The 144,179-nt window shown below is 45.5% G+C and overlaps 1 protein-coding gene and 1 long non-coding RNA gene across 2 annotated transcripts; one reads left to right on the top strand and one right to left on the bottom strand.

Annotated features, from left to right (window-relative positions):
- The first annotated feature begins 7,796 nt into the window (after window positions 1-7,796).
- WLS (Wnt ligand secretion mediator) lies at window positions 7,797-120,729 on the top strand. Its single transcript, XM_051999455.1, has 12 exons — window positions 7,797-8,208; window positions 62,210-62,482; window positions 86,323-86,447; window positions 93,617-93,778; window positions 94,578-94,714; window positions 96,164-96,332; window positions 97,673-97,770; window positions 98,736-98,799; window positions 100,240-100,383; window positions 102,321-102,404; window positions 115,912-116,065; window positions 119,910-120,729. The coding sequence occupies exons 1-12, from the start codon at window positions 8,103-8,105 to the stop codon at window positions 120,017-120,019; spliced, it is 1,626 nt and encodes a 541-aa protein (XP_051855415.1). The 5' UTR covers window positions 7,797-8,102; the 3' UTR covers window positions 120,020-120,729.
- Window positions 51,712-52,595, bottom strand: LOC127563178 (uncharacterized). Its single transcript, XR_007953911.1, has 2 exons — window positions 52,325-52,595; window positions 51,712-52,058 (listed from the first exon to the last, which is right to left on the bottom strand). It is a non-coding gene; the product is annotated as an uncharacterized LOC127563178 (long non-coding RNA).
- Window positions 120,730-144,179: the final 23,450 nt, after the last annotated feature.

The raw sequence follows: 144,179 nt of genomic DNA on the forward strand, positions 1-144,179 counted from the left end.
TACGTTAACTACAAAAGAAATAATTTTGTCTACCTGGGCTCTAGTCCAATTATAAATGAATAACACAAGCATTGAAACCTCTTCCTAGGGCTAACTCTTATCATTGAATAAGATTAACAGAAAGCTATTTCATTAATAACAATCTAACCACATTTTAGTTGATGTCAACTTAGCAAATATTCAGAATCACTAAATTATGTAAAATGAAAAGCCTTTAAAATATAGAGACTTAGCAGAAAAGTTCCAATCATGTATAAACAGAATGAGAGAGACTTCATCCCTGTTCTTCTCCAGGCTATTGCAATTGTCTCAAAGTTATCTTCAATGAAACAACAGAACAACTTACACCCCGATATTTTTATTCAATTACAAAAAACAGCCATTTGTGTTTTTCTGTGTAATAGTTCACAAACTATGAAACATAAACATAAAAGAAAAATATCAGGATAGGGACTTGTTGATAGAATGAAAACTCATAGTGAATGGAATTCATTTCATTTCTTTTTTTGTCTTTGTATTCCCAGAGCTTTGCACAGTATCTGGTAGGTAATAAGGGCTTGTTGATTGATTGTTTCAGGACCATTTCTTTCTGAATTTCATTAAAAAGATGAGAAGAATGAAATTGCCCGCAATAAAAATACAACTAAAATAATGGTAATAACAAACTTATATGATGCAATTCAAAGACTTCAAAGTGGCCAAGTATGATAGAACATTTCTCAAGTGCTTCAGAAAGGCTGAAGATGTGGGATAATCCAGCTCAGGAGATCTGAACAGATGCAGGGTTAAAACTACTTGAGTATCAGCACTAATTGGGCATCAAAAATGGTGAGCCTTGGAAATGAGGGCTACCATGATACAGGATTGTTCTAGCCCAAACTGGGAAAAAATGGAACTGGTTACTATCAGAAATAGGGTCTGATCGTAAGCAGCTCCTGCACTTCAGGTCTGAAATAGAAAAACTCAATTTCAAAAAACTTTTATGAAGTGTTTTACATACAGTATCTTATCTGATCCTCATAATAACCCTGTAGAATAGCTACTATTATTTCCATTTTACATATAGGAAAACTGAGGTTTAAAAAGATGAAGTGACCTACTCTAGTCACGTATCACTTTCAGAAGTGGGGTGTAAAGCCAGATCTGTCTGGACACCAAGGCTAAAGCACTCTACTATATGCATATTAACAATCATTTATAAAGTCTATGAGAACTGTGGTTACTTTTGTGCAGTCATCCTGTGATCATACATTTTGTGTTTGTCATAGGCCGAGTTTTAAGCAGCAGGCATTTTAGATAGAGCATTGGAATCGCAACCAGGACATCTTGGCTTTGATTCCTTGAATTTATACTGCCTTATGACCCTGGGTATGTTATTTCACTTTTCTAAGACTATTTTCCCACCTATATGAAGACAATAATAATGATGATGATAAACCCTCAAAGAGTGATTGGGAGGAACCATTTGGACAATCTGCACAAAGGCTTTGCCGGGTTTAAAGGAATGTGTATATATGCATTATTTTTGCCTTCTTATAGTAATGTGAGAAGAGTGGGATATTTGAAGTCAAGTCTGAGATCTGCCATTTACTACTCATCCAACTGTGGGAAAGTTAGTTAACCCCTCATCCTTTGTTTGTTCATTTGCAAAATAGGTGGGGGACCTTCCACCAGATGGCCTCTTGTATGCTGTGCACAAGCATGAATGCAGACATATACACAGAAGAAGGTGGATTCACATCCCATTCATTATGGGGATGATAATGGATATGAAGTTCTTCCTCTCTCTGCTGAAGAGGTTGGAACTACCTCATTCACAGGTTTGGTTTGGTTTTGTTTCGAAACCTTAGAAATTTCTAGAAATCTTAATATGCGACAGAACAATGAGTTGTTTTTCTTGTTGTTGATGTCTGCCCATCCAAGAACATGTCAGGACAATATAGATTTTTCCCCCTCCACTTTGTGTTGCTGTTATTGTTACATAGAGGATTGGGCCAATCTCATTTGTAGGACTATTGGTTTCATTTTGGTGAATATGTAAAGTTCTTGGGCTCAGTGCAATTAGCATAAGGAAGAGCAGTACACTAGAACTCTGAATCCAATGTCCCAGGACTTGGGTTCCAATTAAGACCTGCTATTTATAGCCAGGGCAAGGCATTTCAATTCCCTTCACCATTCCTCTGTAAAATGCTAGCTCTTGGGCTCCATGATCTCAGAGGTGTGGTCTGTTCCACTAAGATCCAGGATCTTACACTTCTGAAAAGGTCTAGAACAACAAACAAACAAATAAATAAACAAACAAATAGAACTTTGAACCGCAACAAGAACTGACAATAAGAATCCTTCTGTTTGTACTCAAGATGATTACCATAATACTGAAGATCTCTCAGGTAGTTCAGGGATAGAGAAGAAAACTGGCTCTGATTCTATCTGGGACTGGCAACTGAATCCACTCACCCTGTTCCACAGTAGGTCATCACATGCAGACAATGAGCATTTATTCAGCATCTCCTAAGCATCAGTCATTTGTAGTAAGCACTCAGGATACAAATAAAGGACGAGAAATAGCCTCTGCCCTTAAGCAGCTTACAATTTAATAGGAAAAATGACATGATTCTATATTGTTCCATTTGGGGTTTTCTTGGCAAAAATACTGGCCATTTCCTTTTTTAGCTCATTTTCTACTTGAGGAAACTGAAGCAAACAGGTTTAAGTGACCTTCCCAGGGTCATGTAGCTAAAAGAAAGAGTCGTCCTGACTCCTTGCCTAGCACTCTGTGCTCTCTGGGCCCCCACCCCAGCTGCTTAGAAAGAATGACATATAAAACAAGCTATAGACAGGATACAATGGAGATGTGGAGCATTAATGTACTAGCAGAGGCTTGAAGTGGCTGTAAGTCCTTCCTACAAGTGACCTGACTGCCAAGACAGGAAAATCAATAGCAAATCTGAGTCCCAGTTTGTATTAGATCCTGTCGGCTAATGTTCTGGAGTTCTAGTGTCCCAATTACAGCTAGTATGTCTATTGTCCTTTAGAGTTTGTCTTGGATTTATGATCTTCTTCAATCCTCACAACAACCTGGGGGAGGGAGGAAGGTTTACAGATGGGGCTATTGGGGAATTAAAACTCAGGATTCTCAACTCCAAATCTAACAGTCCATTTATTGAAATCTTTAGTGAACTTCATTCCTAGAAGCAGGAGTTGAGCTTAAGGTAGTAGTACTCTGCCCCTTGCTTCAAGAGTCAGATTAAGGCTGACAGCTAACAAATACAAGAATTCTGAGCTTGAAGTCAGGAAGAACCAGGTTCAAATTCTGCTGCTGACACTTCAATCAATCAACCCAAAGTATTTATTAAGTACTTGCTGTGTACCTGGGGCATACTACTACTACTACTACTACTACTACTACTACTGTTACTACCATCACTGCTCTTACCATCACCACTATTACTATCACTACCAACACCACACTTCTATCAGGATGATTATCACCATCACCAGTATCATTACACAGCTAGTAGATAAGGGTATTTTTATAGCAAGTCTCAGACAATTGTTAGCTGTGTGATCCTGGTCAAGTCATTCAATCTCTCTTTGTCTCAAATTCCTTATCTGGAAAATTGGGATAATAATAGCACCTGCCTCTCTGGGCTGTCCTGAGGATCAATTGAGGTAGAGATAAAACTTGGAAAGCACTTAGCACAGTACCTGGTATGTATTAGGTACAATATAAATGCTATTATTATAATTAATCACAAAGTTTTACCTGTTTCATAATCCAAATACAAAAATAAAAGCTTCCTCAAGAGTCTACATTCTAAAGGAAGAGACAGCAGTCCAAAATATATATACACAAGATACATATAAAGTATATATATATACATGAATATGTATGCACATATCTATATACAGATAAATAGAAATAAACATATGCATATAATATATGCATATTTGTAAATGTATTTGAATACATTTAATGACATATTTTTCAAATATTTAAATTCAATAATTAATGATTAAAATTTTAAACACCAAATCAAATACAAATATTTAAAATTAAAAATTAAGGTGTAAAATAGTAAAATATTTAAAATAAATATAAGAGCTACATGTCTATATAAGGTAACAATGGCAAAGGCCTCTGGCAGAAGACGTCACTTGATCTGACTCTTGAAGGAAGGGGGAAAGGGATTCCAAGGCACCAGAGCATTCTAGATGTGAGGGACAGCCAGAAGGAAGGAATACAGACAGAATAACTGAACCCTAAATTATACAGAAGGCTGCAAAGGTAGGAAGGGCTAAAGGGGGAAAGAACACTAAATGCCCAAAGTATTTGGTTTTAGAGGAAATGTGTGATCATGAGCATTTGCTAATCTATTGAGTAAGAGGGCTTGACTAGTCATCCAGACAATGTGAGCTATGAGGACTCAGAGAAAGGAAAGGATGCCACCAACCCAGTAGTAGTTGGTGTTTGAATCATTTTTCTACAGCCTAGCAGAAATAGTGACTGGGGCATACTACTACTACTACTACTACTACTACTACTACTACCACCACCACCACCACTCCCATTACTGCTCCTACTAGCACCACTATTACTATCACTACTCGAATTCAAATCCTGCCTTAGCTACTTAGCACCTTCCCTCAGGGCAAGTGAAGTTACTGTCACTCTCTGATCCTCTGGCATTTCCTCTATAAAATTAAGAGCTGACCTAAATGATCTCTAAGGCCCATTAGACACAACTGTGTTATCTCAGGGAACATTTTGCAAGGAGTGGTCCCTCCACCCCTCCCCCACTTCTCTATCATGAAGAATACCCCTCTTATTTTACAGATGGGAAAACTGAGGTCCAGCTAATCCAAAGTCATGTTTGAGGGCACTCATCCACGTCTGGCAGCGAAGACACGTTGTGGAATGGGACAGGTGAAATGGGGAGGAGGCTGGGAAAAAGAGGAATAAAAGATTTATGAAGAAACGAATACAACCAGCTAAGGATCCCAGGTTATTTCTCTTCATATGAAAAGTTCATGAGGATCCCTTTCCTTCTCTCGGAGTTAAAGCAAAGGGTCAAAAGGAGGGCACTTTTTACAACTCAAACCTGTCTGCCTGGATTTGCAAAATCGCTCGGTCTTAAAACCAAACTCTAACTCAAAGGCATCATTATTATTCAAAATTCCTTGAATGCCAACAGCTTGCTGGGCTGCTCTAAGAAACGGAGAATTGGGAGTCAGACAGCTGCAGAGCACAGAAAGAGTGAGCGGCTCCTCTTTGTGTCTATGAATGCCAGGAAAGTGGAAGGGAGGCACCCTGGTACTGAGAAAAGATGGAACCAGGTTCAAATCTCAACTTTCTGACGTGGCCTTGGACAACTCGGACAACTTCCCTGGGCCTCAGTTTCCCTCTCTGTAAAATGGGGGAAGGGCCTTTGAAATTGCTCCCAGCTCTAGATCTATCACTATGATCTCCACTAGAATTGCATTAAATAGGCCTCTGGAGTCCTCAGTACTGAGAAGTTGAAACTAACAATGAGTAATAAGTAGTAATAAATATAATTCCAATATTATTTCCGGATGAGATCCGAGAGGCTGCCTGCTGTGGTAGATAGAGTCCTGATCGGTATTCAAGTCCTCCTTTGGACTTGTTGGGGTAAGTAAAACCTTCTATAGCTGGAGAGAAATCACCTAGTCCCGCTCCTTTCTTTTCTAGATGAGAAAACTGAGAAAGAAAACTCCAGAATGGATTCTCATAAGATAAGGAGGGAGCTAAACAGTGTATGAAGCCAGGCAAGAAGAGGGTGAGCGCTTCATCCACCGGCCAGTAAAGCTTTTAGGAAGTATCTACAGGCCTGGGTGAGATTCAGGACACAAACCACAAATGAGACAGTCTTTGTCCCCCAGGGATTCACATGTGCCCGGGTTTCTCTTACGGCAGGTTTTGCTGCAACCATTATGCTGACAGTCCCAGAATGTTGTTTAATTCTGGCTTGTAAATAATTTCCTGGCATCCCTTCTAAGACTTCTGCTGGGCTAGAATCCCTTCTGAGACTTCTGCTGGGCTAGAATCCCTTCTGAGACTTCTGCTGGGCTAGAATCCCTTCTGAGACTTCTGGGCTAGAATCTCTTCTAAGACTTCTGCTGGGCTAGAATCCCTTCTGAGACTTTTGCTGGGCTAGAATCCCTTCTGAGACTTCTGCTGGGCTAGAATCCCTTCTGAGACTTCTGCTGGACTAGAATCCCTTCTGAGACTTCTGCTGGGCTAGAATCCCTTCTGAGACTTCTGCTGGGCTAGAATCCCTTCTAAGACTTTTGCTGGGCTAGAATCCCTTCTAAGACTTCTGGGCTAGAATCTCTTCTAAGACTTCTGCTGGGCTAGAATCCCTTCTCTGAGACTTCTGCTGGGCTAGAGGTAGAAAGGGAGTGCGGGCCAGAGAATTCCCCTGTCAACCAGAGACTGTTTCAGGGGCCAGATGGGTGACCAGCTCCATGCAGCACTTCTAAGTGCAGTGGAAGGAGCACAGCAGATCTGAAGGCAATCTCAGCTTCACCACTCACCACTAGTGTGATTGGGACAATCTACTTCCCCACTCCAGACCTCATTTGTACAACAAGAGCAGAGAACTAAAAGACATTTAAGGTTATAGCTGCTCAAAGTCTCCGATTCATCAACAAGTATTTATGAATCGATTACTGGGTGCCTAGCGCAGTGCCAGGCAATATCATTCAGCTACAGAGAAAAAGAAAAGGCAGGCAGTGCCCTAAAGGTGTTGCATTTTCTTAGGGTAGACAGCAGGCACATATTTAAGTATATACAAAGTGATTTGGCCTGTATTAAGGCCATCGTGGTGGGAGAATCCAGAGGCTTTCTCAGCGGGGAAGGTTGAGCTTGAGCTGAGTCTGAAAGGGAGGTGAGGAGGGAATATGTCCTTCGAGGTGGGGATTTCTGCTTCTGCTTTGAGGAATATGGACGAGTAGGGAGAGTGAAAGAAAAGAGGGGGAAAGAATGTCCCTGACATAAGGCTGCTGAAGTGGATTGCAGTGCCCTGAGTGCCCCCTAAGCGGAAGACAGGATTAGCAGAAGGAACACTATCATACGAGGGTGATGCTGGATGGCTGAATGAATCTCGAACAGGGAGAAGACAAGAGAGGAAGAGGGAGGGAGACAGAGAGGATGGAAGGAGAGGGTAGCTGAGAGGAGAGGAAGGCAATGAAGAGAGGGAGAAAGAGGAAAAACTGGAGGAGGAAAGAATTGAAGAGGGAGACAGAGAAGAGAGTTGAGGAAAAAGGAAGAAAAGAAGAGGTAGGGAGAATATAGAGGGAATGGAGAGGAGGGAGGGGGGGGGAAGGAAAGGAGATGGAAGAGGAAAGAGGTGGAAGGAGAGGCATTGAGAAAGGAGAGAGGTTGTAAAGAAGGAGGGAGAGAAAAGAGGGGGAGTGGAAAGGAGATGGAGAAAGGAAGGAAAAGAAGCAGAAATAGGAGAGAAGGTACTCTGGAAGAGGGAGAAGAAAAGGCACAGTGCGAGAGAGGTAAAGAGAGAGGGGGAGAGAGCAGGAGAAAAGAGGGAGAGGGAAGAGAAAGTGAAGGCAGGAGAGAAAGGACAGAGGAGAAAGGAAAATAGAATTGAGGGAAGACAGGTATGGAGGAGGGGGAAGAAAAGAGATGGAAGAGAGAGAGAGAGAGAGAGAGAGAGAGAGAGAGAGAGAGAGAGAGAGAGAGAGAGAGAGAGAGAGAGAGAGAGAGAGAGAGAGAGAGAGAGAGAGAGAGAGAGAGAGAGAGGAGTCATGTGATCCACTTGCCTGCTCCTTTAAAGCGTCCACAGCCCGTGGCAGAGCGAGCTAGCGAGCACAATCACGGCTCTCGGCACAGGGGGAGCCCGACCTCGAGCCGGCTCGTGTGCTTAATCAGTGCAGCCTTCCCCCAGCCCATGCCAGCATTAGTCCCCTGAAGTTTGGCGGCCGCCGAGGAGCCCGGAGGTGCCCGGAGCGTCAAAAGAAGAGGGGCCCGAGGGGAGGGGGCCGCGGAGAAGCCCACCCCTCCCGCACGCGCGGAGCAATAAAGCCCGGGGAGAGAAAGGAGCCGGGGAGGGGGGAAAGGCGGAAATATGGCTGGGGCAATTATAGAGAACATGAGCACCAAGAAGCTCTGCATTGTCGGTGGGATTCTGCTCATTTTCCAAGTCATCGCTTTCCTGGTGGGAGGCTTGATCGGTGAGTACGAGGGGCAAACTTTCCCGGCCCCGCCGCGCTCCGGGGGCGCCCCCGCGCCGGCTCCCCGGGGGCCCGGTCTCCCCGCGTCGCTCCGTCAGTGGCGGGGCTCGCCTCCTCCTCGCTCTCTCCTCCGCTCTTGTTTGGCTGCTAGTTACAGTATCACTGGCTCGCTTCTATGATCTAATTAGTCTGCCCATTGTCGCTAAGAAAGCCCGGCTCCATGGGGCTCCGTGGGGCACATTTCAGTCTAGTGCCTAAGAGAAAGGCAGGGGAAGAAAAGTTTTGGCCTAGTTTCAGTATCTACTTGAAAGAAAGAAGAGGGAAGGGGGGGCGCCCGGAATCCTAAGCATGGCGACGGGGATCGGCCGGGGAAGCGCTCGCCTCCAAACTTGATTTCTTTTTCTTTCTGCTCTCCCTCCTTCGCCCTCCGCTCCCCCCCGCCCCCACCGCCCCCCTCCTCCCCTCCGGCTCTCGGAGGGCGACGTAATCCACTTTGGGGAGCACCCCCGAGTCTGGGAGCTCGGTGGCAGGCGAGAGTCTCCCAGATCGAAGAGGGAGGGAGGGACTGATTGCAGGCAGGGGTGCAGCCCGAGTGTCAGGGTGTGCTGCGGGGACTGGGGGGCTGCGGGTCGGCGCCGGCTGCGCCCCCTCCCCCTAGGCCTGGGACGGGCCCCTGACAGACAACTCGGAGAGGTCACAGCTGGGGGCGGGGGGGGGGAGCGGAGGGGGGAATGTGTCCGAGAGGGGGTCCACTCGCTCCCCTTGACTTCCCGGCAAGTCTTCCCCAGTCCGCGATCCCCCAAAGTCAGCTCGGCCCCCCTTCCCGAGCGGGGATCGGGGCTCTGCCCCAGCCGGGGGCCCTGACAGCGCCCCCCGCGGCATTCGCCTCCGGCCCGGCCGGGGGCCGGCGGGCAGATCCGCGCCGTGAGATCCTCTCCTCCCTCCGGCCCCAGCGCAGGGACTCCTGGAAGCGAAACCAGGCTAGCTGTCCCGGCTTCCTTCCGGGTGCGGGCTGGGCCGGGCCCGGCCGCCCCCTCCCGGCCGGGGTGGGCGTCCCGCCTCGCACGCCCCCCGCGGCCGCCGGGCATCCCCGGGACCGAATCCTCCCCGAAGTTCGCAGCGGGCGGGGGCCGGGCGGGGCGCTGCTTCCCGCTCGTTTGCCGAAAGTTTGGCCAGCTGCGGGGCTCCCGGCGCCTCCTCGGACGGGAAGCGCTGGGGGAGGGGAGGGGAGCGCGATCGGAAACTCTCGGTCCCTGGGCCGCAGCCCCGGGGCTCCCCGGAGCCTAGCTCCGAAGCTGTCAGGCGCTCCGGAGGTGCCATCGCCTCCTACTCCGTTCGTTTTACAGGCGTAGAAACTGAGGCATAGGCCGAGGATCTCCTTGCCCGAGGGGCACACGCAGCTACTAAAGGGGCCGGCTGGGATTCGAACTCAGGGCCCCCCGACTCCGGAGCGGCGATTCTGCCCGACATCCCGCGGCTCCCCGGACTCGGGAGGTCTTCGAGTGTCTCGGTACGCGGTGGAGCCGGGTTTGGCGCAGGCTAATTAGGAGTCTGTCTGGTCCTGCAAACCGCCGCTACATCCGAGCAAATTGTTGGAACAAAGGAGGGGAGGAGGGGGTGGGGGGCGGACGCGCCTCGGCCCAGACGAGGCTCCGGAGCCCTGGGGCCGCGCTGTCCGAAGCTCTGCTCCGGGCCCGGCCCCACGCCCCGGCTTTCGGCCCCGCGACTCGCCGCAGCCCAGCTTTCCAGCGGGCGAGGCTCCCCGCCTTCCCAGCCGCGCCTGGGTTCGGCTTCTCCCAGGCGGGACCCGGGCCGCCGCCGCCGGCGGCTCCCCTCTCTCCCTCCCTGCCTCGCTCCCGGAGGCCACTAGCCGGGCTTCTGCGCCGGTTACAATTACAAGCCTCTTGTCTCCCTTGATGAGCAGTTGCACCGAGATGCCATCCGATCTTTGTGTGATTTCAGTGGCAGACCGTAATTAAAATTGCTTACACCTTGTGAGCTCGGAATTAAATTGGCCTATTATCCCCGTCTGACCTTCATCCTCTTTGAGGTTTCTGCACCAGCGGAGGCACGGATTATACATACGGAGTTTCTCGGTTTCTGTCTCTCTTTTTGTCTCTGTTTCTGTATCTCTCTGTCTGTCTCTGTCACTGTCTCTGTCTCTCCCTCTCCTTCTGTCTCTCCCTCTCTTTCTGTCTCTCCCTCTCTTTCCCTCCCCCCTCTCTCTTCCTCCCTCCCTTTTTCCCTCCCCCTTTCTCTCCCTCCCCCTCTTTCTCTCCCTCCCCCTCTTTCTCTCCCTCCCCCCTTCTTCCCTCCCCCTCTTTTTCCCTCTCCCTATCTCCCTCTCCCCCTCCCCCCTCTCTCTGTATGCGTGTGTGTTGAAAACTGATCTCCTCGCCTCTAGGAGTCCATTATCAACTGTTGCAGGTTTGCCTCGGGGGGGTGGAGCAGGGTGAGTACTGCCCCCCTTGCCACATACCAGGATGAAGGTCAGAGCGAGAGCCGGGGCCCGGAGAGCGGGCCGTTCGCTGGAAAAGGCATTTGGGAGCGAGAATGGCGTGCTTGGCAACACGAGGGGCCCGGCTCCCGTGGGCCTCCGACTCCCGTGGGCCTCCGGCTCCCGTGGGCCTTCCTCTCCCGGAGCGAGCTGCTTCCCCTTCCCCAGACTGGTTTTTCATCTGCAGCGATTCCCAGAGAGTCTGTACTGTGTGCGAAGGAAGATCAGGCATGGCAAACACTTTTTAAACCTGTCAACTCTTTTTTTTTTTTAATAGCTAATATATAGTGTGTGTTTATAGGTTTTTTAAAGGTTTGCAAAGCACTTTAAATACCATCTCATTTGATCCTCATGACATCCTCTAGTTCTTACCCCCATTTTACAGAAGAAGGAAACTGAGGCAGAGATGTTAAGTGACTTGCTTAGAGTCACACAGCTACTAACTGTCTAAGGCTTTGAATTCAGGTCAAAAGCCTGATTCCAAGTCCAGTGAAATAGCCTTCCTGGTCAGCACTTAGCATTAACGGAGGGGAGAACGTCTTTTCTTAGTGGCTTTCCTCATCAGGCACTGGAGTTCAGTTAGCCCATTTCTGAGCTAGAAAGGGGCTTCGGAGGTTGGGTAGCCCTTTCATTTTCTAGAAAAGGAAACTTTGGCCCGTACCTTGGGCTTCCTCCTCCTAGAGGACTTTCCCATTTTGTTTCCTCCTCCTCTTTACCTCTTTCTCCCTCTCCAATGGCTCTCTTGGAATAGAGGCAGAATAATGTGCAGAGAGCTGGTGCAGCATGACTTCTGAAAGTCTGGCTGCGAGACCCTGGGTAAGTCCCTTAACCTCACTTTGCCCTTAGGCAACCCTGAAGAATAAAAATTGCAAAGGAAGTGCTGCCCTGCCTTAGGAAATGGGGAGATCTCTGAGGAAATGAAATCCCAAGTCCAGCCTTGTCTCTAACCATTTTAAAGAGAGAGTAAATGTGGTAAAAGTTCAGGAGATGACTTGGACTCGGGAAGACCTTGGGTCGGGTCCTCCATGGCCCATCCTGGGAGTCTCCGCCTAGACCAGAGCTCTGGGCAACTGTCCTCACTCTGCTGCTTCGGAGAAGCCGCCCACCTGCACCGGGGGAGGGCCTTTCCATCGTGCTCATGAAGCCCTGAGACCCGGCCCTCTCCTTCGGGAAATGCTTGCGTTTCTTTTGTATTTCTTTCTTGTACATCTGCTACTCCCCCTCTTCCCTTAGACTGTCAACCTGCTGAGGGCAGGGATGGCCCCGTTCTTCCGTTTTTCCCATTCCCCGGCCCCTAAGAGGTGGAAGGAGTGGCCAGTTTGTAGACAAAGGAGCTGGGGTGGAGTTTGAGCCTGCTCTTTGTCCCACGTGTAAACCTGGGAGGTCCCTTCGTGCCTCTGGGGCTCAGTTTCCTCTAGGGTGAGGTTGGGGGCTGGGCTACATGGCTGCTCTGACCTCTGCCTCTGGAATGGCCCAAATCCCCTCTGGGAAGAAACGGCAGATTCACACCCAGATCTTCCTCCACAGTCGAGATTGTTTCCTGCAGGACTCTGCTGCGCCACCGGTTGGTTCCCTCCCAAGTGGTTCCTGCCCATTGGGCTGAACCAAAGCCCAGAGTGGCGGACCCTAGTGGTCTGTCCTTTTGCGGTGAGCGTGTTGGTGCCTGCAGATGCCCCCTGGGGGTGGCTGCTATGCCCTAAGTGCTTTCCAGCTCCCCGGGAGCCTAAGGAGGTGGGTGAGGGGCGCTTCTACCTTGGGAACCAAAGACATCATTATTAACTTGCCTAAAGCCCGGCTTAGCCTGTGCTTGCAGACATTTTCAGGAAAGAAACAAAGTCAAGTCAGCAGCCTCCCCTCCCCCACGACGATCTAGAATTCCCTTTGAAGTCAGCGGGACTCCTGTATGTGAGAAGGAAGAGACACGCACTCCCGACAGGAGTTTGTAATTAGACAGGGCTGGGGGGCGGGGATTATAATTGCACCCCCATACAGAGGGGCTGCAGGTGCCACGGGGCCCAGGCAGGCTCTGCAAGTAGCAGGAACGTTTTAATCCTCACCTGCCTTACGATCCGGCCACTCGGCCTCTGCCCTCGGAAGGCAGGACCCAGGGCTGGACTTGGGGAGCAGGAGGCCCTTTGTCAGCCGGGGTCCGGCCTCTGACTGCAGCTGTGGCACCCTGGTCGGATCTTTTTACGTCTCTGAAACCCAGTAAGCGAGCCGCGAGATGGACCTGGTAATAATAATAGCTGTGGTGTCCGCCTGTTTCATTTTCTAATAATAATGTCACTTAAAATACTTTACAATCTATCAGTGTCAATTACGAAATGAAGGGGAAACGGAAAGACAAAGCAGGAAAGATTAGATGATAAAGACGAGGAAAATGCGCCGGCCTGGAAATGAGGAGACCTAGTTGCGAGTTAGACAAGTTATTTCTCTGAACCTCAGGTTCTACATATAGAGAGGGATGAGACCAGAACAGATTTCTGAGATCCTGACTTGGCTCCTGAATCCATATTCTACCTTCAGGACCTTTCTAGCACCTTGGGAGTAAGTGGTCTCTCTCTCTCTCTCTCCTAGTTCTAATGTGAGTTTGTTTCCCTTATCCATATCCATCTTTTTTGGAAAATAATTTAGTAATATCCTTTTATCTTTGCCCATTGGAATCTTTTTTCCCCCTTCTGCAGTTGTAACTGATAGTGATATATGAATTTTTTGGCTCATGGGTTCCTCACAGGTGAGCTTTCAATTCAATTTAATCAACATTATTTAAGTGCCTATTGTGTGGAGGTCACTGTGCAAAAGGAACTAAAAGACAGTCCCTCCCTCAAGGAGATTGCAATGTGAAGGGGTTGGGGGGGGAGGGAAATTACATGCCAACAAAATGAACTGTGGACAGGAGAAATAGGAAATAATTTAAAAAGCCAGAAGTATCAGGGCTCTAGGATACTTCCAGTTCATCTCCATACCATGTCATTAGAATAGGATTTCTCTTGCCTTTCCAGCTCTGTTTACTTTGTTGTCTTCCCCATTAGAATGTAAGGTTCTTGAGGGCAAGGTCCATTTCCTTTGTCCTCATATTCTCAGGACCTACCATAAGAAACTTTTTTTGCTGAGGCAATTAGAGTTAAGTGGCTTGCCCATGGTCACACAGCTAGGAAGTATTAAGTGTCTGAGGTCAGATTTGAATTCAGGTTCTCCTGACTTCAGGGCTGGCGCCACCTAGTTGTCCCAGAAACTTTTTAAAATAATATTTTATTCCCCCCTCCTCTCCCACCAATTACATGTCCAGACATTTTTAGCATTCATTTTTACAAGATTGAGTCCAGATTTTTATAATAGACATGTAATGATTGCTTGTTAGTTTGTCCCTAGAAACTACTACAAAAAAAAAAAAAAAAAAACCTACCTTTGCTTCCAGGAGCCAATGAGGGGATTGACTTCCGAAGAACTCTTCTTACTCAAATCCTTTGTTTTACATGGAATTCTGTGTTCTACAAAGGGTTTTCACCTTAGTCCATCCAATCCTAAAAGCAGTTGAGTGATATAGGCTGATTCCCAATCATTGTGGAGCTTTATTTTAATTGGTGAGATTTGGACAAATGAAGGTCACTAAGCTCTAAGAGATGGAAAGTTAGGATTGGAAATTTTGACTTCTCTTCATTGTAGTCTAGCATCCATAGTGCCCCACATCCATGAAGATGACTCAGAGAAATCGTATCAAATACAGAAAAAAAAAAATTTGTGGAAAAATGATTTTTGAGCCTGTTTCCTCTGCTCCAACAAACCAAAGCCTAAAAAAAAAACTACAAGATGCCAGCCAGATGGAACGACACCCAACTTTAGCTATTAAAGGGAGCCCTGACAAATGGAAAAGTTCCATTAATAATGGTCAGACCCATACAGCATTTCTTAGGTACCTGCTCAATTTGCATTTAATTGAGTTTAAAACTGCACTAAGATTTTTGAGACCTTCTGTGTGAGATTGTTTGAGGAGGGAGAAATTATGACTAACTAGGGAAATCAGGACTTCCTATAGGAGGTGGCATTTAAGCTGCATGGTAAAGACTGCCAGGGGATTCCTTGGTCTGTTACCATATTAAAGGGAAAGCCAAGCAGTTGGGATGGAGTTAGGAAACTACCTTTAATCCCTCCACAAATGAAAGCAAAATCCACCTTGATGTTTTTCTTTTATTCATTCTGTATACGTTTTACAAAGCCGTGCTCTCCCAGATTTATCATTTATCATATTTATATATATATATATATGAATTTTTATCATATCAAATATGATTTTATAATATCAAATTTATCATATCCAAGTGGGAAAGTTGAATTTTTCTTTTTAATCAAATTGCAAAATGGCAATTAGTTTATTCTTGCCAGTGGTGGGATGAAAGGGGCAGGCATTATAAATCAGAAGATCTGCGTTCAAATCATAGCTCTCCATGATTGCCTGTGTGATGATATTTATCTGGGCCTCGGTTTCCCCTTCTGTAAAATAAGAGAGTTCGACTAGACTAGGGTTAATTGATCTAGGATCCATGAATCCTCAAAGACTTTTGGATAGATTTCAGGGGATCTGTGAAATTGATTGGGGATTTAAAAAAAATCCCCCCTTCCTTTCATTAACCCTAACTAAATTTGGCACCTTCTTCATTTATGAGTGTAGGCATGGACCTTTATATTCTAAGTAAGTGACCCTAGGCTTCACCAGGCTGGCAAAGGGGTCCATGACCCACAAGGAGGTTAAGGACTATTGCATCAAAAGACCATGAATGTCTCTTACTGGTATTTAAATACTATGAGCCCTTCTCTGGGTCACTCACTAGCTTTGCTATCTTAATCAAGGTCACCTAAGCTCTCACAGCCTGACTTTGCTCAGCTATTAAATGGGACTAATATTTTTCCTACTTCCCCTCAGGGGGATAGTGGTGAAGATCAAATGAGAGCCTGTATGTGAAAATGCTTTGTAAAGCCCAATTAAAAGTCAACTATTTAATTAATGATGTTTGCAGCTGGGTCAGAGGAAGAGTTAAAATAGGAAGAATCTGGGGCTGTCACTGACAAGAGTAACCTTCTCCCAAAGACATACAGCCAAAGTGCTCGTATTAACAAATTTCTGGGCTTCAGTAGGAACAAATGGGACCACTGGTTTCCAGAACTCAGAGAATTATTGATTTTCAAGCTTAAAGAGAAGTTAGGGTCTATCTAGCCTAAAAACTCAAATTTTTATAAAGTATTGATGACTCTTGTATTTATATTACCTTTGATTTCTAACTATATTCCATCTTCCTCTCTTCTTCATTCCATGGTACCCTAGAAATAGAGGGAAAGGAAGGAAAGAAACAAACATTTATTACGTGCCAGCTATGTCCCAAACACCATCACCATACCCCTGGGAGACGGCTGCTATTGTGATCCTTATTTAACAATGGAGGAAACTGAGACAGACAGTGCTCAAGATCACACAACTAGTAAGTGTCTGAGGCTGGATTTGAGATCAGGTGTTTCTGACTCCAAGCTTGGGCATTCTATCCACCCAGCCATGGGAAAGGAGCTTCATAAGATCATAGATCTAGAGCTAATAGGAGCCCCAAGGTAACTAATCCAGTGCCTTCATTTAAAACTTCCTAGGGAAGTTAAGTGACATAACTTGGGGAGGATCTCTGACATAGTGAGGACCAGGATTTGAGTCTGGGTCTTTGGGTAGGTTGGGAATAATGCTTTTTCCTGTCTCCCACAGTGCCCCATCTGAATTTTGCCTGGGCCAAGATTGGTTGTTATCACTACATTTAATAGATGGGACCATAATGCTTTCCGAAATTCAGAGAAGTTTGACTAACAGACAAACATTTGTTAAGTTCCTACTGTGTGCAGAGGGAAGGAGAAGGGAATAAGCATTTATTAAGTGTCTGCTGTATGTCAGGCATTGTGTTAAGTGTTCTGCAGATATTATTTTGTTTAATTGTATAGAGTGCCTAATGTATTCCCAAGGGCCCTTAGACTACCCCAAGCCCATTGGATAGAGCTCAGGTTGTTCAGTGGGGCCAACCTGAGTTTAAACCCTGCCTCAGACACTTACTGGTAAACTGGTCACTCATCTCTCAGAGCCTCCATTTTCTCATCTGTAAAATCAGGATTACAAGATGATCGTGAACATCCAAAAAGATAAACATTGAGTGTGTGTATTTTGCATATGTGTAAATATATACATGTGTGTGCATATATATGCCTGAAAGTTTTGATGAAATTAATTCCTTCTAAAGAGTAGTCGGGATTTGAACTTGGGTCTCCAAACTGCTAGTCTGTCTAGAATTCTCAGTCTTTTGGAATAAGCTCTGGCCCTCCAAAACAGTCAGAAAGCAGAATCCTATATGGCTGAATGGCTCTTTATGGGTCCTAGACAAGGCATCCCTGTCCTGTCCCAACCAGAATGTTTTAGGGGAGAAGGGGAGGAAGGTAGAACAGATTTATTTTTCAGTTTAGTACACTAGGCTCTTCAGAGTGGTTCTGAATTAAAATTTTACCAATGTTAGGACTCTTTTACATGAAGTTTTCCCAGTTAAATTTTGATAAAAGCATCCAGGGAAAGTAGCCACCAGTCACTGTGTTTTAAAGGCCATTGTAACCCTGCTTTAGGGAACTGAGGGACAAAGTAGATAGTCCACTGGGCCTGGAGTCGGTAGACTCATCTTTCTGAGTTCAAATCTAACCTGAGACACTTCCTAGCCGTATGAGTTTGACAACTCATTTCACCCTGTTTGCCTCAGACTCAACTGACCTTTGGAGGCCCTTCTGATTCTCATTCTGTATTCCTATGGCCTCCCTGAGGTTCTGTTCTTTATTTGTAAATAAAGGGGCTGGGCTGGATGGCCTGAAGTCCCTTACAATCCTGGGACTTAAATAGAGGGATCAGATGTGATACTGTCTGGGAAAGGATCCCTTCTTCCCTGGTCATGCTCACTGAGGAAGGTTACGTTGTAAAACAGCTTTTAAATAGCTGTCCTATATTTGGCATCTATTCACATGCCCAGGGCCTTTCCCTTATTTAAGGGGAAGCCCCAGATGTGACCGGCTCCAACCTTTGTTGTCCAGGTTTTCATTGGGCCTCTGGGATGGAGTCTGTAAGGAAGTAAAAAGTGCTGGAACACCTCTCTTTGGAATCGGGCTTTGCCAAGACTGAACCTGGTCTATATCAGCTCAAAGCAGAAGCATCCTGTGTCCTTCCCCCCCTTAGTAACATCTTGGGTATCATCTTCATTTTACAGATAAGGAAACTGAGACCCAGAAAGATAACTCAGTTGACCCAGATTGCATAAAGAAAAGTAGTTGAGCTGGACTAAGAACCCCTGACTCCAAATTCAGTTTGTTCTCCATTGCACATATCTATCTGTTAAACTGAGAACAAAGGAGCTATCGATTCTCCTCTGCACCTGATTGGTACCTACCTGTCAGTACAATCAGTTCTGACTTAATATCAGATAGCTACCCTTAACTGACTCCCCTAAGTCTCTGTTATACTTTGGGGGGGGTGAACTTCAAGGAATTTTAAGAGGGAAAAAGAACATAGCAGATCTCTCTGTGTGTACGCACACGTGTGTGTATGTATGTGTGTGTAGGTGCGAAGGCTCCCCAGCAGCCTGTTATTCATACCTTATCCTGTGTGCTTTTTAGTCAGACAAGTTTTCCTCTGTTAACTCTACCCAGTTTGGAATCCAGGGGGATTCCCAAATACCATCCATTAATTTGTTTTCTTTTGACACTGGGCTGGGGAGAGCTCCCCATCCCTCTGCATTGGGGAACTCACTCGACCAATAAAGGAAGGAGCATACCTTGGCTACCTTAAATCTTGTTATTTTTTCTTATGTAGTATTTTTTTTTAAAATGGATAGGGCCTGTGATTTCATTTGTTGAAGAAGTTCAGGAGAAGGTCTTGCTCTGTAATCTGTTAGTCTTAGAAAGTTTCCTGACGTGGCAGAGAGGAAACAGTTGTCCAGGGTCATCCAGCCAGCCTGTCAGGTAGGGTTTGAATCCAAGCCTATTCTTTACCCACAATTCTAGACTGTTTCACTTGTCTCCTCTCTGAGAAATCCCTATGGTGGTTTTCAGAAAACTCCCTCAGTTCTTCTCACACATCTATGAGGAAGAAAAATGAACTTTTAAAAACTGTTTGGATTTTCTTAGTAAAAAAAAAATATTAGGAATGATAACACTGAAATTTGGGCAGGGCAGGAAATCTATCTTGCACTCAGCTATGCTGATTTACATGCTGGGCTTCAGGGAAGACTGGCCATCCTTACATTTGGGGGTTAGATTTCCATTTTTTAAAGGGAGCTCTCTTTATATTTCTTTTGTTCCTATTAGAGGCAAAGCCAGTTTCCCAGAAATGAATGGAGGGTACATTTAACTTTGAAGTTTTCAAAAGTCTGCCTGAAATGGAGTTCTGGAGCCAAGCTAACCCTCCCCTTTTCCTGCTCCACAGATATCAGGCCCAAGCCCAGGGTTTCCATTAACTGTTTCTAGAGATCTTCTGGGTGGAGAAAATCACAATTGGAATGATAATCAGCATCCTAATAGTTGACCTTTTCTGTTACCTTTTAATGTTTGCAAAGCATTTTACACAAGTCGTCTTGGATCCTCAGGAACAAGCTGTGAATTAGATGTCCCCTTTTCCCCCATTTTACAGATGAAGAAACTTTGGGAGGTTCACAGAGCCAGGGAGCAGCTGAGGAATGGCTGGCAGTCCCCTCCAGGGGCAGGGTCTCTGGCCATTATGCCAGGTTGCCTCTCCTAGCTACATAGAGCCCAGCTGTGATTTCCTCAGATCCTAGTATTTGAAACCAGAAAAGGACTTTGGGGATCATTTTGTCCAACCCTTCTTTTTACCTGGGAAGAAATGGCGGGAGGCCCAGGTGCCTGAGGATTATAGGAAGGATCTCCGGTCCCACTTCCTTACTTGACAGATGAGGAAAATAGGGCTCCTCAAAAATTATCAATCTATCAATATTTATTAAGTCACTACTACATGACAGGTACTATGCTGAGCTTTGGGGATTAAAAACAACAACAACAGAATCAAGCCCTTCTCTCAAGAACACTCATGGCAACATGCCAACAAATAAAAACAAAATGAGTTCTAGCCAAGGTAAATCAAAAATAAAGAGGGAAGGCACTGGAATTAAAAGGAAGCCTTCCCATTTTTCTATGTAGGATTTTAATCGGAAAGCAACAAGTGTGGTAGGAAACATATAGGAGTTTGTATGTATATATGTCTGGAGATCTGTGTCCACATAGATATACTCCCATATGTAAACATACATAAAATTATATAGAATTACATTTCAAGGACAACTAGCAGGTGTGTGATTAGATGGGGCTCCATGTTGGAGGTGATGTGATGCTTAAAATGAGCCTGGAGGGAAACTGGGGATTTCAGAGGCAGAAGTGAGGAGGACAGGTGGGCCTTTTGCAGACATGGGTGACAGCCAGGACAGGTGAGACTGGAGCCAGGTAATGAAGTGTAGCGGGGAGGGAAGGGGAACTGTGGGACTGAACTTTGTAAGGAGGGAAATGATGTGTAAAAAGACTGGACAGATAGGAAAGGGCCTGGATGTGCAAGAGATTTACGGATAGACTTTTTCATTTGGCCCAAAAGGCAGGAGCAGGAGCCCCTGAGAGAAGGGGCCAAAAAAGCCAAGTTAAGTTTTATGTCTGGAAATGCTTCCTTGTTAGACATGCCCCAAAGTGGAATGGGCAGTTCCCCCTCCCAGGAGATTTTTCCAGCAGTGGTTCATTATAATGGGGGCTCTTTTATGGCCAACAATGGCTCTTCTAACCCGAAAACTCCGTGATTCCAGAAAAGGGAAGCTAAATATCTTAAAATTAAATTTTATACACCTTCCCTCTGAGACGACTTCCTGTGGGTGTTTGTACTCTGCAGTTCGCAGGTTGTGTCCGCCATTGTAACGTGAGCTCCTTGGGGGCAGGGGCCATGACTACCTTTGTTTGTATCTGACCTTAGCGCAGTCCTGATATGGAATGAAGGTCCAATAAATGCTTGGCGACTGATTAACTTTATCAGCACAAACGCAAATCCCGTCTCCCTCCCCCAATTATCTCAGGGGACATCCCAGTCATTCCAACCCAATCATCTTCCTAGATAGAAAACGTCCAAGTGCTCTGTGTCTGCGGAGAGTAAGGGCCCAGTCTGGGGATTTCAAAGGAGGGGGCGGCAGCCAGCCGGAGGTCCGGAGTAAACACAAGTGACACTGAATTATTGGGCATTTAGGAAGAGCAGGTGGCAGGGGCACAGATGGGCACCCTGCCTACTCCCCTCCTTGGCTCTTAGGGCCAGCTGGAGACACTGAATGTACCAAGAGAGAATGGGGAGGACTGCAAACTCAGTTTTTTCTCCCTTAACAGCTTAAGGGAAAAAAGGAAACAAAACACATGTGGAGTTTCTGATACGTGACAATGACTATGGCAGGTGCCGGGGATGCATTGACATAATTCCACAGTCCCTGCCTTCAAAGAGCTTCCTTCCTTTAAAAAGAAACCGAAATTTGGTTGATGTCTTTTATTTTCACAGCAGCAGAGAGGCGGGAATAGCACAGGGAACAACACGAGATTTGAAGCCGGGCAACCTGAGTGCGAATTCTAAAACCAAGGAAACTGAACTTGAGATCTTTTCCAGGATCTAGAGACTCCCCCATCCAGAATTTTTCCAGTTCCATTAAAAGTAACATTATAGCAGTCACAGAAGGGACTGAGTTCAGTGGAAGTAAAGGTTGTAGTCATTTCACTCTCTTAGTCTTGATTAACTCTAAATGTAGCGAGCATGTATCTATGTACTCTGACACAAGCCTTTTCACAGATCAGGAAGCTGCTTTACATCCCCATCCTCGGGTCTGGGTAAGGGATCAGTAAATGTTTGATTGGTAAACTGAGGCAGACGGAGGCGAAGTGGCTCGTTCAGGATCACACAGCTAGTAAGGCAGGATGGGGGCTTCTGCGGGACTCTATCTGCCTTCGCAGTTCTTCCATCTTTTCCTGACTTCCTCTTTCATCATTTCTTACTGAATCTGATGGTGCCCTCGTGACCCTACACCCCAGTTTGTTTGGCTCTCCCCCAGTTGGGGGCACCCACTTTGTTTCCATCCTTCTGTACTTCAAAGGAAGGCCTTCATGTCTTTCAGCGACAGCTGACATCGAGGTGGGAGGATGGAATACGCTTCTCTAAAATGAATGTGACTGAGCTCTTGGGCTACCTTGTCCCCGCGTCCCAGTGGATTCTGCTTTAGCAGCATTTCCATGCGCTGGGCAGCCGTTCCCCCAAGTCTCCAGCCAGCGTGGTTAACAGCAGCTTTTCAGCGAGCGCGCAGTTGGTAGCAATCTGACTATTCGGCCAGCAGCGTGGGTTCACCCCGCCCAGGGTTTACAGTTTGGGAATCTTGTCTCTGAAGGGCAGCCCCCCATCCTCTGTGGGTTAGGGACAAAGAGAGGAGAGTTGGGGTTCTGTGGGTGAGAGGCAAAGAGAGGCAAATTGGGGTTCTGTGGGTGGCCAGGACCTAGCGTGGGGAGATGCTTTGTCGGGGGTTTCTGATCCTTTCAGAGCTGGCAGTCACCTGAAAGGGCGGCTTGTTCAAAGGGGACCGAGCCAGAGAGAAGGAATGGCTTGTCCAGAGCATCCCAGGTGGCCGAGGAGGGCGGAAGGTCGATTTCTGGGGGCTTTGGCTCCAGAAGTGACATCCCCCTCAGACTTAAGAGAGATGACAATGAGCAAGAGAGATGGAAAACTAGTAGAGTGGGCATCGTTGGGCAGTGCAGAGACATGGCATGGCGCCAGACTTGGGGGCAGATCCCATCTCGAGGGCATACAGTGATCCCCCCGTCCCAGCAAGTCACTTCAGCCCTTTGCACCTCAGTTTCCTCATTTGTAAAATGGGGCAGGTTGATGGCAAAGATTCCTTCCCAGCTTTCAGCGCAGGAATTGAGAGGCAAGGGGAGAGAAGAGAAGGCTGAAGCACTTATTAAGTGCCTAGTATTGCTAGGCCAAGCCCTTTATAAATATCTCATTTGATCCTGCGAGGGCTCTGAAGCATATGGGGCAGAGAACAGGACAGCCGAAGCCGAAAGAGCCTGTGCGTTCCACTTTTGCACCCACGGACGCACACCCAGGCACACCCACGCGGAGCTGTTCGTGTTCCCAACCTGGCAGCCCTCACGCTCACATTTCTGTCATCTTGAAAAGTTCATTCTGGTGCAGAAGGCCAGTAGGCCTCCCCTCTCTGGTGGGAAGGATTCCTGCAGCCCTCAGTCTTGGCAGAGGCCCTGGGAGCTGGTGGAAAAAACCCAAGACATGAAAAGGTTGTGTCGGTTTAGCTCAAGGCCCCCTCATTTCTTCTCCGAATGGTGGCCAACCGGGGGACAGTGCCAGAAATCTGAAGTTCCCAGACAGACTTTCCCACTAGGGTGGCGAGGGGGGAGAAAAGGAATTGCAGCCTCAGAGTGGCCAAAGGCAATCATTTTTCTAACTTCCCTTTGATGGGAGGGTTAATGTGAAAGGACCACTATCTAGGTCATGGCAGAGGGGAGCCTGGTGTATTGTTCAACTGGAAATCACATAAACCTTTCTTCTATTCCCTCCCCTTTCCAGTAAACCTTCCAGGGAACTTGGAGGAGACTGAGGTGATTAGATACCCCCCCTCCATGTTTTACCTGTTTGTGCCCAAATTTAAGGGCACAATATACTGGGCCTGTGATTTTTCAGTATAAACATCTGTTGGCGAGGCGCTCTCCCAATGCCAGCCAAGTTACAATGTGCAGAATTGAGGACTTTGAGATCTTAAAAACCAGAATGTGGCAGGGAAGAGACTTGAACCCAGGACCTTCCAGCGCCACAGTGCTACACACTTCTGCTCACTCTGGGAAAAGCCAAAGTACTTTTAAGAGAGGCTTCCAAATCTCCATAGTTCTTGTAAAATTCGTGGGAATTAAACAAACTCAAATCTGTTTTTGTTTACTGGGGTGAGGCGATTTAATACGGCTAGTTCCTGAAAAGAGCAAATGATAAACGAATCCCATGATTGATCTCGTGGATTTGAATCTTGCTCTGCGAGGTAATGATCACGGAAAATGCAGTAATTGTTCTAGGCCCATGGAAATAGGCCAGAGGATTCATTATTGGCCCGCCAGGATCTACCAAACTGCTCTTTTCTGCAAAGAAGGGTCTGCTTCATGAGGGCAATACTGACAAGAGGCCACAAGTTATCTGTGAGACTTCAATTCCCTGGGTCTCAGTTTCCTGATCTGTAAAATAAGCTAGCGTGGCAGAAATGTTAGCTAAGGCAAAACTCCAATATTCTGTGAATTGTATACTCTCTCTCTTGAATTTCAGAAAAAAATATTGTAAGGGGACAATAACCAAAGATGCAGATACTTGTTCAGCTGAAAGATATTTCTCTCCAAAGCCAAGAGGCAGCTGGGAGAGAGGAACCATCTTTGCTTTACTGATGAGGAAAGATCTTCAGAGGGGTCGGGGACCCTGCTAAGATGTTCTGCAGCTGGAAGGTGGAAGGGTTGGGATCAAACCCATGGCTTGTGATTCCTAGTCCCAGGGGCTTGCCCGCAGCCTCAGTTGCCTTTCAAATGCTGTTCCACTTTACACATGGAGAGAAGCGGTGACCGTGTTGGCCAGCAAAGCTCACTGCCCGCTGCTAATTCTTGTTAATCTAAGGCTCTCACCAGAAGGCAGAGTTAGAGTATTTTTTTATGTTTAGGGCAGTGCAGGGATTTCTTTGGTGTGGGTACCTCCTCTGGTGGGACAGTTGGGTACCTGCTTTGTGGTAAAGAGTTGCCCAAGAGGTGTCAGGACAGAGTAGTGATAATAATAGTTGATAATTGTTGATTATAATACTTTAAGGAGCAGACCCCAGAGAGAGGTTTTATATTAAAAAAACTTGAAAATATAGCTATGGCAAGTCGCTTTGACTTCCCTCTGCCTCAGTTTCCTTATTTGTGAAATGAGGAAACTGAGGCACAGGGGAATAAATGACCTGTGATCCTTTCCTAGTCTGTATCTTTTGATCCTAAGATACATATTTATCCACAGGATGCTCTGCATGGCCTCCATTGTGGGGACAGACCTAGGCCTTCCTTTATCTTCCTCCTGATAGTCAGGATCTTGCCCCTGCTCCTCAGCTGCTATCTCACCTTGGAACTTCCCTCAACTTTGAGGTTATTTTCATCCTGGAATGTCCCCTCCAGCTCCCAATTCTCCCCTCCCCCATCTGGAGGGAACTTCCTGGACTTCTATTGGAGGAAGGATCCAGGCTCCCATTTAGCATCCCCTTAACAGCTCTATATCTGCATTTTCAGACCTTGACGCCAATTCTTGTCTCCCCACCCCTGCTTCTCCACTTGCCCCTCTCCCCCTTTTCAGCTTCTTTTTGTAGGCTATCATCCCCTTTGACGACAAGGTCTCTTTCTTCCTGCTCATATTTCTAGTCTTAGGGCTTAGCATAGGAAATATGTGGCTCATGGTAAGTGTTTAATAAAGGTTTATTGACTTGCCCTATTCAACAAATGGGGAAACTGAGGCTCAGCTTTCAAATCATTTGGTGGGGGTTATGAAAGCAAAGCTAGACTTACTTTGGGTTCTCCAAGGAAATTCCCTTCTTTCAAAGGCTAAATTAGAGGCCTGGTCCATTCCAAAAAAAGAAAACGCAGCCATCCCCCCGGCCTCTGAGCTGAGACTAGAGAAAGGACCCCAACTCCAGAGGCAAAGGAAAGCCGCTTATGGAGGATCAGCAAATGCAGACCTTAAGGAAGTCAGCTCCTTGTGCCTCAGTTTCCTTTTCTGTAAAATAGGAGTCACTGTTGTCATTGGTAACAACAATCCTATGAGGAAATAGGAGTATTAGAGTATCCCTTTATAAACAAAGAGACTGAGGTTCTGAGAAGTTGTGACTTGCCTGGGACTTGTCTTCGGGTGACAGACTTAGAAAGTGCTCAAAGGCCCGATCACATGGGCTTGGCGGGAGACACAGTCTGGACAGCTCAGCTCAGGAGAGCGCGGCCTTTGCAGGGGGAAAGGGAAGCCGGGGGTCACCTGGGGGGAAACGCAGCTCGGGGTCATGGGAACGGGACACGCCTCGTCAAGCAGCCGCCATCTTACCCCATGACGAGAAGGCCCCGGGAAGAAAGTCATTGTATTCATTATGACATTCTTGAAGTTCTTACAGCTCTATTAACTTTTCTCTATCTTTTTTTAAGCTAATAATAACTCGATCCCGCCCCCCTTCTTTTGTGGGCCTAATTCCTCCGTGAATTCTGTAAAGGGATACACCTAGCTAATCTCTGGTGGGGTGACATAATTATACACATTCAGGCTATTCGGGTGTAGCTTTCAAAATACACCATGGAATAAGAAACAGGATTCCTTCCTGGCTCTCAGGGTGTGGTGCCTTCCCTTCCTCAGGCTTCAGGGAATATTATAATTTCAAATGGATTTCTTTCTTTTTTTCTTTCTCTCTTTCTCTCTCTTCCTTCCTTCCTTCCTTTCTTGTTTCCTCCCTTCCTCCCTTCTTTCCTTCTTTCTCTCTCTCTCTTTTCCCCTTTCTCCCTTTCTCTCTTTTTCTCTTTTCTTCTATCCTTTTTTATCTTTCCTTCATTTTTTCTTTCTTTTCTTCCTTCTTTCCTTCTCTTTCACTGTCTCTGACTCTCTTTGTCTCCTCTTTCCTTTCTTTCTTTTCTTCCTTTCCTTCTTTTTTTCCTTCTCCCCCCCTCTCTTCCTCTTTTCCTTTTTTTTCTCTACTTCTCTCTTTTTCTCTCCCCACCCCTCCCAAATGCCTCGTCTGTCTGGTATTTTTCCAAGGAATAAGAAGCAGGAGCAGTTGAGTAAGGAAGCTTGGGGGGTGGGGGGTGGGCGATGTTCATTCTCAGTTTGGGTGCCATCGTTGCTGTTGGAGGACTCCTGCCTTCTGAGCCCTTCCCAGCCTTCTCTGGGCTGGCCGGCCCCAGCGAGTCCAGGAATGCCTCAGGAGAGGCAGGTTCACGTCCTCACATTCCAGCCTCGCCAGACTCCGCTCAGCTAGTTGCGGCATGTGGGAAATGGGTCCTGGTTTGCATGCCTGGGCGGAGGAAGGGGCGTGGGGGCCCTCCGATGGGCGATGTCTGGCTTTCCTGTGCAGAAACTTGGAAATACCTTCTCGTCACATTTCAAACCACCAGAGAAGGGCTCCGTGGACGGGGAGCCAGGAATCCAGCCGTGTTGCGGTTGAGTTGAGAACGTTGGAAGTTCCGAGCCCTGAACAAATCGTGTGGCTTCTCTGGATCTCCATGTTCTGTCTGTTGAAGGCAAGAGCTGGACTCATGGATCGCCAAGGGGCCTGGCTGCTATAAATCTCTGTAGTTAATGTGGCTTGCGGAACGCCATCCTACGAAAGAGATCCCACTCCATTAGTTACCTGGTTAGTGTTTAATGCCATCCCTGGAAAGCCGGCCCAAGAAAGGGTATGACTGGTAGCCCCACAAACCCAGACTACAGGAGGGCTGAGGAGGGCATCCTCCCCGGTGGATATCCTGGCCAAAGCTCTGGTTACTCTGCCCTTGTTGTAGCTCTGCAAGTTGTTCATGCCCAACTCCTTGTGCATTTACAGGTTCCACACCAGGAACACAGTTTTTGACACAAAGGGGCAGCGTGTTGTAGGGGAAAGAAACTTGACTGTGCTGTGTGATCTTGGGCAAAGTGCTTGTCCTTTCTGGGTTCACAGAGACTCAAACAGGAGTGAAACAACTGGCCAAGACCATAGTTTATCTGTGCCGTTATTTGCACTAGATTTTGAGCTTCTGCACAGAATGTTTTTGCCCAGCCCTGGGCCTGGTGCAGGGGATTTGCTTAATCCATATCTACTGATCATCTTCCACTGACTACATGCTGCTCCCTCCATTTTTATGTCATTAATCAGGTAGAATATAAGTTTTCTGAGGACAAAGGCTGATTGTTTTTGTCTTAGAATCCCAGATAAAGAAACTGAGAATAGCCCATCCTCTTCCCCTTCCCCTTCACTCTGCCACCTTCTCTGTACCATCCTATCTCCATCCTTGGTTCACCCTTTGCCTTCTCCTCATCTGTACTCACTTCAGCTTTCATTTTGGGGGCTTCCTCCCATAGGTCAGCTCTTTTTTTACAGCAGTTCAACTGAAGAAAATGGGAAGTAGAAATATATGATGTATTTTAATGTGCCCTCCTCCCAGATCAGTTTCTGTAGGTCATGTCACATCCATAGGATTTGTTAGAATAGATGTTCTCTCAGGGCAACAGCAAAGACCCATCATTAGAAGGATCTCAGAGTCCAATTCTCAGATTTTATAAATGAGTAAACCATGGCCAAGGAAATTTAGGCTCACATAGGATTTAAGTCATTTTAGGTGGGATTTGAACTCAGCTCTCCATACTCCAGAGAAGGGTCTTTCTCCTAAACCACACTGTCTCCTACAAAGACTATTTTTTCTTGTATCTAGAACAGAGTAGTCCTTAGAAGTATTTGTTGATTAGAATGAACACTGAAAGCACTAAAATTTAAGAACATCATCCCCTCTCTCCCAAGAGACCAAGTTTATATGGTAACATATTTGTACATACTAGAGAAAATAAATAAAAAATGTTTATTCCAAACTAAAATGTTACTATCTGCCTATACTTAGTTGTATTTTTTGCAAAGGAAAAATTATAGTAAAATTATTTTTAAAAATCTCAAAATGTTTGTCTCAGTTGCCGCAAGTGACCCTCTTAGCTGTGAGACTGGGTGACTTCAGATAAGTTATTGACTCTCAGAGAGACACAAGAGCTTTTCTTCCTCTCCCCGTTGCCCTTTTTCTGGCAGGAGGAGGACTTTTGCTTTTGCTCACCTCCCAGGATTATTGCATCAGTTAATCCAATCCTTCTGAGGGTGTGCTTGGAGCTTTTAGAAAACTGGCACTTTGTAAATCAATGTGGTGGGATTTCAGGGCTGCAGATAAAATTCCTGGCCTGCAACAAATTTACTGACTCGGAGAGATTGGATTTTTAACCAATGGCTTGGGGTGATTTTTTTTTTTTTTTCTTCCTTAACAAAATCAAGATGGATATGATTCAGTTCTTTAGCTGGCCTGGCTAATCAAAATGCTCTGTTCCACTTGGATGTTGCCTTCATTTTTTTTAGAGGTTAGTTGGAGGTTGAAGGACACGAGAAGTGTGTGGGCAGCACCCCTGCCTTTTGTATATCCCTTCACTAGTAAATTTCTCTAAGGAGATCCTTCTTATACTGACTAGTGGGAGTCAGAATGGAGCCTGGCTTTCTCATGCAATGAGGTACTCTCTGGTTTGCAGCAACCCATCAGCCCTTCATTGAGCATCTACCTGAGCATGCACTGGACGTAATGTCCAGTGTTCAACCTTCTAACATTGCACGGGCAGCTACTATCATACTGCTGGGCTAGCCCCCATGCTGTCTGGCCATCGTCGGTCCATGAGGCTTTGGCTTTTGCTGTTTCGTGTTTATAGAGCTTCAGTAGTATTGTACCTTAGACCCATCATCTTTAGGTCATTCTTAGCATTGTAGATCTAGAATTAGAAACAGGTGTGGGCTGGAGCCAGCTGATTCTTAAATTTTCAGTATAAATATTTACACATTAGTAATCCACAAAGGCTGCAGATCAGGACTTCATATATTGTTTGCTTGGCTGTCTAGGCTTAAGAATATGATAGAGAAAATGGTGCCCATTAAACTTAACTATGGCCTGCTTAGAATTTTTCTTCAGAGAGCTGATTGTTAAATATTTACCAGTATGCCACTAGCTGGAAGGGACTTTTGAGGACTCTTTCTTTGTAGACATGAAGGAACGAAGGCCCTGAAAAATCTGGTAAATTGTCAGAGTTTTATTCGGATATGAAATAGTTCAGCTGAATCAAGCACTTTCTACTATATAATGTTGCCTTGACAAAGTATTTCTAAAGATCCTTAGTGTCATCTCCACCTTGGGATGCCATACAGTGTCATTAGAAGAATATTAGTCCCCACTAAGTTCTGACAGTGTTAACAGAATGGAAGCTGGCTGGGTCTATAACTCAGAGATCAATGGATCAAACGCGCCCTCTCCTAGAAGAAGGCAGTGTTTTATGCTATAAGGAATAGCGTCTGTGGTCACAGAGGACCTCTGACACAAACCTACGGCCTTGAGAAAATCTTTTGGTGCCCCTTCAGTTTCTACATCTGGACTAAATGGTCTGTCAGCTATCAGTCATGTGGTTCCTTAACACCTTATTACCTCTGTGGTCTTGGACAAGTGATTTTAATTGGCCCCCTGAGCCCTTGGTTTCCTCCCCTGCAGAATGATGGGGTTAAAGAGGTTCTGGAGAAGATGAGGTTCTGAGATGTCTTCTAGCTCCCAGAATCTGCTCTGATGAACCAGACTAGAGATGGCCAAGCCGCCATGTCTTAACCAATGGTCTTTATGAGTTACTATATCCCACTCTGGGCCAGCCTTCCCTTATCAGTTGCAAGACAAATCTACCCATATCACTCCCCCATCCCCACCCCACCTGCCATTCTCCAGTGACTTCTTATCGGCTCCAGGATGAAAAAGAAAATCCAGTTTGGTCTTGAGAGCTTTTGGAAGACCTGCCTCCCTTTGCCAAACCTCCTCCCCACCCCCACTGACCACCTGGCTGTTTCTCAGCTGCACTACCCCCAACTCTGGACATTTTCCCTCATGCCTGGAGCTCTCTCCATCCTCATTTTGGCCTCCTGGCTTAACTCTGTTTTTTTTTTTTTTTTTCCAAGTTGCAGCTAAAACCCCACCTTTTCAAAGAAGGCTTTCCCAATTCCTGCCAACACTAGCTAGCCCCTTTCCTCTGCTGCTAATCTCCCATTTATTTCAAGATAGCTTGTTGGACAGAGTTGTTTACATGGGGTTTTTCCCTTAAGACTGGGAGTTCCTTGAGGTCAGAGACTGTCTTGTGTCATTTTTTTTTTTTTTTTTTTTTGGTGCACATAGCCCTCAACACAGTGCCTGGCACTTAATGTTTATTAACTGACAAAAGACCTAGGACTTTTTTTTTCTCTTTCTCTTCCTCCTCTTCTTCTTCTTCTTCTTTTTTTCTATTTTAAATTTTTATTTAATAATTACTTTATATTGACAGAATCCATGCCAGGGTAATTTTTTTTTTTACAACATTATCCCTTGCACTCATTTCTGTTCCGATTTTTCCCCTCCCTCCCTCTACCCCCTCCCCTAGATGGCAAGCAGTCCTATATATGTTGGATAGGTTGCAGTATATCCTAGATACAATATATGTTTGCAGAACCGAACAGTTCTCTTGTTGCATAGGGAGAATTGGATTCAGAAGGTATAAATAACCCGGAAGAAAAACAAAAATGTAGATAGTTCACATTCGTTTCCCAGTGTTCTTTCTTTGGGTGTAGCTGCTTTTGTCCGTCATTTATCAATTGAAACTCAAGACCTAGGACTTTTGGACCAGTCTTCCCGAGGCTGCCATTCTCCAACTTCAGTTCTCAGCCTGGAATTTGGGGATTTATAATTTTTAAAAAATTTGATAATTATATCCCCGAATAGTTGGTTTCTTTGATAATCCTATTTTCTTTTATACATTTAAAAACTGTATTGTGAAGAGGGAATGATGAGCCAAAGGAGGTCATGATCCCCCAAAAGTCAAGGGCCATGGTGCTGGCCAGTGAGGAACATCCATCCAAACCGAGGAGAGATTTTCTCTCCTCTTGAAGCTTTCCTTCCAGTGGGATGGGGCCTGTCAGAGCCTGAGGTTTGCTTGACTGCTAGGAGAACCCTAGGGCCATTTTTATCCTCTGATAATGAATGAAGAGGTATTTTAATTTGTATCCAAGGTATTTTTTAAAAAATCTTTTTTGAATATTTCTGATCATGTTTAATTTGACAGAGTGCTTTCCATTTGTGATAAAAAAGACCTGAGTCTGAATTCTGCCTGAGTCATTTATTAGCTGTGTGATACTGGATAAGTCACCTAGGCTTTCTGGAGCTGGTTTCCTTGTCTGTAAAGGAATAGCCTTAAAGATCTGGGAGGTTTTTTCTCCTCTTCCATGTGGCTCTCTGTTGGTTTCCACTTGGGTTCCAGACAAGCAACCTCCCTCCTCAGTAAACTCCAATGGCTCCCTATTGCCTTCGAAATCGGAAAAGGGATTTCCCCAAAGTAGGATTCTGATCTTGGTCTTCTCTCCTCATAAACCGTAGTGACTCACTATCTCCTTCAAGATCAGATAGAGAAGGCTCTGTCTGGCATTCCAAGCATCTTCTCAGTCCTTACTCCCCACCACATACTCTGATCCAGGGACAAACAGCCCTCCTTCTCTCAGCGTGGGGATTTTCTCTGGTCATCTCCTGCCTGAAATGTCCTTCCTCCTCTGCTCCAACTCCCCCCTCCCTGGCTTCCTTTCCATTCCAAATAAAAATTCCACCGAAGATCCCACAGGAAGTCTTCTGGAAATTCCAGCACCTTCCCCCTGTTAATGACTTCCTATTTATTCTTGTGCCTTGTATATATTTGTTCGATTCTGGGCCCCCCATTAGCTTGAAGACCTGCCTTTTGCATCTTCTTGCACTCCAGAGTTTAGCATGATGCTTGGCGCAAAGTCGACAATGACTAAATGTTTATTTTCTACAAACCTTAAAGTAAGATTTCTTTATCTGGTATCTAGGAACTTTTGAAATGATCTATAAATGGCTGGGTAGATAGATACAGATAATTATATTTCCACAGAAATGGTACCTTTGTAATCTTGTGGATTTTGATTTCATGCATTTAAAAACATTATTCTGAGAAAGGGCGCAGAGACATCCCCAGATCACTAACAGGGTGCATGGCACGGGAGAGTTTAAGACCCACTGCTTCAGAACTTACGCTGTCCCTGTACCAAGACTCTTCTCCCTGGCCTTTCCTTCCCCTGGTTCTTTCCCCTTGGCACCTCCTTTTATCCTCACCCTCTGAACGTTCCCTTTTCCACTCACTCCCCAACGCCTCCAGATTTGTTGTTATTATTGTTGTTGTGCCCGTAGTCATTTTCAGGTCTTTTAAACTCTTGGAAACCTCAGTTTCCTTATCAGTTAAATGGGGATCACAATGCCTGTAGCATCAACTTCTCAGCATGGGGATCAAAAGAGCGAGTGCCTGCCAAACTCTCTGGAAACTTGGACCTGCTCTAGAAATGTCAGCTGCAGTTAGGATTATGATGACTTGTGAGATGCTGTCGCCAAAAATTAATACCTGCAGCCCAAACCTCTGTTGGCAGCCTCCCAACCTGTAGCTCCCAAGCCTACAGGACGAGCACTCTTGGCACCTCAAACTCAACACTTTGAGGGACCCCGAGGCTTCCTTATTCTGATTTCTTACTCTTACTCTCCTCCACAGACTCTTCTCTTGCTTTGATCTCTGAGGCTCCCAAGTCTCTTCAAAAGTTCTCTTCTCTGTTTTAGAATGGAAGTAGCCTGCGGGCCCAGCCTCCTTGTAATCCGGCTCAGCCAGGTCTGCCTGCTTCCTAACTGATGATTGATGAAATGCACCACACCTCCTGGCTGTGGGTGGACCTCTTTCTTGGAACACTGGCTCTTTTCATCTCCAGCTCTCTGGGAAGCCTTCCCTTGGCCCCTCCAGTGGGTGATGCTCTCTCTGGTCATCCCAGCCCAGGAGGTGGGCATTTAGATGCGAATGGGGCGCTTGGGCTTTTCCTTTTGTTTGCTGGATTTTAGCATAGAATGCATTCGATTCACTTCTCCTGAAATCCCTCAAGGAAGGTTCTTCCCTAAATCAGCGAATTAAAGTCACTTTCTCTTTTTCCCCTTAGTTTTCTCTGCTTGTAAAATGACCATCTAACGGTTTCTGACAGAACTATGGCCTGTGAGATGAGTCTGGATAGCATTTGGATAGGGTCAGAGATTCAGAGTTAGAAGGAGGTTAAAGGAGAGGGCATAGCTAATCCCCTACAAAAGGGGAAACTGAGGCACAGTGAAGGAATTGCACTAGACCAAGGCTATGCAGGTTATAGACCCATAGATTTGGAACTGGATGGGCCTTAGCCATCCAGCAGACTCCTTCCCCATTTTTTTTTTTTTAAAGAGTGAGGGACCCATAGAAATAAAGACAAGATTCTTCAGACATTAGTCTGGAGGTCTTTCTTCTCTCAGAAGGGAGCTATGTTGGGAGTGAATGGGAAAGCTTTGCCAACTCTCACTTTATACCAAGTGGGGTGGAAGGATGGGAGTGAAGCCACACAAAGCCACACATGATGGGTCTGCCCAGTTTGGCCAGTCCAGATTGCCCCCTGCTGACTGAGCCAGATGGAGACCTGGGACACTGGCCCATAGAATGGAGAAGATAGAGGCCCAAAGGGAGGCAGAATAGGAAGAAGCAGCAGGGACTTCTGGCCTCCTCTGTGATGTTTCACCCATCAGGAGTTCTGTCTCCCAACCCCAGTAAATAATGGCAGGTGGTCTCATTTCCAAGAGCACCTAAAACATGGAGACAGTTAGTTGGGAGGCGTCTTTGAGTCTTCCGCACCTAGGACAACACCTGACAGATAGTAGGTGCTTCATAAATGCATGTTAGACGTGTTAGTTGATTGATTCCAAAGCTGGGTCTCTACCTACTAGTCCCAATTGTCCTTTATCCTCAACACCTACCCTATTGCCAGCATTTAAAAAAAATTATAAGAAAGGAATGGAACCCTTATTAAGCACCCACTGTGTGCCGGGCATTGTGCCGAGTGCCTGACAGGTATTCCATTTGATCTTCAAACAGCCCTGGGAGATAGGTGCTATTTCCTAGAAACTGCAGCTTCCCGGAGCTACTGATGGTCTGAGGCAGGATTTGAATTCCATTCTTTCTGACCCCAAGCCCAAGGTTCTATCTTGTGTCACTTCATTGTCCCTTACAAGAAAAGACAGTAGGATATAGAGATGAGCTTGGTGGGGGTAGGTCTAGTTAAAATTGTTTTTTGATCATTGCATCCATAGTGGCTGACACATGTCAGGCACAGAATTCAGAGACTGGGATTTCAGTGATTATCCAAGGAATCCCATTATCCCTAATATTAGCGCCAGGCCAGACAAAGGCGGTGTAGAGAGGGGCTGTCACCGCCCAGTTCCGGAGAGCCAAGATCACATTGACATTTGGGGGCTGCCACCCCACACTGCTGACTTCTTGTGATCCCTGAAGACCCCTGGATATTTTTCATAATATCAATAAGCATTTAATTAATGATCACTGAACTCGAGTTGGTAGTGACCTTGGTCATTCTGTTCCAAGAAAGGACTAGAGACAACTCAGAATAGAGCTAATGGTTAACTTTTCAGTGGGACCTTTTATATCTTGGAAATGGGCAAATGCCAAAAAGATCAGGGCTTGATTTGTTGTTTTGTCTAAACTTCAGAAAATGATGAAAATATTAATGATTTAGACTGATCTTTAAAATGTGTCAGCACTTTTTTTTTTTTAAGAGAGCTGGTTATTACATTTTGACCACCTCACCCATGGCTGGAAGACCTACTAAATGTACCACAAAGATCACTGAATTTAAAGGCAATAGGTGTGGATTCTAGTCCCAGTCTCACTTGGTGACCTCATCCTCTCAATACCTCAGGTTTTTTCATCTCTAAAAGGGGAGACTCCGGCCAAAATGGCAGCCTCTTGCTTCCTTACATGGTAATGCTCCCTCTCTGTCTCAGTGCCTTTGAGCTGGCTGCCTTTTGGGTGTAAAATGCAATCCTGTCTTATCACCCTCTCTTCACTGGGAAGCTCAAATCATCTTGTATTACACTGTTGAATACATCGGTATTGGATCACACTCTAGATGCTGTGAGTTTACCCGGGTGTGTTTTGTGCGTCCCCTGTAAGGAAGAAGCTGTTTGGGAGTAGGGGTTGACTTCATTCTCAGGCCTTGTATCCCTAAGATTTTAACCAACGCTTGTGGATTGGCCGACTGAAGACAGATACTTAATGTTTATCCCGGTTCCCCTCCCATCCTAGATCATTCCTGAAATTCACCCAACTTTTGTTCTCCTTTCCCTCCCTTCTTTCTTCCCAAGATTTCTCTGCCATGACTCGTTTAAACACCAGACTATTCGTTTTAGAAATCTCCTTAATTGCTATGAGACTTAATTTGTTCAGGATAATGGTGCGAATGTCTGAGAGCTGGGAATTAAGCCCTCCAAGGTTGTTAATTTAATCATCGGGCCAAGGTATCCCTGTCCCGACTAATGAAGGAAAGGCAGCCAAATCCTTTGCACAAAGGGCTGGCAGGGTCATTACTGACCACCTAGTCGGAGATGAGTGACCCGGCCCTGCTTTATAATGAGTTAATAAAATGTCAGAGCTGGAAGGGGCCTTGGGGATCATCTTAGAAGACCCATTTAATTGTGTAGCTTGAAGCACGCTACCAAATGCATCCCAAAGGCTGTCCAGAGTAAATAAGACAGATCCAGAAATACTTTATGGGATGGGATGGGGCCCTACTGTGTGCCAGCAGAATCTCGAGAGCCCCTCCGGGGTGTTGTGAACCAGCGTGTGGAACGGACCAGTAAGCTCATAAACGTAGCGGGAGAGCTAAGACTACTTCATTTAAGCAAGCACTCCAGCTTTCCTGGGCAAGCCCTTTGAAAGAAAGAAGGACCTCTGTCCCCATGATAAATTAGCTTGTTTATTCCTCTCCTGCTTATTTCTATCCTGCTGTTGGTTAGTGTAATGAAGTAGAAATCCATTGTGCGTGCTCGTTGGGTGGTGATGGCCTGGCACCAAAGGGGGTAATTGAATAGAAAGGCGGAATGCTGTTGGTGCATGGGAGAAGTTAACACCACATGAGGTCACTGGGCTTCAAGCTTCAATCAATGTGGGCACAATGCGGCCCACTCCTTCAAAAGGGTTTGTTTATGGTGCAAGAGGAAGGGTCAGTAGTTAATTTGAAATGCTCTAGGTATGTTTTCCTTCCCTTGAGAAGGTACTGAGGCTGTGTCATGGATGATTGTAAATATCCTCCAGGGAGGGACGGACGGAATGGGGAGAGTGTGCGAGCTCAAAGAGACGGGGGGTGTTCTGTCGGGGCTCCCCAAGGCTTCTTTTTCAAAAGTCACATTTGGTACTGAAGACATTTTTAAAAAAAAATCTTCCTTTCTATTAACTCTCAGGCTCCTGAGTATTTATTTTGGATGTTGCATGCCAGATACAGGAATATTTTCTTTATCTATATTTATATTTTATTTGTATTTACTGATGTGTATACACAGACATACAGATGTAGATTGATGTAGATATGTATATACACTAGGATATACTTTAACATATTTAACATGTATAGGACTGCTTGCCATCTGGGGGAGGGGGTGGAAGGAGGGAAGGGAAAAGTCGGAACAGAATTGAATGCAAGGGACGTTGTTGTAAAAAATTACCCAGGCCTATTTCTGTCCATAAAAAAAGCTATAATAAAAAAAGATATGTATACACAGATTGATATCGATCTAGCAATCAATTGGTTCTTAATTTTGAATCCATGAAACTTGGTTTTTAAAAAATCATCCGATCGCTGCTTCCCAACATAATTGGTTTCCTGTGTAATTCCTTGTATTGCATACAATTCGGGTCAGGCCAACGAGCATGAATGTTCCTGGCGTTGTGTCTGGTGCTGGAATATGTTGAATGACAGGACACTGAGAGGGGTCTGTAGCTTTCCCGGGATGCCCCACGTAGCAAAAGCACCGATAACTCTCCGTCTCTCCGTCCCCGGAGGTCAGGGGCTGCCTTTGCTGCTCCTTTCTGTCCCCAGCATTTAAGCCCAGAGCCTGGCCGGAGAGTGTGCTCAGAATAAGGGTTTGTTCACAGGAGCCCAGATTTCTGGCTGGAGGGGCATCTCGTTCAGCCCGAGAAGGTTAAGGGGCTTGCCTGGGATCACGCAGAGGTGGGATTCAAGCTGGAGCCCTTGGATTCGAGGTCTTGCTCTCTCTGCTGCTGTGTGGCTCTCCCCAACCATGTTGATCTAGTTGCTGACTGCCAGAGGGCCTCCATTCCACCCTGCTCAAGGGGCCAGCCCTTAGACCAAGGAGTAATGCAAAAGAAAAAGAACAGGCTCGTTCAGCAGAGATAACTGGCCTCTTCCTGGTATATTCAGTGTCCACGCTCCTGGTTCCTTATTTGGGCCTAACAAGGCAGGGAGGTGCACTTCTGTGGGACAAGGCAACTGCCAACTTCTGCCACAAAAGAGAATAAAGGAAGGAGCCCAAAAGGATAGAGTCTGGAATGCAAATGAACAAATGCTGGATATAGCCCAGAAACTTGGAATAGCTGTTCCTGGAAGGCATCCTGGTAAATGTTTAACCACCAGCTCCCGGAGCTAGGGAGGGTGCACATTGCATACACTTAAGCTTTATCTGTATTATTAACATTTTCTCTGTCACTTTCTTGAGTCTATAACAAGAAATCTAGCCCTGATTTTGTAGTATTTTGGAGGTGTAAATTCTCACACTAAAATTTTAACATCACCCTAAAAATTTAACAATCAGCTGAATTGATAAATGGGCTGGTTTTTTTCTATATATTCTGGGGATACTGTGATTACCTTGAAGTCACCCCTCGAGTCAGCCTCGTTTATACAGATGCCTTTCCCCTCCCAAGTCTCCTAATCCTGTAGAGGGCCTGCCTGTTCCCTCTAGGAGATGCTGGTTGCTGTGTTTCCTATCCCTGACTCACTTGCTGCTTTTTGACTGCCAAGAACACCGCCCTTTTATAATTACTACTGAGGACCTTTAAAGGCAGAGGAGGCCGGCCCCTCTGGCTCAGGGCAGCAAATATCTGGCTTTTAGCATCTGCTTCTGGAAGAAAGGACACAAAGCTTACAGATGGACGGGCAAAATTCCACTGAACAAAACATCAGGACCTAATCCCTGGGGAGAGGTGCCCCTTAAATAATAGTAGGGGATCCTGGCTATTCTGCCCCTGAGTCTTACCTTTTTCAGAACACTTCATCCCCAAAATATCTCTGTGGGATAGGAAAGGCAAGACAAGTGTTTTATTCCCATTTGATAGATGAGAAAACTGAGTCATATGGATGGTAACATGTATACAGTCAATTCTCTTGCCTCTCGTGCCTGCCATGCCCTCCATTTTTTCCCTTTCTTCTCTTGACACCCCCAGATCTCTTTAAGAATCAGATCAAGTAGCACCTCTTCCCTGAGGCCTTCCCTGATCTGCTCTTCCCCACCTTTAGCATGTTTGGCCCTCCAATATTATTTCAAACATACATATCTGTAACCGTGTTTTCAGCCCAATAGGGTATTAGATCCTTGAAGCTGAGGACTGTTTTTCCTTTATTCTTTGTGTATCCCCAGTGTTTTGGCACACAGTAGGTGCTTGCTTTTTTGTCCCCCAGGGCTTAACACATAGTTGGTGCTTCGTAAGTGTTGATTGATTCCACAGAATGGCTGTCTTGGGTGGAGGTCTTTGTTCATCTGGTGGAATAGAGTAAGTCACCCAAAGCAGGGAATGTGTCACTTTTGGCTTTGACTGCTACAATAGAGAAATATTTTATTAAGCGCCTCCTATGTACCAGGTACTATGTTAAGTGTTACAAAGATCAGCAGAAAGAAAAGGCCTGATCCCGAGGAATATTAAGTAGGTGCTTAATAAATACTCACCAATCAATTGGAAGTGTTTTCCATATGAGTTGAAAGACTTCTTGTGAGCCATGTGCAGATAGATCAAGCCTTTTAAGCGTTGACTATTTGATGGGTACCAGACTAAGCCCTGGAAACATAGTAAAAAAAAAAATTTATATATATATATATATATATATATATATATATATATATATATATATAATAATAATAACTAGCATTTACATAGGACTTTATAAATATTATTGTATGCAGTCATTCACAACAGCCCTAGTAGATAGGTGTTATTATTTTTCCCATTTTGCAAATGAGGAAATTGAGGCAGACATCAAGTAAGTGACTTGCCTGGAGTCACACAGCTAATAAGTGTTTGAAGCTGAATTTGAGCTCAGGACTGAAAGCTTAGTACTCTAATGTTCCCACCTCAGTTTCCTCATCTGTCAAAAGGGGTTAATAATAGCACCTACCTTTCAGAGTTGAAATGAGGGTGAGATAAGACATTGTAAAACACTCTGCAGACATTATCTAAATTCGATTCTATTCTTATTATTCTTAATTAGGTGGTCTCTGAGGTCCCTTCCCAGATTCCATGATTCCTGTTTTCCTGGTGCTACTAATGAAGGTCTCCAACTCCCCCATCTCTTTTTATTACTATAGCTTATTAAGCACCTTCCTAATTAATTCAGAAAGCGTCAGAGCTGGGAAGAGACTGGCTTACGACAGTGCCCCAGAGACATGACAACAGCAGCAATGATAACTAACATTTATAGAACACTTGCTATGTGCCAGACGTTGCGCTCAGCACTTTACAGTTTCCTCATTTGATCCTTACAACAATCTTGGGAGGTAAATTTAGTTGTTATTAAATTCCCTTTTTACAAATGAGAAAACTGAGGCAAGTAGAGCTTAAGTAACTTGTTGGGTGTCTACAGCTGGTACACATCTGAGGCATCAGATTTGAACTCGGATCTTCTGCCTCCACACCGAGTGCTCTGTGCACTTTCATGTCCCCTCATTGTCTCTAGACATAAGGTGTAAGTTCCTTCAGGACAAGGAGTGTTTCTTTTTTGTCCTTGTATCGCCAATGTGTCTGGTATATAGTAAGTGTTTAAAATATACTTGTTGATTGACTAAAGAAACTAAGTGACGTGTCCTCCCTATTTTGTGGATGAGGATACTTTGTCTCAAAAAAGCCAAGACATTTCCAGCGAGATCCGGGCTTCGTACCAACATTTCTCCTTGTGCCTGAGTTCAACTCTCACTTTTTTATATGTCTACCTGAGTTTTCAGGGAAGTCTTGGCCAGATCACGTTCTGGATATGTCCTGAATAGATACCAGAGATTTCTTTTTACGTGAGAAATGTGGACCACATACAACATTGCTTTCTCAAATATAATCCATCTTGTACAGATAACTAACATCATGGCTGCTGGTAGAAATAAATCATTTCCTGTTAACAAAATTAAAAAAAGAAGAAGAAGCTGTCATGATAAAAGCTCAATTTCCTTCTCAGGAACTTAAAAGAGTTATGTGACCCTAGGCAGGTCATTTAACTTCTCAGCCTGAGTTTTCTTATTTGCAAAAGAGGAGAGTAATAATAGCACTTATTATATCAGGTTGTTATGAGGATCAAATGAGGTAATATTTATATAGTGCTTTGATAACCCCAAAGCACCTATAAATGTTGTTATTCCTAATTCCTAAATCATAACTATTACTAATGATGATGGATATAAGGCTTTTAGATTTACAAAGCTCTTTACAAATATTATCGCATCAGATCTTCACGGCAATCCTTTGAGGCTTTTAAGAATTATAGAGATTATTGTACCCATTTTACAGATGAGTAAACTGAGGCTTAGAAAGTTGGAGTGACTGACTTGCCCATTTATAACATACTTAGTCAATAGTATAAGGGATATGAATATAGCTCTTTCTGATCCTGGATCTATCATTCCACCTATCATATAACACCACCTATAAAATAAGGATTGAGCCAATTTCTTTTTTTGCTTCTTTTTTGCTTTATATGAGTATTTATTTGGACTATACTCATTGTAAATAATGCTAATTTATTGTTTTGAATATAGACTTTATATCACACATGAAAATATGCCTTCTATGTCTATGCTTTTTTTTTTAAAAAAAGCTTATTCAAAGATAATTTATTAGCAAGAAAATTAATAACCTTAAAACTCATTACTAGGTATAATTACACTAGAAAAATAGAGATAGAAGGATAAGGTTATGCAATCTTTTCTAACTGTAATATAAAATCAAATTAGAGTTTAACCCAACCCATGTACCCTGAGAAGCCCAGATGGAGCCAAACAATTTCTAACTTTCATCTGCATTGAAGCGTCTATGAACAATTGAGCAAATACTGACCAGATTGCCCCTGCTTTGCTCAGCCCTGCGATGGCAGGAAATTTACGGTAAATGGGCTTGGCTTGGAGTAGTTTACTATCCAGCTGAAGGAGAAGGCTTAGGATTCGGGTGTGAATACGCAGAATGGGATAAGGGATGATAAAGGGACAGAAAACAGTGAGATCAGAGATCAGAGGAATTGACATGACCCATTTCTCGTTGGAGGTGGATGAGGGCAGTCATTATGAGTAGGACTGAAAGGATGAAAGGATCTCCAATGTAGGCACCAACCTATATGGAAGCATGGAGGCAGGGTCACCCCGAGCTCTGCCTTTACATGACTACTTCCTAATGGGTCTGTATGCAAACTGTGAAAACTAGTTTGGTGCTCTAATCCAGAGGCCACTAGTATTCTCTGTATTGGGCATATCCCCTGGACTTTGCAGTCACAGCCATGTATTCCTCTGTTCTGGGCCCAGGGATCAGGGATCTTTTTTAAAATGCAGAGCTGTGCATTCAGTTGTATACAAGGCTTTGTTCCTAATCTCCTTTTTGTCTATCCTAGTTTCAAACAGACTTTTACACAGTGGACAAATTCATCTTCTTTAAAAGACAAAACCAACTCAGAGCAGTACACAATAAAACCCCTGTGAGCTGGAGGGAACCCAACACATCCCTCACCTCCTCTAGAGTCTAGAACGCTCCCACGATTTCCTGGGAAAGGGCAATCCATTCCCCTTTGGGCTTGACTGGCCAGGTTAAAATGTGGGATGGGATAGAAGTGATGTTAAGGGGGCAGACATCAGGAGAATTAGATTTTCTACCTACTTTCCAACCCTAGGCAAGCTTTCTAGAATTCTTAGGCACTTTCCTCCTTTCTACACACTCAGCAATGCAGCCATATTGCCTACATGCTGGTCTTTGCTCATGACTGCAAGCTGCCCCTATTCCTGAAAGGCTGAGTTCTCCTCGCTCCCACCTCTGGGCTCATGATCCATATTCCCCAGAGGTCTTTCCTGGTCTCTCCAGCTGCTGATGCTTTCTCTGGGAATGTTTCCATCTTCTTGACATGGATCTTGCTTATATAATGTTATTACTTGCGTGTTATTTCTCTCATTAGATTGTGAGCTTTTTGAGGGCAGGGAGCACGAGTTTGATTTTCTTTCCCTTTCCATTGCTTAGCTTGTATTTAAAAATGGTTATGGCCTGACTTCCTGGTGCCCCGACTGAGTACAGTTCTCCAGATGTTATCTAACTAGAGTAGAACACCGTGGGGCCGTTGCCTGCCTCCCTACTCGTGATACTATTCCTCTCTTAATACAGTCCAAGATTACATTACTTTTCCTGCTCTTATAACATGCTGTTGGTTCATATTAAGCTTGTAATACAATAAAACCACAGGGTGTATTTTCAGACTAAAAGCTGTCTAGACATGTCTCCCCCAACTTGGGTTTTGCCAAACAGGCTTTTTGAACTCAGCTGTGGGACTTTACATCGATCTGGTTGTTGTAAGGAAAGCATTTTGTAAACTTTATACAAATGTGAAATGTTAGGTTGTTAACATGTTAAGTTGGGATTTTCCATCGTTTAAATTGAGATGGGATGTGGTCATGCATTTTGGGTTCCTTTACAACATTTCCCCTCCAAAAGTCGATGTGGACCTTGTGTCTGTTATGGAGGATGCTCCTCACCTCTCAGCCCACCACCACCTCTAACTCCAGCTGCTGGCTCCTTTCCTCATTAGTCATCCCTCCGGGTCAAAGGCAAGCTAGTTAGTATGCAGAGGCATTTTTTCCTAATTGGCTCAGCCACAGCTTCGGCACAATCTGTTATGGACTCTAGGTTCCCTTCTTTCAGTCTCTAACCGAGAATTTATGGGTCTGGACAAAATCATCGTTAATGACCATGTAATTTCTTAGCAGCATCAAATAACGCGAAATACCTCCAGACACTGAAACAAAGTGTGTAGGCAGATGCCATGGAACATGTTGCCAGGGGCCCCTTCTCCTTTCCAAGCTGGGCAGGGGAGGGAGCATGGGAATTGCTGAAGAAAAGGACTGAGATCTAATTTCTCATTGGAAATTTCCCCATCGTGGTCCTATAGCAAAGCGCTGGAGAAGAAAAGCATTTCTCTCGGGACATGGCCCCCATTGCTACAGTGGGCTTCAGCCGTGGCTCCATTCAGATTTCCTCCTGACATCCATCTTGTCTTCTCTTGCTCCTCTGCTAAAATCTTGCCCCAAGTTCTCGGCCTCCCAAGTGATGACCTAAAGCTTAGGCTCGGGTTTCAAAACCACTGCAATTTCAAAACAAATGGAGCTCTTCTAAATGTGTCTGTTTTCAAGGCTTGCCCGCCATCTTAGGAGCGCCAAACCCTCTGCCTTTCCAGAGAAGTCTTCCTCAGTCTTCCCAGATCTCGGCAACCCAATTTACCGAGTCAGAGTAACAGGTATCTCTGCAGGACTTCACAAGGCACATTTGTTATTATGCCTGGAACCTTTGGTGTTCACTTGGAGGCAATGGTGGGTACTGCTGAGGCTGAAGTCAGCAAAATCTGAGTTCAAATCCTGCCCAAAATTCCTACCAGCACTATGACCTTGATAGGTTACTTAATCTCTGTGTGCTTCAGCTGATTCCCTGGGGTTAATGGCCAGAGTTCTTATGGGAGCAGAGATCTGAGACTAAAAAGGATTCTAGAAGCTACTAAGTCTAATCTCTTCATTTAAAAAAAATAACTTTATATTGACAGAACCCATGCCAGGGTAATTTTTTACAACATTATTCCTTGCATTCACTTCTGTTCCGATTTTCCCCCTCCCTCCCTCCACCCCCTCCCCCAGATGGCAAGCAGTCCTTTACATGTTAATAGGTTACAGTGTATCCTAGATACAATATATGTGTGTAGAACCCAACAGTTCTCTTGTTGCACAGGAAGAGTTGGATTCAGAAGTAGAAATAACCCAGGAAGAAAAACCAAAATGCAAGTAGTCCACATTCACTTCCCAGTGTTCCTTCTCTGTAACCCCTTCATTTTACCAATTAGGAAACAGGTCCGACCAGGTAAATCACTTGATATCAAGAGTGAGATTTGAACTCGGGTCCTCTGCCTCCAGCATCCAATGCCAAGTGCCATGATATCCATAGAGAAGTTGAGGTCTGTGATAGGGCAGGCAATTTTCTGAATTCTACTCTAGTGTTATGTGAGAAGGAGAGAGATGAAGATTCTTATAATGTAGAAATGAGGAATTGTACTTGTCTTCTGTCTTGTGGATTATGTAAGAAGCCTTCCTGTAAGGATATAGATAGGACCCAGTGACCTCTGACCTCGAGGGGGTCCCTGCCAATTCTGAGATTCTGTGTCTTCCTTCTGTGGGCAGATTTATTGAAGGCCAGTGACTCACTCCCCTCTCTTCCTTTTTGAACTTACTTCCTGTTCCATTATCCTTTGTTGGAATGGAGTCCCACTCTCCCTTTCTGTTTTCATGGTCTAAATGGTCTAAAACCCTCTTTGCCTTCTTTCAATAGGTCCCAGTGATCCCCAATAGTGTATGTGGAGGATTAGGTCAGCATTATCCCCAGAAACTTCTTCCCCAAAGAGAAAACCCCACCCTAAAACAGAATCAAGAAACCCCTGCCAGGATGGATTTCTGACTCACAAAGAACCGTGACAGCTCTTATGCAATAGGAATGTTGGAAGCATCTCACACCAGGCTATCTTTCCCTCTGACTGTCAAGTCTGGGGGAGCCTGCTTGGCCAATAGCTCTCAGGGCTTACTTAGAGTTTTCCCAGATGGAGGCAGGCAACAATAGGCAACTTTAGCCTGAAGCTGGAGTCATTTGATCCTGATTCTCTAACCCAAGGACTGATGGGATTGGTCAGAAGTTTTCTTTTTTCTTTTCCCCATAAACTTTGCATGGTCTGAAATCGGATGCCTGGTTCCAGGATGGAGCGGCTTTGGCCACTGGAGAATTCCACTTTGAAGCAGAGGATCTGAACCTCAAGTCCATAAATTTCAGGAGGGGGTGGAACTGGATGGGAAAAAAATTTTTTTTTCTACTAACCTGAGATTAAACATTTAACAAATTTTCTTTTTTGAAAGCCATGACTCTGAGAAGGGATTCATAGGTCTCACCAGACTAAGAAAATGGGATTCTGAGCTCTCCTAGGGACCCTCTCATTCCTTCTGCACCCCTGCTCTGTTGCTTGCCATGGAACTCCTTTCTTTTCCTTTAGAAATCTTCTCCAGGTGAGGGTTTTTCTCCTTTCTTTTTCCATTGACCCAATCATTGTGCCGGGAAGTTGTTTGTTGTTGGATGAATGAAAAGCACTTTCTCTGTATCCAGCACTGGCTGAATCCAGGAATACAAAGACAAATGGGCCTGGCATTTACTGCCTTCAAGAAGCTTGATTTCTAGGAGGGGGAGACAGCCCAAGTCTGGGAGTGATGGCCAGGAAAGGATAGAAGTCTTGGTGTGAGAAGTAATAGAGATGGTGAGTAGAACCTTAAAAGGACCTAGACAGGATGCACTCCTCTGCTTTAGAAGCAGTGGTAATCTTGGTTTCATGTCATGGCTAGCCTTCTGAAGTTCAGTTTCACAAGCATTAATTATGTGCCAGCTGTATGCCAGACTCTGTTGGGTGACAGAACCTAGGCAAAGAAAGAAGCCTTATCTTGAGCTGCAGCTTGGGGAAGTCCATGGATCCCTTCTTACAACTATGTTTTTAAATGCGCAAAATAAATTCATTGATTTTATGAAGGAAGCAGTGTATTAAAATTTTTTTTAATGTTCATGAACTCCTGGACTACATGGAATAATATGAGAGGAAGGCAGCCTGGATGTTAAAAGAGCTCCAGTTTAGGTCATGGGAAAATCAACTAAGGGAACTACAAAGTTTAGTCTTGGGTCCTAGTTGTGACATCAGACCAGATGACCTCAGAGGCCTCGTCGACTCTAAATGCAAGAACTAGACAGATGGATAGGTTATAAAAGGCTTTACACATTAAATTAAAATAATTGAACACACTGTGTAAATGTTAGCTAATGTTAATGTTATGGGGTCTTATAGTTTAAATAGGGAACCAATCCTTTTCCTCCATGTAGAAAAATGGAAAGACAATAATGTCATACATTTCAGGGTTGAGTGATAAATCTGTTAGATTCTTTCCCATTCATTGGGACTGATTTTGAGAACATCTTTCCCTTTTCATCTTTAAAACAAGAGGACTTGAACAGATAGTTTTGGCAGTCAGTTATCCAGCCCTTATTAAACGCCGTGTACAGCGCAGCTAGGTTGCGTCATAGTGTATAAAGTGGAGTCAGGAAGACTCATCCTCCTGAGTTCAAATATGGCTTCCAACATTGGCTAGCCATGTGACCTTGGTGAGTCTCTTAGCCCTGTTTGCCTCAGTTTTCTCGTCTGTAAAATGAGGTGGAAAAAAATGTCAAACCACTTCAATGTCTTTGCCAAGAGAACCCCAGAGAGTGTCTTGGAAAAGTCTGATACGATCGAACAACAATAATCATTGCATACAGGCAATGTATTTAATAAATGCCTACTCTGTATTGGGCAACAAACATCTATGAAGTTTGTTGTTTACCTGCCAGTCATTGTGCCGAGACCTGGGGATAAAAAAGAAAGACACAAATGGTCCCTGCCTTCTAGGAGCTCACCCACCATCCAATGGGAAGGGGATGGGGGGGAACAAGGAACCACGTTCCCATAACACATAGAAAGTGTAAGTGGAGAGGTAACTTAGAGCTGAAGTTCTAGCAGCTTGGCAGAGCCAGAGAAGCCCAGAAGGGCTGCCCGTAGAGGGGGTGTTTTGGCTGGGACTTGGAGGAAGCCGTTGGGCAGAGATGGGGAAGGAGAGCCTTCCAGGCGTGGGAGCCAGCTAGCCAGTGCCCAGGCACAGAGAGGGGAGCAGCTGTAATGTCTTCCCTTCCCCTACTGTTTAGGGACTCATCGATGAAAGCTCCACAAACAGTAGGAGCCCAGCAGCTTAAATTGAAAGCCAGAGAATGCTGGGAGCGGGTTTCTGGTTTTCAGAGTTTGGCAATTATCTCTTGGCAAGAGGGAATTGCTGTCGAGACTTTGACTTAGCCAAGATTCATTTATTCTGAGTCTGTCCTTGTGGAGGGTATTTTTTCTTGTTCTGGTCTTATCCTATTATAAGAAATGTGGAAGAGGTAGCAGGTGGCTTTCTCTTTTCCCTGAAATGAAATCTCTTTGTCGTAGAGAACTCCAAGGGGGTCTTTTGCCAAGATTTGGGATTATTTTCATCATTCAACAAATGTTTATTTAAGTTTTTATTATGTGCAAAGTTCTGGGCTAGGTGGTGTGAGGATAGTCAGATGAATTTAGAGCCAGTCTGCTTACTTTTACATAAGATGACTTAAAATAAAATGGACACACTGTGGGCATTTTCCTGGTACCCAGCTCTCCCTGCACCTACAGCTTCTGTTCCCCCTCTGTCTCCCTCACTGGGTCTGTGCCTCAGTTCTGCTTTCCACCTCTAGCTCTAAGAATAGCAAACAAATCAGCACAGCCCTTCCAGGAAAAAGACTCAAGAATCAGTTGCTCAATATTTTCTGCTTCCCTGATCAAAACACTTTCCCCTGCCAACTTTCTACTGTGTATTGACTTCTTCTATTTGAATATAAGTTGCTCGAGGGCAGGAAGGTCTTCTCTCTTGGTATTTAAATCCCCAGCTCACAGAACAATGCTTGGCACTTTGTAAGTATTTAGTAATTTTTTTTTTTTACACTTATTTAAACATCTCTAGATCTGGAAATCTTTCCAGGTTGCATACATAGTTAGAAACCAAGAAACCTCATGGAAGAGCATGGGGTCATTTATTCTTGATGAATGAGTGTGTGAATAAAGCATTAATTTAGTGCATACTATATACCAAGCAGTGTGCTAAGTGCTGAGAATGCAAACAGAAATAAAGACAAAATACATGGAGGAGACAGTCTCCAGGTGGAAGAGTCTTGAGGTCCTACCGGATACGCAAGCAGAGGGGATGCTAAACCTTCTTCTTTAATGTGGTCTTTAATGAATGAAAATAGCTGGCTTGGGACCATGATGGAACGATGCATGATGGGTGCAAGGAGGCCATGAATGTTCCCATTAGTGATCAGGAGTTAGATTTCAAGATATAGAACGTGTGGAGCGGGAGAAGAGGTGGGCTGCTGTTGAGTATTGAGAGTTGGGATGAGGAAGGTTTATCCTGAGAAATGGAGTAGTAGTGTCTGTAAATGTTGGAAGACCTGGAGGGAGGTGGGGAGTGACTTCTTTATGGAGACTTTGTACAATGGCAAGGTTGAAGATCACATGGGAGAAAGAGCTGGCCAGAGTATGGACTGGCCATGCTCCATATCAGGGGAAGGAACATCCGGGACAATGAGCTTACAAATGGATTGATAAGTATCCAAGGAACACAGTTGGTCTTTAACCCCGTGCCCAGCCTGGCACTGTGCACACAGCTCAGGGATGGCCAGGAGCCACCTTGTCACTTTTCTACCTATCTCAGACCTAGGGAAATAATCTACTGATGAGCTTTTATAAGACAAAAAAAATGCATTCCCCTTTTATCAGGAGAGATTTATGTATAAATACAAATTAATTCTTTGTGGGGAGGGATTTACTAGGACCTAGCGGGGTGCGGTTAGGAAAGATCCCATGTAGGAGATGGTGTTTGAACTGTGGGAGGAGGGAGAGGGATTGAAGGAGAGGAGAGATTGAAAGAGCTGGAGGGAAGGGGAGACTGAATCCCAGACATGGGGGAAGTGTGTGAAAAGATCCCTGCTTGAGAAGGCTTAGAATTGGGGTCATGAGGAAAAGGAGGGAGGGAGGGAGGGAGGGAGGGAGGGAGGGAGGGAGGGAGGGAGGGAGGAGGGAGGGAGGGAGGGAGGGAGGGAGGGAGAGGGAGGGAGAGAGAGAGAGAGAGAGAGAGAGAGAGAGAGAGAGAGAGAGAGAGAGACAGAGACACGGAGAGACAGAGACACTGACAGACATAGTAGCTGTCTCCTAGTATTGAGAGAATTGTCTTTTGTGGGAGGGAGCAGATGGAGCTTTCTCTACCCATCCCAAGAAGGCAAGAATAGAACATGTTTGGTTCATGTAAGAAAAGAAAATCCTAATGAAGACTATAGACCTGTAAAAAGAGCTCCAGGGGTCCTCCAGTCTGTCTCATTTTACAGGGGAAGAAACTGAGGCACAGACAAGTTCAGTGATTTGCCCATGATCATACAGGTTGTGAAGTCAAAGGTGTGATTTGGACTCAAAGCTTCCAAATGCAAAGCCCGTGCTCTTTGTCCTCAGGGAGTTGTTCTGGCTTGGGAGGGAGCCAGCACTCCCCTCCTTCCCCCCCCCTCCCCGCTCCCATCACTATTCAGACAGCACACCAGCTGGCCAGTGAGAGCCTTTGCCACAGGTGCTCTGTCTGCTATCTTGCTGTTGTGGATCCCCCACTTTTACAGGGAGTCGAACGTTTATAGCAGTAGATAAATGGAGTGTATGTGGGCACTTCCAGAGTCAGTTCCCCTGAAGAAGGATGGGGGCAGGGGGAGATGTTGGAAGGGGACCAGCCCTGAAGCGCCACTGACAGAAGTCATTGAGTTCATTCAGGTAGAGGGCAGAGGCAGCTCCTGGCATCCCAACCAATCCTGCTTTGAGGGTCCTCAGGACAGGAGCTGGGACTCCAGGGAGCTCCCCATCCACTCGCTGGTGAGTGGCTCCCGCCTTGCTCAGCTTCTGAGATCCAGCCCAAGGTAATAAATTCTAAGATGCCGTAATTCACTTTCCATAGGTGGTCTTGGCAGCATCCCCAGCCCTTTGGCTCCGAGCGCTCCTGATCTGACTCTCCGACATGAAGTCAGAATTTCAGGGCCGTAGCACCAAGCCAGAGCTTGCCTTTGCCAGGCTCCTGGGGGGATTGGGCTGTGCTTTGTTTCATGGATTCGGGTCCCTTACTACTTTTTTTTTTTTTTTTTAAGAGCATAGGGGAGCCTAGGCTTACTTGTGGTCACATTTTTAGTGATAAAGATCAGAATAAATGATTGGGTACTTAGGATTTAAATGAGGAATGATTTTTTTTTCTGAAACAATTGGGGTTAAGTGACTTGCCCAGGGTCACACAGCTAGGAAATGTTAAGTGTCTGAGGCCACATTTGAGGTCAGATCCTTTTGACTTTAAAGCTTGTGCTCTATTCACCGCCCCATCTAGCTGTCCCAGGGAAAAAAATCTTAACGATCATCAAATCTGAGCCCATTTTTGTAGTTAGGAAAACTGAGGTCCAAGAATAAGTGACTTAGGAGTGCTGGATTTATATTTAGAAGGTCAGAGATCTATGTTCAAATCCCACCCTAATAGTAGCTGTTTATTTTGGGCAAGTCACAATCTCATGGGCTTCAAATATAAAAGGAAGGCTCTTGGATCCTCTCAGCCAATGACTTTTCTGAGATAACTGAGAGCAAGCAGAGTGGGAAGGTGGAAAGAACACCAGCTGTGCAGGTAAGGAGACTGGGTTCCGGTACTGCTCCCCACAGTGGCCTGTGTGACCCCTGTCCTGTTACCTCCTTGGTAAAGAAAGGGTCAGGCCCCTCCCTTCCCCCTTCTCTCCAGCTCTAGGATCTATCCCCTAGATGGGAGTAGGATTGGAACCCGCTTATCCCACTCCATATCAAGAGTCCTCTCCCCTTCATGGCCTCAGCATTCCTCCTGCTTCCGCTCTTCCTCCTTCTTGTCACCGAGTCACTGTTGAATGTGTTAGTATTGGACTCCAAGCCAGCGCTTGGGCTCCAGGTTTGCCTTTATCCTTGTTAGGAGTGTGACATTGGGGAATCATTTAGTCTAAGACTCAGTTTCCTCATTTGTAAAGTGGGGACACTGACTGCTGTGGCACCCCTCTGGATTCATGCTGGGGGTGGTGAGGCTCAAACGAGAAGATGTCTGCAGAGTTTAATGGTCCCCAGACCAACGCCATCAGAGGTTCAGTTAGTATCCCTGGCCATTCCTAATGGTGATGTCATGATAACGGGAAGCACTTGGCAGAGGGAGTAGAGAACTTGCTTCCCAGTCAGGAAGTCCTGCCTCTGGTCCATCCTCCCTGGGTGGTTCTGGGCACGTGACTTCATCCTTCATGCCCCAGGTGACCCTCAGACTGTAAGGGGAGGGCGAGCAGTTACTCAGCAGTGGTAAAAGGCATGGCCTCTGTGGGGAGTTCCTGCGACCACTGATATCCCGGTTCTGGTCGCTGAAGCAGCCCGGGGGGAGATCCCCATCAGGGCGCAGGCTGGGGAGAAAAGAAGAGTCGGTCTTGTGGCCAGGGGAAAGGGCCAGTCACAGAGATCCCGGAGAGCTCTTCATTCTGGAGACGTGGAGGAACGCCTCTCCTCCGCAGTGAATTAGGAGCGTCCCCCTCTCCAGCCGAATGTCGGAGAGCTGATGGCCGACAGCTTGAGCAGCCAAACACGTGCTCTCTCATTCAGGGGAGATCATGAGTGACCACGTCCATCCAAGAGGCCTGATGGGCCCCCACCAAGCATTCGACAGACTTACCTTTTATTCTACTTTTACCAAAACACGATGGGGGAAATCGGTCACAGCCTTAAACTGTCCTTCGTTTAACAGCTTTGCACAATAGTCTGCGAGACTTTGACTCTGGCTTCTCAGAGCAATTGGGTTCCAGCCCCTCTCTGTGCCCTGGGACCATAAGCCAAGGGGAGAAGATGCTCCCTGCATGGACCGTGGGTAAATGGCTCCTGCCGCATGTTGGGCGATGCTTCTGTTCTCTGGAGCTGTTCCATCATTGGCTAGAGGGCCGATGACATCACAGCCGAGCCTTCGACATCACAGAACTTGGTTTAAGGCCAGTGGCCCTCTGTTCCATTGTTTACTTCCATTCTTAAGACTTCTGCCGATGCAATTTCACTGACTTTTCTTCCTGTGGACTCTATTAGCCACAGAAAAAGGTTCAGCAAGGGCCCTTCTGGTTTTTTTCCTCTCTTTTTAGTTTCTGATGGAAGTTTAGAGTTTAGACCCTGATTTAAAAAGAGACACTTAACTTTCCTGGAGCAAGTAAATCAAAAAGTAAGAATTCCTGGCAAGAAGAAGTTATGTTTTGTTCTTGGAATCTGATATTATTCAGTATAGCAGGGAGTACAAATGATTATTCTCCAAATTACATGTTTCTATATCTTGCTAATAACAATAATTACCATTTCGTTAGCTCTTTTTAAGTACTTCATGTGGGTTTTCTCGATGGATTTTCACAACCATCTTGGGAGGTAGATGCCATTATTATCTCTATTTTACAGTTGGGGAAACTGAGGCAGCCAGTATCTAAGGCAAGATTTTCATCAGTCAAATAAGATGCAGTTCTTAAGCACCTACTATGTGCCAGGGCATAGTGCTCAGCAGTGGAGATACAAAAGATTGTCCTTGCTCTTAAGGGAGATCACAGTTCAATGAGGGGGCCATATGCGAACAATTAAATACAAACATAATCAACAGAGGAAGGCACTGAAGCTCTGAGATTAAGGGATTTTGGAAAAGGCTTCCAGAAGAAGGTGGGATTTCATCTAGGGGGACATAGCCAGGGGAGTTTCTGGGAGGGAGAGAGGAGGAGGGAGGCATGGGACACTGTCAATGAAGGTGTATGGAGTTGGGAAATGAATTTTAACTCACATCTTCTTGGTTACAAATCCCTTAAATGGGAGCAAAGCAGACTTAGAGGACAGAACATTACATTTGGGGTTAGAGGACCTGAGTTCCATTCCCACTTTTCTATTTGTAACTTGTAGGATCCTCCTGATAACTCTTAAATTAATGAATGAAAAAACCACACTTATTAGGTGTCAGGGACCGTACTTAGTACCTTAGGGCCTGTGTTATAAATACAAAAATGAGACAGATCTTACTTTCAGGGAAGAGGTGTTTGGCGGATTCTCTCCAGAAGCATGGACAGTACTGATCTGATTATTATGAATGAGAGAATGAATGAAAATAACTTATTAAGTGTACTGTCTGTGTACTGGAGATGGATAAGGAAAATAATTTTCACTTGGATCATTAGCCTTTCAGTTCTCTCCCTATTTTCTCTGCATTAGCTCATAGGACCAGAGTTTTTGGGCTTGAATAAAATGACTAGGAAATTTGATTCAGTGTTTATTGTGTCCCAAACACTGAGGATGTAAATATAAAAGCAAAAAAGGGGACCTCTGTCCCCAAGGAGAGGACATTCTAATGGGGGACAATATACATGGAGATGTGGTGATCAGTGAAAAAAAAAAAAAAAGCCAGTCCTTGCTCTCACAGAAGGTACATGTGAAGGTATAGTGTGCAATGTCAGAAATATATGAGTTCTCACTTCCTAGCTGTGAGATCCTGGGCAAGTCATTTAACCCCAAATGCCTCAGGAGAGAGAGAGAGAGAGAGAGAGAGAGGGGGGGGGGAAGAGGAAGAAGAAGGAGGAGGAGGAAGAAGAGGAGGAGGAGGAGAAGGAAAAGGAGAAGGAGGAAGGAAAGAGGGAGAGAGGGAGGGTTCTGATTTTGGTACTAGACACAGAACACAGGTGCTCAGACCTGCCAGTGAGTCTACCCCGAAGCAGACTTCCCTCAGCAGAATGGCTGGATGAGAGCAATTTGTCCTAAGAACCAAGAAGGCCACTCAAGCAGGTGCTATGGAGTGCTTGGTCAGAATTCGGAGGGCCGACGTCATCCAGTGCATCCTGGGACATTGCAAGTGGTCCTGACTCTGTCCCGCCCTGAACATCGATGATTGGAAGAGAGATTGAGGCTGACAGCCACACACAGCTCTGTCTCACTTCAATCCAATTCATGCACAAGTCAGGACATCCCCCTGTGCTATTATTGGTCCTCTTCAAAACTGAAGGCTGCCCAGCAAGCATAAATTACCTTTTAACTAGTCCACATTCCTTTCCCCTGTAGCCATCAGCAAATAATTCTTGAAAGCTCGCCCCACAACAGACGTCTTCCATTAATTTTGGGAAAGCGAGTGTTTGATGATTCAGAGTTCAAACAAGAGAAGGGCAGGTGGCTTGGCTCCCTGGGGTGCTCCATCCTGAGACTGGGGCTGTTTATCACACACCTGGGAGAAGCCGGGGGGGGGGGGCTTCTCAGCCTCACCCGTGAGCAGCAAGCCACCCAGAAGAAGATGTCGGGACCCACAAAGTGCAGGGATGTTTCTCAAGGTCACGCTCCCAGGGAGTGACCCAGCTAAGATTCAGCCTCCAATCCTCCGACCATATCTCTCAATTCTTTCTATTCTACAACATTCTTCCCGTGAGGATTCTTGGGATGGGAGGCATTTTCTCCAAATACAAAACCTCCGTGGCACTTGTGGACCTTAGACACGGCAGCTGCTTCTAGAACTGGGTCTTATCCCGAGTTCCTCGTTTTTCTTGAGTTTGGTTGCACCATTTCAGGCTCCTTGGATGGCTTTGTCCTTCTCCATATTCTCTCTTGTGGGTGGCTCTGAGAAGGGATCCAGGGCAGTGGTGTCTAAATAGAACCTGGTCCCTGCTGCCACATACTGCCTTCGAAAATCACAAATTACCCTTAGCTAGGTCGTCTTGTGTTCTGCTAAGTGTTTCCCAATGACATTTTCTTTTGCTTCTGGCTTTACGCCAGTGATGGCACTTGTGGTCAGAGAGTCTACCGTGACCCCTCAAAATCCTTAATTTCTACTTTAGTCTTGAGGGGATTCATAATCTCATCAATAAGTGATTCAGCAAGAATATATTAAGCTTCTGCTATGTGCACAAAACTGTTTTAGCCTTGAATGATGCTGTGAAGAGATTCAGAAATTCAAAGAGGAAAGGGGGGCAGGGAAATAGATATGTTATTATCCTCCATTTTACAGTGAAGGAAACTGAGGCAGACAAATGGTAAATGATCTGCCAAGGGCTTCTTGAGGTGGGAGTACACCAGCACGCTTGCCTTGTGATCAGGGGAAAGAACACGACTGTTGGAGCTTGGGTCAGGAGGAGTGTTTGGGATGATCGTTTTCTGTGTGATCTTGAGGAAACTGAGATTGGAGAAGTTGGATGATCTTCCGGTTACTAAAGTGAACGAGTGGGAGCAGCTGCTCTCCGAGGCGCTCTCCACTTCTGGGTCCTATGGGAAGAAAAAGCCGATGAGGAAAGCACTCAGTCAGCCTTTACGTTCTCTCTCAAAGCAGGCTGTTATGGCATCAGTGCCAGTGTGTGTTCTGGGAGGTCCGAGCTGGCAAAGTGGGTGAGCTCTTTGCAGTGACCTCCTGGCAGGATGCGCCCGGGACTGGCAGGCAGGCATAGGTGGCTTGGGAGCCACCGTGCCTGTATTGATGAAATGGCAGCTCCACTGAGCTGGGGGCACTGGGGACGCTGCCCGGCTATTCCTAGAAATGCTTCCCTGTCAAAGGCAAGCTGTTTCTGTTCATCACCTGGGCAAACACGTCTAATATTGTTGACCCAATGCCATCCAGCTAGGTCTTAAATACACAAAAGCACGACTCGCTAGCGAAAACAAACAGAGTGAATGTTTGGCCTAGGACACCCAGATCCTGGCACTTGCCTTACAGTCTGCCCCCAGAAGCTGAGGAAGCCCTCCCCTCGATGGGTGGCAGCACCCCAAGTTCAGCCCTGAGCTTGCATCCTCACCAACTTCCTTCCCTCCTTTTCCATCCTTCCTTTTAAAACTCAGTTCTTTGAGTTCCAAGAGATGATACCCTCTCCCCCCACCCCGTGACACTTCTCCCCCCCTCGTCTGACAGCCATTAGCATGGGCTTGGATGGATCCTCCAGGGTCTTGAGCCACATTTGTTCTGGGTTTTCCCCGTAGGGAAGCTGTGGAAGTTCACTTGCAGTCAGAGGAAGAAGTGGGCTTCCTGGTGGGTTGGGATTTTGGAGAGTTCTGTATATGTCACTCCTCTCTATGGGAGATCCTCTCTGCTTCCCAAGAAAAGCCAGGAATTCTGTCAAAAGGTCCTAGTGCTGGAGAGAAGAGCTGGGATCCTCAGGGTCCCCTGACTTACCCTTCAGTGAAGTCCCAAGTCATTTGGTGAAATGACAGGATAGAAGGCACAGGTGAGAGAGACAAAGAGAGAGAGAGAGAGAGAGAGAGAGAGAGAGAGAGAGAGAGAGAGAGAGAAGGAGACAGAGAGATGAAGACAGATACAGAGACACAGAGAGAGAGAGAGAAACAGAGAACAGAGAAATAGAGACAGAAGATACAGAGAGAGGCAGGGAAGGATGTGAAGGCTTTGTCCCTTTGGCATTTTGAATAGTCTCATTTGTCCTCACAGTGGACGCAGGTAGTGTGGCCCAATACAAAGAGCAGTGGTTCTAAGGTCAGAGGACCTGGATTCAATGTCACCTCCAACACTCTTAGAGTGATCTTGGGGCAGTCCCTTCATTCCCTTGTTTCTCTGTTTAAAAATAAAAGGACTTGACTAAGTGGCCCCTCAGGTTGCTCCCCGCTTCTAATCAATGACTATGAATATGGACGTCCTGGGAGACAAACAATGCTATGATAACTACTGAATCAAAAGCAGATAAGGAACATCATAGTGCCCAGATCACTGGACTGAAGTCAGAAAAACTCATGTACCTGAGTTCAAATCCAGCCTCAGACAATACTGGCTGTGTGATCCTGAGCAAGTTTGTCTCAGTTTCCTCATCTGCCAAATGGACTGTAGAAGGAAACAATAAACCACTCCAATTTAGAAAACCCCAAATTGAGCCACGAAGATTCAGTCATAAATGAAACAGCTGAACAATACCAGCAAAATATAGGAATTCTCCGTGCTCGACTTTACATCTGCAGTGTCAAACTCAAATAGAAACGGGGGCCACCAAACAGGATCCCACGGCGAGAGGTGTCTGAGGCAGGATTTGGACTCTAGTCTTTCCGACTTCAGACCTAACATACCATCCATGATGGCGCCACCTGGATATCCCTGAATTCCTACATTGGCCATGTTCAAGCAATATTTCTCAGACCATTCTGAGTCTATAGGCTCTCTGTCGAGGGGAGCATCATGTTTCATCATGAATCCTTATATTAATCACAGTTTCTAAATCTTTCAGAATTGTTCATCTCTACAAAACTATTGTCATTGTATAACTTGTTTCCTGGTTCTGTTTCCTTCCCTCTGAATCGGTTCATAACCATCCCCTTCGCTGTCCCTACAGCCCTCAGATACCGTGATGTATTCAGTCCTTCCCCAGTTGACGGACATCCTCTCAGCTTTCAGTTCTTCGCCATCACCAAAAGATGCTGCTATCAGTATTTGACCAAAGGGGTCCCTGTTTTCTTTCTTTGCTCCCCGGGGCTTAGACCTCGTGGTGTTATCATTGGGTCAGCACTCTTTACTCTCAAGTCAATTTGTGATTTAAAGACCTTCAGCACTTCATCCCTGGACTATCGGATTAGCCTTGTGATTGGCCTTCCTGCCCCAAGTCTGCCCCCTCCAGTCTGTCCTCCTGCTGCCAAATTGATCTTCCTAAAATGCAAAAATCCCATTATGGAACAACCGCTCCCTCTCACTTCCAAAAGTTGTTCAAACCCCTTTGCAGCTTGCCCCTCCTACATGTTGCATATCTCCTTCTACTTCCCTCCCCCTCCATATTCTGTGATCGGGTAACGTCAGCCTTCTTGCTCTTCCCTGCACGAGACCCTCCCTCCCCTCCTGGTTTGGTCCATTTCCTCTGTGTCCCATGCTTGGACTGTCCCTCTCCTGTTTCCTCCTCCTGGCTTCCCCGGCTACTTTCAAGTGTCGGCTGAAAATCCCACCTTCTGCAAGAAGTCTTTCTCAGTCCTCCAGAAGCGAGGCCCTTTCTCTGTCGATCACCCCAATTTCTCTCGAATTGATCCCATTTGTATCTAGCTGTTAGCGTGTTGTCTCTACTCTGCTCCCCCAAAGAGGAGGCACTTCTGAAATGCTTGTTGACTGTTGGTTGCCTCCACGAAGCTTTCCCTGGTTACTCCAGCTTGCCATCATCCCTCCTTTCTCTCCTCTGGACGACTTTGCATCTCTGTGTATTTATCCTCAGGTCTATTTATTTGTGTTCACAACTTGCTGATTAAATGTTTGCAGTCAATGAATGAGCTGTCATCATGACATTTAGAGAGAATTCTATGACCTGGGTAAACAAGAAAGTGCTTGCTCCATTTTGGACTCCAGCTACACGGGAGTTTTATGTCTCACATGCAAGAGAATTGGCAGCTTAGGAACACATGGGGAACCCTCAAATTGGGAGCGATCTCGGGCCTACATAATCACCATTTTTGCCTGAGTAAGGTTCCTTGTGTGATCAGAGCCAGATAGTTCTTCAGCCTCCATTCAGGGATCCAGAGCATTCCTTCCACTGAGGCACCGTTCCAATGGTGGGGAAGTTTTTCCTGATGTAAAGCTCTAGTTGAATTATTTTCAGTTTCCACCCGTTGTTCCTGGATCTTTCCTCTGGGGGCCAGGCAGAAGAAGCTATTTCTTTCTCCCTCTCTCTCTTAATTTTTTTTTTTTTTTTTTTTTTTTTTTTTTTTTGCTGAGGGACTTGGGGTTAAGTGACTTGCCCAGGTCATACAACTAGGAAGTGTTAAGTATCTGAGACCAGATCTGAGACCTGAGTTCCTCCTGACTTCAGGGCTGGTGCTCTATCTTCTGTTCCACCTAAATGTCCCTATATATTTCTCTTTTGCACAAGATCCCTTCAATGGCTTGGAGGAAGATGGCGTAGCCTCCAAATGGCTCTCCAACCAGACTAACTAGCAGCAGCTTCTTGAACTGACCCATATGTATATGGTCTTAATTGGACACTTGTCATCATCTTAGTTACCGTCGGTCTGGATGCATGTGCCACCTTCCCAAAATGCAATCCGGCAGAGCTGAATGCAGGGCTGCACATGTGGCCTGGGATGGTCACACTGTCTTTCTCCCAATGAAGCTTTCAAGGCTCCCATATCATATGGTTGTAACTCACTGAGTCAGCTAAAACTTGCAATTGTCTTTATTATTAACTCTCAGTCTTGTCCTTGTGAATTTGGCTATATGACTACCTTTATCTTTCTCTTGTTATTATTTTGTGCCTCAGATATTTGTCCTATGACCTTGAGAAACTCATTTAACTTTCCTCAGCCTCAGTTTTCCTCATCCATAAAATGGGTGTGATCATAACCTATTGTAAAGTCTTCTTGTAAGAATTAAATGAGATAACATGTAAAAAAAAATTGGCAACTCCTAAAGCTTTCTATAAATACACCCTTTTGGTTTTCCTATCTCCATCTTATTCAGTTCATCCTATGCAACCTCTCAAGACCATTTTTGCATCTTACATTTGTCAATCGATCTATTATCTCCCAGGGCTATATCCTTTGTGCTTTTATTAATAACAGTGTTAAGTAACACAGGCCGAGTACAGATGATTGGAAACTTTTACCTGGGGTCGTGAAATCATGTATCTACAGTGGAATGGACCTTAGAGATCATTGAGTTCAAACCTTGCATTTTAGAGTTGAGGGGATGGCCCAGGGAGGCAGACTCTTGCCCAAGATCATAAGATGTGTGAGGGCTGGGATTTGGACCCGGATCCTTTGCCCCAGAGCCACTGCTCTCTTTCCATTGGACCATATATGGCTCGTAGCTTTCTTAGCCATGAAACAAGAGACTTGGGTTCTTGATGCTGAGTTTTTACAAAATTAATAGCTATATTTCAATGTGATTGATCTTTCTGACCCTATTTATTTTATTTTAAAAACTAAAACATTATTCTGAGAAAGGGTTCACAGGCTCCAGCAGACTGGGGAAGGGCTCCATGACATCCAAAGATGAAGCATCCCCCGATGAGGCGCTCTACCTCCCAGGTCCCAGATCAAGGACCCTCTGATCACAGGAGTTTTTTTCCTCCTAATGAATGAGACAGGAAATGAAAGATTGGAAAGGAGGCGGACTTTGTGTCGAGCTATTGAAGCCGCAGACTCGTGTGGAGTGCAGCTTCGACCGGACTCACCTATTGAGTTTGGGATGGTGCTCCGGGCCTGCCCCCTGCATATTAGCAAGCGCATCGTGGCCATTTCTGTGGAACAAGAGACTCATCTTTCAGATGAGGTGGAGGACGAGGGGGAGGAGGAGGAGAATAAACACAGAAAGGCCACGCTCGTTTTGGAAGAAGCTTTTAGAGGTCTCAAATATAGAAATCTGTGTGATTACCTGAGCTATAAATGGGACTCCGCTCTGACTTGGCTCTCCCTGCTCATTTCCCTGACCACAAGAAACAGGGGCCACTTTTAATATACTGTTTGGGCTTAATGTTTGTGGATAATTTAGCTGAGTCAGGATAACTGGAGGCTCCGTTGAGTCATGTTTCCAAGAATAAGGCATGTGTCTGATTTAAGAGACAAATGACTTAGGAGAGGCCCCAGTGGATCAAAGGGTAAGTGGGGGGAAGGGAGGCTGGCAGCGGTGGCCATCAAGGCACGATCTGGCCATTGGACAGACTTCCCAGGATGTGGTAATGAAGGCCTTCAAATAGAGTCAGGGAAGGATGATTGGGATCGGGGAGTCATTTCCTAGCCATTTGTGAACTTTGGCTCTTATCCCTAGTAACTGGGGGTCACTTATAGAATCATGGAGTGTTTGAGCCGGAGCAAAGCTCTCCAGGAAGCTCAATGTTCATGTAATCCATGAGGAATCTAAGGCTGAGGTTATGTGACCTCTTCAAAGTGATACAGTTAGTGCTACGTCTGCTTTGCCTCCACTGACCCTCGGCAAATCCCTTTAGCTCTGAGCCTCAGTTTCCTCACTAGTTAAATAGTATTCTATTGTACCTACCTCCCAGGGTAGTTATCCATAAAATGCTTTGTGAGTCTTAATATGCTGTGTATATATCAGTATTATCATCATTGTTGTTATTAAAGAGCCTACCCAGTTCATCAACAACCATTAAGCACCTGCTGTGTGCCAGGCCCTGTTCTAAACCTTGCTGCTCAGCTATTAATGTTCCATACAAAACTATGCTCTATATGGTTGTGTTGTCTGGAAGGCAATCTCGAGGGAAGAAGGGCTGAGCAGTGGAAATGGGGCAAAATAGGATTGGGGTTTAGTTTAGGAAAGCAGAGGAGCTGAAAGATAGAAGACAAAGGGCAGGAGGGAGAATTTTGTGAACATGGAGGCCACCTGAGAGGGAGAGATGGATTCTGTGTACAAAAAAAAAAAAAAATAGAGAGCAAGTCCAGAGCGCGTTGAATCTTAGGGGGTGGAGGTGGGGCATCAGTGGTAAGATCATGAAGGGCTTTGGATGCCAAATGGAAGATCCTACAGGTCTTAGGGGGCCACTGGATTTGAGAGTGTGGAGAGGTACATAGTTAACCCTGTATATTAGAACGTACTTTGAAACATTCAATCCAATGGTTTTCTTGACCAGAAAACGTGTTTTCTTCCTTTCAGCTCCCGGCCCCACCACAGCAGTGTCCTACATGTCAGTGAAATGTGTGGATTCCAAGAAAATTCATCACAAATCCAAGTGGTTCATGCCTTGGGGCCCCAACCATTGTGACAAGATCCGGGATTTTGACGAAGCCCCTCCCAGGCAGATTGAAGCCAATGACATCGTGTTTGCTGTCCATGTGCCCCTGCCTGCCATGGAGATGAGCCCCTGGTTCCAGTTCATGCTCTTCATCCTCCAGCTGGACATCGCTTTCAAGTTGAACAACCAGATTAGTAAGTCGTGTTCTTCTTCCACCTGCTCTGTCCCAGTGCTCAGCGTCAGGGTTGTCTAGGATGTAAGAGGCAGGGCTTGGAAGAGGAGAGAAGCAAAGAAAAGAAAAGAAAGAGAGGAGAAAGAAAAGGAAAAAGAGAAAGCCAGAGAGGCGAGAAACAAACAGAGAGATGGAAAGAGAGAGAGAGATGGGGGAGAGAGAAGAAGGGGAAAAGAGGGGGAAGGAGAGAAGAGAAGAAGAGGGGGAAAGAATCATATTAGCCAATCTGATAAATGTGAGGTGGTACCTCAGAGTTATTTTAATTTGCATTCTGTAATCAATAGTAATTTAGAGCATTTCTTTTTTGCATGACTGATAGATAACTTTGTCTGGAAACTGTTCAGCTCTTTTGACCATTTATCAATTGGGAAATGACTTATATTCTTATAAATCTTATTGTTCTTTTTCTTTGTGAGTGTATTTGTGTGTATGTGTGTGTGTGTGTATATACAATACATATATGTATGAATAAATATGATACATATATATGTATACCTAATACACATACATACATATATAAATATATACATACATATATGCATGTATGAGAAATGAAATTTTTATCATTTTTTTTCACAATTATGATTACTATGTATTTCTTTTCATCTGATTTTCCCATTTATCCTATTCTCTTCTTTCACCTTGTCACTCTTCAATTGCTTCTGGGTCCCACCTCCCCCAATGTGCCTTCCCTTATGCCAACCCTCCATCCCACACTCTCCCTACTTCTCTATAGAGTAAGATGTCTTTATCTGAGTATATCATTCCTTCTTTGAGCCAATTCAATATAATATTCCAAGCCCTCCAAGCCCTCTGTTCCTTGAAAGTAAAAGCTGCTAAAGCTTGTGTGATCCTGACTGTGACGCCATGATATTTGACTTGTTTCTTTCTAGTTGCTTGCAATATTTTCCTTTTTATTTGGAAGCTGTGAAATTTGACTTTAGTGTTCATGGGAATTTTCATTTTGGAATCTCTTCCAGGAGGTTATTGGTAAATTCTTTTAATTTAAATTTTATCCTCTGGTTCTAGAATAACAGAGCAATTTTCCTTGATAATTCCTTAAAATACAGTGTCTGAGCTCTTTTTTTAATCATGGCTTCATATAGTCCAATAATTCTTAAACTGTCTCTCCTCAGTCTCTTTTCTTAGGTCAGTTGTTTTTCCAATGAGGTATTTCACATTTTCTTCTGTTTTTTTTTTTTGTTTGTTTGTTTTTTGTTTTTTTAAATTTTTTTTTTGTTGATTGTTTCTTGATGTTTCGTGGAGTCATTAACTTCTATTTGTCCAATTCTAGTTTTTTTTTTTTTCATTGAGCTTTTGTATCTCCTTTTTTGTTCGGCAAATTCTGTTTTGTTTATTATTTTCTTCAGTAATGTGTGTGTGTGTGTATCTATGTGTTTGCATATATGTATGGGCCCTTTACCAAGCTGTTGATATTCTTTTCATGATTTTATCATTCTCATTCATTTTCCCAATGTTTCTGTTGTCTCTTTTATTTACTTAAAAAAAATCCTTTTTGTGCTCTTCTAGTAGTCCTTTTTTGTCCAAAACCAATTCAGCCAGTCAGTTTTTCTTTCAGACTTTGGATGTAGCTTTTTTGACATTGTTGTTTTTTGCATTTGTATTTTGATTTTCTCTGTCTGAATAGTGACTTTCTACTTTTAGGGATGTTGTTGTTTGCTCATTTTTCAATCCTATGTATTGATTTGTAACTTTATGTCAAAGTTGTCCCCCAAGGGTGGGGGGTGGGAAGGACACTGTTCCAAGCCTTATTTTTTATTTTATTTTTTTTGTGCTGATGTTTTCAGTTCTGGGGATCTGTACCTTTCAGTTTTTCCAAGTTGGTATTACCTAAGGAGAAGTATGGTCACTGCTCTCTTGGTCTGTGATCTGGTTTATGAGTGACCACAGATTCTCTTTCTGCCCTGGAACTGTGATCAGGGTCCTTGTCCCTTGAAGCTGTACATTCTAGTGTGCTCTGGAATTGTAACCCAGAACTATGGACTGACAATACAACAGCGTCCTCTGCCCTGTGTCAGCAATGGGTCCCCTATAATCGCCTTCTGAGCAGTCATCCAGTTCCCTTACCATCTGTGGGCTGAGAGTTTCAAAGGCCCCCACTGTAAATCCAGGCACCCCCAAGGCTTGTTGCCGGCTTGCCTGGGAATGGCCTGGCTGGTCCACGCCTTTCACACCACTGAGACAGACCTGTCTCACTGGCTTCTAAGTGGTCCTGGGCTGGAAAATTGTTTTTTTTTTTTTTTTTCTGTTGGGTTTGACACTCTAGAATTCATTTTGAAGCATTATTTTAGAGTTGTTTGGAGAGGGATTTGGTAGAGCTCAGGTGAAGCGCTGCCATCTTGACCATAGATAATCAGAAGATTTTATTTAAAGATCATGTGACTGGGGAAGGATGACATCTGACCCACTGTCTCACTTTCATATCTTACAAGACCAAAAAAGAAGGAAGAAGTAGCAGGATCATGGGATCATAGATTTAATCCCGGAAGAAACGTTAGAGGCTATAATGTCCAACCCCATCATTTTACCATCATACCAGAGGCTGAGAGGTATTGAATGACTTGACTTGCACAGGATCACACAGCTGGGAAGCGTCAAAGTCTAGATTCGAAGGTGGATGTTCCAGGGCCAGCACGTGGCCCACAGCCCCTCTGGGCTTCCTCAGCTGGAAATGGGGGACAAAACCAACCTTGTGTGTTGTGTGCCGGCCTGAATGCGCTCTGTAAATACGAGCCACGATCATCATTTCCTCTTTGGGAGGTTATGTCACCACTATCAAGTCCCTCGTCAGCTGCTTGAAGTTAAACAAGAGCAGGCTGGAAAATGAAAATGCTCGGGTGCTTTTCTATTGATTTTTGTAGATCACAGCCCTACCAGGGTCAATAGTCTTGAATGGGGGAGGGTAAGCAAGTGCAGTGAGGGGGCTACAAAGTGTGGGGCTAGAATTCGCACACAAGCCCCTAACTTCTGGGCCAGCCCTTAGTTACTGTGTTGCCTTTCAAGGCCTTATCTTTTTATACAAAATAACCCACCAGAGGTCTCTTGTGAACAGAGCCAGTCCACGTCAGAAGCCTGCTTGGCCAGAAGCTGAGGAGAGGCTTTCTCCTGAGCGGGCAGGTGGGTGGCCGGGGGCGCTGACTTTCATGTGGGCAGGTTTGCGGTTGCGGGGGGAGGGGGGGCAGTTCACCTGGCAGCTTCGTCTGTGGGTGCTCAGGTGGCTTTGATTTAGGGTGATGGCATCTTTTCCCAGTGCCACGCTTTAAGCCAGACCATGGGGGAAGTTTTACAAAACTTCATGGCTCGGTCTTCTCCCAGAATCCTGCTTGCCAGGGAACCTCAGAGGCAGCCAGAGCCGCTCCCCTCCTCGGGCCCCAGGGAGCAATCCCAGAGCTGGGGGCTTCTTTCCCTTTTTTACAGGCCCTTCTAACCTAAGCCAGCTTTGTGTTCTGGGGTAGTTTGCTTGTTTGTTTGGGGAGTGGGCTTTGCCCTACAGTGATACCCGTTCTAGTTCCACCAGGAGGACCGGGGTTCACTGGGGAGGGAGGGGGGACCTGGTTCAGAAGTCTGAGGCCTCAGGTTCCAATCCCACTTTCTGTACTCCCTCATTATACTTGATCTACTTGTACCTACCTCCTTTCTGCCTCAGTTCCTTATCTGAGCACTCACTGATTCCCAGGTGCCAAGGAACTTACCAAATATAAAGGAAAGGGCCAGGGAGGACCAGTGACACTTAGGGGAGACAGGACCAGGGCTGGGAGGTCAGGGCTTGGTGGGTGTCTTCATTGATGTAAACAATCCCTCCTCACCAGGGGGGTTTGACCCTTCTTTAAGTCTCAAAATAGGGTTTTCCACCTGGGGAAAATGAACTTACTTTTTCAAACATTTAAAACCTATTTTGCCAGGCAGATTTCAGTACATTTGATTTCCTTTGTAATCTGATATATTTATTTTATGCATTTTCAAACAAGATTCTGAGAAAGGAGAGCGGAGTTTTCGGCAGGCTGGCTGAGAGGGCTGCTAGGGGGCAGGGTGAGGGGCTCCGGGCCGGAGAGTGGAGCAGAGCATGTGGAGGTGTGCGGGAGGCCCAGTCAGAGAATGAGGAGAATGCCCATTCAGCCATCAACCAGTATTTATTAAGCACCTACTGTGTTCCAGGCCCTGTGCTAGGCTCAAAGTCTACTCAAAATGAGCTTGGTTCTAGTGAGGAGAGACAAGAAGTCCGTGTGTGTGTGTGTGTGTGTGTGTGTGTGTGTGTGTGTTCACACACACATACAGACACACACAATATAAATGCAAAATGAACAAAGACAAATTTATACCGACTAGTTAAATATAATGTAATTTGGGAGGGAAGGCGGGAACAAGCAATTGGGGGCACAAAGAAAAACTCCCCAGGAGGTTTTCTCAGTCTTACAAATCCATCCTGCTTATATGTACCTGTATTTTCCAAATTAGAGAAACTTAGACCAGGGGACTTAGCTGGGGTCACATCGCTAGTGAGTGTCAGAGGCCAGAATCTTACTGCAGTGGCTGCCGATCCAAGGCTCTCTGCGGGTCCCTCCTTCTCCCATAGTGCCTCTTTCCAGGTCCCCGGTGTGAGTCCCGAGGGAGAGAGTGGACCAGAAGGCTTTGGGACAGCCGTGGGCATTCCCTTCTGCGCCGGGCCACGGTTTGGGCCCACTTTGACAGACTCGAGGAGAGGAGTACTTTTGGCTGGAGATCTGCTTCTAAGTTAGACAGACAGACATTAAAGACTCTTCACACTTCATCCTAGACTTCAGGATTAAAAAAAGAAAAATAATCCCCAGAAAGCTCAGCTAAACCGAGGAAGGTTAGATAAAGAGCTGCTCATTGTTCCATCCGCTCTGGGACTGATTCTGGCTGCTGCCATTTGAAAGGGGAGGATGGGAAGGATTGGGGAGGACTGGGGAAGACTGAAGAAGTCTGGGGAGGCCTGGGGAGGAGAAGGGGAGGACTGAGAATACCTGGGGAAAACTGGGCCGGGGAAGGGGCAGCTCAGGACAGTTCCTGGCAGAGGAAGGAGTAATGTGGCGCTGCTGAGAGCAGCCTGGAGACCTCTGGGAAGACTTCATAAACATAAACCAGATTTTAAAAAAATAATATTTACCCTGCCTTGAACTCTTTTCTTTTTCCATTTTAGGACAAAAGTTTTCAAAGTCCCAGCTGTGGTTCAGGGCAAACTCCTTCCAGCTCTTCCAAAGCCAGGAGGCAGTTTCAGCTTTTCAGTACACTGGGAATAATAGGCTTAAAGGGCTGGGGGGGTGGGGGGGACTTCAGCCTGGGAGGGACTGGCAGATGTTTGGGAGCTGAGTAACTGAGCTTCTACTGGAAACCCATTAGGGATATAAGGCAGGTCTTAGGGTTGTTTGGAGATCTGGCCTCCAGACCGTGGCCTCCAAGGAACCCGGTGTGAGAGATCAAAGAGAGAGCCTTGCTGGGCGCCAGCCAGCCTTGTGTTCCCTGCTTCAAGGTGCTCAGGCTGAGGCTCTGGTAACCATTGGCAGGCGTGCGTGAATGAATGAACGAATGAATGAATGAGAAAGCCTTTGTCACCCCGTGCACCTTCCCAGTCACTGTGCTGCTGAGACACAGATGGCAGCCAATAAGACAGTCTCTGTTCTCAAGGAGCTTTTGCTCTTAAAAGGAAGGAAGGCAACCCATCCTGGGGAACAGAGGGAGGGAGGAGAGTCCTGGGTAGGGGTTAGGGAACCAATGGTACAGGGCGGGCCTTGCCAGGCTGGCAGACTCAGCTGGTTCCTGTTCTTAACTCCAGAAGGAGGAAGGCAGGGCCAGGCGTGTTCCACGTGGAGGGCCCCATCAGCCGTCCCTGGAGCGACTCGGTCTGTTGTAGACGAGGCTGGCAGGGAAGGAAGGCCGGGGTGCTTGTTCTCCAGTCCCCACCGCTGTCAGGATTTCGGATTAGGTCACGGAATCACATCCGTTTTCTTGGACAAAAACCCTCAGGAGCAGGAGGAGGCAGGGGGCACTGGGGCCTGGGGTGCGTAGGTCCCTCCAGAATGGAACCGTTTGTGTTTTGTGACTAGGAGGGATATAATCGCTCGGCCTCTGGGTGGCTTAGAGATGCCTTGGAACTCAAAGGGAGTCCCTGGTGCAGAGTGCAGATTCTGTTTCAGCTGATATAACCCGGACTAAGGGACCAGATCAAGCTTTCCAGATGTTCAAAGAAGAGCAGGAAAATGAGCTTCCGAGAGGCATTGGACTCGGGATCAGGAAAAGCCGGGTTCGAATCCTGTCTTGGACTCTAAACTAGTTCCAGATCAGTCCCAACCTCAGTTTCTTCATCTATTTAACAAGTGGGTTGGACTTGGTGCTGTCTAATATTCCAATTGAAGCCCATTCTGGGTCTGTTTGTACGGTGCTAGTTCTCCTGAGTCTTGAAGAGCACACGTGGGAGAACATGTAAACATCTCATATGTGTACACGGGTGTCATAGTGGATAGAGGCCTGGGCCTGGAGTCAGCGAGACTCACGTTCCCGAGTTCAAATCCAGCCTCAGACACGTCCTCGCTGTGTCCCCCTGGGTGAGTCACTTCACCTTGTTTGTCTCAGTCTCCTCATCTGGAAGATGAACTGGGGAAGGCAATGGTGAACCCCCCCTCCCCCCAGCATCTTTGTCGAGAAAACCCCAACTGGGGTCGCAAGGACCGAATCCACTGAACACCAACAGATACATGAATGGATGTGATGTGAAAGGATGTCTATTGGGGTATATATAACGACATGATAACATAAAGACCATGACCCTGGGGCCACATGCACATGTGTGTAGCCCACTCCCAGGGGGCCTTGCGGTGGGAGGAGATGGTGACTCATTGAATCCCTCTTCTGGTCTGGCTTCATCTTCCTCCCCTCCCCCTCTGCCCCACGTCCAGTATTTACAAGTCTGCGAGGAGCCGGGGCCAATCCGTTTAACCACTAATTTGAGAAAAAGAAAGAGACTCGAAAGGAGGAGAGCAGATTCTATCTGAGTTTTACCCAGTGGATGATTAACCAGACTGGAGAAGGTCGGGATGGGGGTGTTTGTTTGCTGGGATTCCCAGGATTATCTCTGTTTTGGGGAGGATCGGAGATAAGTCTGGGACTTTTGAATGAGAACGAACCCTTTAGAACGTGTTTATATTGGCCAGAAGTCTGGGAACCTTTGGGCTGTATTTGCTTTGGGATGTAATTATTGATAAGCCTTTTTCATTTGGATAACATCAGTCTCAAGCCTTCCGGATTGGTCCCCGGTGCCTTCCAAATGATTATTAGTTGTTCGCCAGAAAGACTTTCTGAGGGAAAGGAACCAACGGGGCCGATGGAGTCCTTCAGAAGTCTGGCCAAGATTAGCTACGTGTCAGGTTTAGTGAGGTTCAGGGCTTGGGAAGTTCCCCATAAAATGGGGGAGCCCTGAGCGAGATTGCAGCTCACCGTCTTTTTCCTTTCTTCCTTTTAAAATGTATTTATTTCACCAGCATTTCTTATTTTTTCCTTTCACTGTTTTCCACTATTCCCCACATTAGGGGATAATAAAAGTTAAAAAAATAATAATAAAATAAATAATACAATAAAAAGACAAGACAATATGGGGAGACTGAGGCTCTTGTGATTAAGTGATATACTTAGGGTCGCACAGGACCAGGGTCACTGGATCTCCCGGGTTCTTTTCCCTATGTTTCTCTACGTGTGTGTCTTGTGGATTCAGTGAGATCTCCATGAGGACAAATTGCAGTGCTTCAGTTTCTGGGCGTGTCCCATTTATTGGGTGACTGCTGGGTGTTGGGGGATGCCCAGAGACTTTGCCCGGATTCTCTGCCCTGTTCCCCCACACCCTCTTCCAGTGCCTCGGCTTACCTTGTACGTCACAGTATCTCCCCATTAGGACGTGAGCACGTTAGGGTGAAGGACCCCTTTTGGTCTTTCTGGGTATCCCCTCCCAGTGGCACATAGTAAGGTCAGCCTCATAAATGGCTGTTACCCAGCCAGTTAATGTGGAAGGCCGTTATACTGTCCTCCCCTCTGGGCTGGGTTTCGAAGCTGTCTTCTCTGAACAGGGGAACTGAGGCACCCAGAGAGGGCCAGGGGATTGTGCAAGGTCCCAGGGCTGATTGCAGCCAGAGGCCAGATGAGAAACCCACCTCCCTCCTCCTCCACTGCCTCCTGCTATGTCAACCGGGTTATTCTGCAGCAAGGGACTTTGTTGACTTAAATCCACGATGAGGACCACAGAGACGTTTAAATGTCATTTCATCACCAAAGTTTCTCAAAATCCCAAGGTTGCTGAGAGTGACTTTCTCAATCCTCCAGTCTCTAAAGGAGAAACTGGGATTCTCCTGAGTTAAGGGGTCAGCTTTGAGAGAGAGGGTTGTGAGCCCCTGCCTCCTTCCCTCCTCCTTCCCGGGTACTTCAGAATGAGCCTTTGAGCCACAAGGACTCTGGGATGTGAGGGACCAAGCAGGGAGGCCCCCCTTATCTCTGAGGAGCCCCAAGAGGCTCATTTCCGGGTTAGGGCACGTATGAGGCTATTTCCTTACCCAGAACACTCCACAGTGGGAGCATAACAAAGGCCTGGAGAAATCTGCTGCTGCCTTTGATGTGGGAGTAATCTGGGCCCTGAATAATGCAAAGAGACCAGCCCCAGAGCTTATCTGATAATGCATCTGGGGCTTTGTCACCTGCCCTTCCGAAGCCCGGTGGGGATGGGAGAGCCGCTTTCTACCTCCCGCACCTCTCTTCCTCTCTTCTCACCTCTGCTGTCACCTAGACAGAGGATCCTCAAACTTCTGCTTCAATTTTAAACTTTAATAGCTGGCAGAGCACCTCCAATGCTGGGTTTGGAGTCAAGAAAACCTGGATTCAAGTCCTGCATCTGATACTTATTAATTATATGAGCATGAGTTCTTAATTTTTCCCAGCCTCAGTTTCCTCAGCTGTAAAAGGAGACAATTATAATAGCACTGGTTAAAGCACTAGGTCTGAAGTCAGGGAGAACTGGCTTCAGATACCAGACTCTGAGCAAGTCACTTAACCTCACTTGCCTCAGTTTACCTAATTGTAAGATGAGATGGAAGAGGAAATGGTAACCACTCCAGTGTCTTTGTTAAGAAAACCCCAAATGGAATCTATCTACCAAAGGAAAGTCAGGAATTATATGAGCAAAATTACAAAAAAGTTTCCACACAAATAAAGTCAGACTTAAATAATTGGAAAAATATTAAGTGCTCTTGGATAGGCCGAGCAAATATAATAAAGATGACAATACTCCCTAAGAAAACCCCAAATGGGGTCATGTCAGACACCCCTGAAATAACAAGTAGAACACCAAAATAACACCACCTCCCTCCCTGGGTGGCTATATCTAAGGAGACACTTTCTGCAAAACACTTTGCAAACCTTAAAGCATCATCTCATATTGAGTATTACTACTACTACTACTACTACTACTACTACTACTACTACTACTACTACTCTACTACTAGTACTAGTAGTACTGCTATTACTACTACTACTATTGCTATTATTGCTGCTGCTGCTACTACTACTACTACTACTACTACTACTACTACTACTACTGCTGCTGCTGCTGCTGCTGCTGCTGCCATTACTGTTATTACTACTCTACTACTACTACTAGTACTGCTATTATTCCTGCTGTTGCTGCTACTTACTGCTACTAATATTAATACTGCTATTACTACTATTGCTATTACTGTTACTACTAGTAGTACTGCTATTACTACTACTACTACTTTGGACTCCGTTCTGCCTGAGGTGGGGCTGAGGGGTTAAATAGAACTCTTCCTTTTTAACTTTGCTTTTCTAAATAACATAAAGTCCAAGAGCAGAAGGTCTCTTGCTGTAGCCAGGGAGGCCGGGCAAGCTGTGAAGGTGTGGGTTACTCTGATGTCTTATTTGCCAAGAGTGAAGGGCGTTTTTTCACCAAGAAACAAGAGTTAACAGGACTTAACTCTGGAAGCCACCCACCCCAGTTTGGAACTGGTCCAAGACCCCTCCTCCCCCCATTTCGCAGATGAAGCTGGTGCTCACCCATGAAGGACACCTGACCTGCCCAGCCTCCCTCAGGGAGCCAAAGTTTGCCTTGGCTCCTTTTTGCTTCTCCAGGTTAAACCGCTTCAGTGCCTCCCACAGACCCTTCCTGAGTCATTAGGTTGCTGGATCCCCAGACATGGGGCAGCTAGAATATCTGTCTCTGAGTCCAAATATCAGGGCAGAAGCAGAGGAGGATGGGGGAGGCTCCACGTCCTCTGTGTCCCGAATGGGTGGAAGGGAGACCCGAGGCTCAGGTAGGGAGATCTGGGCTCGGGGAGAGAGATCCAGGCTCGGGGAGAGAGATCCAGGCTCAGGGAGGGAACCACACTGGACATTTCCACATTGGGCGGATCTGGTTCACGCACCTGAGAACAGAGCTCTTGGCCACCTTCTTCTACTTGTTCGAGTTCTCGGGGCCGATCGTCCCGCCTGGGACATCGTCCGCTTCTTGTTCCCATCTGGAAATTTCCATGCTGGGAACACATCTTCTTTCTCATTTGTTCAGGCAGTTCGGTGCCGTCAGCTCCCGTGGAGAACAATCTCGGGTCTCAGTCTGGGTGCAATTATCACCCAAGTCTCGGTGTAAATTACCAAGGAAATAAAAGCCGGCTCCTCAAGCTAACATGGCATTGAGATAGCCCGGAGCGGGCACTGGGTCACGAGTCGGGGAGCCGGGCATCGGACACCTTACAGATGAGAGTGCAGAATGTCCTGCCCGTGGGAGTGATGGCAGAAACGGAACACTTCCGACTCCAGAACCAGAACCCCTTCTGACTCTAGAACCAGAACCCCTTCTGACTCCAGAACCAGAACCCCTTCTGACTCTAGAACCAGAACCCCTTCCGACTCCAGAACCAGAACCCCTTCTGACTCTAGAACCAGAACCCCTTCTGACTCTAGAACCAGAACCCCTTCCGACTCCAGAACCAGAACCCTTTCTGCTGGACCGTGCTGGGTGAATGGCACCAGTTTGCTTTACTCACAGCTCCTGGCTTCAGCTCGGTATCAAAAGTGTTTTGAACTGTTCGTGTGTGTACATGTACCTTATACAGAAGATTTGGGATCAACTGGGGAGCTGGACTGCATTCCCTCTGCTGTTTCTTCATCTTTCCTCATTTTCAGAAGGAGGAGGGAATAGAACCCGATGGGCTCCAAGGCTCCTGATTCCTTGATCTGTCTTATCTGGTCTTTCTAAGGAGACAAGTGAGCTCGGCCTCGCTAGACTGAATCCTGGGCCAGTTAGCGGAGTCGCCCCCCCCCCCACTTTTATTTTAAAGAAAGCTGCATCTCCGAAAGGAGCCGAGTTCTGAAGTAGATCGCGTTTTATCTGATTTCATTTTATATTTTTAAATGTTAGCTTCTGTTCCTTCCAAGTTGTTGGGTGGGTAGAGAGTGGTGGTGTACTGGAAGTGTATTTTTAGGGTGACATTAAAAAATGGATCACAGACCAGCCCAGGAAGCAGCCATTCTTAGGTGAGTCAATGTATAAATAGCAAGCTTGAGTTTTTGTCAAGTGTAACTGACCTTTCCGCCGGCTCCACTGTCCAGCGGGGCTCAGGGATGGCCTGGCCAGGTCTGGGCCTCTAGGAAACGGAGGCACAAGAGCTGGGGACCACATGAGGATAGTAACTCTGTGGGTTTTAGCCTTTGGTTCAGAGCAAACACTTTAGAAATACTTATCAATTGACTCAGTATCATCAGAAGGGCTGAATGTGGAGTTCCAGAGAGAAGACAGGAGGGACCTTTGAGGGAGGGTGGCCATAATACTAGTTATGTCCACTTTCTCCCCGTAGTTACAGATAATGAGCTGCATTTATATGATGCTGTGAAGTTTCCCTGATTTCTGACAGGCCCTAGAATGGGCCTGTTCTCCTGGGACAGGATTCTCAAGGGAACCCAAGCTTTAGAACTAACACAGGGACTCCCACTTGGAATCCCTGAAGATCTCCCTCATCACTTCTGCCTCTTGGAATCCCCGGTTTCCTTTCGGACTCAGTTCAGATCCGGTCTTCTGGGGGACGACTCGTCCGGTCTCCCCGGCTTCTAAGGCCACCTCCTCTGGGGTTCGCGTTCCCCTCCTCTGTCTGATATGCACCAAATTACTTCCACATTGTATTCTCCCTTGCAAGGCAGGCTCCTGGAGGACCGGGATGCTGCCTTTCTTGGTATTGCCAGCACTTGGCGCGTGTATTTGGTGCGTAGTAAGTGCTTCATAAAAACTTGTGGATTGATTGGTCCCCTTGACTGCCTCAAAGATTGTTTCTAGACTTATTGTCTATAGAACATGGGGGAAAATATTTGCATAAAAAAGATGGCGCCTTTTTCCCATTCCATAAATGTCTTCTAGCTCTCTTTCCTTCCCTCCCTCCCTCTTTCTTTCTCTTCCTCCCTTCTTTACTTTGTTCCTCCCTCCCTCCCTCCCTTCCTCCCTCCTTCCCTTCCTCCTTCCTTCCCTTCCTTCCTTCCTTCCTTCCTTCCTTCCTTCTTTCCTTCCTTCCTTCCTCCTTTCCTTCCTCCCTTCCTCCCTTCCTTCCTTCCTTCCTTCTTTCCTTCCTTCCCCTACTTATTTTATTTTATGAATTTAAAAACCTAATTCCAAGCATAGGCCAAAGTGACCATGGAGCAGAGAAACATTTGGGGATCCCTTCCAGCCATGTCTGTGTTCTGTCATCCCCCCCAGCCCACTGGCTCCATTCCATGCAGTTCTCCATTCTTTAAGGGTCTTCTTCAAGGTGAGAGCCTTTCTGAGCTCCCCTTGGACACCAGTGGGCACAGGGACTATCATCCCTCCTTTTGTCCATCATCTTTCTCAGTCATGGTTTTCTCTGGTGCTTCCCAAGGAGCCCCTTGCAGTTGCCATTCCCCCTGTATTTTCCCCATCATCCTTTGGAAGCTCTTTTTCAGAGTCTGGGAGAAGAGGGTTGGACAGCTGTCCACCACTGTAGGAAAACCCTCGTGCTTCAGTAGATGAGGGCTGAATCCTATAGATGGAGGCAGTGGGAAAATCAGAGCAGGCTCCGCGCTGCTTCTCTCAGAGGCCGCATGGGCGAGCCGTCCTCCAGGTCTGGCCGAGGCTGTGCCAGGGACACCACGTACTGAGCAGCGCTATGGGTGTGCTCCTGTCCCACACTCTCCGGGGCCTCACGAGTGGTCCCTCGCCCTCACTCCCGCTGGAGCGGGATGAAGCAGAGTCTGCCCCGGTGAGGTCCGGTGGCCCACACCTGTGGCGAAGGCCCGAGGATGGAGACAGGAGAGTGACTCAGACGGCTCGGGCTCTGCATCCTTGCCCAGCAAAACAAGGCCGAGGTGCAAGCCCATGAGCCGGATTCTCTGTGTGAATCACGCTGGCCGGCCGCCAGCAATAACACAGCTGCTGAAGCAGCCTCGTCACTGGGTGACAGCGGGCAGCCCTCCGAAGGGATGTCAGGGAACTCTGGGGTGACATCTGCCTCCTGGCGTGGGCCCCCAAAGGGAAGCCGGCTCGGGGACAGGGAAGGGGGTGGGAGAAGTTGGTCACTGTCAACAAATAGGCCCTTGTTTCTGTTGAAACCTGAGCCCACTCCCCTCCCTGCAAAGGCTGCTGGGGTCGTGAGTCATTTAGGCCGTGGGGGAACCAAAGCCCTTTTAGGAACAGGGTGGGGGATTTTTTTTCTGTTTGTGCCCCTTAATGATACATGATGATTTCAGCAGTAACTCTGATTGTTTCATCCCATACTAGAGCATAAGTAGGGGAGGTGAGAGGAGGAAGGCTGGCTCACCGAAGATCATGGACTTAGATCTGAGAGGGATCCCTGAGCCAAACACCGTCACTTTCCAGATGAGGAAACTGAGGCTTGCCATTTAGAGGCATAAGTGATTGAACCTGAAGGTCACAGCATTCGAACTCATCTCTGACTCCAAGTCCAAAGTCCTGTCCATTGTACTTTCAGACAGTAATTGTTCCTGGACAATATATCAACCTTGAGTGGGAAGGAACCTCAGAGACTAGCTGATGCCCCTCCCTCTCACTTTACAATTGAGGAAACTGAGGTCCAAGAAATTATTGATTGGCCAGAGCTCACATAGGTAGGAAGGACCAGAAGGCAGAATTTGAACTCGGATCCCTTGATTGGAGGCTGTCATCATCTGCCCAGGTGGCCCTGGTTGGATGGTGTCTAGAGGGAGGCTGACCCGGGGAAGCCCAGCCAGGCTTTTCTCCCCCCTCTCCCTCCCCACAGCCCAAAGTGATCTCCCAGGACTAGCCTTACAGGTGGGCAATGCCAGAATTCACATCCCCGACTGGTTGGGTTTGGGGTTTGGGGTTTTTAACCAGATCTTTGATTTTGTCGATTACTGATTCTGGGAGAGAAACCGCTTCCCCCCAAACCAGTAACAACAGCAACCAACAATGTCACACAGCCAACCACCAGCAAGGATGGGTTTATCTTTTCAAGGTTTGCTGCTGGACCACAGAGCCAAGGCCCGGACACAGCCCGGGCCAGCAGCCTTTCCCCCTCTGTGAGCAAAGATCGGCTTAGGGGATCTCTCCGGCATTTTTCTTACCCAAACGAAAGCTTTCTGATAAGCCTTGTTCCAACTGTGGTGGCCAGAACATAGTAGGTGCTTAATGCAGGGGACGGGCTAAAGTATGGGGCTCAGAGGGCCGTCCCTCCGAGGCTATATTTAGTTTTTCCATCATCTGTCTTATGTGCCCAGTGCTTTGCAAGCTGTTTCCCAAGTAGGTGGTAGTGCCTTGAGGGCAGGAACTGTTTTGACATTCTTTGTACACCCAAGGCTTAGCCTGGGAGCTGGTAAACAGGAGATGCTTGTGTTTGCTGACTTGATTTCTTGCTTCCTTTTTCCTTTCCTCCCTCCTTCTTTCCTTCCTTCCTTCCTTCCTCCCTCCCTCCCTCCTTTCCTCCCTCCCTTTCTTCTTTCTTCCCTCCCTCCTTCCATTCATTCCTCCCTTCCTTCCTTCCTTTTTTTTTTCCTTTTCTTCCTTTTTTTCCCCTTTCTTCCCCACTTGAGACACTTGCCCGCATGACCCTGGGCCATCCAGTGGCAAGGTTGGACTAGATAGCAACTGAGATCCAGGATCCTGTGAAATGCTGCTTGACTGGCTGACTAATGGGACCTCGAAGCCTCCCGAGCTCCGGGTTCCAGACATTTGGGGAGAGGAGGGGAGTGCTGCCAACGAGTGCGCGTCTCCGGCTGTAGGGCGCTCCTAGAAAGCCCTGACCACATGCAGACGGCATTTCTCCCATTGTAAATCTGTCAGGTGGTGTTGAAAGAAGACGGTCTGGGCCCTCTCTGAACTGTTGCACGGGCTTGAGAAACGATCTTGCTTCTTTCCCATTACAGCCGGTGACACCCAAGGCCCGGGGCCATCTCAGGAGAGGCTCTGGAACCCAACACTCATTAGGGAGGCCATGAGCGACTCCCTGCAGGACTGGACCCGTAGGAGTTTTGTTGCTTAATGTTGTCTAATGAAATCCCAGGTCAGAGGGTTTTAGACGGGGAGGGACGTCGACATTAAGGAGCCCTCCGGCCTCGAGCCCTCGGGAGAGAAGCTGGGGGAGTCCAGACTCTGCCTCTCCCTCCTGAGGTTACCCAAACAAGACCTTGATGAGTCAGGGCTCCCCTTCTGTAGAAGCGATTGGTGCTGGGAGCGAGTCTCGGGAGCTGGGCTGGAGCGAGGAACTGAGCTTGGCCCCAGCTGTCTAAATCCGGGACTGAAGGGGGCAGATGGCCCATGGCAGGTAGAGAGGAGTTAACCAAAGGCCTGGATAAGAATTCCACTGAGTGAAAGGCTGCTTGGGGCCCCTTTCTGGCCTCAGTTTCTCCGTATCTAAAAGGATACAATTGTAGTAAGTAGTGTTTTTCCGAAGGCCTTTTTAATTCTAAATTTTGTGATACTGGTTAAAAAAATAAAGGTCAATAAGGGAGCAGATTAGGTAGTACTGCTACATCCAGAAGTAAATGAACACAGGAGCATAACGTCACCATCTTGCCAACCTCCAAGCACTTTAGAATTGCGACCTGCAGGTGATGCTGATGATGCTCTATAAAGCCCAAGACGCAGCAAATTAGAATACAGATACCTCCCACCCTTTTGCGGGGAGACTGACAATCCAGAACATAGTTGAGCGTCTAGGAAGACTTGAGTTTGCCGTACCAGAGACTCACAGCCAAGGAAGTACATGGCGCCATACAGCTTTTGGGGGGCTTTCACCGGTAAGCCCATTGGGGCTTTTTTCTGTTATGTCTTATATGTGTGTGTGTGTGTGTGTGTGTGTGTGTGTGTATGTGTATATATATATATGTGTGTCATTTTTACAGGCAGGAGCTGCTCCTAAGATTGCCTAAGATTTCCCAATCTCTTCTCCAGTGGAAAAGTTTTCTCCTCTTGCCATTAGGTTGGGAGGAGACCTGCCGCTCTGCTGGGCTTATTTTCCCTTCCAGTAAAATGAGAAGGGACAAGAACCGCTCTCTATGATCAAAGCTTTTAAGAAAAATGGAGTTCCCGACCACATGGTTTGGGCACAGGCTTGAGTTTAGCCCCTGGGCCTAAAGGAGGAGAGGCTCCATCCCAGGCCCACTCCTGCAGAGTGGATCACTGTCCTCTGGAAGCTCAGAGCAGAGGACTGCTCATGGAAAGCCGAACGGAAATAGTGGGTGCAAACCACAGCTTCTACTGCAGCTACCTCTGCCTGGCATCCTGGCTGAATTTTCCATCCGAGGACTGTGGCCAGGAGGCAGTTTGGGAAGCAGGGGGCTTCATTCGGGGTCCCCGGAAGAAGCCGGGCCGGCCCAGGGATCCTCTGGCCGTCCTCGGAGAGGGCGGTGATCCCAAGGGAATCGGGAGAGGGCTCCCGTGGGGGGCAGCTTGGTCCAGCACGCCCGCCCACCTCCCGAGAAAGTTCCCATTCGTGGTGGATGCGTGACTTCCTTCATCTCCCCGTGGGAAGCCTTGCCCACACAGGATCCTGGGAGTCACGAAACGGCTGGTTTATTATAGTCACGGGTTAGTAATTAAAGTGGAGATGCCAGCCTATGGGAAAGAGAATGAGTCAAAGGGCCAGGGTGCTTTTCTGCCATATGCAAGGCTCTGATCTTTGGCCGAACATGTGGAGCGTGGGAGAGAGGAACGAGGGGGCCGCAGCGTGGCCAGAGCTCCTAGAGCCGAGCAGGGGCAGGCCCTGTGGGGCTGGGGGCAATAAGGACCACGGAGAACCCTAGAGCTGGAAGTGACCCCAGATGTCCTCCACGGAGCCATGGCTTTGTAGGAGTGGAGGCGGATCCGTACCCCACGGTTACAGGCCAAACACTCCGCAAAGGGGAAGGAACTGGGATTTCTTAAGAGGTCCCGGTGTGGAAATTCTACCCCCAGCTGGCCTCTGACCTAGTAATGAAGTCACGAGGGCCAGAAGAGATTTGGAGATGATCTAGTCCAAGCTCATTTAACACACGAGGAAACTGAGACTCGGGGCTGGATGATGGTTCCTAGTAAGAGCTAGAGTGAACCGAGGTATTCCTGATTCCAAACTCAACACTCCCTATCAACTGATGTCCAGACCTGAGGATTCTGGGGGGAAGAGAAGGGCAGAGCATTAAACCGATCCCGCCGTAATCCACAGCTAGTGTCGGAGGTAAGATCTGAACTCGCTTCTCGGGGCTTCCAAGCCCGGCCCCTTGTGCACCAACTTGTGTACCTGCTGACCCCACTCCTGAAGGACAGACTGAAGCAATCGGTGGGCCCGTGTTAGGGAGAAGGCAGGGTGACAGTGAGCGTCTCCACAGGGAGCGAGGATGTGAAGAAGGAATACCTGGAACCAGCTGGAGCTAGGAAATGTCAGGCCTTTACTTCCTTCAGTTGTTCTCTTCTGTGGGGCTCCTGGAGCTACGCACTGGGAGTGGGGAGATTCGGTCATGTGGATCCGGTCTTTATTGGAGAAGACAAACGGTGAGGAGAGCTGAAGCATAAAGGCTACTTAATGGCAGAACTAAAGAGCTGAGAAACTGCTTGCTTCCTTCCCTACGTGCGCCAAACTCAAGCTTGTCCTTCGAGGGAGTGACCCCTCACATTAAAACCAGCGGGGGCTTGGTTTACATGAGATTACTCAGGATAGAAGGTCATTTATAAGCAGGTGACTCTGAGGATTAGAGATGGAGGCCAAAGAGCCCAAGCCCCCATTTTACAGGTGGAGAAACCAAGGAGGAGAGAGGGTCAGTGGACTTTTCTAAGGTCACAGCTCCCTGTGATTCTCCCCACCACTCTCAGTTCTGCCTTTGGGCCCAACTAGGGCTGGTCCAGTTCTCCTCCTGCCAGCCTTTCAGATACTTGGAGGCCCTTAGCATGACTCTGTGCATTAAATCATTGCTCTCTTACAGCCTGAGCATCCTCAATCCCTTCAGCTGCCTCCAAATGACCTAAATCACGAGCTGGTTGGAACGCTACAAGACCTGCCTGTGGAATCCTGGGAAAAGACTTTGTCTTTTCTTACCTCAGTTTCCTCATCTGTAAAATAGGGATAATAAAAGCCCCATTTCGTGGGCTGTTGTAAAGATCAAACGAGATGACATTTGTGAAGCACTTTGCCAACTGGTCTGTGTGGAGAAAGCTCTTGTCCCGATGGGAGCTGTTTGCCCTCTTGGTCTCCCCATCGGACTTTTTTAAGGTTCCTTCTGGCTTAAACATCTTAGTGTCTGTGTGGGTTTGTTGGTGCTCGGTAAAAACCTATTTCTCCATCAGTCGGTCAGCAGCAAGCGTATATTACACGCCTTCTCCATGTCAAGGCTCGACTTTCACGTCATCATTCAGTTGGGTCTGATTCCTTGTGATCCCATTTGAGGTTTTCTTGGCGGAGACACTAGAGCATTTGGCCATTTCCTTCTCCAGCTCATTTTTATAGATGAGGAAACTGAGGCAAATAGAGTGAAGTGACTTGGCCAGGGTCACACAGCTAATAAGTGTCCAAGGCTGGATTTGAACTCGGGTCTTCCTACTCTGTGCACTGTGGTGCCCGTGGGTGTAGCATCAGCCACAAGGACAGAAATGAGAGTTCGTGACCTCGGGGAGTTTACATTCTGTGGGGATAAACACGGAGAGGGGCTGGGTGGGGAAGGGTCCGCAGTCAGTCTGAGCAAACGTTAGTGGTCGGGGAAGACGGAATTGGCGGCAGGGCAGGAAGGTGGGCGGTCCCAGAGCTTCCAGGGGCAGTTTTTGGATGCTGAGGGACCCAGGACTGGCTGAGCCTCCGAGGCCCTTCTGTCCCCCACGGTTCCCATTCCCGGCAGCTGTTCCGGGTCATTTCTCGGGCTCCGTCTCCCATGCCCTTCCCCAGACCAGAGACGGGGGGAAGGGGGAGTGGGGGGGGGCTGCTACTGGCTCATGTCCTTGCAGCCACTCTGGAAGCGCCTGGAGGGCCAGGGCCTCGCATGGTGTCTGGCCCAGGCTCCGAGTTAAGTGCACGTGCCAGCTACGTCCTGGGCAGGGACACGAGGTATATGGGTGTGGGGACTGCCAGCTCTGCCGCCCCAATCGGGGCGGCTCCGCTTGTCCCCGGGGGCCCGCTTGTCTCCCCCTCCTCCCTGGCTCATCTCTGAGCTTCAGCATCCGGGAAGAATCCCACTTTCCCTTAGCACCTGCCCAGGGCCAGGTGGCGGGCCGGGGTCAGGCTAGCACCCCCTGGTGGTCGGACGGAGCCCCTCCTGCACTCCCTGACGGCTCCCTCCCTGCTTCGGAAGCCAGGAAACATCCCTGGGCCCTCTGGTCCTTCCTGGGACGCTCTCTCTGAAAGCCGGTCCGCAGCTTTACCCTACTCTGACTCAGTTTCCCTGCAGACATTCGCCACTTAGCGACCGGTTTCCTCCCGAATGCCCTGAGGGGAAGGGATCATGTGGGCAGAGAGCCCCAGAATGCTCGGCTTTGGTTTTGTTTGAATTCCCATCATCATGATGTCTCTCTGGACAACCCTGTCTCCATGGTCATCGCTGGGCACGATGGGGCTTGGATTGGACTGGATTCGGGGCTCAGACGGACCGGGCTTGGCATTCCCCTCCCCCATATTTACCTCCTGGGTGACTGTGAGCAAGTCTTGGCCCCCATTTCTAAAACAGGGCTAGCGGGATCCTCTGCGTTTTCCACATGAAACAGAACTCAAAATCTTCCTTTAATAAGTGTTTAGAAATAGATATATTGTATATTATGCAAAACATGCAACCGTATCTTATGCTATATATTATATACTGCAACCTATATTAATATGCAAAATATATCCTATAGCAACATATTAAATATTATGGTATAGATTGATACAAATAGATAAATATCAAGTGATACAAATAGCACTATGGGACTTGCCAAGTTCCTTATCCATTCTCTCATTTGCTTCTCACAATAGCCCCGTGAGGGATTCGGTCAACAAGCATTTGGGGAAACATTTACTTCACACCGTGCTGTGTATGGGAGACTGTGCTAAGAGCTTATCTTATTTGTTCCTCACACAGTCTTAGGGGGTGAGTGCTATTATAACCCCAATTTTATAATTGAGGAAACTGAGGCCGAAGAGGTGAAGTGACATAGCCAGGAAATATCAGAGTCAGATGTGAATTTTCTGGCTCCAGACCCAGTGCTCTATCCACTATACCCCCTACAGCTGCCTCTCGTGATTCTTCCCATTTCATGAATGAGAAAACTAAGACTGAGAAGTGATATGACTTCCCCAGAGTCATAGAACTCGTAAGTCTCTGGGGCCGAATTTGAACCCAGGCCATTGAGGTCCAGTTCAGAATTTTATTTGCTCCTCCCCTAGCTGCCTCAAACAGGAGTCTTCAAATGAGATCAGGAAGGGAGGGTTAGGGGCAAGGGCTACCCCTTCAGGTGTCATTGATTTAGGGCACTCTCAGATGAAGTATCGGTGTCTTCAACGCAGAGTGCTCTGGACTCACCCAGAGTTCAGTGTGGTCCCATTAAAATGTGTCCCTGGCAGGACTTGTATTCAGTTCTTCCAGGTTCTCGGGTTAACTCTCTATGGGCTCTGCCATCCCCAAATGTCTGTTCTTGTGACTCTCCTAGAGGTCAGGGACAGCTTCTTTGTCAAGCACAGACAAAAATGGCCATCCGTCTCCTCTAACAGCTTCTCTCTGGTACTTCTATGGAGGATGCGCTGGAGCAGGAGAAGTGGGAGGCTCATCACCCCGGGAGGACACTTGGGACAGCAGTCCAGACAAGATGTCAGGAAGCAGGAGTGGAGAGAATGGGACCTTGGGGTCAGACTCTTTGAACTCAAGGACTATTTAACTTAAGTATTTCCTGTTCTCTGCTGGAAATGCAAAAAAAAAATCACATGTCTTTAATAAATGCTTATTGATGGAGCAGAAAGTACTTTGCACATTATTGGTGCGTTTATTAAGTACTGATGGAGCAGAAATACCTACCCACACTATTGGTGCTTGATAAATGCTTATTGGTGAGCAGAAAGTACATAGCACATTAGAGGTACTTAATAAATGCTTAATTTTTTGTTTGTTTGCTGAGGCAATTGGGGTTAAGTGACTTGCCCAGAGTCACACAGCTAGGAAGTGTTAAGTGTCCGAGGTTATATTAGAACTCATGTCCTCCTGCTTCAGGGTTGGTGCTCTATCCACAGCGCCCCCTAGCTGCCTCAATAAATGCTTATTGATGGGGAAAAAATGAAGTTCTGAAAGATTTGTGGAAGTAGAGTCAAAAAGACTGAGTGGAGAAAGGGAAAGAGAAGAATGAAGATGGAAGCATTTATTAAGTGCCTACTATATGCTACCTAGTGTACTGGATAAGCCAACACAAAAGTGATACTGTCCCTGCCCTCCTGGAGCTTCTATCCCACCAGGATCACTCCAGTATTAACCGCCTGAGTTTCTGAGAGGATGCTCGTGAGCCCTGAGTGGGAGTTGGCAAACTTGGAGGTGAGGGATGGTGATAATTTCTGTAGCTCTCGCCTGCCAGGTTTATTGTAGATGAGTGGCTAGATATACAACAAAAATTTTCTAAGCTTTAAAGCACTAGGAGTCCCAGTGATTAATAAACACAGTCACCAATAGCAACAAATAACATAAACTGTAATAAACATTAAAATTAATCGATGTAATAACTGTAATGTTACTATTACGCCTGTTCAAGATAAGATTTGTATACTTTTAGTGCCAAGGTATGAACTCAGATCCACATGGATGATGTTGGATCAGAGATTCTGAGCTGGAAGGGACTTCTGGGGCATCTAGCCCAATGCTCTTACTTTACAGAGGAGGAGAGTCTGACCCAACAATTTAAAGGGACTGCTCTAAGATCACAAAGGTAGCGAGCGTCAGAGATGGGATTTGAACCCGAGGCCTGAGACTGCAGTGCCATGTTCATGTGTCACCAAATAGATGCTTCCAGGTCCTCTGGCTTATTTTCCACAGTGCCACATGGTCCTTACCCAGGATCTCCCGAGGTCCTTTTCTGGACTAGATGGCGAGTTTCTTGAGGGCCCAGATCAAACCCTCTTTTTCCTTGTCTCCTGTTCTGTGCCTCTTGGGAGGAGACAACTGAACTGTTGATGGAGCCGACTTGGCCACGCTGGAGGATCGTGCTGCGGGAGGGCCTGGTAACGCTGCTGGGGAGAGCCTCAATTTGCCTCCTTCCATGGTTACCCGAGGTCTCCCATTCAAGTCAGCACAATCCACAGGCAGCATTCTATGGGACTTCTGTAGGTGCCTGTCTTTGAACTTGGCCAGCAGAGTATAAAACCCACTGAATGGAAGGATGCGAGGCTCTGAACTGGTGATTTTCAAGGCATTTTACAGGGATTATGTAATAAGAGCCTTTTTAATCCTTTAGGATTTCAGTTTTTTGAAGGACTTTTGCAGAATCATTTCCCTTCCTAGACTTTGAGAAAATAAAGGAGCCAGGTTGATGATGAAGGGCAGAGAGCTGCCTGAGAATGCCCTAGGAAGGCTTTATGACCAGGCCTGGCATGCGAGAGAGCAAAATTATTTCTAGAAGGTGAAGGCGGCAGCCAGTATGTTTGTTAACATTGGCCGGAAGTAAGGGCCAAGCTTTGACATCCAAGTACAAACACCATTCCTTCCCCCAAGGTGCTCCCATTCTATGGAAATAATTGAGCTGTAGAAAAGGTACAGAGTAGGTGGACAGTAATCATAGGGGGAAGGCTTGTACCAGGAACAGATGAGTCAAAGATGGCGGCAGGGACTCTGTGGCTGCTCTAGGAAGCCTGGAGGCATTTCCTTCTTTGGGCTAGGATGGAATTCTAGGAAGGTGCGGATTTTTCCCGTGTTTCTTCTTTCCTTCCCTTCCCCCTCCTTCTTTCTTTCCCTCTTTCCTTCTCTCCTGTCCCCTCCTCTCCCTCTCTCTCTCTCCTCTTCTCTCTTTCCCTCTCTCTCAACTATACCAGGCTGCCACTCCAATAATTTTCCCACAAATAAATGTGAGAACTTCTGAAGAGAGGTTGGGGGGTATTTCCACAAGTGAGAGCCTGACTGGACAGTGCAGACCTTCCGGGAATTCTGGGTGCTGTGAACAGCATGTTTCCTCCTTTCTTTGTTCCCCTTGGACAGGTAAATTCTCTAAGAGCTTGGGTGACCGTTTGTATCTGAGGTGCTCAGCACATTGCCTGGCACGTAGTAGGCACTTCATAATGTTTATTGTGTTGAATTAAACGATTAAACATGTTTTGTTTTGTTTTGTTGCAGAAGAGAATGCAGAGGTCTCCCTAGATGTCTCCTTGGCTTATCGGGATGACATGTTCACCGAATGGACCGAAATGACCCATGAGAGAGTGCCCCGGAAGCTCAAATGCACTTTCACCTCTCCTAAGGTAGGATCCGGTGGGGAGGGGGGAGGGGAAGTCTCTCTCTTAGTCCCGGATATGGAGAAGATGTTCTTGTCTAGGACACGGACGGACGGGGGACTGACTGGGAGAGGCTGCTCTGTGTTGGTCAGGCGCATTTGTTAATCGCCTCCTGCCTTGGAGATTCTGCCGTGTTTGGGAGGAAGTGTCAGTTGGTGTTCAGCCATTTTTCAGTCACATCCAACTTGTCGTGACCCTATTTGTTGGCCAGAGAGGTTTGAAATTTCCTTCTTTAGCTCATTTTGCAGATGAGGAAACCGAGGCAGCCAGCGTTAGGTGACTCCGGCTAGTGTCTGAAACCAGGTTCCAGTGCCGGTGCTCTCTCCTGCACCACTTCTTAGTTCAAATCCGGGATCCAGTAGATCGCTAAGCATTTATTAATCACTCCCCCGTGTGCCAGCCAAGCGCTAAGCCCTGAAGATAGAAAGACAGCGTCCACCCAGTCTCTGCTGGCCGGATGTGGGAGCCCCGGCGTGGCGCGGACCCCGTCCGCACTCAGCAAAGGGAAGGGGACCTTGCGGTGGGGGAAAGGGGGAGGGGGAGGACCAGGCTGTGGTCTTTAAGGTAAATCTTGCCCGAGCCAGGCAATCTGAGAGAAGGGACGCAGGAGGGAGAGCTTTCCAGGCCCAGGAGCAGCAAGTAAGCCTGGGCAGCGAGGGTGTGGGGTGGGGAAGGCGGGAGACAGGAGACCGAAAAGGCGGGGAAGGGTTTCAGCACTGAGGAAAGGCCCTCGGGTTTGGTCCTGGGGAGCCACGAGAGCTGGAGAAGGTCTGGTCAGCCTCTGCTTTATAGCCTCGTTGGCAACTCTTACATCACGGCCCTCCCCACCTTCCTATTATTACCCCCCCCATCTAGTCCCTTCCCTCCCATTATTACCCCCTGGCCATGCCCATGCTCTCCTAGTCTTACCCTCAGACCACGCCCATGCTCTCTATTATCATGCCAGGCCCCACCCCTTCCCTCATTATTATCCTCTGGCCACGCCCATGCGTTTTCATTATTACCCCCCCCGGCCACGCCCATGCTCTCCCATTTTTACCCCCCAGACCACGCCCTCACCCCTGTTATTGCCCTTAGACCATGCCCATGTTTTCCTATTCTTACCTCCCAGGCCACGCCCATGTTCTCATATTATCCTATGGGCCCCTTCCCTTCCATTTTTACCCTCAGGCCACGCCCATGTTCTCCTATTATTCCCCCCCAGACCACGCCCTTGCTCTATTATTACCCTCAGACCACGCCCACACCTTATTATTGCCCTCAGCCTCTGCCCCTCCCCTTCTATCATTACGCTCAGACTCCTCCATTATTTCCCCCAGACCACGCCCACACCCCCAGTCCTAGTGTAGTCAGCAGGAGCTTGGCTGGGAGGCGGGAGCCAAGTCCCAGAGCCCCGCTGGCCTCTGGGTGCTGCCTCCCTGGCCCCGGCACCTGGACGGCGGCTTTGTTCCGAGCTCTGCGAGGGAACAGGGCGCTCTGAGTCCGGCCTTTCTCTCTGGCTAGAGGGAGCAGGCTCCGGGCCTCCCTGCAGGGGGAAGAGCTCCAGCCCCCCCGGCTCCGCCCCGACCCCTCCTGAGCACCGGGACAAAGGAGCGGAGAAGGCCCAAGTCCGGCTGCTCCTCACTCTCCCAGCTCAGTCTCAGGCCGCCTCTTGAGGAAAGGAGTCATGACACCTGTTTTCTTCTGCCCTAAAAATTATTCCAGACTTCAGAGAGATGGTGCATAAACTCCCTCCCTCCCCTCCTCCCCAGATTGCGCTAGCTGAAGAGAGCCAGTTGTTAAATGTTCAGTACGAGCGTCTGTACCTGGGGAAATCAACAATCTCTACAAACAGGAGCTTGATTTACCATTTTGTAGATTGTCACAATAAAAAGCAACAGAGAAGATGCTATAAGGCAGGCTAACCTTATGTGCCTTGAATACTTTCCCCTGGAGAGCCGGTTGTTAAACATTGACCAGAGCTCTCTTCTATCTTGGAGCACAGACAGAGCTCTTAGTTTGGGCTTTTTTAGCAGTGGACTGTGGATTTCTGATGCGCTGAACCCAACTCGATTCGCAGACAATCTCACTCCGGGACTGGAACTAGAGGATGGCACATAAGAAATCCTCATAGATCTCTCGAGAATATAATTAATGACAAGTGCTAATGAGCCGGCGGCGGCAGCACTTGAACTCTGCCCTTGACTCTGCTCCGGTGCTCTGTATCCCATCCGCCACCTCGCACCGTGCGCCTGCTCACAACACAGGCGCAGGCAGACCTCGCGCTCCAGCCGGGATACGGAACTGCCTTTCAGGCCCTAGGGAGACCGCCACCAGAAGGGACCGGCCGGGAGGGTGATGCGGCGTGGAGACCACTGAGCCGGAGGAGTGCGATTCTGGAGCTGGGAGGGCCTTTCCCTTCAGAGACAAGAAGGCCCTGGGTCTGACAGCGTTTCCCCAGGGCCACACAGGCTCTGAAGCTGGTTTCAGTGACAGCCAGCTTCTCCTTGCTTGGGAGTACTATGGGCCGCTGGGATGGGGAGCCATCGGCTTCACGAGCTGGAGCGGAACAGCCCCGGTGGCCGTGAGTCCCAGCCCTTTCACTTTGGAGCTGAGGAACCCAGGCAGAGAGGGGTATGGGAGCTCCTGCAGCGTTCGGACCCCAGTCTGCAGAAGGGGAAATCCCAGGGAGGCAATGGGCGCTCCGGGCCAGGGAAGCAGCTGCAGCTCCCCTTTGCTGGAACCCTCAGCGCTTGGGCCAGGAAGGGAGAGAATCCTTCTCGGGGGTCGAGCTAGGCAATGGGGGCTGGGGCGAGGGGGCCCGGATGTGGAGACAGCACGGGCTCTGCCAGCCGCCACGTGAGCCGCCCAACGGGGCATGTGTTTTTATGAAAATGACAATTTTAAGTTATAAGAATAGAATAACAATTTGGGCACATGCTTTTCAAAAGACCGCCTCGGTTTCCACAGCGTATTCGGAGAGGCCCAGGGAGGAGGAGGAGAGAGTTAGCGGAGACTGCTCCTTAATTATCTGTGGGGTCTGCGGCTCCCCGGCGCAACCTTCAGACAAGGAAAGGTGTGAAGAAAATGAATCACGGCTCTGTCCCCGGTGACGGCGATTTAAATTTAGTTCTGGGTGTCAGAGCCGCAATCAGAGATGACTTCAGAGCCGGGGGCCCTGCTGAAAGGGCCCCGCCAAGGAAAGAATCAAAGTCTCCACCACCTGCTGTAGTTTGTCCTAATTAGCCGCTCCATCAGGAGGCCGGGGGAGTTTTCCTTTCCAAATCTGTCAACCACTCACTCTGGCAAAATCTAGGTTCCGCTCGGAAATCTCCACTGGATGGTGCGAATTTTCTTGTGGGCCCTGTGGGCCCTGTTGGCCGAGCAGATGGCCGAGTATCTGCCCGAATTGGGGGGGGGAGAGAAAGAGGGGCTGCATCTGGGATTCAGTGGGATGGGGAAGTCCCAGGTAAGGAGAGTCCCTCTGCCAAAGCAGGCTGCCGCCTTCTTTATAGTTGGGGGGTGGGGTGTCTTACCCTAGGATCTGTGAAGCTCATAAAAATATACTTTGACAACTGCATTTTGATGGAATTGTTTACCGCCTTCAGAGCCATGATTCTGATAGAGGTCTCTAGGATTTATGGGTCTCCCAAGGAGTCTAAGATATTATATCTATATCTATATCTTAGACTCCTTGGGAGATAGATAGATAGATAGATATAAAAAACCCCAGGATGGTTGCCCAAAGCAGGCAGCCATGACACCCTCGAGTGTGTCTGAACCAGGTGCAACAAACAAATAAGAATATAGCAAAATAGGGCTAGTGTTAGACTTTAAAGGGAAGGCAGGCGCAGAGATCTCTTTGGATGCCCCAACAGCTCCCATTTGTGCTGGAATGACATCACCTGGGATGTGTGCTGGATGCAGGACTTGAACCCAGAGCTTGATGGCTTTCAGGCCAGTCAATGTTCACACTATTCCTCCATGAAAATGATGCACTTGGGCACAAGGGGGTCATTTCCATAGATGCATAATTAAGAAGCCTTAGAGTCCAAGTCTAGAGAGCTTTCTTCATTTGCCCAAAGTTCCACAATTAATTTTGTGGATTTGAACCCAGGTCCCCATCCTCCAAATCCTGCCTTCTTTTCATGTATTTCACTGCTTTTCATTCACACAGGACCGAGACTCAGGACACTTAAGTCCTGAGCTTAATGCTCTTAATAATTAGCTTGGAGATCTTGGGTGAGCTTCGAAGCCCCTCTAGCCCTTAGTTCATGTGTGTGTAAGTGGAGGAGACAGAGCAGAGAGCTTCTTGAGTCTCTTCTGCCTCCAACATGCTGTGATCCTACAATGTTGTCCTTAATTGATTCTGTGCTCCAGCCAAACTTGAATCCAGCTCAAAAAATCCTTTGAGATGATTCGTCTATCCCCAGCATTTCACAGATGAGGAAACTGAGATTCAAGTGACAGGCTAATTTAGCTAAGACTGCCAAGCTAGGAAGCAGCAGACTAGGATTCTGCCATGAACCCTACTTTGCTACAGCCTCCTCCTTTTCATCTGAGTCTGTTTCCTCGTCTGTAAAATGATGGGGATAGACGAGATCACACACACACACACACACACACACACACACACACACACACACACGACTTCAGTCTCAGGAAAAGCAAACTTTGTTTTCTGAAGGGGAGCTGTCCCTTGTCCTTCTGCTTCCTGCTCACGCCTGCCATCTTGCCCAGAGGTCGATAGACTCAATGGTTGGCCAACTGAGATTTTATGGCCCCTCATCAGAGTCCTTGGAAACTTCATTTGCAACATCCTCAATATCTGAATGTCCACACTCCACGTCTCCAGACCTGTTCACATGCAGCACATTCTCATTTTCATGACCAGGAGCTGGGTAGCATTTATGACTGTGAAGAGAATATTTTGACCTTTCCCATATTGACCAGAACCATGAAAGTAACTTTGATCGAGCATCATGGCCACTTAAAGCAGATAAACAGTCTGAAAGATTTAGAGACTATTGACAGAGATCCCCAAATAACTTTCCTAAAACATGTATTTGATGTTCTCCCCTGCTCCAGAGTCTTCAGCAGCTCCCCCTTACCTGCCAAATAAAATACATATTCGTCAGCCTGGCATTCAAAGCCCTTTACAGCCTAGCTAGAGAGAGTATGCAGAGTGCTATATCACCTAGCTCCAACTCAATACAAATTGAGGCTCATTGTAGAAAAGACTTCCTCTCTTTAGAGCTGTTCTTCCCAGATGGGTTCCCCATCCTTGCAGGTCTTCAGACAAAGACTAGATAATGACTTATTGGGCATGTCATAATAGGGAACCCATGACTTGGACGAGGTGCAATCCTTTCAGCCACTCAAATTCTGATGTTCTCTGTTTAGTAAATTTTTATTAAGCACCTACTGTATATAGTCAAGAGAGAACTCCAAGGACTGGAAAGGACCTGGAGTTCATTGCGTTTATCAGGGCTGGCTTGATCGAAGTGGAAGGCTTGGCCAAGGATTTGAGGGGCAGGAACCTGTTAGAGGGATGGGACACGTCCTGTTTTAAATTAGAATGGGGGAGAGACAGTTGGGGAGGTTGTTATAAAAAAAATTGATCTGAGTGAAAGCAAGACTTCACAAGAACTAAAACTGTCTAAAATGTCCTGGCCACCTCAGGAAGCAGCGAGCCTCTCCTCGCTGGCTTGGTCTTTAAGCAGAGGCTAGATGGCCAATTGTGAGGGTCCAGATTGGTTTGGATGCTCTCAGAGATTCTATGCTGTCTCTGCATGTGCACACACATGCATGTAATAGCATAATAACCTAACTTGACATTAATAGCTATATAGGATTTATCCATCTTCTATTTTCTAGGTTGGTCTCTTGGCAATTGGAATCGACAAATCTTCTACATTTGCCATTTATATCTTTGGTTCACCAGGACCCAGCACATAATCAGTGCTTAATAAATGCTCATTGGATGGAAATGGATCTGAGCAATATGCATTTTCCATGCCCTTACCTCTTCTCTTTAGAATGACTGGATTTCACTGGGCAGCCTTGGTAGAGCTTCAGGGCTCCATATTAACTGATAATCACGGGTTCCTCTAGGATCATTGGGTCGAAGTTTCAGAGCTGAATTTAGGCTCATGCTGTTGGAGTAAACTTCCTGATGATTAGAACTGTCCCATGGTAGAATAAGGTGCTTCTGGAGGTCATGGTTTTTTTGCCTTCATCCCAAGCACTCATCAAGCGCAAGTTGGATGATCCATAGATAAGGGTGATAGGATCAAACCTAGGGAAGGATCTCAGAGGCCAACGCATCCAAGCCCTCATTTTATAGAGAAGGAAACTGAATCTGGGAAGTCTGTGACCTGCCCAAAACCACGCGGTAGTAGTCAAAGACACACTTGTAGGAGGGAGCTCTTGGTTAGGTAAGAGAAGAAATGAATGGATCCTGGGCTCCCTTCCAGCTTGGGAACTCTGTCATTGCCTCTGCAAGTTAACAGGGGTTTACCTTCACTGAGAAAGAAGCTGTGGATCATTAAAGGGGTTTAGAAATGTCTCTGTCACAATGAGATAGGATAAGGTTGGAATAATGCTGAGTTGGTGAATTTAGAAAAATATGGAAAGACTTTGACCTTAGAAGGATGCTGTTATCCATCTTCTGAAAAAAAAAAAAGTATGAACAAATGCAGTATAATCTTATTTAGATGTACACGAATGTGTATTGCATATATGGGTGTGATTATAGGTATCTATCTATGTGTATATGTATATGTATACATTAATATATCCATGCTTACTGTTAAGGAGAAAGAGAGGGAAGAAAGAGTTGAAAAAGAACAAATAAAAAGTACACAGTAAAAAACAAAAGAAAACCAAGAAGGAAACAAAGATGAGCAATTCTGAATCCAATGTCTTCTATTATTATAAGCACTTCTCAAAATGGAAATGGATTGTTCCATATTTTAAATTCTCTCATGTTCTATGTGACAATGTTTTTACCTTTTTTTCTGGGTTTCTTTTTTTTTTATTTTCTGTTGTTTTTCTATTTTGTCTTTGTTTTAAATAAATATATATTTTTAAAAAAGGAAATGTGTGTATTTTACCCTCTTCTACCACCGTGCTCAACCTCCATCCTTTTCCTCCAGATCCCGGAACACGAAGGCCGTTACTATGAATGCGATGTCCTCCCTTTCATGGAAATCGGGACCGTGGCTCACAAGTACTACCTCTTCAATATCCGGCTGCCGGTGAATGAAAAGAAGAAAATCAATGTTGGCATTGGAGAGATCAAGGACATCCGCTTGGTGGTGAGTGCGAATCGGGGACCCATTTTAGGGATCTCCCAAACTTCCCTGAACTTCCCTGAGTACATGAATGTGTTGACAGAGCACTGGCCATTTAACGTAACTAACATAATCCTAGAAAAGTGGGTACAGTGATGTCTGCGTCTGGCTTCTTGAGGTAGGGAGCTGGTGGGGCAGTGGATAGAGACCCAAAGTTTTAGCATTAGGAAGACCTGAATTGGTATTATTCAGGTGAGACTTTCTTTTCTTTTGTACAAAACCAAACCTTTGTCTTCAGGAGAAGTAAAAGCCCAGTTCCGAGTTCAGAGAGGGACAGCCCCCGTTAACTCACCTTCTGTTTTGATGAGGGAGCAGAGCCGCCCTAAGCTGCCATTTACTCCCTTCTCCATCGCTAACTTGCTGTTCGGTCTCGGGGGAATCGACCTCTCTGATCCTCCATATGGACCAGGATGGGGGATCCTAGCCAACTATGATTGCAAACCCTACAAGGGTGGACTGCCCAGAAATGAACTGCCTCCTCTCTCCCTGACTATTTGCCAGAAGACGGCACTCAGCCCTGATGCCCCAAGTTGATTTTGGCCTTTCTCATCCTCCCCAGTTTATATCGCCCTTCCCCCCCCCATCACCTTGCCTTTATTATGTACGCGCCACACCTTACATGTACTTTCCTTTTTATGTATTTTGGGTAACCTCGTTCAAGGTGAGGAAAGTCTCACTTTTGTTTTTGGAACCGCTGTTCCTGGCACACAGTAGGCGCTTCGTAAAGAAATATGTGCTGTTTGTTTATATGATTTCTCTGTAGGGAATTCATCAAAATGGAGGCTTCACCAAGGTGTGGTTCGCCATGAAAACCTTCCTCACGCCCAGCATCTTCATCATCATGGTGTGGTATTGGCGGCGGATCACGATGATGACACGGCCTCCCGTCCTGTTGGAGAAGTGAGTCATGGCTCTCCATGGCGGCCTCCCTCTGTCCCTCTCCCTCTGAGCCCTTTGCAAATAGCCTCAGAGACTCTGTCTGGGGATCCGGGGGCTGCTCCCAGGGGGAACCTTCTTTCCCTGATTCATGAAGAAGAGCCTGATTGGGCCAGGTTGCAGAGAGCCTTGGGTGCTGAGGAAGAAGGAAACGTGGCCATAGTGGCCTTCCTCTGTCTCTCTCCCTCCGAGCCTTTGCAAACAGCCTCAGAGACTCTGACTGGAGAGCTGAGGAGCTGCTCCCAGGAGGAACCTTCTCCTTTCCCTGATTCATGAAGAAGAGCCTGATTGGGCCAGCTTGCGGAGAGCCTTGGGTGCCGAGGAAGCAGGAAACGTGGCCACAGTGGCCTTCCTCTGTCTCTCTCCCTCAGATCCCTTTGCAAACAGCTTCTGAGGGCTTTGACTGGGGATCTGGGGGGCTGCTCCCAGGGGGAACCTTTTTTCCCTAATTCATGAAGAAGGGTCTGATTGGGCCAGGTTGTGGAGAGCTTCGGGTGCTGAGGAAGAAGGAAACATGGCCACAGTGGCCTTCCTCTGTCTCTCTCCCTCAGATCCCTTTGCAAACAGCTTCTGAGGGCTTTGACTGGGGATCTGGGGGCTGCTCCCAGGGGGAACCTTTTTTCCCTAATTCATGAAGAAGGGTCTGATTGGGCCAGGTTGTGGAGAGCTTCGGGTGCTGAGGAAGAAGGAAACATGGCCACAGTGGCCTTCCTCTGTCTCTCTCCCTCCGAGCCTTTCAAACAGCCTCAGAGACTCTGACTGGGGGGCTGAGGGGCTGCTCCCAGGGGGAACCTTCTCCTTTCCCTGATTCATGAAGAAGGGCCTGATTGGGCCAGGTTGTGGAAAGCTTCGGGTGCTGAGGAAGAAGGAAACGTGGCCATAGTGGCCTTCCTCTGTCTCTCTCCCTCAGTTCCCTTTGCAAACAGCCTCCGAGGTCTTTGACTAGGGGTCTGGGGAGCTAGGCCCTTCTCCTTTCCCTAATTCATGAAGAAGGGCCTGATCGGGCCAGCTTGCGCAGAGCCTTGGGTGCCGAGACAGAAGGAAACGTGGATTATGTGTCACCTCAGTTTCCTCCGGGATGAGGCGGGTGGCTGACATCAGGATCCCCGCCCCAAACCTCTCAGGGCCCCAGCACCCGCGGGAGGTGGCCAGCACCAAGGGTCCCCCAGCAGGTGCTGCCCAAAGGCCTGGATCCGGGACCCCCATCACCTGGTCAGTGTCCAATGAGGGCAATGGAACCTGAGGCTGGTGGTGACGCTGATGGTGACCTCTGACCAAATGCACTTTAAGTGTACGAAAGGGTCTATTTCCATCCGAGGTCTTGTCTGGGCTGCCCCTGACACGTCCCTAGGGCCCCTCCAGAGGCCCCCGTGCTCCCCAAAACTGAAGGCCCCCCAACTCTCTCCTCTGCAGAGTCATCTTCGCCCTGGGCATCTCCATGACGTTCATCAATATCCCGGTGGAGTGGTTTTCCATCGGCTTCGACTGGACCTGGATGCTGCTCTTCGGGGACATCCGACAAGGGATTTTCTACGCCATGCTCCTGTCCTTCTGGATCATCTTCTGCGGCGAGCACATGATGGTGAGAGTGCCCAGCGCAGCGGCCGGTTTCCCGGGCCAGACTTCCTTGTCTATACTGCCAGCCCCTGCCCTGGCTTGAAGGCTTGGAGCCAGAAGTAGCCCCTTCTTTAGCCCTTGGGTCTGGTGAATGGAAGGAGACTGTGCCCCATCCCCCCCCACCATGGGAAGCACTGGGAGAGGGGCCAGCGACCACCTGTGCACCCGGTGGGGGGGGTCACTTCCCATCTCCAGACCTCAGTTTCTTTATCTGCAAAATGGGGAACAGATAACAGCTGTCACATTGATTTTCAAGTTAGATATTGTTGTTGTAATCCTCCTGCTTTCACAGTAAATGGAGGCAGATAAAGGTGAAATGACTGTCTCTCTGTGTGTTTCTCTGTCTCTGCCTCGGTCTCTCTCCCTTTTTTACAGCATCGTAGTCCTTTCAGTCAGAGCAGTGACTTCATTTGCAGCCCCACTGTTTCACACGTTATGTGATCTGGAGAGTGTCCAGCCTTGGGATCAGGAGTCCTGGGCTCCCGGTCTCATCTCTGACACCTCAGTCCCTTGTTGTGACCATTGGAAAAATCACTTCACCTCAGAGTCTCAGTTTCCCTTTGGGTAAAAATGAGAATGTCTCTAATCATACTCAGAGCACTGGGATTTTGTGAAGGTCAAATGAGTTAATGAAGAGCACTAAGGAAATACCAGCTAATCATTGGGCTGCTCCTTTTTGCAGTGCTTTATGGGTGAAGAGGATTACACCTGTATTAGCTCATTTAATCCTCCCAACCTTTTTGTCAGGCAGGTGCTAGTGTTATCATGATCTCCATTTTACAGATGAAGGAACTGAGGCACAGAGATTAGGAGGTTTGCCCAGGATCCTGTAGCCCGGTCTAGTACCTGAGGCAGGATTTGAATCCAGGGCTTCATTATTCCAAGTCCTGGGCTCTCTGAGTCCTTCCACAAGACAAGGGTTATGGCAGCAGAAACCCTCTGATGTCCTTCCCACTGAGAAGTGGACTCCAAGCATTGGCGGGGCCCCTCGGCCCCTCCCCGCTCCATCCCCTGCTCCTTCAGGACCCCAGAGGGGCAGCCTAAGCTGGAATGAAAGAGCTTGTGTTTGGGTAAAAGGGCACCTTTATGAGTGGCCCTCATTCTTCCCCTCTGGGCACCATGCCCGCTTCCCGGCCTGGCCTCCACCTGTGCCCCCGGGCACAGCCAGACTTCCCCCTCCTTCTGGAACAGCCAGCTTGTTGCTGAGCTCCTCGTCCCTGAGCACAGAGGAAGCCTTCATCCCTCTTCCTCTTCCTCTGTTCTCCCCCCACCCCCAATCTCGCCTCTCACTCTGGCTCTTTTTAGGATCAAAACGAACGGAACCACATTTCTGGCTACTGGAAACAGGTCGGGCCCATTGCCGTGGGCTCCTTCTGCCTCTTCATATTCGACATGTGTGAGCGGTGAGTAAGCGGCCGACCTTCAGTCGGTGATGGCCGGACAGGGCCACGTAGGCAGCTCATTGACTCTGGGGTTCGAATCCCACCTTTGGGAGACCCCGCACAAGTCACAGAGTCCTAGGTCCAGATTTGAATGGAACTCGGAGCCCAGCCATTCAATCCTCTCAGTTTACAGACCAGGGAAACTGAGATCCAAAGAGATTAAGGGTCTTAGCAGCACAGAATCGTAAAAGTCATCAGTTTTACAGATAAAGAAACTGAGGCTCACAGCATTCAAGTGACGGATACAGTGTCCCACAGGGAGTAGGCGGCAGGTGGGCACTGTAACCCCACATCCACTCCTTCTATGGAGTGATGTGCCACAGTTTCCTCACCTGTAAAACATGGGACTGGGGTGGGGCGGCTGGCAAACTTTCTGAGGCCCCCGTGGCCACCCTCCATTCCCTGCTGGGGGAGTGGGAAGCACGCCCCCTGCTTGGCAGACACCCTTGTTCTCCTGCAGGCATTCCTGGGGCCGGGGATGGTAATGGCACCCACAGAGACAAGAATGTTCGGGGGCGGCTGTTGGAAAGCCACTGTCGGGAATCTTTGTTTTGTGGCGAGGGGAGAGCTCTCTCCCGGCCCCTGTCGGACAGAACAGACACAGCATCCCCCATGTGGGGGATCCCAGCCCAATCCTAGCCCCCAGATCCCGTGAGCTGCTGGGACCTCTCCTCCAAACAGCCGCCCTGCTAGACTTCCTTTGCTTTTTGCATTTTCTTCTCCGTTGCCTCTTGTGTCTCCTGGGAGGATATAAGGTCCTGAATAAATGGGCTTTGAAGGAACGAACCCGTCTGCTTCCTCCCTCCTGGCTCTCGGAGACATTGTCCTTGTCCCCCAGCCTGCCATGATACAAAGCCAAGTGAACATGGAGGACTTTTCCCTTTGATCTGCCCAGTCACCTGTTCTCCCTTTGGGTTTCTTTGCAGAGGGGTGCAGCTGACGAACCCTTTCTACAGCATCTGGACCACAGATGTGGGCACCGAGCTGGCCGTATCCTTCCTCGTCTCAGGGTGGTCCCCTCCCCAGGGATGGCTCGCCGTCTCTCCTGACCCTTCCCCCTAAGGCCGAGGCTGGCTTCCTTCACCCCGGCCAATTAAACGGAAGAGAGCAGGAAAGTAATAAGAAAAATGAATGCCAGCTTTTGAGTCAGAGCCGGACGGGCAGACGATGAATCAATATATCGCTCCCATCACAGAAGAGACCCTGTGAGGGTTCTCCTTAGCTCCCAGCTGGCCTGAGCAGGCCATTGGGCACTGGTCAGCCTGGGCAGCTTCCCTGCTTCTTCCTCCTGGTCTTGGGGTACACTGGGGGCAGGTTTTGGCTCCTATTGGAGGGCACTTGAGAGCTTCTTTCCAAAGATGCATCCTGAAGTGACCTTGGTGGGCTGGCAAGAGCCCAAGCCAAGCTGCTGCCCCTTCGTATTCCAAGGCGGAGATGGCATCAAGGAGATTAGCTTTTCTGGAGGGTCCCAGGTTCTGGGTGGGCTCCCAGATGCCATCTTCTGTGGGTCTCAGAGGGGAGTCTTGGGGATCTCTTTTAGAATGCTGACTTGGAGCATTTTCTCTCCCCAAAGTCATACAGTGAGTGCTTGGAGGAGAAGAGGATTCTTGCTAGAAGTAGGGAGGGGAGCTGGGTAGCAGCTTTGCATTGGGGGGGGGAAGTAACTGCAGCTTGGCTTTTACTGGGGTAGTTTATACCTTCTGGAGAGCCCCCGATTCTAATACAATAGGGAAATGTTTGACAAAATAAGTAAATTGAGTCCAGGACAGACTCGACAGGTTCATTTGGGGTTTTCTAAGTCCACTTGAATTTTCTCTCTGCCCTACTGGCCTCTCGATGTGTAAAAGAATTGCCTGAATCTGTAGAGTCCATGGCTTCCTCTCCCCCCTGTTATCCTTTGGATAGCATTTTCTCCCGTCCTCCCAGCAACCCTCTGGGATGGATAAAATCTCATGAAATCTCACGCCCATTTTTCTGGTGAGTGTAACGTAAGGAGATTGTCCACTGGGGTTTAGAGCTAAAAGAGACACAGGCTTACCGGGCCCTGGGATCAACTAAAAGGGGCCCTTCAGAGCATCTAGCTCAGCCCCTTTACTCAATAAATGAGGAAACCAAGTTTCAGAAGGGAATCGACTTGTCTCAGGTCACTTGGAACTTTGGTACCACAGGAAGGACCCTGGGGTCAAATCCTGGCTCCATGATTAGCTGCCCATGTGACCTTTGGCAAAGCGCTTGGCCTTGGTTCTGTTAATTATTTTCCGTTTATCTTGCCCATAAGTTCTTCATATATACTTGTTTGAACGTTATCTCCCCCATTCAATCACATTGGGTGTCAGTCCCGCATGATTTACCTCCTCCTGGGGGAGGCCCAGAAGCCGGCCTCCAGTCTCTGCCCTTTTATTTCCACTTTCCTTTACCCGAAGCTCCCAGATGGCCTTCATCATCGTGGCTGGCATCTGCCTCTGTCTCTACTTCCTGTTCCTGTGCTTCATGGTCTTCCAGGTGTTCCGGAACATCAACGGGAAGCAATCGAGCCTGCCCGCCATGAGCAAGGTTCGCCGGCTGCACTACGAGGTGAGCTGTCCCCTTGCCCAGGGTGTTGGGGGGAAAGAGCAAAGGAAGCTCTGCGGTCCTAAGGTCTGGAGGCTCTGGCCCCCACATCCAGCGGCACAGCTGATCCCCCCCCCCCGGGGTCCTTGTGCAAGCTCAGAGAGCCCTCGGGGACTCCTGAGCCAGTCTGCTTCCACTGGTGATTTCCCACCTCCTGGTTCTCTCCATCATCTGAGAGGGGGGAACATCTCAGCCTGGCTCGTTTCTCAGGGACCCAGCTTTGGAGATACTTGGTTGGATTTGCAGCAAGGACAGGCTTGGGCTAGAGGAAGGATGAGTGGCAGCCAGCGCAGAGTGAGTGAGGAGGTCTGGCATGAGTCTCAGCTGCTCTGAAGTGGCCAGCCATGGCCTGCAGCAGGAGGGAGACCTCAGGCAGCTGAAGTTGTGGCCCATGCTGGACCACATAAAGTTGGGAAGATTGTCTCTCTCACTAGGAGCAAGACCTAGGGCGTGCCATGTAAACTCTGTCAGCCTCAGTTTCTTCATCTACAAAATGGGGGAAGGCTTGTTATAATAGCACCTAGCAGGTGGGTTGTGGGGATTAAATGAGATACTATGCATAAAGCACTTTGCAAACCTTGAAGTCTCATAGATGCTAGCGGTTCTCCCCTCTCTGAAAGTAAGGATTATCATGGAAAAAATGCAGTGAAACAAAGGGCTTCCTAATTATGTGAATACTACAGATGAGTTTACAGGATCTCCTGGCCCAGGACTCTGGGAAAGAGCTGGAGGGTGGGAAGGAGGTGGCCAAGAGCAGCTGGGGAAGGCAGGAAAGGCTTTACATAGAAGATGGCATTTTAGCGTGTCTTCCTCCTGAAGGGAGAGAGATTCTATGAGCTGAAGATGAGCAGGGAGCGCACGGCAGGCCTGGTGGCCACGGCAAAGGCTTGGAGATGGGAGATGATGTGTAAAGGGCAGAGAGAGGGAAGGTCAGTCTGGCTGAAGCCCAGAATGCCAGAGAGAAAGTAATAATGACCATTAATCCTGGAAAGATAGGTCAGGAGCAGGTTGTAAAGAGTTTTTAAGAGACTACATAGGGGAGTTAATTTTATCCCCGAGGCAATAGGGAGCCACTGGACATTATCGATTGGAGAATCGTGTGGCAGGTCTGTGCTTAAAGAAAGTCAATACTTTTCAATAATGGTGCCAGCTGGTTTGGAAATGATAAGTGACAGCATTTATGTAGCGTTGAATAAATGCTTTATTTCATTGGCTAGCAAGCACTCTGGGAGTTCGGAGGGAGCATGGTTCAATGGGAAGAGCGCTGAATTTGGAATCAATCAAGCAGTAAACGTTTAGTAAGCACCTACTGTGTGCAGGCACCGTGCTGATCACAAGAGCCCACAAATCCAGGTCTTCCTGAATTCCCACCCCCAGCACCCTAGTCTTTCAAGCTCACAGCAGTGGCCACCATTACAAGTCACCGTAGGTCCGGCCTGATCCTCCTTTCAAAAGTGGGAAGGACTGCAGCCAGCCCCTGGCGTGTGGCGGCCATGTGTGTTTCTGTCTGCTCATCAGAGCAGAATTGCATTAGGATGTCAGAGAAGCTCAGGCTTGGATTCTTGGAACCCCTGCAGGGAATCATAACCAGCTTAGCGGGGAAATTAGCCATGAGACTTGCTATTAATTTGATTTTCTGGTCTCTGGAATCCCTGTTTCGTAGGAGATAAGGACCCAGAAAAATTGGGTTCTGGGAAATGGCTGCCTTCTCTCGCTCCGCCGAGGGAAACTTAGCTGCGTGATCTTGGCAGGTCAGACCCTTTGTTTGGAGAGTAAGGCTCTGCACGTGGCGTTTGTGCGTGTTTGGAAGCTTCCGTGACATTTTCCATAAAAGTATGAAACTTAGTGCTTTGGCTGCCACTCGTGGGGCTGAAAGAGACCTTTGTGCTTCCTCCAAACAGGGTCTGATCTTCCGCTTCAAGTTTCTCATGCTCGTCACCTTGGCTTGTGCGGCCATGACGGTCATCTTCTTCATCGTTAGCCAGGTAAGTCTCCGTCTGTGACCTCTGCCCTGCAGGCAGCTCGGTGGGTCTGGTGGATGTGACAGTGGAAGGGACTTGGGGCTTAAACCTCACCCGCGGTCCTAAGTGACTGTGGCTTCACGTGGGCAATAAGGGCAGTGAGCCCGGAGTCCTCTGGGACCTTCTCTAATTCTAAATCCTCTGTGGCCCTCGGAAAAAAACTCAGTAATACAGAGAAGTCAGGGATCCAGAAACGGATCAGGAATCCTGGATGATAGACTGCTGCTGCTAATGGAGAGGAACAGAGCAGGATTAAGCTCCCCCCACCACGTTTCTGTTGTGGTAGTCGCTGTGTTCATTGCTTTGCTGGTTCTCCTTACTTCACTTTGCATCAGTTCATGGCAGCTTTCCCCTTCTTTTCCTTTTCTTCTATAATGCTGTAACATCCCAGATTGTCATTTCTTCTACCATTGTCCGACAGCCGGGTGTCTGCTCTGTGGCCGATTCGCTCCACTGCTGGTATTCTTTTGATGTATAAGAGACCTGTGTTTTTCTCAAAAGCAATTCGTTGTGCATCCCTCTTATGTACTTAGCAGGAAACACTGGGAATCATGGGTATTGATGCTGGTGGTCTGTCTGCCTCCTTAGCGATCAGTGCCACAAGGAAACACTCTCCTACTTCTCATCCAATTATCTGCATTCAGTAGGTGTTTAATAAGTATTTGTGGAAAGAAGGAATGAATGAATGAATGACGTGTAATCCATGTTTGGAAGGGAAAAAGGCACCTTCCCAGGCTTTGTAGGAGACTCCATAGAATGAACAAGGCAGTTGAGTGAACGATTTTGAATCTGTCAGAAAGGAGAAGAGTTTTGGAGCTCATTGCCACAGGCTCCTCTTCATAGCCTCGCTTTATCCTTCTGCCACATCTTCGTATATGCTGGTGATGGCAAGATCTTCCTTGTGCACAGACCTGCCGCTGCCCTGCCCAGACACCCCCAGCAGCTTCCTGTTGTCTGGAGGGCAAAATAGACATCCTTCTACTTCCGGGCCTCCACAGCCTGAGCTCAACTTAGCTGTCCAGCTTTACCAGCTCTTTCTCCTCATTCTGCTGGTCTTCTCCCGGCTAGTCCCCTCTCTGCCATTGTAACAGACCTTCTCTCCCTCTACCTCCCAGAATTCCTCTCCTCCTTTAACATGCAACTTATATTCCATCTTTTTTCCTGAAGCTTTGCCTTTTCTCTCAAACTGCTGGCACCCTCCCCTCCCTCCCCCATGCTATTCTGTCTTGTAACCGATGACTTTGCATATTTTTTATTAACTTTTTCTCCCCTGTTATAATAAAAATCCTTTAGAATAGAGATTATTTTATAGATGGAGCAGACCTGGAGTCAAGAAGATTTGAGTTCAAACGTGATCTCAGATACTTATTAGCTGTGTGATCCTCAGCAAGACTCTTAACACTGACTGCCTCAGTTTCCTCATCTGTAAAATGCAGTTAAAAAGCCTTTGTCCCCCAACTACTTTGTAGTAATGAGGATCAAGTGGAATTATATCTGTAAATGGCTTAATGCAGTGCCTGGACATAGTAGGCACTTAAGAAATACTTGTAATTGCGTCCTTATTGAGGAAACAATGAAGAGCTGACATTCTGGACCACTGATGGCCAGTGAACACAAGTGGCTGGGCTACACATGACAAGCGGGGAAGCGGGAAAGGAAGAAGCATTTCTCTAACACCTACTACGTGCTAAGGTAGCACTGTAAGTGTTTACACAGGTGTAAAGCACTGTGCTAAATGCTTTTCAAAGATGACCTCATTTCATCTTCACAAGAACTCTGGAAGGAAAATGTTATAATTCCAGGAGATTTTCAAGATTGAATCTGATTGTAAAATGCCTAACTATGTGCCCAGTATCTGGTAGGTAAATGCTGCCTATCAGCCATTACTAGGTCCCCTGATGCCATATCCACAGAAGGCACATAGTGGGATTCAGCTCCACTGTCTGCTTCCATCAGCACCATTCATATCCCTGACCCTGGAGAGGATCGAGATGGGGATACTGAGGCACTAGGAAGTATCTGTCCTGACCTAGAGCTACTTTTTGTTACTCAATGTTTGTTTACCAAACCTTGGGCACCATGACACAGAGTACAGGTGAAGGACCGTGTGGTAGATCGCGAAAGTTTTCACGCAGCTCACAGTGTCAGACATGAGCATATCCCCAGTGACCTGGATCACACCAAATCCCTGCCTTCCACACAACAAGTGCTTAGTTCTAGGCTCCTGAACTGAGAGATTCATGCTCCTGGACTTTCTAACCCAGGATCTACACGTTGTTTGGGTTGTTTTTTGTTCTTGGGGAACTGAATTTTGATAACTATCCTGTGGATTTTTAATTCATTCAAAAACTCTGAAGAGTCTATAAACTGCAGACCATCACGACAGAAAAATGATTAAGAAGCCTTGACCTCAAGTCACAGGAGCTCAGAAATAGAAGGGATTTTAAAATCCAGTTAGTCCAACACTCAGGTGGGGAAACTGAGGCCCAGAGAGACCAAGCGCCTTTCCCCAGATTATCCAGAGAGTACGTGGCAGAGTTTGGTTTGGACCCAGGTCCAATCATTAGAAAAGGAGAGAGAATAGCACTGGAGCTCCCCTTTTCTTGCCAAGCCCATCCCTTGACCACTTTTCTGACAAACCTGGTCTCCGATCACTCTTTGGAGGGTCACTGAGAGCTAAGGGGACCTCCAGAGTCAGCTTAACTACCCACCCATCTCATTTCTCAGGAAAGGGAGAGTAAAGAAGAATACACAGTTTCAGCCTAAAGGAGGATACACAGTTTCAGCCTAAAGGAGGATACACAGTTTCAGCCTAAAGGAGGATACACAGTTTCAGCCTAAAGGAGGATACACAGTTTCAGCCTAAAGGAGGATACACAGTTTCAACCTTTGAGTCTCTGTAGCAAAATGTAGCCTTCTACCTCTGGCTTGAACCCTAGTCCTCCACTTCCCAAGGCAGCCCATGGGGGTTCCCCCTTAACTCCAGAGGGCAGGGAGAGACTGGGGACAACCCTTGGAGAAATTAGGGTTTGACAGAATCTGTGGAGAAAAGATCAATTTCCATGGCTTCATCCAGAGGAAGTCAGTCTCCCCCATGAGCCTCAGCTTCTCCTTTGAGGGAAGGGGCTTCTCTCCCCAAGACTGAAACAGGACCTTCTGTTTCTCTCTCACACAAAAGCTTCTGCTGTTCAGTCTCAATCTCCTCCAAGTTTAATGAGTTGGGCTTTTGGAGCAAAAGTGGCCGGCCTGCAAGGGGCCCGGCTTGTGGGTGAAGTTTGGAGATTAATCTTACACCGGGTGGGCGGCGTTTTGGGTCTCGGGGTCCCTCGCCTGTCTTTTTCTATCCAGAGCGAGAATTATCCAGGGTGGATTTGGGCTGAAGGAGAGGAGCGGGAGGCCCGTGGCAGATTCCATTAGCTCCTTCCATTCTGCCCGCTGGTTTGTTTCAGGTTTATTTATAGACATCTAAGACATTTTCAGCCATAACGAGATGTCTCCCAGGTAATGTTTTAATAGAGTCATTACAGGATTTTGTGTTAATACCGTTTTCGAATAGTCTCTCGGTGGTGAGCTCACCTAAAAGAAGGGCCCGTTGAGTAACTTTTTGAAATGGATCCTGGCCTTGAGGAAAAGGAACGTTTCTAAAAAACCTCATTGTGTCCCACTGCTTGCTGGGAGAGCTTGCCTGGGCTTTAAGCTGCATGAAATCGAATTCAAGAGCAATCTTCAAGCCGGATGACCTAGAATGGGGGGTGAGGGAGGGGCTGGAGAATGCAGTGACCCCGAGGGCTTTGTAGTTGGGCTTTTAAAGGCCTGCCATTTTTAAAGACTGCAAGCACAGCAGCCCAGCTCTTCAGGCGGGAGAGATCAGAGAGCATGCTTGTGATGCATGGAGAAGATCAGTGACCTTCGGGATGGGCAGGCCCTGCCAGGCTGCCATGAAGTTACAGGTCAGATCGCACCGAGGCACGTTCCCAAAAGCCTGTGCGAGTGCTCTCTGGCAAAGGACTCTTTCCATAGAAATAGTTCATCATCTGTAAAATGGGACAGTAATTGCCCCTGCCCACATCATAGGAGCACATGGGTATTGCCCATTTGTGTATTAATGCCTTTTGCAAAATTTCAAATGCTGTATAAAACTAACTCCCCCCAAAATGGATTTTGGGGGGGTTTCTTCTTAGAGAAAACAGTCTATACTTGCTCTAGTCAAATAAATATAGGAACATTTTTAAAGCAACAACAGTAACAATATTAATAATTCATGTAACTATAGTTTTACAATTTACAAAATGTTTTGTTCCCAGTAACCCTGATGATGATGATGATGATGATGATGATGAAGCTCTTCAGTAGAAATATGCAGAGTAAAGTGCACATTCACACATCCTTATAAGAATCTTAGTGTCTAAATGAATTACTTCAGTATACTCCTCCTCTCTTACCTTTCTCAGCCTCCCTGCTTCTACTCTCCCTCAAACTCTGACCCCTCTTCCTTACAGCTGCCTATCATATAGACCTGACCACATTACCCTTCTTGTCTAGTGAGTACCCGAGGCTCCCTCTCACTGCTGAGTCCATCTGATTGTTAGTGACCCTGTGAATGGTGGCACGCCAGGCCATTTTGTCCTCCAGCAGCTCCCGAAGCTCATTTTCATTGTTTCCATGCTTCTTTCTATGCTCTGCCATCCCCCTTTTTCTTCTGCCTTCAATCCTTGCCCCAATGAGTCCCATCTTCTTACTACACCATCAAAGTATTTAAGCTTCAGCTTCTGTGTTTGATCTTTTAATGACTAGTCTGAATTAATGTCATTATTCATTTAATAAACATCGCTAACTAATGAATAGAACAGAAGCCTCTCTCTTTGGCTACAACCTTCCCCTTTTCCTACCTTTCAATCCCCTTCTGAGCTCTTTCCTCCATTCCCTGTAGTACTTGCTCTTCCCAACACAGAACGTTCTGTCCCCTGGTCTCCAGATCTCCTGCCTCAGGTCTTTTCTCTGGCTGTGCCCCTGTGCCGCTTTGTGGTTTCCTTGAAGACTCAGGTCAAAGAACACTTTGTGTAACAGGGCCTTCCTGGTGTCTCCCTTTTAACTACTCTGTATGTCTCCAGTTATTCTTCCTGAGAGAATGTAAACCCTTTGAAGGCAGGAACTACTTTTCCTTTAACTCCCAAGTACAGTACTTGGCCTATAGTAAGCACTTAATAAATGTTTGTTGATTGATTGATAGGTACATCGGAAGTGGGATTTGAATTCAGGTCTTCCTAATTTTGAGGCTGGTCCTCTCTACTATACCATAGTATTTCTGCCTTTGAGGGTTTTGGTATAAGAATTATTGTCCCCATTTTATAGAAAAGGAGATTAAGCCCAGAGAGTTTCTCTGATTTGCCCAGGGTCGTGTCAAGCTAGTCAGTGGCCGAGATGGTGCTTGAGAATCAAGGAGAATATCAACTCTTGGAAGACATAAATTATTTTGGTTTTGTCTTTGAACCCCACAGGCCAAAGAAGTGTCCAGCACATATAGGCTCCTTTTAAAAAACATCACACTTCTCCTTTTTATAATTAACTTAATTTAATATTTTTTTAAATTACATGTAAACACATTTTATAGTGTTTCTTTTTATTTTTTATTAAAGATTTTTATTTTCAAAACATGCATGGATATTTTTTCAACATTAACCCTTGCAAAACTTTGTGTTCCAATCCCCCCCTTCCCTTACCCTCTCCCCTAGATGGCAAGTAGTCCATATGTTAAACATGGTAGAAATATATACATATACATATACATATAAATATATATAAACATTTTTACATTTTTAATTGCAGTGTCGTAAAATTTTTAAAATTTAGATTCTGTCCCTTCCTTCCACCTCTCTGAGAAGGCAAACAATTTGATTTAGATTGCTCTTGTGCAGTCGTGCAAAACATTTTCATATTAGCCATGTAGCAAAACAAATCAAAAATCAAAAATCCACCAGAACCAAAAATAATAAAGTATATTAAAAAAAAAAAAAAAAGCACAGGAGCTTCTTAATGAAATTGAATTGAACCTAGGCTTTCTGCCTCCAGATCATCCTGGGTGTTTCCACTTTTTAGAGTGTGTTTCTGAATAAGTGATCACAGAGGGCATCACAGGACTTTGAGCTAGAAGGGACCATTTCCTCCATCCCTTTATTCTGCAGAGAAAATCGAAGCCAGAGTGATAAATTCAGTTCCTTTCACAAGGTCACACAGGTTGTGAATGAAAGAACTGAGATTTGAACCCTAGTCTTTGGCCTCCAAAGCTCACAGAAGAAAAAAGTGATTTCCAAAAGTTTAATTTTCCCAGGGAATGCATTAGCCCATGGAAGGTCAGTCACCTTATTTTTTTGAAAGTTCAAAGTCAGTGAGACTGACAGGTTGTCATTACTTAGTAGCTTTGATTTTAGTTTGTAAACTCAGGACTGTTGTTTTGTTGGTTTTTTATTTTTTAAATCTTTATTCCTATCCCCAGGGCTTAGCTTAGCATAAACCCCCAGTATATTATCTGGCACATAGTAGGCACTTAATACACATTTACTGACTGATTACTTCCTTCCAAGCACAGTGCCTGAAATTTTAGAAGCTGTGACCTGGGGAGCTAGAGAAGATTTATTAGGCAGAGCAGTCCCCAGTCATGATTATCTGAGAGGCAGTATGAAGCACATAGACTCAATATGTCTAAAATTGTGTAGTAGTATAAAAAGCACAAAGAATCTTGCCGTTCATCCACCCTTATCTTCTACCTCAATTTAAAAATAAGAAACTGAACCGCATTTTTTCCTTGAAAAATATAACTTGATTACAAGTTGTATTTTTAATATTGTTTATAATATATATTTTTATTTATATATATAATTTATAATATAAAATATAAAAAAGTTATATTGATTAAAATATAAAGTAGTGACCCAGTGAGGTAATATAGAACTACAGTCAGAAGCAAGATTATAAAAGAATAACTCTTCAGTCCATGTCGATAGCTCCTTCTTTTTGCATTTGTCTGTTGTTCCTCGCTGCTTGTTCTCATATTTGTCCTTTACTTTGAGTCCAGAGCTGCTCTGGTTCCAATTTTATTTATGTATGGAGCTGTATCTGTATTTCTATAGTATGAGTCAATGTCGAAAAGTATCAATTTGAGATTCAGATGATGTTGAGACCATTCAAATAATTCACATTTGAAGCATCAGAAAAGTGAGAATTATTTCCATTTCTTGTTCCTAATATTTAGGAAAAAACTTCAGAGTTCATCAAAGCCAGCCCCTTCAGATAAAAAAAAAACTTTATATGTGTGTGTGTGTGTGTGTGTGTGTGTGTGTGTATACACACTACACAATTTTAAACATATTGATTAGTATATATTTTGCCGAGACAATTGGGATTAAGTGACTTGTCCTGGGTTACACAGCTAGGAAGTGTTAAGTGTCTGAGGTCAGATTTGAACTCAGGTCCTCCTGACTTCAGGACTGGTGGCTCTATTCCAGTGCTCCCCAAATGAGGAAATATTAAAAACCAAACTAGCTCATAGGCTGTGATTCCCCACAGTAGCTCTACCTTGCAACAGTACCTTTCTTTTCTCGGGGTAGGATGCACAATCTGACTAATGAAACAATGACTAAATTTTAGAGTCCAAATCCCAGCTCTCCCATTCCCACTCCTATGCAAGCAAAGGAAAGTCATTGGCCCTTTCTTGATGTGGAAAATAAGGAGTTTGGACCGGATAGAGTCTTTGGTCTCCCCTGGTCCAGATGAGTCTCCAATTGAGGTCAGATATTTAGAAGCTCTTTTTAGAGACAAAAAACTGAAGCAAAGAGGTGAAAAGTGAGCTGCTTAAGAGCCAGAAATCCATCTCTTCCCTGGGAGTGCTGCATGTGACTGCCTTCAGGTCCTCAGTGCCATGTGAAGCATCAGGAAAAAATCAGTTCACTCACTGGCCTTCATTCATTCATTGAACAAGTATTATATGTACACAGTGCTAGTCACTAAGGGCACAGAGACAAATGAAAGAGTCCCTACCCTCAAGAAAATTGTGTACTCAGAAATATACACAGAAAATTAAATATAAAATATATACAATCATTTCTGGAAGAAGGGCAGGTGGTAGCTAGTGGCTACTATAGGAAAGGGCTCTTGAATTGAGCTTTGGAGGCAGGTAAATCCCAACTAAAATCCCATCATCTGCAGGAAGCCTTCCCCAATCCCTCTTCATTCTAGGACCCTCCCTCATTAATCATTTCCTAGTTATCCTGTATAAAACTTGCTTTTTGTAGATTTGTTGGCTCATTTTTAGACTGTAAGCTTCTTGAAAGCGGGGACTAGCTTTTGCCTCTTTTTGTATCTGCAGAGCCTGGCACATAGTAGGTGCTTAATAAATAAAAAGTTTAATGATTGATTTATTTTTCTGAGATGAAATAAGGAAGGGATGCATTGCAGGCATAGGGAAGGGCTCATCTAAAGGTGTAGAGGTGGGAGAGAGGAGTGTCACATTGGGGGATCAGGTAGCTAGAGCAGTTTATAGTTTACTCTCTGGGTAAGAGGGAGCCAGCAGAGTTTCTTGAGCTGGGGGATCTGCTTGGAGCTTGCAATGAGAGATGAAGCAGTTCACCCAGGGTTACACAGCCAGCACGTAGCTAAGCTGGGAATCTGCCAGAGCCCTTGTTCCCTGTAACTTTCTCAATCTCGGTTGTCTCAGCCTTGTAAAATGTGGGGATTGGGCCCCTTCCAGTTTAAAACTTCATGGAGCCGAAGGTCAACAGAGGCAGAATGATCCCTTCTCAAGCATGTGGTAGTCAGATTTTTCGAGACTAAATGGCTGCCAAGGAATATTCCATGTCTGCAGGTCTAGGATTTTGAGGCAAGTCTTGAGGAGGGTCCTGGGAAAGCAGATAGCATGTGGCAGCTGACAAAGATGAAGGCAAAGTGGGCCTGGCTTCCTGGAGGGGGACCCGTTCTCTCTGGTGATTGAAACTTCTGGTCACCGAAAGGTCTTCTGAGCAGAAGAACGTGGGAAGGACCGACCAGGGCAGGAAGGGCCTTGAGCCACGTCCCCTGGGCATTGTTTGATGGAGCTGTGGCTGACTGCCATTAGAAGAGGAGATTCAGCAAGGACGTGAAGGTGAAGGGGCATCTGGTGGAGGAAGGATTAGGCTTGTTCCCTTTGACCTCAGAGAACAGAACCCAGAACAGTGGGTAGAAGGTGCAAAGCGGTCACTTTGGGCTCATGTTAGGGAAAATGCTCTCCTGAGGCACACTCCCCCAAGTGGAGGAAGTAGCTTCTTCCTTGGAGATCTGAATTGAGGCTCAATAGCCCTGGTCAGGCAGACATTAATAGTGAGGATTTTTATGGATTTATGGATTGGACTAAATCAAGCATCGAGCATCTATGAAGCACCTTTTATATGCCAGGCCCTGTTCTAAGTGGATTAAGCAAAGAGAAGCTTAAAAAGGGAGACAACATGGACATGGAGCATCCTATCCATTCACATGTGTACACAGAGTAGTTTGGGGAGGGTGGGCACAAGCATCTGGGAGAACCAGGGAGGGCTTAATGGAGAAAGGACTGCTTGAGTTAAGTCTTGAAGGAAGAAAAGGGTCTTTTCCCTTTATTTTGCTTGGCAGTTGAATTAAGTGACTTGCTTAGGGTCACACAGCTAGAATGTTAAGTGTCTGAGGCCATTTTGAATTTGCGTCTTCCTGCCTCTGGGGCCGGTGCTCTATCCACTGTGTCATTTAGCTGTCTCAGAAGAAAAAGCTTTGAAAGATGGAGAAGAGAGAACATGGCAGCAAAGGTTTGGCAACAGGAGAAGGAGTTTTGCCTGCACCAAGCAGGAAGTTGGCCAGGTTGGCTGAAGCGCAGAGGACATGGAACGTAGCCGTGCGTAAGAAGACCAGAAGTAAGGGGCCCGGCTGTTGAGAACTCTGCTTAGCAAAAAGAATTTGACCAAACATCTCAAAAATCTTAGTGCAATGTAATGCTTTAATAACTTACATCTGCACCAAGACTTTTGGGATACGCTTTATTTGGTCCTGAAAGTAATAGAGACAGACGGTGGAGTTTGGCTGACACGGCTGGTTTTTAAGGAGTGAAATGGTCAGATGTCCACTCTCAGGAGAATCATTTAGACGGTTCTGGGGAGGCCGGACTGGAGTGGGGAAAAGTTCAGGGCAGGAAAATCAAGGTGGAGGCCAGTGCAGTCTCCCAGCACAAGGGAAATGAGAGTCTGAAGTTGGGGAAAGGCGGAGAGAAGATGACGTCAACCCCAAGATTCCAGCGTTGGATTGTCCAAGTGAGGGGAGGAAGAGAGAAGAGCCAGTGAGGATACTGACGTTCCAAAGCCCAGGGACTGGAAGGACCCGGAGGCTCTTGCTAGAACTACTTTGGAAGGAAATCATGAGTTCTGTTTTGAACAGATTGAGTTTGAGATACCTCGGGAACATTTGGTTCAAAATACCCTCGAGGCAGTTGGTGACAGAGATGTGGCGCTCATGAAAGGCAGGGGCAGATCTCCAGCTGCTGGAATCCTTGGGATGAAATTATTTTTGAGTCCTGGAGGGTCACAGAGGGAGAGTGGATGGAGAGAGAGAACTCTGGGTAGCTGGAGCTTAGTTGATGGGACGTGGATGTTGAGTGAACAGAGAGACCCAGAAGGAAGAGGTTGCCTAGTTTCCCCACCCTGTGATTGTTTTGTTTTGTTTTTTAAATAACTTTTTATTGACAGAACTCATGCCAGGGTAATTTTTTACAGCATTATCCCTTGTACTCACTTATGTTCCGATTTTTCCCCTCCCTCCCTCCACCCCTTCCCCCAGATGGCAAGCAGTCCTTTACATGTTAAATAGGTTGCAGTATATCCTAGATACAATATATGTGTGCAGAACCGAACAGTTCTCTTGTTGCACAGGGAGAATTGGATTCAGAAGGTAGAAATAACCCGGGAAGAAAAACAAAAATGCAAACAGTTTACATTCATTTCCCAGTGTTCTTTCTTTGGGTGTAGCTGTTTCTGTCCATCCTTGATCCATTGAAACTGAATTAGCTCTCTTTATCGAAGAGATCCACTTCCATCAGAATACATCCTCAAACAGTATTGTTGTTGAGGTATATAATGATCTCCTGGTTCTGCTCATTTCCCTCAGCATCAGTTCATGTAAGTCTCACCAGTCCTCTCTGTATTCATCCCGCTGGTCATTTCTTACAGAACAATAATGTTCCATAATATTCATATACCACAATTTATCCCATCATTCTCCAATTGATGGGCATCCATTCATTTTCCAGCTTCTAGCCACTACAAACAGGGCTGCCACAAACATTTTCCGCCCTGTGATTGTGTCTCTGGAAGAGTCAGATGAGAGAGGAGCACTGTGAGTGTGTAGACAGTCTTGACTGTCAGCATGAAGGAAGGATTGGCAGTTACTCTGCCTCCAGGAGGCTTCTCTTCCAAATTCCCATCCCAGGTATCATTCCTTTTACCGAGGAGAGTGCTCACCCTTATCTCTGCATCCCCTAGAATAATATTTTTAATCCAACAAAAAAATTTAAGTGACTGCTCTGCACACAACGAGACAGCTCAGTGTCGTGGACAATGAGTGGCCCTAAAATCAGCAACACCGGGATTCCTGCCCTGCCTCCGGGTCTCTTAGCTCACTCAGTGCTCTCGGTAGCTCTCTAAAACTAACTTCTCTGAGTTGCTTTTGTCAAGTGGCCTGTTACGTTTTATTTTTGATATAATTTTCTTTCCATCTTTGGTTTTTTTGTACCACCCACATAGCCCCAAGGATCTTACTTCTCATCCTATCCTAAAGAATAATCCCTTATAGTGATGAAATCAAGTCAACAGCATTTATTAAGCACCTACTGTGCTCCAGGTACCATTTCAAGGTGGGGAAAACAGAGGAAAAGAGAGTCTCTTCCCCCAAGAAATTCATCATCAGTGAGGGAGACAGAATACGAGCAACTATGCACAAATGAAAGATGGGAATTTTTTAAAAATTTATTTTAAACTTTATTTTTTTTAAAATAACCTCAAAAATTTTCAGTGAAACTGACCAAATTGAAAAAGTCCAACATTCTCTGCAATATTTCACCCTTACTTTTGCAAAGAATAGGAGTAGGATCCCTCCATCTTTTTCTCTGGGCCAAACTTAGTCATTGGATTATGTAGCATTCAGGTTCTGCATCTCCTGGCGGCCGGGGCTTCTTCCTTTGATATTGTGGAGATCGCGTGTCTCTTGTCCCGGATCTGCGCGCTTCCCTCTGCATCAATTCATGAAAGTCTCCCGGTGCTTCTCTGTGTTCATCAGCTTTGCCCTTGATGAAGATGACCCAGACAGAATTTGTTCGCCATCTTTGTTCGCCCTCCATCTTCATCTGGAGGGCAGCTTGTTATAAGAGATGAACGCCTAGGCTCACCCCGATGTACAGAAGACCGTTCTTCACCAAAGAGCTAGAGTGGAAGGCATTTATTATATTCCTGCAGTGTACCAGGCAAGATGGGGGAGATCCAATCCCTTATTCTCTAAGGGCAGAAGGATATTAGACAGGGAATCAAATCCATGAACTACAAATTTAAATATGATAACCCTACTGGAGACTGAGGTGGAAGAGGAGTTTATCCCTCAATGGGGTCACAGATCATGTCATCATGTAGGAAGTGCAAACAGGACTGGGGTCTCTATTCCCATCTGATAGGGAGGGGAACTTCCTGGAGGAAGCGGGCTGCTGTGCTGGCTCTTGAAGGGCGGAGAGGATCTCCCCGAGGTGGGAAAGGAGGGTTTCCCAGCCCAAGTGGAAGCCATGAGCTGAGGCAGAGACAGGAAAGCGGTAATGACTCCTGGCTTGGTTGGGGAGAAGATGGGGAGGCAGAAAATGGCGCAGGATTTGGAGAAGGAAAGGCTGGTTTTCAATTCTGCCTCAAACACAGCCCTGGTCAGTCCCTCTCTGGGCTTTGGTTTGCTCACCTATAAAAAGAAGGGCTTGTACTCCAGGTCTTTCCCCCCCATCCCCCCACTCCCCACCCTGTTCATCTTTCTCCTAAAGTTCTGGGCATAGAAATAGGATTGACTGAAAGATAGGTCTGTGGAGCACTGAATGCTGGGATAAGGAGTCGGGGCTGATTTTGCAGAGCAGCTAAGGGCTCTTCAGTTGAGACACCTGGGATTTGCGTCCCATTTGAAGCTAGAATGTTCTCTTCAAGGGGCTCATTTCCTTGTGACTGGGCGCTCAGCACTTAGCACAAGACCCGTATGCCCCTGATAAATGCTTCCTGAATTGTACGCTATCTCCATAACACGGTAGTACAGACTGGGAGTACAGACCCATTTTGTAGATGAGGAAACTGGGGCTCAAATGGCTTGCCCTAGAGATAGGGAGGCCGGGGAGTGGTGGTTCCTGGGCACGGCAGCCTTTCTTTTGGTCCACTCTGACCACATCCGCTTTTCTCTTCTGTGACAGGTGACTGAGGGCCACTGGAAGTGGGGCGGCGTCACGGTCCAGGTGAACAGCGCCTTTTTCACGGGCATCTACGGCATGTGGAACCTCTACGTGTTCGCGCTGATGTTCCTGTACGCACCATCGCACAAAAACTATGGGGAAGACCCCTCCAATGGTGAGCCGAGCTCTCCTCTGTCCTGGGAAACCCCCAGCAGCCAGAGTGGGGACATGGGAGGGAAGGGGGGGTCTCACAGGAGGGATGTTCTCCCGGTGGCTTCCTCTGGAGGCCCCCTTTCTAGTGGGGCCTCTTTGGGTCCATCCAGAGGGTGCAGAGCAGGGTGGGGGTGAAGGTGGGAGCCTGGACGAGTCCCATAACCCCTAGAGCCCGATCTGTAAAGTTAGGGTTTGGAGCTTGAGGAATTCCTTTCTTTGTTAAATTTATGAGCCAGTAATTTTCCCCCCTGAGGCAATTGGGGTTCAGTGACTTGCCCAGGGTCACACAGCTAGGATGTGTTAAGTGTCTGAGGCCAGATTTGAACTCGGGTTGGTCCTCCTGACTTCAGGACTGGTGCTCCACCCACTGCACCACCCAGCTGCCCCTGATCCAGTAATTCTTACAAGAGATGAACTAGCTCAGACTGATGTTCTTTACCAAAGAGCTGCAGAGGAGGGCATTTATTATATCCCTGCAGTGTACCCGGCAACATGGGGAAATCCAATCCCTGTCCCACTTTTGATCAAAGGCCCCGCCGACCCGGGCTGCAGCTGGAAAGTCTGCGACTTTGCATCCTCGATCCCCTCAAGATCCCGTTGCTTCAGCCTCGTCTTTCTCTTTCTCCTCCTTCCCACTTGGAGGCGCAAGGCCCACCCTCAGGATACGCACCTCCCCTCCCCCCGGGGCACTTACCCGGCTTCCCTGGCAGGTCCCAGGCTTTAGGCGGCCCCCCAGCTGGGGACTCCCTGAGGAGGCCGCCATTGGTTTTAATTTCTCTCTGCCCAATGCACTCAAGTCAATGGGACGGAGTCCTGTAGACACAGTAAAGATGCTGGGCTGGAAGAAGACGGAGTCAGGATCAGCCCTGACATCTCTGGCCCAGGCTCCTCCTCTCGCCCCCTCCTCTGGTGGGCCAGAGCCGGGCTGCCCGATCCTGGCTGGGCCCCTTCGTGGGGGGCGGCACTGACCTCGAGCAGACCCCTCCCCTGCCCTTCTGGACCTCACTCGCCTCTCCTAGAAAATGAAAGACGGGAGATGGAAAGATGGGCAATGGCCTCCGAATCCCTCTGCCCTGATGTTCCAGGATTCTCTCCAATCCTGTTCAGAGGGACAGGATCGAGTGTGACCCACAGCAGCGGCAGAGTGGGAGTGGACGCTGAACTTTCCCAAGAACCGAGCCTTGGGACCTCCATCCCAAAGGCAGTGTGGGACAGTGGTTAGAGTGCTGCCTTTGGAGGCCGAGGACCCACATGCAAATTTTGCCTGTGTTTTCCTTACCTGAATGACCTTAAGTGAATCACTTAAGCTCTTTTTTCCCTCTCTAAAATGAAACAATGGGACTAGGTGACCTCCAAGGCCCCCCCATCTCCAGATCCAGAATCCTCTGGTACAGACTAACTGTGACCTTCATCCCCACACTGAACTTCTGGGGCCTCAGTTTGCTCATCTGTAAAATGATGGAACTGACCTGGAAAGCCTGGAAAGTCCTTTCCAAGTCTAGGTCTGGAAGCCCATGAAGAGACCTTTTATTTGAGGTCCAGCGGCTGATTCCTCATGACCAAGAGGTTCTTCTGGCAGAGATACCAGAGGGTTGGCCATTTCCTTCTCCAGCACATTTTACAGATGAGGAAACTGAGGCAGACAGGGTAAGGTGATCTGACACCTAGAAGTCTCTGATTTGAACTCAGGAATTTGAGTCCTCCTAACTCCAAGCCAGTCCCTCTGTCTGCTTCACCCAACACCTTTCCCTTTCCTCCCTCCCAGAGAGCCACCTCTCCTAACAAAGATTGTCCCACGCCCCATTTACTTTTGCATAATACAAAGTACCAAATGACTTGGGAAGTGCTGGGAAGCAGTGGGGCAATGAGGGGGGTGCAGGGAGAAAGGCTTGATCTGGCCTCTGGTCTTTACTAAGAGGTGTGGTCCAGGGCTTAACCTTGGCCTTAGTTTCCTTATCTGTAAAATGGGAACAACAATGGTGCCTACCTCCCAGGGCCATTATGAGGATCAATACCTATAGAAGATGCTGTATGAATACTTGTCCCTTCCCCTAATGAGCAGAGGCAGGAAGACCTGAGTATGTAGCCAACCTTAGCTGGGTGACCAACTCTATACCAATGACTCCAGGAGATCCAGAGGAAGGAGGCTCACGGAACCTTTGTCCTGGATCCAGCCCATTTCAGAGGGGCCCAATTCAAGTGCACACAGTTCAGGATAAGAATAAAGGACCAAGGGCAAGCTATTGTTTTCCTCCACTCCTTTCTGCCCATCCCATTCCCCCATTCTGAATCTACTATCAATTACCCATGAGTGAATGCTGCCAAAATTATAATGAACAAACATGGTCTGAAAGAAGAGGAGACCTTCCCCCTTCCTTACCCCTTTGCAGAAGTGGGAGTCCTTGAGTTTTCTTCATTGCACAGACAGGGTATCCCCAAAGTCTTTGGGAATGCTCTGTGTTTTCAAACTTTTCCAATGCGTTGATCAGTTATTCGGATAGTTTCTTTTTCTTTTGAAGAAAATAAAAATATTAAATTTTAAAAATTAAAAAAATGCTATTTGTTAAGTGGGATTGTTCTCCGGGGAGATCAGAGACAACACTTTGAGAAATTATAGTGATGCTACTAAATAAATACATTGGGGATATAAAATTACCTTCTTTAGGGTCTATTTCCCATGGCTCCAATAGCAGAAAGAATACCAGGAATGAAAAAGACTTTGTGTTGTTCACTCATGCTTTTGTGATGACTTTTTTTCTTGGTCTCAATATTTGAAAAGTTTTTTTTTTTTCCCATGTAGTTTTCAGATTCGAAGTATTTAGCATCTACTAAAAACGTAGTTTTTAAATTTGTAAGGCTCGGTGCTGTAACTGTGCAGGTGTTTGTCATGATTTTTATCTATGAGGACTCTCCAGTTCTAGAAAAAAAATCTTTTATTTAATTTTCAAGGCTATTTTGGAGTCTCTATTGGTAATGCAGGACTGTATCTGTTTATGAAGAATAAGGAGCTTATAGTGTATCATTTTACCTACTAGCTGTTAACTTTCTGCATCTTGAAGTGATTCAACTGTTTCCTTGCAGTGGCTCAAAAGAAACATAAGATACAAAACTTTAGAGGTATCTTTACTTCAAATGTTCATATGGAGTCTTAATAGCTGATCTGGAGTCGAGTTTTCCAAGCTTGAATTGAGCTGATCAGACCTTGCTCCAATGTAGTGATGGTATTTTTTGGTCCTTTTTGAGAATAACTCAGTATGGTTTCCCCCGAAAAATCTGTTGCTGGTGGATGTGTCCAGGCTCCTCAAGGTTGACCTCTGTGCAATTCCTGGTAGCAACGCCCTTGTCTTGTATTAGCATTTTAATACCCAATGGGCCATAACTCACTCATTTGTTTGACATCTTTGTTGAGACTTGGTTGGTTGAGTTCATATGGATGTAACCCACGGGGGTCCTCGGTTTGAACATTAGCCACTTCATAGGCTCCATCTGGCGGTAATCCAATATTGGTTGTGTTGGGTAAATCCGGTGATGTGTGTCTACGCTCAGGCTTAAATATTGCTTTATGAAACGGTGTCTGTTTTGTTCCATAAAATCTTTGTGTGACCTTTTAATCTGTCGACCATGTGCTCTGAGAACGTCTATTTGTCGCCCTTTTCTTTTTAATGAGTAAGGGTGTTACTTTTTCCGTGGTGCCTCGGAAGGAAGGATAATTTTGAAAGTCTGTATTTTGTGAAATTCCTTTTGCGCTTCCTTGTAATCATCATGTCCCGCCCTGCGTCTAACTCACTCCCGCCCCTGTGTTTCAGGTGATCTGGGCCTTCACAGCGCGGAAGAACTGCAGCTCACGACCACCATCACACACGTGGACGGACCGACCGAGATCTACAAGCTGACTCGCAAAGAGGCTCAGGAGTAGAGGCCTGGACTCCCGGCTCGGGACGGACAGGAAACCATCCCCATGTGGGCAGAGAGCATCGCAGAGGGATGAATTTACAAAAGCAGCCCCGCGCTTCTCCTGGCGCGGGGGCCTCTGGGCATGGCAGCACGGACACTTGTAAACTTTCCTTCGTACGGTAGCTGGGGGGGTGGGGGGGACGAGAAGGCGCGTCATGTATAATGATCAAAGCTCTAGTGTGACCCGTTCTGTGACTGTTGATGACTCGTAACATCTGTAGTGGGTGGTTAGGAAACCTCACGTGTTGGGGCCATTCTTGCTAGGGAATGGTCTGGGCTAGATGGGAACCACGCCAAGTGGATATTTGAACCTTGTTTCTGTTCTAGGTAATAGGATGATTTTAAATATCCTTTGAACTCCATGCTAGGCTGATGTCATAGGCCTATTACTCCTAGACCAAGATCTTGTCTGTTTTTCTATTTATAGCCTCAGTAGCCTATTCAGTTAATATTTATGTTGTCAATAAATCCATGTCCCTCATTGGGTATAGCCTAGTGTAAGGTAACACATTGTGGAGGAAATCCACAGACACAAGCAGTGTTGCAGCTTTAAAACCAAATCATGTGTATCCAGTACTAACCAGTCTTGTATGGTGTAGATATTTTTTTATTTTTGCTAAACTACTCAAGTAGAGTTTATGGTATTAAATGGCCTTTGGGTCTGAAAAGTCATCGAGCTGTGTTGTTTTTTATTCCTGCTTGGATTATGGGAATTCCACCCCACCCCCCATACACATAGTTAATAAACTTAAGCGATAGAAGATATTGTAGAAGCCATAGAGTTCCAACTGTTTCATTTTTACAGATGAGGAAACTGAGTTAGATTAAATGACTTTCCTAGGATCTAGAAAGTCAATGAGGCAGGACTTGAAGCACTATTGAGGCAGCTAAGTAATATAAAGGCTAGAGCAAAGGGAGTGGGGCGGGGTAAGAATACCAGTAAGACCTGAGTTTGAATTTTGCCTCAAATGCTTATCAGTTGTGTGACCCTGGGAAGGTCATTTAGTCCTGTTTGCCTCAGTTTCCTTGTTTTTCAAATGAGCTGGAAGAAGAAATGACAAATCACTTCAGTATCTCTGCCAAGAAAATCCCACATGGGATCACAAAGAGTCAGACACACCTGACAACGGCAACAGTTCTGCTGGTTCTGCTTCTAAGCATCGGCCCCAAGAAGTCTCCCCTCCCTTTATCTGAATGCCTCCTATTTGTTTCTTAAATGCAGACATGGCATTCCTGTGCCACGATTTATATAGCCATTCTCCGGCAATGGGCACCCACTCTGCTCCCACTTTTTTGCTTCCACAAAAAGAGCTGCTACAAATAATGTTGGAGAGGCAGCCCTTCAAGAAGGGCTTAGAGGGCTGGCTGAAGCATCAGGAAGTTCTGACACAATTTGGGCTGACTCTGATTAAGGACCTGGAGGCCTTCTCACAATCAGAATTCACAGTATTACAAAGAAAATCAAAGGTAGTTTTTTTTTTCCCATCCAAGTTCACAGCCCCCTTCTCAATACCCTTCCCACCCCACCCCATCCTAGATCCCTGGGAATTCAGTTTAAGAATCCCTGCTCTAAGACCAAGTTACAAAGGGTTCCCTCCCTGCCCCAGTGGAGGGAGTTTCCTCACCTGGGGTACTTTACAATAGTGATCTCCCCACCCATCTGTTCTCCCCACAAAAAAAGCTGTATTCTACATGTAGGCTGTTTTATTTAACTTCCCAGAACATGCTTGTATTTGTCTATTTTCTTTCCTTATATGGGGACACTGAAGAAGCTCTGTTACAAATAAATAATTTGCCGCAGAGCAGAGAACAGGGGAGGGCTGGACCACCTCCGTCAAGCATTGATTTCTAGGAGACAAGGATATGGCCTGAAATCTTCCTGTCGGGGCGGGGAGCCGCTCCGTCCAGATGACAGCCGCACTTGTGAGAGGAGATTGGCCGTGGCCTAGCTTCCGCAGCCAGCCTTTCCCCAGCCCTCCCTCTTCCAGAAGCCTGCTTAACTGTTCTTTCCGCTGCCCTTTGATGTTCGACCCAGTGACCAGCTCCCCGGAGTCTGCCCCTGGCCTATGTGTGGTCACCGAGTTAGCTCCTGAGGCCTGGGGAATGAGGCCGTTTCATCCGGCCACTGAGCTCAGAGGGGTGGTTAGGGCCGCAGAGGCTAAAAAAGGAAGCAGCCGTGGGAGGGAAGCTTTGGCTTTTTTCTCCAACAAGTACCCAGAGTCCTTTGCCCACTTCTGCTGGATGGCTGGCTGAATCCCGCTTGCCTTCCTAACTTGTTACAGAGTTGAACTTGCCATGTGATAATCCTGAACCCGAGGATGCAGTAGGTGTGAGTCCTACACATTTCAAAGGAAAGCTTGAGTGGCAGCTCGCTGGCGAGTGGGAATCTAGGAAACCAGCCATCTCCAAATACAGACAGGAAAGGTGGAGCGGGGTTGTGCATGGGGTGATGTATTTGAAATGAGGATGACCTGGGTTTTAATCCTAGACATGCTAACTGGGTCACCTTGTGTCTCACCCTCAGTTTCCCCCTCTTAAAATGAAAGGGTTGGAATGATCTCTAAGTATCCTGTGAGAATGGTCCAATCTCTTTCAAGCATTAAGAGCAGGGATGAAAATCTCCCCTCATCTCTCACTATTCACAGCCATAAACATAAAAACTAAGGGGGGGAGGAGCTAATTATAGGTTACACACAAATAAAAACTCAATTTAATTTGATTTGTTAAGAACAAAAGACAAGCAGCCAGAAGAAAAAGTACAGTCTTTTTCTACCATCTGTATTCTTATCTGCCCTACTTTTGGAGTCTCTTGTTCAGTTCCAGCCACCATAGCTTAGGAAGAATAGAGAGAAACCTGAATCCAGCCAGAGGAGGACAACCAGAATGGCCACAAGCCTAGAATCCAGGTCAAGTGAGGAGGAAGTGAAGGAACTAGGGATGTTTAGACTGGAGAAGAAGCTTGGGAGAGAGATGTCCAATGAGGCTAAGACTAGCCTGTAAGAACCTTAAAAACCAAATAGAGGAGCTTATTTTTTTTTATCCTAGAAGCAATAAGAAGTCACTCGAGTTCAGGGAGAGTGATATGATCAGAGAGGTTTGTGAAGATAAAAACTTTGGCAACAATTAGATATGAGGGGATGGTGAGGAATAATCCCCCCAGTATTTCCGACTTAGAACCAGAATCTTCATTCTCTTTCGCCCTCCATACATTTGCCAAGGCCTGTCAATTTCAGCTCTACATTTCTTGCAAAATTCACCTTTGCAACATCTCTTTCAGGTTTCACTTCTGCAATATGTCTTGTAGATTTCATTTCTGCAGCATTTTTGTAGATTTCACCTTTGCAACATCTCTTGTAGATTTCGCCTGTGCAATATGTCTTGTAGATTTCATTTCTGCAGCATTTTTGTAGATTTCATCTTTGCAACGTCTCTTGTAGATTTTACCTCTGCAGCATCTTTGTAGATTTCACCTATGGAACATCATTTTAATATAATCCATTTCCTCCTCTGACATTGCCCCCAACCTGGTGCAGATCCTCATCTCCTCAGATCTAGATTATTGCAATAGTTGCTGGCTGGTCAGCCAGTTTCAGTCCCTTCTCATTCAGTCACTAAAATGATTTTCCTAAAGTGCAGATCCAATCATCATCATCATCATCATCACACACACACACACACACACACACACACACACACACACACTCTCTCTCTCTCTCTCTAAACTTCAGTGGCTCTTTTCATTATTGCTTCCAGGATCAGGAACTCAGGGGGTTTTTTGGTTGTTTTTTTTTTTCCCCCTTTATACTCAGGAGTACTTCTACTACACCAAAACTGAGTGTTGGACTTGCAAACAGGGAGAACTGGTGTCAAATTCTCTCTCTGATTCTTACTACTTGTGACAAATATGTTGTGGTGTTCCTTTGATAATTCTCTACTAAAGAAATAATAGATTGTGATTTGTGTTGGAGAAGAGAATGCTCACTCCGGACCTGCCCTTTTCACACACACACACACACACACAACACACACACACACACACACACACACACACACACACACTCTAAACTTCAGTGGCTCTTTTCATTATTGCTTCCAGGATCAGGAACTCAGGGGGTTTTTTGGTTGTTTTTTTTTTCCCTTTTTTTTTTTTTTCCTTTATACTCAGGAGTACTTCTACTACACCAAAACTGAGTGTTGGACTTGCAAACAGGGAGAACTGGTGTCAAATTCTCTCTCTGATTCTTACTACTTGTGACAAATATGTTGTGGTGTTCCTTTGATAATTCTCTACTAAAGAAATAATAGATTGTGATTTGTGTTGGAGAAGAGAATGCTCACTCCAGACCTGCCCTTTTCACACACACACACACACACACAAATCATGGCTCCTTTATCTAGCTCATAGATCCAAAGTTGGAAGCAATCTCAGAGGTCATTTAGTAATAGGACCAAAGATCTGGGATAAGAAGGAACTTTGGGATTATCTAATTCAACCTCCTCATTTTGCATATAAATCCCCAAAGACCAGTCAATCAACAAGCATTCATAAAATGCCTACCACATGGCAGGTTCTTTGCAAAAGAATGGAAATACAAAGAAAATTTTTTAAAAAGTTAATGTAAAAATTATTTAAACTGACTTGCCCAATGTCACACAGGTAGCACATGAAGGATTAGATTAAAATCCAGGTATTCTGACTCTAAATACAAAGCTTTTCCTTTGGACCATTAATCCTTAATTAAACTTAAAAAATTGGATTTGATTTTTTTTTAATTCAGGATAGGAAAATAAGCATGTCACATACAAGCTACAGGCATCCCTTGTCTCAGAATAAGGCTTATCCCATCTAACTACTCTGAAATGCTCGGACATTTTGTCTAACACTTAAGTCATTCAGGTAATAGAATCATAAGGCTAGAAGGAATATTGACTAGGATCCTATCAGGCTTCAGCTTAAGGGCACCAGTAACAGTGCTCACTCTGGCCAGATACCTCATCCCAGTCAGTCTTACACAGACTCATTGTTCTTGCTTCATTAGAGTGAGGGAGAGTCTGGCTCCCTCTAGTGCTCATTCAATCCTCTGCAGTTTCACAGAGTTAGCCCAATCCCTTTTCCACATGACAAACCCTGCAAATATTGGACACAACTCTTCTGTTCTTTTTTTCTTTTTTTAAGTTTTAAACATGGTGAGTTTCTTTGCATTTTACAGCACACAGTCTTCACATTTTCTTCTCTGTTCCTCCTGTCACATTCTCACTTCAATATCCTTTCAAACTGTAGTGGCTCCAAGTGAGCACTGTACTACTGAAGTACTCCAAGCATCTGGAGATTGAGCAGGATTGTTACAGTCTCTGCTTTGAGATCTGTGCCCAAAAGAGAATTCTTGCTCTATCTCTCTCTCTGTTTTCCTCTTTCTACCCTCCTTCTTTTTCTCTTCTTCTCTCTTTCTCTTCCTCTTTTTCTATTTTTAGTCAAATAATGCAATTGACCCAGACTGAGATTGCAGTAAACTAAAATATCATCTTTTTCACATAATATTATCTAGCTATATTTCCATAATCATATATGTTTGCAATTAATTATTTGGACCTTTTTGTAGGACTTGCCATTTGTTCTCATTAAATATAATTTTCTTCCCATAATTCTCCTTCATACTATAGGGATTTTCTTCCCATAATTCTCCTTCAGTCTACAGGATTGACTGGAGACTCAGTGGAGTCCTTCAAGTACTGGTGATTTCGTTGGTATAATGAGATAATCCACCATTTTCTGCCTCCATTATTGTTGTCCTTTTTTTTCAAAGAGGACCACAATGACATCATTATGTTAGAATCAAGTTATAGTATATCCAACTATATATGTGTGTGTGTGTGTGTGTGTGTGTGTGTATGATTACACTACATAGCCTCTGAGATTCTTCTCAGCTTTAAATCTATGATTTTTAAGTAAACTAAAATGAGATGCCTGATGTTTGACAAGCTTTAAAGTACCATGGGGATGTAAGCTATCATTTTGTTAAGCCTTTTAAAAAATTAAAAGCTTATTTTGGTAATGAAATAATGAAGTTTATCAGACCAACATGAGTTCAGAATGCTCTACCACGGATCAGACACATTTGGGACACAAATAATCCATATGAACATTTGGAGCAGCTTCTCTAATTTTGCATGAGTAGACAATTTGGGGGACGCCTTTCCTAGCCCCTTTCTCACAGATGGAGGTGAATAGCATGAGCCTTAAAAAGCTTCCCAGATACCCAGTGGGCTGCCAACTCCCACTGCTGTTTCCAGTAAGAAGATGATCCTACGATCTAGGCTGCCTGTGTGCAGGAATATGACTGCAGTTTCCATTGTGTCTGCACCTGTTGCTTCATCACTTGCCTATGCCATAGGGCTTTGGGATAGGAAGAAATGGCAAAATGGTATGATGGTGCCTTTTGATTCATGGGTAAATTGGATTTAAGTGAGGCAGAGTTGTATGGAGTCATCAGCCTCACTCTTCCAGAGCCACCATTGTCCAGTGGCAGGACAGAGTCAATACAGCTGGTGATCAATCGAGATGCAATGGATGACTTTGGTGTCTTCCACGTCTAACCAAATTCTAAGCACTTTCTAGCACCCACTTCCCCTGCTTTCATGGCCGTTGGAACAAATTATTCTCATCTACCCATTCCACCAGGAGAAGTCTTTACATGACTGGGGTATATAGCCTCCCAACTCACCAAAGGTTTGAGACCCTTTGATTACCCTCAACCCTCAAGGGGTGCCATGGCCAAAGGATGTCCCATCATGCAATCGAAATTGTGATAAATATGTATGGTCAGCCTTCGAGAACTCAATATCAGTGAAGAACTCTTATGACGCTTATTTTGTTACCAAAATAAGCTTTTAATTTTTTAAAAGGCATAACAAAAGGATAGCTTACATCCCCATGGTACTTTAAAGCTTGTCAAACACCAGGCATCTCATTTTAGTCTACCTAGAAATCATAGATCTAAAGCTGAGAAGAATCTCAGAGACCATGTAGTGCAATCACTTCCTTATACCCATTTAAGATGAAACTGAGACTCATAGGCATTAATTGACTTGCTTATAATCACACAGCTAAGAGGTAAAGGGGCCAGATTCCAATCCATGTCATTCCTGACTCAATTCAAGACTTTCCAGAAGTAGGAGTCTTTAATGTCTTCTAGTGTTGGGACTCCCTTGGTGGTCAGTCTAATAAAATCCAGCGATTCCTTAGAATAATGCTTTAAAAGAAATAAAGTATAATACATGAGGTTGCAGAAAAACTAATTATATTGAAATAGAATTTTAGAATATGCACTAGATGACTTTAAAAGCCTCTTTGGGCTGAATTTCAATATATGCACTATGTGAGGGGATGTTGGTAAATGTTTAACTAGCGGCTCTTTGTGTGTGGGGGGGAGGATGACATATGACACTTTTTAAAGCTTAACCTGCATAATACATATCTTCTTAATCACCTTCTTAAGTCCAGAAAATCCACAAAACAACAGTCCTAATGTATATGACATGTTTTTAAGGTTAACCTGTATTATACAGATCTTCTTAATCACCTTCTTAAGTCCAGGGGAAAAAAAATCAAGTCCTAATTGTTTTTGTTTTTGTTTTGCCTTTCTGAATTATAAATGCTGATGCTGAAAATTTAACAATTGGTCTGAGAACCATTTGGAGCTGACTCTTATATCCTTGATCCTATGATTATCACAGACATCAATGAATCCTCAGGATACCTAAGGAGATCTTGTACTTGTCTTTTCCCTTTTGGGCTTCCTTCAGCATTCTCTTCTCTAATACAAGTAAATAGGTGGTACAGTAGAAAAAAATCTGGACCCCAAGTCAAGATCATCAAAGTTCATTTTCAGGCTCAGCACTTACTACTTGGGTGACTATGAATTAGGCCTCAGTTTCTTCCCCTGTAAAATGAGACTAATAAGAGCACCTGCCTCTTGGGGTTTTTCTGCAGATCAAATCAGACAGTCTAGTTATAGTCCTCTACAATCCCTAAGATGCTATCTAAATGCCAGTTATTATTATGGGCGAGATTATTAGCTCGAGATTGGCTTCTGTAGCTGAATGATTCTATGAGTTCCAGAGAGCAATTTTCTCCTTAGGATAGATTATGTGGAAATCAGGAGTTAATCAACAATGAGGGCTATATAACAAACACAAAGTGATTTCACAAGTCTGGGAGAGGAGATTTCACCCGATCGGGAAGAGCAGAAGGGTCTCACGTCGAAGGGGCATTTGAGCCAAGTTTGAAGAACAATAGATGATGGAGGGGAGTCAGAAGATCTGAGTTCAAATCCAACCTCAGACATATGCTAACTGTGTGAACCTGGGCGAATCATTTCACTCTGTTTGTCTCAATTTCCTCATCTGGAAAGTGAGCTGGAGAAGGAAAGGATAAAATATTTCAGTAACTTTGCCAAGAGAAACCCCAACAGCTCATGAAGAGTCAAATGTGGCAAGATTAGGGGAGGCAGTGAGGAGGGTCCGATGCAGACATGGGGGACGGCCTGTGCTGTATGTGAGGAGCCCAAGATGACTTGTTTAGACCCTAGAGCTTGGGGAGGAGAATAATCTATCAGGGATGTTATTGGCTTTGAGGGATGGCTGGTTACAGTTCGGGCCTCCAACGGAGACACTGATTTTTGCAAAGCTCTCTGCTGCGCTCTGCTGGCAGGAGTGGGGAGCACTCCCTGGATCAATAACAAAGATGGCCTTAGACTTCCAAGACCCATCCTGGTGCCTCTGGCATCCCGGGGTCCTCCTCTGAGGAGGTGTGTGTCCAAGAGAGCTCCTGACCGTGGCAGGGAGCATCCCGGCACCTCCCCGGCACGTAGTCTTGTTATCCAGCCAATGGACTATAAACTTTCTCAATTGCCATCCAGAGGCAGTGAGGCATCTGGGAAATAATCATCAAGCTCAGTGTTTATTGTTTTCGAGTTAATAAATTCAGTTACATTCAGACATCCTCATGTTACCCTGTGGAGTAGATCCTGTGGATATGATCTTAAATGTGCAAATGAGGAAAACAAGGTTTAATGGAAGGGACTTGGCCATGGTGAGAACAAGTGTCCGAAGTGATGCTTCCAACACTCTTTCCGTTGCCTCATCCTGCACAGGATTTGGAGCGGGGAGGCCTGAGTTCAGGGATCCGCTTCTGCTGCCTCCTGGCTGTGTGAGCTTAGATAAGACACGGCATCTCACCAGACCTAGGGAAAATGGAGCGACTGGACCATGTGACTGATAATAGATCGTATGCTAAGGGTGACAAAACCTTTTGCTCACAAGCCCACAAGGTAGGGAAAAGTGTTTATTTATCTCAACTGATCCTCATCCACAGATCAGGAAAGTGAGACTGTGAGAGATGGTATGGTTCTATGGGGACTAAAGGCTAGGACCAGGATTAGGTTGAACTTCTTTTCTGGTGGCAGAACCAGGTCTCAGCTCTTCCCCCCTTTGCTACCCTACCTTTCGAGTGCTCAGATCCTTTCCAGCTCTAAATTCTATGCACTCATTAATTAAACACACTCTCTGAACAAAACATTACATTAGCTCCCAGGGATAGACGGGAATCCCTGCTATTAAGGACCTCATAAGGGATTGGGATCGGGAATGGAGCTACAACATATATATATATACATACACACACACATATATATATATGCATGTATGTATTCATGTATAAATATATGTATGTAATATGTATATATGGTATGAATATGTGTATATCTATCTCTCCATATATCCAACCTACCTATCCATACACCTATCTGTATTTTTATCTATGTTTATGTCTATTCATTCATCCATCCATCCATTTATCATCTACCTGCCAACTATCCATCTGTACATCTATCTGTATCTATATGTATATAGTCATTCATTCATCTATCTATCCACCTATCTATAGCTATACATCTCTCTCTCCATCCACCTATCTGTTCACCTATTCATCCATCTGTTCATCTATTTATATCTATATCTACCTATCTATCCATCATCTATATCATTGATCTATCTATCCAGTTTTCTATCCATCCATCCATCTATCTATCCACCCATCTATCTGCCCATCTATCAGTCTAAAATGAGTCCTGTGATAAGAACAAGGACAAGATCTACCCACATGATCTCAGGCTAGTTATTCCAAAGATTTGGATTTGGATTTGGAGCTGGAAGTCCTAGGGCCATAACCTGCCATAATATTCGACATTACCTATTTAAGACTAAGTTTTAGAATAGTTGCTGGTCTGTGTTGATAGAGGCATTTTCTTCACCAGAAGCTACTTATGCTCATGAAATCACAGCTCTGGATCTAGATACAAATATCTGTATTTATAAAGAGAAAATCAGGTGTAATAAAATTTCCTAATGAATTTGTTTTAGTATATATAGAACATAAACATATGTGTATTTAGTATATATAATGTTTGGTGACTGAGCAATTCATTTTTTCCCTTTTTTTATTAAAGTTTTTTATTTTCAAACACATGCATAGATAATTTTCAACATTCACCCCTGCAAAACCCTGTGTTCCAAATTTTCCCTTCCTTCCCCCACCTCCACCCCTAAATAGCAATATATATTAAACATGTACAATTCTTCTATTTCTACAATTATGCTGCACAAGAAAAATCAGACCAAAAAGGAAAAAAAATGAGAAAGAAAATAAAAAGTAAGCAAATACCAAAAAGGTGAAAATACTGTTGTAAACCACACTCAGTCCCCACAGTCCCCTTTCTGAATGCAGGTGGCTCTCCCCATCACAAGACCATTAGAACTGGCCTGAATCATCTCATTGTTGAAAAGAACTATGTCCATCAGAATTGATCATCATATAATCTTGCTGTTGCCATTTGTAATGATCTTTTGGTTCTTCTCATTTCCCTTAGTATCAATTTCTGTAAGTCTCTCCAGGCCTCTCTGAAATCATCCTGTTGACCATTTCTTACAGAACAATAATATTCTATAACATTCATATACCACAACTTATTCAGCCATTCTCCGATTGATGGGCATCCACTCAGTTTCCAGTTTCTTGTCACTACGAAAAGGGCTGCCCCAAACTTTTTTTGCACATGTGGGTCCCTTTTCCTCCTTTATGATCTCTTTGGGATACAGACTCAGTAGAGACACTACTGGATCAAAGAGTACGCAAGTCATTTTACCTCTGAAAGCTTTAGATGTAAGACAAGGTCTCCCAGGTAAATTAGAACATAAATGCAGATGCTGCATCAAGTTCTAGACCAAGGGTCTTTAGCCTTCCCTTCCTCCCAGCCCCTTTTGGTGATAAGTCTGTCTACTGAAGCCTCTTGACCACTTCTCAGAAAGAGGTTTTTAAAGGTACAAAAACAAAATACATAGAATTTCAGTAGAAGCCAATTAAATTGAAATGCACTTTTCCAGTTCTAAATTTATGATCCTATGATCCTGTAAGTAAGGCAAAGTGTCCTGAGAAATCGGAGGGAAGAGAGAGCCTTTTCCATTTGGGAAACTGGGAATCCTGGCTTTGTCGCTATCTTCCTATCATTTCACTCTAGGCATAGTATCACCACATTTAAAAGAAGGGGATATGTTGGGCATTCTCTAAGATCCTTTCAACTCAAAATCTACCATGGTAGAGTCCCCCAAGTCAATGGGGGCCAAGCTCCTGGTTTTTGTGGTTATTACTGTATTCCTGGTGTTGAGAATATAAAAGGTTACACCTTCTGATGTCCTTTAAACCTCAGTTAACATCCTACCTTCTATAGGAGGCTTTCCTTAACGCAAGTCTTCCTTCTGAAGATTGTGTTTGAGACCATTGGCTTTCTGTTTTCTCCCCCATTTAGAGCGTTAGCTTCTTTAGGATCTTTCTTTGTATTAGCAGCCCTTAGCCCAGCGTCTGGCACATAGTAGGAGCTTAATGTATATTTGCTGACTGACAAGAAACAATGTTACATGAAAGTTTCATTTTTTTAAACTCAAATTCTGAGAACAAAACTAGAGAAACAACAAATTTCAGCGGCAAAATGAGTTGGATTTAACTAAAGGAAAGGGTCAGCCAAGAATACCCTTAGCTCCCGGGTCTACTCAAGCTTTATCTAGAGAATACAATAACCAAAACCCAGGACTGTAACTAAGGTAAGGTGATCTTGGTGTTGACTTAGGATGCTGGGATTTAGAAGTTTCCTTCTCCTCCTCCTCCTCTACTTCCTCTTCTTGGAGTGGTTTGTCATTTCCTTCTCTAGCTCATTTTACAGGTAAGGCAAGTGAGGCACACAGGGTGAAGTGACTTGCCCAGAGTCACACAGCTAATTAGTGTCTGAAGCTGGATTTGAACTCAGGTCTCTGATTCAATGGTTGGGTATTCTATTTACTGCACTATGTCTGCCAAACTTTCCAAGGAACAATAGATACAGGAAAGATTAAAAGACCCTGCTGTAGAATATCCTCTGAGGATTTTCCTCATAAATATATGTATACCACCCACACTCATCGATACATATATACCACCCACACTCATATATATGTTAAGGAACAGGTCAATTCTCTGAGAGCCTCCACAGCTGTGGATCATAGCATCTGAAGGAGCTGCAGGGCAGCCTTTGCTGACACAGGTGTTGCGGACTGGGAATGAGATAAATTGGAGACAGAGGGAAGAGGAGAGAGGTCAGACAACGCAACGGCCTCTCAGTCAGAGAGGTCAAGGAACAGCAACTGCCTCTCAGTCTCCTTGTATTATCCTCTCACAAGAGGAGAGCTATTCTGGGTTGGAGCTCCAGCAGCCACTGTCAGGTGACTCCTGTGTATTCTCTCCCATGTATTCCAACATATATACATATATACTACACAAACATAGATACATATATGTCATCCATACTCAGAGATACATATATACCACAAATTCATATATGCATATATACCACACACTCATAGAGATATATATACACTCCCACACACATATATACATATATACATATATATCATCCACCCACACTCATAGATACATATATATCCACACTCAGAGATTTATATATACCACAAATTCATATATACATAGATACCACACACTCATATATACCATAGACTCACAGATCATATATACCACCCACACTCATAGATACACACACACACACACACATATATGTATCACAAACTCATATGTACATATAGACCATCCACACTCATATATACATATATATCATCCATCCACACTCATATATACATATATATCACAAACTCATAGATAAATATAAACCACACTCATGTGTACATATATATCACACACACGTAGGTACATATATAAACCACACTCATGTGTACATATATATCACACACACGTAGGTACATATATACCACACACTCATGGATACATATATACCACATACTCATAGATACATATATATCATCCATCCACACTCATAGATACATATATACCACCATACTTGTGTATGTATATATATATATATCACACTCATAGATACATATATTCCATCCACACTCATAGATACATTTATACTACCACACTGATAGGTACATATATACTATACATTCATAGATACATATATACCCCACATTCATAGATACATATATATCACCCACAGGCATAGATACATATATGCCACAAACTCTTAGATATATATATACCACGCACACTCATAGATACACATATATCACACACTCACAGATACATATATATCACACACTGATATGTACATATATACCACCTACACTCATATATAAAAAAATATCACCCACATTCAGTTATATATATATATTCCATCCATACTCATAGATACATATATAATACCATACTCATATATACATATATGTCACATATTCATATATATATATATATATCACAAACTCACAGATACATATATAACCCACACTCATAGATACATATATACCACCATACTTGTGTGTGTGTGTATATATATATATATATCTCACACACTCATAGATACATATATTCCATCCACACTCATAGATACATTTATACTACCACACTGATAGGTACATATATACCCTACATTCATAGATACATATATACCCCACATTCATAGATACATATATATCACCCACAGGCATAGATACATATATGCCACAAACTCTTAGATATATATATACCATGCACACTCATAGATACACATATATCACACACTCACAGATACATATATATCACACACTGATATGTACATATATACCACCCACACTCATATATAAAAAAATATCACCCACATTCAGTTATATATATATATATTCCATCCATACTCATAGATACATATATAATACTATACTCATATATACATATATGTCACATATTCATATATATATATATATATCACAAACTCACAGATACATATATAACCCACACTCATAGATACATATATACCACCATACTTGTGTGTGTGTGTATATATATATATATATCTCACACTCATAGATACATATATTCCATCCACACTCATAGATACATTTATACTACCACACTGATAGGTACATATATACCATACATTCATAGATACATATATACCCCACATTCATAGATACATATATATCACCCACAGGCATAGATACATATATGCCACAAACTCTTAGATATATATATACCATGCACACTCATAGATACACATATATCACACACTCACAGATACATATATATCACACACTGATATGTACATATATACCACCCACACTCATATATAAAAAAATCACCCACATTCAGTTATATATATATATATATATATATTATATATATATATATATATTATATATATATATATATATATATATATATTCCATCCATACTCATAGATACATATATAATACCATACTCATATATACATATATGTCACATATTCATATATATATATATATATATATATATATCACAAACTCATAGATACATATATAACCCACATTCATAGATACATATATGCCACAAACTCTTAGATACATATATACCACCTACTCACAGATAAATATATAATACACACTCATAAATACAAATATATCACATACTCATATGTACATATATACCACCCACACTCATAGATGCATATATATCACACACTCATAGATACATATATGCCACAAACTCTTAGATACATATATACTACCCACTCACAGATACATATATAATACACACTCATAAATACACATATATCACATACTCGTATGTACATATATACCACCCACACTCATAGATGCATATATATCACACACTCATAGATACATATATGCCACAAACTCTTAGATACATATATACCACCTACTCACAGATAAATATATAATACACACTCATAAATACAAATATATCACATACTCATATGTACATATATACCACCCACACTCATAGATGCATATATATCACACACTCATAGATACATATATGCCACAAACTCTTAGATACATATATACTACCCACTCACAGATACATATATAATACACACTCATAAATACATATATATCACATACTCATATGTACATATATACCACCCACACTCATAGATACATATATAACACAAACTAATAGATACATATATATATATTGTTGGTATATGGGGCTATATGAGTGTGTAGGGTATATGTATGTGTGTATGGGCATGTGTAAGTGTAGGAATATGTGTGTGTGTGTGATATAGATAAATGAGTGTGTGAAATATATGTATGTATGAGTGTGGGTGATATATAAGTATGTGTATGTGTGTCTGTGTGTATATATGTATATGTGTATGTATATGTATATGTGTGTGTATGTATTTGAGTGTGTGGTATATATATGTATATGTGTTTATGATATATATGAGTATATGAGTGTGTGATATATGTGTATTTATGAGTGTGTGATATATGAGTGTGTATATATGTGTATATGAGTGTGATACACACACACACACATATATATATGATGTGGATGGATGGTATATGATGGTATATATGTATGTATATGTGAGTGTGTGGTATATATGATCTATGAGTGTATGTATATGTGTATATATGAGTGTGTATATATGAGTGTGTGGTATATATGTGTCTATGAGTGTGAGGTATATATATATATATGAGTGTGGGTGATATATAAGTATATGAGTGTGTAGTATATATGTATCTATGAGTGTGTCATATATATGTATCTATGAGTATGAGTGGAATATATGTGTATATGAGTGTGGGTGGAATATATATATCTATGAATGTGTGGTATATATGAACATATGAATGGGTGGTATATATGTACCTATGTGATATGTGTGTGTGTGTGTGCATTTGAGTGTGGGTGATATATATGTATACATGAGTGTGTGATATATATTTGCCTATGAGTTTGTTTGTGGTATATTTGTATATATGAGTGTGTGGTATATATTTATCTATGAATGTGTGATATATAAGTATATGAGTGTGGAAGGTATATATGTAGTTATGAGTGGGAGGTACATATGTATCTATAAGTGTGTGGTATATTTGTATATATGTGTAATATATATATATGTGTGTGTGTGTGTGTGTGTGTGGTATATATATATCTATGAGTATGGGTGGAATATATGTATATATGAGTGTGGGTGGTATATATGTATCTAAGAATGTGTGATATGTATGTATATGTGAGTGTGTGATATATATGTGCATATAGGTATGGGTGATATATATGTATATATGATATATTTATAGGTTTGTGATATATGTATATATGAGTGTGTAATATATATGTTCATGTGAGTGTGGTATATATTTATGAGAGTGATATGTGTGTATGTATATCTCTGTGCATGTATGTGTGTATGTGCGTGTGTGTATGTATGTATGTGTATATATATGTGTGTGTGTGTAGTATATATGTGAATATGAGTGTCAGATATATATGTACAAAGGAGTGTGTGATATATATGTATGTATGAGTGTGGGTGATATATAAGTATGTGTATGTGTGTCTGTGTGTATATATGTATATGTGTATGTATATGTATATGTATATGTGTGTGTATGTGTGTGTATGTATTTGAGTGTGTGGTATATATATGTATATGTGTTTATGATATATATGAGTATATGAGTGTGTGATATATGTGTATTTATGAGTGTGTATATATGTGTATATGAGTGTGATACACACACACACATATATATATGATGTGGATGGATGGTATATGATGGTATATATGTATATATGAGTGTGGGTGGTATATATGATCTATGAGTGTATGTATATGTGTATATATGAGTGTGTATATATGAGTGTGTGGTATATATGTGTCTATGAGTGTGAGGTATATATATATATATATGAGTGTGGGTGGAATATAAGTATGAGTTTGTAGTATATATGTATCTATGAGTGTGTCATATATATGTATCTATGAGTATGAGTGGAATATATGTGTATATGAGTGTGGGTGGAATATATATATCTATGAATGTGTGGTATATATGAACATATGAATGGGTGGTATATATGTACCTATGTGATATGTGTGTGTGTGTGTGCATTTGAGTGTGGGTGATATATATGTATACATGAGTGTGTGATATATATTTGCCTATGAGTTTGTTTGTGGTATATTTGTATATATGAGTGTGTGGTATATATTTATCTATGAATGTGTGATATATAAGTATATGAGTGTGGAAGGTATATATGTAGTTATGAGTGGGAGGTACATATGTATCTATAAGTGTGTGGTATATTTGTATATATGTGTAATATATATATATGAGTATAAGTGGAATATGAGTATCTATGAGTTTGTAGTATATATATATGTGTGTGTGTGTGTGTGTGTGTGTGTGTGTGTGTGTGTGTGTGTGTGTGGTATATATATATCTATGAGTATGGGTGGAATATATGTATATATGAGTGTGGGTGGTATATATGTATCTAAGAATGTGTGATATGTATGTATATGTATATGTGTGTGTGTGATATATATGTGCATATAGGTATGGGTGATATATATGTATATATGTTATATTTATGGGTTTGTGATATATGTATATATGAGTGTGTGATATATATGTTCATGTGAGTGTGTGGTATATATTTATGAGAGTGATATGTGTGTATGTATATCTCTGTGCATGTGTGTGTGTGTGTGTGTGTGTGTGTGTATATATATGAGTGTGTAGTATATATGTGAATATGAGTGTCAGATATATATGTACAAATGAGTGTGTGGTATATATGTATGTATGAGTAAAGGTGATATATATGTATATATAAGTGTGTGGTACATTTGTACATATAAGTGTATAGTATATATTTATCTGTGAGTATGTGGTATATATGTATATATGTGCATGGAAGGTATATATGTATCTCTGAGTGTGGATGGATGATATATATGTATATATGAGTGTGGGAGGTATATATGTATTTATGAGTATGTGGTATATATCCGTATGAGTGTGGGTGGAATATATGTATCTATGAGTGTGTAGTATGTATGTATTTATGAGTGTGTGTTATACATGCACCTATGAATGGTAGTATATATGTATCTATGAGTGTGTGATATATATGCATATGTGTGTGGGTGATATATATCCATGAGTGTCTGATATATGTGTGCATATGAGTGTAATATATATGTACACATGAGTGTGTTGTATATATTTATCTATGAGAATGTGATATATATGAGTTTGTGGTATAGATGAGCATATGACTATCTGATATATATGTACATATTAGTGTGTGGTATATATGTATGTATTTGTGCAGGTGATATATATGTATATATAAATGTGTGGTATATTTGTATCTATAAGAGTGTGGTATATATGTACACATGAGTGTGTTGTATATATTTATCTATGAGAGTGTGATATATATGAGTTTGTGGTATAGATGAGCATATGACTATCTGATATATATGTACATATTAGTGGGTGGTATATATGTATGTATTTGTGCAGGTGATATATATGTATATATAAATGTGTGGTATATTGTATCTATAAGAGTGTGGTATATATGTACACATGAGTGTGTTGTATATATTTATCTATGAGAGTGTGATATATATGAGTTTGTGGTATAGATGAGATATGACTATCTGATATATATGTACATATTAGTGGGTGGTATATATGTATGTATATGTGAGTGTGTGATATTTATGTGCATATAGGTATGGGTGATATATATGTATATATGTTATATTTATGGGTTTGTGATATATGTATATATGAGTGTGTGATATATATGTATATATAAATGTGTGGTATATTTGTATCTATAAGAGTGTGGTATATATGTACACATGAGTGTGTTGTATATATTTATCTATGAGAGTGTGATATATATGTTCATGTGAGTGTGTGGTATATATGAGCATATGACTATCTGATATATATGTACATATTAGTGGGTGGTATATATGTATGTATTTGTGCAGGTGATATATATGTATATATAAATGTGTGGTATATTTGTATCTATAAGAGTGTGGTATATATGTACACATGAGTGTGTTGTATATATTTATCTATGAATGTGTGATATATATGAGTTTGTGGTATAGATGAGCATATGACTATCTGATATATATGTACATATTAGTGTGGTATATATGTATGTATTTGTGCAGGTGATATATATGTATATATAATGTGTGGTATATTTGTATCTATAAGAGTGTGGTATATATGTACACATGAGTGTGTTGTATATATTTATCTATGAGAGTGTGATATATATGAGTTTGTGGTATAGATGAGCATATGACTATCTGATATATATGTACATATTAGTGTGTGGTATATATGTATGTATTTGTGCAGGTGATATATATGTATATATAATGTGTGGTATATTTGTATCTATAAGAGTGTGGTATATATGTACACATGAGTGTGTTGTATATATTTATCTATGAGAGTGTGATATATATGAGTTTGTGGTATAGATGAGCATATGACTATCTGATATATATGTACATATTAGTGTGTGGTATATATGTATGTATTTGTGCAGGTGATATATATGTATATATAAATGTGTGGTATATTTGTATCTATAAGAGTGTGGTATATATGTACACATGAGTGTGTTGTATATATTTATCTATGAGAGTGTGATATATATGAGTTTGTGGTATATATGAGCATATGACTATCTGATATATATGTACATATTGGTGTGTGGTATATATGTATGTATTTGTGCAGGTGATATATATGTATATATAAATGCGTGGTATATTTGTATCTATAAGAGTGTGGTATATATGTACACATGAGTGTGGAAGCTATATATGTATCGATGAGGGGGAGGTATCTATAAATGTGCGGCATATTTGTATGTATGAGTGTTGGTGGTATATAGGTATTTATGAGTTTGTGGTATATATGTTTCTATTAGCTTGTGGTATACATGCATATGTGGTTTATATACGTGGGTATACATATATATAGTAATATGTATCTATGAGTGTATGGCATATATATATATCTGTGAGTGGGAGGTATATATGTATGTATAAGTGTGTGTCATATTTGTATGTATGAGTGTAGGTGATATATATGTATCTATGAGTGTGGGTGGTATGTATGTATCTATGAGTGTTGGTGATATATATGTATATGTGTGTGTGGATGTTGGGTGTTTGATATGTGCCTCTGGGCTTGTGTGTGTGTCTTTTGGGGGTCTTCAAGGTCCCAGCAGGCTCTGGAAGTCCGTAGTTTCCCTCCAGGGCCCCACCCCTCAGCCTCCTGGACAGCTAGGGCTCCCATCGCGTTCCTCCAGCATCTGGCCACCAGGTGGCAGTACTAGGCACCAAATCCTTCTTGTTTCCATCATGGCCCCAGGATGCAGAATGAAGAAGGGAGCCTCTGGTCGTGGGTTGAGAAGGTCCCAGTGGTTCAGGGAGCAGTTTTCTTGCCTGGAGTCCCACCAATCACTTCCTGGGGGCTCCAGGACAAACATTTCCTCAGGAAGCTCCTTTTACAATAGCAAGGGGCAACAGGGAGTGAGGGGGAGGGTCTTTACAATCCTGGGAGAGGGAGTCTAATCTCATTTCTTGTGACCCTGAGGAAGTCACCACTTCTCTGAACCTCAGTTTCCTCCCCTGTAAAATGAGGGGTTGACCTAGATGGCTTCTGGGCTTCCTTCCAGCTTGAGGCTGTGATCTCACAAGGCAGGGACTACAGACCCTTTTGGCAACATGGCCCCTTGGTCATTGAGACTGCCCGCATTTATCTGGCATCTGACGGGGAACGTAACCCAGAAAAGGCCTGTCAGTGGAAATCGGGCTTAGCCAAGCAAGTGGAAGGCTCGGAAAAGCAGCAGTGATTATATCCAGCAGAAGGGATCACCATGACTGGATCCCCAAAAGAAGCAGATTCCTTTAAATCAACTAAGCTCCACACGTTAGTGTGTGAAACAGATGCATAAAAATATGCAGTGACTGCACAGGGACGGGAGGGGTACTAGCATCCAGGGGGGTCAGGATGGTCCTTGTGTGGAGGAAAGCATTGGAGCTGATCATGGAAGAAAGATGGAGGGATCACTAGTAACAGGTAGGAGGGAAGGCCACAGGAACAGAGAAAGAAAGAGGCAGAAAGGAGAGGACAGAAGAAGAGAGAATGGGAGGGGAGGGAAAGGGAGAGCAGGAAAGCAAAAGGAAGGGGAGGGGAAGGAACAGGAGGGGCCAAAAGAGAGACAAAGAGACAGAAAGGAGAGGCTGGAAGAAGAGAGAGTGGGAGGGGAAGGAAAGGGAGAGAGGGAAGAAAAGGGAAGAGGAGGGGAAGGAACAGGAGGGGCCAAGAGAGAGAGAGACAAAGAAATACAAAGGAGAGCACAGAAGAGAGAATGGGAGGGGAGGGAAAGGCAGAGGAAGGAAGGAAAGGGAAGGGGAGGGGAAGGAATAGGAGGGGGCAGGAGAAGAGGGAAGGGAGAGGAGGAGAAGGGGAGGGGAAGGAATAGGAGGGGCCAATAGAAAGACAAAGAGACAGAAAGGAGAGGATAGAAGAGAGAATGGGAGGGGAGGAAAAGAGATAGGAGGGAAGGGGAGGGGAAGGAAGGAAAGGGAAGAGGAGGGAAAGGAACAGGAGGGGCCAAGAGAGAGACAAAGAGACAGGAAGGAGAGCATAGAAAAAGAGAGAATGGGAGGGGAGGGAAAGACAGAGGAGGGAAGGGGAGGGGAAGGAATAGGAGGGGGCAGAAGAAGAGGGAAGGGAGAGGAGAGACACAGAGAAAATATTGTATTAGATGCTGGAGGAGATAGAAAGTGTAGCTCAGATACAAGGCATGGTTCATCTCTTCACAGAAAGTGGAGCTTATTGTTATTACACTTTAAAGGAGGAGAGATTGCTTTATCTGCTCTCTGCATAACACCAGGTTAAGTCCACAAACTACCTAAATGCTCTCCAAGTGCCAGGTGCTGGGCTAAGCCCTGAGGGGACAAAGGTGAGTCCAGACAGTCCCGGCCCTCACAGAGCTCCTGAGCTAATGAAGGAAAACAGTGTGGAAATGTCTGCACACCAACAAGATAGATACAGGATAAATGTTAAATAATCTTAGAGGAAAATAGAGGAAATGTACTGGCTTTAAGGAAAACGATAAGGCTTTTTATGAATATACGGGGTGGATGGCCTGTGCAGAGAGAGCTCCTGACCTCAAGGACGTCACATTCGAGTGAGGGAGGGAGCTCAGAGGGACCTGTTTTCTTGGCCCAGAGAACAGAGCCTGAAGCTATAAGTGGAGAACTAGGGGGAACATTTAGGCTGGAAGTCAGAAAGCCACTGAAAAGCTGTGAATCGGGCAGCCTCCAAATCTGGTGGGCTCCCCCTACCAGGGGGTCTGCAAGCAGAGTGGGGATGATCACTCCCTGGGGAGCTTGCAGCACAGATTCAAGGATCAGGCGGCCTTTCAACTTCGCCATTCTCTGAGATCGGGCTCCCCCATCACCATCAGATCAGTGAGGTGTCTGCCGGACCCAAAGGCAGAAAGGGCCTGAGTTTGAACCGCACCCCAGAGCTCAGTTACTTTGCTGACCTTGAGTAAACCACGTTAATGTCTTTGAGCCTCAGTTTCCCCATCTGTCAAAGGAGGATGATGACATACCCTCTCTCCCAGGCTTCGGAGACTCAGAAGAGCTCGCCTCTGTAAAGTGCTTTAGAAACAATAAAGCCTGTGTAAATGCCAGCTATTATTATGCTCACGCTGGTGTGTGGCTTCTGCAAACTTAGCAGAGATTTCAGAAGCCACTAAATGTGTTTCCTTTCTTACTGTCTTTGGCTGACTCACGCTCTCCCATGTAACTCCCCCACCTAAGGAGGCAGGCTTGTTTTTACTGCAGCTGCAAGGAGGGATGCTGGGTGATTCAGAGCAGGAGCAGATCAAAGAGGGAATAAACACAAGCAGGGACTTTTCCTCCTCAGGGCCCGAGGATTCTCCCCACCTGCCCGGGGTGGGGGGAGAGAGAAGGGGGAGAACACCACACTGATTGCTTGGTTTCTTGAAATCCCTGTGCCTCATGTCCAGAACTATAACCCCCACCACATCCTATAAAGGAACCCTGGAATCCCGGGTCTGGAATGGGAAAAGCTCTCAGAGACCAGGAGACAGATGCCTTATTTTAGAGATGAAGCATGGACTGGGAGTTAGAAAGGGGCTCATCCCTGTCATTTTATTGATTAGGAAAACCGAGGGCTGGGTCCTACCGCCAATGAGCAGCAGAAGTGAGATTTGAACCCAGCTCCTCTGACTCAGGATTGAGTTAGACATGACTGAAACAACTGAATAAAGACAAAAAGGGCAACAATAGCTTAGTTTGGCAGGTGCTTTCCCCCTTGAACAGTACTGAAAGGGTGGCATTTTATGATGGAAAAAATGGTGGACTGTGAATCCCGAAAACCTGCATGAAAATCGAACTTTGCTCTGTGATCTCTGGGCACCTCCCTTTTCTTATCTTGAAAATGGGTGCCATGATATCTGCTCCATCTTACTCATGCGGTGTTAGGGGAGGCTCAAATGAGATAATCTGGGTAAAGGGTCTTTAAAGAGTCTTTATCGTCCTAAAAAAACTTAGGTTTCAGTGCATCTGAGCCGGTTTTCAAATGTCCCAGAAGGTCTCAGGAAGCTTGTTAGGAAGAATGGAACA

Source organism: Antechinus flavipes, chromosome 4, assembly GCF_016432865.1.
Source record: "Antechinus flavipes isolate AdamAnt ecotype Samford, QLD, Australia chromosome 4, AdamAnt_v2, whole genome shotgun sequence".
NCBI classification, from domain to species: domain Eukaryota; kingdom Metazoa; phylum Chordata; class Mammalia; order Dasyuromorphia; family Dasyuridae; genus Antechinus; species Antechinus flavipes.

Excerpts from the sequence above, each read along its gene's own strand:
- WLS (XM_051999455.1), top strand. The coding sequence starts at position 8,103 with ATGGCTGGGGCAATTATAGAGAACATGAGCACCAAGAAGCTCTGCATT. Across the intron at positions 94,715-96,163 it reads CCTCCCGTCCTGTTGGAGAA|AGTCATCTTCGCCCTGGGCA; the intron begins GTGAGTCATGGC and ends TCTCCTCTGCAG. Across the intron at positions 116,066-119,909 it reads TGGGGAAGACCCCTCCAATG|GTGATCTGGGCCTTCACAGC; the intron begins GTGAGCCGAGCT and ends CCTGTGTTTCAG.